The sequence below is a fragment of the Melopsittacus undulatus genome, chromosome 8 (genome assembly GCF_012275295.1).
Source record: "Melopsittacus undulatus isolate bMelUnd1 chromosome 8, bMelUnd1.mat.Z, whole genome shotgun sequence".
Classification (NCBI taxonomy): Eukaryota; Metazoa; Chordata; class Aves; order Psittaciformes; family Psittaculidae; genus Melopsittacus; species Melopsittacus undulatus.
Genome location: NC_047534.1, coordinates 36,305,179 through 36,417,833, shown reverse-complemented (window position 1 = coordinate 36,417,833; position 112,655 = coordinate 36,305,179). Strand labels below are relative to the sequence as shown.

The 112,655-nt window shown below is 48.9% G+C and overlaps 1 protein-coding gene across 4 annotated transcripts; it reads left to right on the top strand.

The window, feature by feature from the left end:
* Window positions 1–5,973: 5,973 nt before the first annotated feature.
* Window positions 5,974–95,386, top strand: NRP2 (neuropilin 2). Of its 4 annotated transcripts, none has more exons than XM_034065702.1 (17): window positions 5,975–6,311; window positions 17,830–18,007; window positions 34,481–34,662; window positions 38,825–39,055; window positions 39,611–39,766; window positions 41,571–41,740; window positions 42,785–42,940; window positions 50,992–51,136; window positions 51,391–51,740; window positions 52,843–52,987; window positions 57,276–57,392; window positions 59,939–60,091; window positions 69,530–69,792; window positions 71,600–71,696; window positions 74,102–74,122; window positions 91,219–91,284; window positions 91,965–95,386. In XM_034065702.1, exons 1-17 carry the CDS (start codon window positions 6,239–6,241, stop codon window positions 92,216–92,218), a joined length of 2,757 nt encoding a protein of 918 aa, XP_033921593.1. In that variant the 5' UTR covers window positions 5,975–6,238; the 3' UTR covers window positions 92,219–95,386. The 4 variants fall into 4 exon arrangements, with proteins under 4 accessions (XP_033921594.1, XP_033921593.1, XP_033921592.1 ...); XM_034065701.1 differs by having other exon boundaries at window positions 91,914–95,386; XM_034065703.1 differs by lacking the exons at window positions 91,219–91,284; window positions 91,965–95,386 and adding an exon at window positions 80,895–83,802 and having other exon boundaries at window positions 5,974–6,311; window positions 74,102–74,143.
* The last annotated feature ends 17,269 nt before the right edge of the window (window positions 95,387–112,655 follow it).

Genomic DNA, 112,655 nt, shown 5'->3' with positions numbered 1-112,655 from the left:
TTTTGTCTGCTTTGTCTCTTCAGATTGTAAACTGTTTGAGGCAAGAACTGTCTCTGACTCTGTGTTTGGACAGCAGAGGGGTCCCAGTCCTTGCAGAGCCAGGTACCGTAATACAAATAAGGCACAATAATTTATTTTAAAATGAACATCAAAGAAAATAAAAGATTAAAAGGGAAAGAAAACCTTCCATAGCTCAAGGCTTCCCCCATGACAGTGCTACAGAAGAATGTGCTATCTATCTGCTGGAGGGAGTGTCCAGCCCCAGCTGCTGGGGGGGCTGTGTGATGTACCACCACGGGAGCCAATGCCGGAATGTGCCTGGGCACGGGGGGAGAGGAGAGAGGTCAGAAGCTAAAGCATGATAAGCAAAGGAGAAAGCCCTTTAAAATATACACATGCGTTTTCTTGCCAGGATCTATCAAGCCAAGAGCCAAAGCACGGTAATGGCATTTTGTTTATAAGGAAAAAGAAATCACTTCTGGCCTAAGAATTCGTTTGCCAAGTGTCAGGAGAAGGGGGGCTCTAAATGACTTGTTGGTTTAAGAATTTGTGTATTTTTAAGGAGGTGTTTTAATAAGATTGCTGGCATAGCCCTTTATAATACTGAGCACACAGCCCTGTAAGCACTTACTACAGAGCATGACACACCGTGGAAGCCAGCCCGGCGGAAGTCAATGGCCGTACTTACAGTTAAAGACGTCATGCTCGTTTTGCAGGGCTCAGCCACTTGGATCACATCCAAATGTCCATGAAGTTGATGGATGTACTCCTACCAGCCCCAGCACACCTTAAATGAGGCTCTTGGTTTGTGACTGTAACAGGGTAGGGGGCCACAAATGTGCCCCTCTAATTCAGTCTGTAGAAAATTTACTGTTAAGCATACCTGGAGTGAGGTCCAACTGGAGCTTCTCCAGCACGCAGCTGACCAGATGCTGTTCTGTGAGTAGGGAACTGAAGAGATCATGGTCAGTGGTCCATTATAGGTGCTTTTAAGAGATGATCATGCAGAGCTTGGGGTCATTTTACACTTGCAAGAGGTCATTGTTTGATTTTTCAAGAGCCTTAACTGCATCCCACAATTACAGTGGGGTAAGAAACTCAAGCCCAGTTCAAAGCCCTCTATAGCAAAGCCACCAGAATTGCCAGGGTCTGTTGGAGGGACAGACGGCCTTTACAGCTCCGTGGACTCCTCTTTGCAGGTGAGAAGCTGTGGAAAACCGGTGCCTTCTTCACAAACTGGAGGCCAGCACCAGTGGCTGCATGTAAAAGGAGAACACCAAAGCAAAGCAGGATCCAAGCAGGATATTGGCAGAGATGGGGTCAGGAAGGGTGGCCCTTGCAGGCTGAGGGTTTTGCTGCAGTGACTTCTGCTGCTGTTAGCAAAGGGCCAGGCCCATGGGCATGTTACAGTCACTGAGGATCTGTCCTCTCTGGCCTGGGTCACTGTATGACCCTCATCCCCTCCTCCATTTCCCCTTCCAGGTCCATTCACTGTGCCAAACAACGGGATGCAATCATCTTGTGGGGGTTATTTCTGCCTAATGTACCCACCCATTGGGATGTCAGTGAACATTAAAGAGGTAGATGGAGCCCTTAATGAAGTTAACCTGCTGAAACTACGAGAGCGTTTGGTTGAAGTACACCTGAAAGCCCTGGATTACACAGCAGCTGCTTCAAAAGAAACCCATTGCCTCCTTTCATACCACTGCCATACTGAGAAATAATACAGCACCTTTATATTCAGCCTAATTTAGTCAGCCTGCTGAAGTCTGAAAGCTTTCTTTTATTAACTCTGAAGATGCAGGGACTTTCCTCCCGCAGCCGGCACCACCGACCCCCCTGCAGAGGCTGCTGCTGGAGTAGCCCCCAAGCAGCACGCCTGCACCTCTTCTGCAGCTGAGCACCTCCCAAGCCGAGCCTGCAGGAACTGCTCTCCCTCTCCCTGTTAATCCGATGATGGATTTTAACTCCATTAGTTTGCTTCCTCTGTTCTCTTCCCTGTTTTCTTCTGTTTATTAATTTCCCCTTGTTCTGCCTCTTTGTTTCTTTCACCACCTCCCTTCTCTGCTCTTTTCTCCTTTTTCCCCTTGTTTTTTTTCCTTCCTTCTCCTTTCCAGGCTGCCTCGGTGTTCCCCTTGTTTCCCCTGCAGTGGTGCTGCTCCCCAGCATTCCCTGCAGCCCTCCATCAGCTCCTGGCACTATGGCAGGGCTGTACTGGCCCAGGGCCCACAGTGGCCACTTAATCTCCAGGCCACACTGCACTTGGGCAGCGTGACCACTGGAGTATCTGTTGCACGCCAGCAATGCTCCTCCTGTACAAAATACCTGTGAGCAGGAGAGGCATGGGGAGAACATAGCTCCCTGCTGCCCTGCAGTGGGGCTGGAAAAATAGGGGTGGGGGGGAAACATGGTGGGAGGAGGTGAGCAGTAAGGGGGTGGGCAGAAGTGGGGTGGGTGGGCAAGCACTGACCTGCTACAGCATCCACTGAGCCAAAGGGGCAGCCTCTGAGCTCACCCTGCAGCCACTGCTTCCAACCGCAGATTAGCAGCCATGGTACTCACCATGAAAAATTAACGGGATAGCCTGCTAATTAAGCCACCTCTACACTGGAAGTTTATGGACTCAAATGCAACGTGCCAAACTGACTTCTGCGAGTTGGGGTATTGGTCTGCTTGTTGTATGGGCAAATTCCTGAGCAAACAGTCTGGCTGAAGACTAAGGCTAATGGGATGCTAAGGTAATTATTGGCTATTTGTAGCTATAAAATGAGATCTCGTAATCACGCACCTGATAGACTAATAAAAACATTTTATATGATGCACTTAGAGCTTTTTAGCTGAGGATCTCAAAGCACTGTCTGGAGGAGGAAAACTGCAGCAAGAAAAAAATGTCTGTGCTCCTGTGTGGAGTTGGGGAAACCACTCATGATGTCTGCCCCCATGCCCCACACTCGACTCCTCGGGTATCCTGCCAAAAATGCTTGAGTCCCAGCTCTCCTGCTGACTGACAATTCTTATGGTTTTATCTAGGCTGGGTATCATTTTTCCCTGCTCTCATTCCTGTGTTTCAGTCCTGCTGTGTTGTTTTCTCTGGAAGGCTGTCAAGTTCTGCATTGGAAATAGTGTGTCTTGACATAAATCTGGGGGAGAGACCCTGTTTGTCCAGCTCCTCTGGAGCCCAGAAAAGGTTAGAAGAATAGATGATGCCTTGATTTTAATCTTATTTTCTTTTAAATAAGGATTGAGAAAGGCCCTAAAGAAAAGCTGGGGGGTTTCCTGCTTTACAGACACCTCCTGATGGTCAGTTCGTGTGGTGAGAAGGACTCATTTAGAAAAAGGAAGCTGTGATTGAAAATACATGAGTCTGTATGATCAATGTTGAAAAGGAGCTGCAATTAGAAGGAAGAGCAGGGAAAACCTTAAGTACATGGGCCCTTGGGTCAGCAGCAGGGAACTAGGCAGTGTTTGAGGAGAAGGCTTTCTGCTTGAGGGGAGGAGAGAGATGGGGGAAATTTCACTGCATCACATCTCTGACTAACGCTTGGGCTGCAAAATTCTTTCAAGCAAATTCAATGCAGATGGCATGTTAAATATTACAGTACCATTACATTACATATTGTCTCATTTTCAGTGAGGTTTTGTGGATGTTTCTGACATACAGATACAGAAAAATGCTGCAGTTCCCAATGGGTTTGGCCAGTGCTTACTCTTGGGTTTTAAATACCCACAGAAGGACTGAACAGAGACCAGAGCCCCAAGCCCTTTGGCAGAAGCAGCAATTCCCTGGCATGGAAAGACGATGAGGTCCAACCTTGCATGGGGCATGGAGCAACACCCGCAGAAGCAGCAGCAGCAGCAGCTGCTGCTGCCCTGGAAACAGGCAGAGGTAAGTTCAAGGTGCATAGCATCACCTTGTGCTCAGTTCCTTCAAACCTGAGAGATGATCTGAGTCTTCAATGCTCCCAAAAGAAGTATTTTTGACACTCTTGTACCTGAGTTGGACTAGCTGTAATGCCGTCCTGAACACGTGCAGTGATAGAAACTACAGTAGTACTGCTTGGTATTTTAGTTGTGCTTTTCCTTTCCTGACAGTGGTAAGATGTGGAGAGGAGACTTGAGATCTGACACTAAACACAGGTCTGGATTTGTGGAAAGCTATTGAAAAGCAGCTGAGAGAAACCTCTGTGGAGCAGCAGGTAACTCTATTTCCCATCACCATTTTCTCTCCTAGGGTTATCTTCTTTTCACTCAGTAATAGATCAGAGTTGGCATCAGCTCAAGATCATGTTTGCACTCTTCTATTGACCCTAACTAGAGGAAATTCTGGCTGAATGTAACATGAGGAAAATTGCCCCTGAGCTGTATGGTGGGTGAGATGGGGCTGTCTCTGATTAGGGCTTGGTATCCTCTTCCTTTCCCATGCACATCTCAAGAGAGGAACGATTCATGCTGTGGGCTTGTATTACACTCTGATATCTGTGATATGGTTTGCAAGGGCTATACACACAAAAATCACACTCTTCTAGCTTGATAGTAGTCTAACTGTAAGCAAGTAGTAAATAATAGTTGCATAATTCCACATCAAAATACATTAAATAAGGCAATACACCCAGTTGCTACTGGCTTTACATTGGCTTCAACAGGTGTTGAAGCAGATTTGAGACACAGAAGAGTCAAAATCAGGTATCAAAACACACAGAAGGAAGAGCATCCCTCAGGAGTGGCTGAAAAACCAAATCTATTGGGCAAGCCAAAGCTGTTGCTGTCAATGAACATCCGCTGGCCTCAGTGCAACTCGGCGCTTGCTTGTTGTTCGAGTGCACTCAGACAGGTTGGGATCGTGATTTCATTGACGTGAGCTGGTGGTGCTGCCCATAACTGATAGACAGCAGAGTACAAAATAATTAGTCTCATCACCCGAAATGAATAGCAGTGAAACGTTTGTACTTTCCCTCTCCTCACCCACACAGTGATGTGTCTCACTTCTGCCACATGCCAGTATGCCTTCACTAATTACCAACTTTAAAATAAAATGAGTAATGTAGTTTTAATCTCTTTGTCTACCATATATCTGGAAGTTGCAATCTGTGATCTAGGGACTGATCAACAACATAATTTGGTTTTATTTGTCACCTTTTTGGTGCGGAGTTTTTGGGCTCATTTCACCTCTCAAACCGGATGGAGGTGTGGGTTACCCCCTTTTTGCCAGGTTCCGGCCTTTAAGCCTATTGCCCTCTGTAAATTTAAGCGGCAAATGAATGCAAGGTGCTGGCTGTTCCAGCCCAGGCTGGGGCTCCTCACCCACGCAGGGGCAGCGGCAGACAAACTTGCTGCGCAGTCCTGAGGTGACTACGTAAACGCTGCTCCCAGCTTGTGCATTGAAAGAGCATCCCGGGGAAAAACCGTTGAGCGCGGGGAAGCCAAATGTGGTTGCGCTCCCGAAGGGTTTTGCATTTGTCCCTTGTGGCAGCCCGGACACCGCAACACGGGTGTCAGCAGCCAGGGAGCGCGTACACCCCGCTCCCGGTCCCCGGCTGAGGCACGGCGCTCCCGGGTCTCGGCCGGCGGCGGCGAAGCCCACGAGCAGGGACAATCCTTGTCCTGACGCTCCCCCATCTGACAATTTCTGGGTGTCTCCCTTCGCACAGCCCTGCTCTTTCGCAATCGTTTCAACCGGGCTTTTCGGCTCCTGCCTGCGCTGCCAGGCTCCGGGCGCCCGGGGCACGGGGCTGCGGACAGGGACGGGCGGTACCCGCGGCTCGGCGCCGCACCGGGAACGCACCCAGCCCGGCGGAGCAGCCCCGCGGCGGCCTCCGCGTGTCCCCGCGGCTGCGGGCGGGGCGGGGCGGTGCGCGGGCGCGGGGCGGGGGTGCGCGGGGGGCGGTGCCGGCGCTCGGCGCTGACAGCCACATGCCGCCCTGCCTGAAAAGGCTGCGAGGCGCCGGCGGGGAGCGAGAGGAGGTGCAGACGGCGCCCCAGCCCGCACCGCCGCCGCGCCCCGGGGGATGCCGAGGCGCCGGCCCCAAGGGTCGCCCTAAGGGAGAGGAGCTTCTCCGGCACCGCCCGCCCCGCAGCCCCCGCCCGGGGAAGGCCGCCGCCCCTCGCTGAGCCCCGGCGGAGCCGATCGCCAGTGGGGCGCCCACGCCGGGCGCGGCGCGCCCGGGGTAGGGAGGCGAAGCCCGGCCCCGCCGCCTTGGGTGTTGGTTCTGTTGGTTCTGGTTTTAATTCCTTCCGAAGGATGGATACGTTTCTTCTCGCGTGGGGATTTCTAGGGCTGTGCTTGCCCGGCTCCGGAGGCACGGCGGAGACAGGTAAGGTGCCCTCCGGGACCGGGATGTCTCTGGCCGCGCACGGGCGAGGGAGCTCTCCCGCCCGACCAACTTTCGGGTGCCCGGGGGCACTCACCGGGGCTCTGCCTGGCGTCGGGCAGTGCACCGGGAATAGGTGAGGGGCCGGCAGATTTCGCAGTACGGGTTTGGGAAGGCTGGGGGGTGTCGTGCGTGTGGCGGGGCGGGGATGGCGCAGCCCCCCCATCCCTCAGCAAAGCGCGCAGCGGGTGTAGCCGCGCAGCTCCTGCCGCCCGGCGTGAAGGGGCGAGGGGACGGAGCCTCTCTGGAAAGTTGGATGCTGTTTTTTTTCGCGGGTGGCACAGGGAAGTGATGGGAAGCGGTAGGGACCGGCTGCATCCCGGACACCCGCATCCGGATGCCCGAGGCCCCGTGCCGGGTTGAAACCTCTGAAAACTTTAGGTGGGAAATCAAAATCATCTGGCAGGGCGCAGGCAAGCGGGAGCCGTGCGGGGCGGCCCTGGCAGCAGGCGAGGCTGGGCAGCGGTGGCGGCATTCCGGGGCAAGCCTGCCCTCGGTATATGCGGGACCGCACTTACTTTACAAGCGCTGGGGTGTCCCGGGACCTGGCGGGTTCGTGGCAGGATTTGAGACGCTAGTGGATTTTCCCAGTCTTCGCTGAAGAGCTAGGCTAGGCTGTCAGGAGGCACTGGGATGAACCCCGGTGCTTGCGCTGCTTCGGCTTGGGGACTGGAGAGAGACAAGGGTGGGCTGAGGTTGGCCCTGTGCTGGCTTTGGGTCTGGCTAACGGGGGTGCAGGGTTCCCATCTGGAGGAACAGGATACGCCTCACCCCGCCGTCACCGCTCTCCCGGGGCTCCTCCTGCGGTCGGCAGGCCGGGAGCTGCCTGTCAGGACTGTGGTGCCAAGCCAGCAGCTGCTGAGCTGCGGGCTTCCTTTCCCGCACGTCGGTCTCGGCCTCGGGCGGCCCGCGGAGCCGCAGCGCCCTGAGCCGCGGCCTGGCCCCGCCAGCACTACAGGCAAGGCGCGGTGTCCGCGCTTCCCCTGCCCCTCTGCCCGCCCTGCCCCGCGGCGGCCCCGCCACCGGCTCCCCTTGGAAAGGGAAGAGGGAGAGTCTCTGCCGGCTGAGAAAGTCCTCTTTTTGCAGTAGAGAAGCACAGACGTTCCCGGCAAACACACTCCGTGTACATACAGTTGCCGATTGGCATCGCCTCCTGCTTTATGGCTATAAAGGAAAGGGGAAAAAATAATTCCCATCTTTTGTTCAAATAGGAAAACAAATGAATAGGCATTCGATGGGGTGAAGAGAAAGGGCAAAGTCCCGGGAGGCCCCTGCTGAGTGCAACAGTCTCTTCGGATGATCCCTGTTGCAGAGGCAGTGTCGGGTCTCCTGGAGTGGGTATTGTGCTGAGGCAGATCGGGTTGTGCGCTGAGGAGCGTGCACTGGCCAGCCTGGACACGATCTCTGTGGCTGCCAAGCCCGAGTGTATGGGTCTGCGTGCATGCCTCCTTCCATCCAGGAGTGGGCTAAGGATCAGGATTTGTAACTGGGAAGGGGTTTATGAGCCATCCGTGTCTCCAAGTCGCTGTAAGAAATGTTCATTTGAACACGGGGTTTTCCCGGCTAAGCAGAGCATCACATGGTGGTGGAGCCAGCAAGGAAGTTGTCTCCCTGTGGCTGACACCAGCGGCTGTTTGCCGAGATGTTGTGGTGCTGCAAACCCCGTAAATGACTTTATTGCTAGCCCAGCTCTCAAAGGTATGGGGTAATGGGATGTGACCCTCAATCAGCCTATGCTCGGCTCCAGTGAATTAGCCAGCCTAGTAAGAAAAACATGCCAGAGGTAGGTGGATTTATGTTTCAGTCTGGTGTATCTGAAAGCCTTCCCCCATTATGAAAGTCCCTGTTAAGATTCCCTAAGGGAGGTTAGTAGAGAGGGGAGACGTTTTTAATAGACAATAATATGATAATCCACATGGAAAAAAACCCCACGTGTAATATTTCTACAGTAAGAGATAAACAGTGCAGCTGCCAATTTGTATGTAGCCAAGCAAACCCTGAGATAACCATGGAGGGGAGTGGGTGGGAGACCCTGGAAGATAAATCTGAAGGCTGGCTGGCTGTGTGTTTTTCATCTTCCCGTAAAAAGCAGTCAAGTAAGAAAGTAACGGATCCGAGTGACCCAAGTGCTGAGCCGTTCAGATGATGTTTATGCAGCTCCAAGCAAAGCTCACTCCTGAAGCCTTCCAAATAGTTTGCTTAAAAGCTAGTATTTTTAGTAATGACTTAAGGGATGTAGCAAGGTGGGGAGGGGGATCAAAACAAATTGCTGCCAAGCAGGCACACAGCCACACACATACAAACACGCACACGCATACCCACGCAAACCTGGAGTGTAGTGCCTTTTGCCCGTTGCGCTGTTAACTTGGCTCTTATTGGGAACAAAAGCTTTTTTAGCCTAGGAATCGGACAGTTGTCAGTCTATCACTGAAAACGACCAATACAAGCACATTGGGGGGTTCTGATCCAGGTTAGGATGCTGCATTTTGTTTTCCTAACTTCCCTGACACAGAAAAATCATGCTGTGTGGTGTCTGGAGTGACAGTCAGACATGCTGATCCCAAGGGGCTCTACAGAGGTGCTTCCTATCTCGCTGTGCTGCTCTTTCTCCCATCCAGCCCCCTTCACAGTATTTACTTGGTGTTTGGTACCTCATGCATGGCTTTGAAGGTTAAAATGCAACACCAACCTACTTTGCTGGTCTGGAGAAGGCTGCGCTCCCTGTCCAAGCAGCCTGCCACTCTGGTCAGGTGGGTGGGTTGGTTTCCTAGCAGGAACCTCCAGTGCTGCTGGGTTCCAGGACATGGTGGCCTTGTATCACAGATAGCCTGAGAGGAGAAAGCATCCTTCATGCGGTTTAGGAAGCTGTCGGGTTCAGATAAGGCTGGGATCCTATCCTGTGGGACCCTCAGTTGTATTAATAAGGAAAAATTAATTTTTAAGCACTGGGATTGCTGCCAAATTATATGACCTCTGACAGACCAGCTGTGCTAGGAAAATAAATCGTCTATATCTGAGACCTGTGATCCTATCTGAAATCGAAATAGAGAAAGTCGGCATTTAGCCACGATGGTGGGGGCATATTGCAGCAGCCTGAGAGCAAACCTGGGAGCTGCTAAACTTGCTCTCCGTTGTGTGGTGAAGTCATCGCCACCGCATCCCCATGGGGTCTCAGGAATACAGTTGTCTGATCCAGGAAGTGCGGAGAGCTGGTGTGCCTGTATGAGCCCAAGCTGGGGGTAGTGGTGTCAGCATGGAGGTGGGGGCAGAAGTGGGGTGTGAGCATTTCCAGCTCTACCCTCACTCTGTAACAGCCCTTTGACACATATCTAATTATAATACACACACAGACAAAGAGGTAGCTGGGCTATTTTCGAAATCCCTGTCTACACCCTGGTGGAAACCGCAATACTAGCAACAACATAAATCAGAGCTGTTGCTAGCAGTGTTGTGCACAGCATAGCGCTACAGTAGCATGGTTTTAATCATGCTCAGAATCAAAGGGTCAGCCTTCTCCCTGCCTGAGCCAAATCGCAATCTCGGAAGGCCAGATCCTGAGCCAGGATTGATGCCTGCGCAATAAAAAGACACAAGCGCAGACACAGAGGAGAGGTTTGTCAGCGCGAGGTCGGCAGGCACAGGGCCAAACACTCGAAATCACAACTCGGAGCTGTAACCCTTTCTGTGTGCAAGCAGTGCCTGTGGATCTCACTGGGGAGGATGGCTATAGGGTAATGCTGCGGGGGCTGGGGCTCCAACTGCAGCCTTGGTGTCACAGCCTCTTCCCAAACAGGTTGGGGGAAAGGGTACAAGCAGTGAGTCGGCATGCGGAACAGCCTGAAGTACTACTTGCAGGGATGGATGGCTGCAGAGACTTTCTGTCTGAATACTTCTCCCCTTCTCTTCGTACTTGATGAGTCGAAGAAAATGGGCTCCAGAGATGAAGTGTTGGGTTCTGGGTCTTTGAAACCTGTCCTGATTTATCCCCATGCATTTGAGACAAAGGCAAGACATCTGCCCCAGCTGTTCTGGTGGGTCACCCCTAGCTGTGAAGTGCTGTCTGTGTGGGGCTTGAATGCCTGCCTGTTTCTACATCCCTCCTAGGAAGATGGTGAAGTCAAAATGACACTCTCCTTCTGCTCTGCTTACATTTTGTTGAAAGGCTCCTTTTGGACCCTGGGTTTTAGGGGATGCCTATGGGGAGAGGAGGGAGGAGAACTCCAACCCCCTGTGCATGTAGGCACATACACACACACTTATCTCCCTGGTTCCTCCTCTCTCTTCACAAGCACACAAATCTCTACCTTTTCTTTCACAGAGCCCCTCCAGACACCCCAACTTTGCTGCCTGCCACATGCACACTTCTCCATCCTTCCCTTCCCTGCGCTCTCCCTCACACACTCAGAGACCTGTGGCAACTTTCTCCCCCTTGCACACCCCCAGGCTTGCTCCTGCTTTTCTCTGTTTCTGTTTGACTGCTGAATATGTGCTCAGCAGGAAACAATGTGTTTAAGGCACTCGCCAGAATGTGTAATAACTTCAGCACTAGTAGTGCAGCTCTGCAGTAGCTGGGTTTGAGCAAACCATCATAAAGGCAGAAGCTGCCGCTGCTCAGCAGCATGCACAGAGGGAGCTGCAGCAGGGCATCTCCCCGGGTGGCTCCAGAGGCACTGCCTCCATTCCTATTCTATCCATGGGGCTGCCTCTTGCCAGGGCAGCAGGTTTTGCTCTGTGGGTCAAACAGGGCCCCTGGGAGGAAGGGCTGCTGGGGGTGTTGTGGGATTCGGAGAGGCTCTGCCAGCCGCTCTGGGAAGGAGGAACAAGCTGCCATTGCCCTGTGGGGAAAGGCAGGATTTGGTTTCAGAATGGACCCTGACAGATGGGCTCCAAAGGTGTGAGGAAGCTGGGAGGGTGCAGGGGGAGATGAGAGATGAGATAGACTTTTTTTTTCTTCTTGGAATTGTCATAATAACAATACTGATTAGTATTTCAGAGGCATTGAACACCTTTCATCAAGCCTGAAGCTCTTTAGAGAGGAATCCTAGGTGAATCCATGAAAGAGCTTCTTTAATACGTGGAATTAAAATGTCTCTTGCTTTTCCTCCATGGCCCTCAAACCAGCCTGTTACTGATAGCATTCATGGGGGTGGCACAGCAAATTGTTTCATCCTCATATTATTTCCTACTGTAGCCAATAGGTAAGGTGGCAGGCTGCCATGCAGGAAGCCTGTGGTTTATTTCTGCCTCTGCTCTGAGCTTTCAAGTGTCCCCAAGCCTCCGGTTCCCTGCTTGTGGTACCAGTGAGGTTTCCTCAGAAACTGCCTGATCTGCAGCTTGAAGATCTCCTGATGCCACCTATTCCTGGGAGATGGCAGTGTGTTTCCACAAGACTTCAAACCCCTGGGAGCCTATCATAGAGGCAGGAGAAACAGGCATGATTCCTGCAAGTTCAGTATGCAGTTATCCCTCTCCCGTGCATGTGCGCACACACACACACTCACACTCTCTCTCATATGATTACTGGAGTTGCCAGGAGTTGTAATTCCAGACCCACCAATTACATTTCCAGGCAAGCTGGGAGAATTGTGTGCACATATATCTATATAAAGACTAACACTATTAAGCCAGTTGCCCTATTGGAATTGCATTTGTCTGTGATATAAGATGACAAATAACAAAGTTAGAGGAGGTGGCACCGTGTAAAATGAGGCTATAAGATCTCATCAGAGATAAGAGGTTGGGGGGAGGAACTACCAAAACCCCAAAGTGGCAACATTTAAAGGTCAGGATTGCCACTGAAGGAAGGCGTGCATACAAGGTGATGCCAGCCCCCAAAAGGTGGCTATCTGGAACTGCAGGGGTGGATATCAGCTGAACTCAGTGATTTCAAAGCAAATAACCTGGATTTGCATGCAAGATTTGGCCCTTTCATTTTCTGCAGTGAAGCTTGACTAGGTCTCTATTTCAGGTTTCCACTTAATTCATCTGTGGATTAACATGGCAAAGGAAGTGCAGGCATCAGAAATCTTCAGTTCACTTTTTATTCCTCCCTCCAACACTCCCTTCATATTTAAAAATAATTTGAAAGGATCTCTTTTTCTGCTAAGGCTCACAGCTCAAATGTTCCATTTGCTGAGCTTTCCGGTGTTCCCCTCTCACTGCTGTCCAGCGCTATAAAGTGAATATATTGCATCCCTCCCAGTTGCATTAGGAAGTGGTCAAACGGCCGCATTCCTCAACTGATGGATTGGTGCGTTCCTCTCTTGCTTAAGCCGAGACAGTGTTTTTATGAGCCTGTCTCATGACACGCTTGAAACACTTTGAATCAAACAAACCCTTAGTTCAGATCACAAAAGCAGTCTTTAAATTCTGCTTTGCTGTGCCTTTACTCTTAAGCAAAAATTTAGTTAAAGCATTGAAGGTCCCTGATGAAATGTCCAGGGGACTTTCCCTGGCTGTGTGAAATCCCAAGACGTGGATGTGTATACTGCTCTGGGATGAAATGTGCATGTAAGTGCTTTGTGTTGTTTGGGTGTGTTTGTCCATTAATTTGTTCAGGAAGCCTTTGAAGCTTTATCTCACAATCCAAAGCAAACATGCTTCTGCTAAAATGATCTATGCTACTGGGGATAAAATATCTAATCTTATTAGCTTCCTCTGCATTATGTCTCTCTTCTTGGCTGATGGCTAAGCAATATCATTTAAATCCCGAGAGTTTGCATTTATGTTCCTGCCTGACACGAAAGTTGTGCTGTACGGTTTGGTGTGAGAGCCCCAGCCACGTTAGCCATACCCAGACTCTTTCCCAGGCTCAGGAATGAGGCAGAGTGAACACTAATGAATCCTCAGCAGGAGAGATCTGTTTATCCCCTCCATGCCAGGGTTTGGCAAAGTGCTTGGCTGCACATGGACCCTGGAAAACTTAACTTCTTGAAGAGCTGTTTGACTCTTAATGGGTCTGAAATTCAGGGTTTGATGCACAATGTCTCGTGCCAAGGTCAGCAGCCCTGAGAGCAGTGGGTTGTGTGAGCCAGGACCTGTGTTTTGCTGCACTGTTGGGTGGTTGGCAGGGTGGATCTACTCTGCTCAGTGCTGAATCCTGGGATGTAGAAATCTTCTTCAGGAGTTGGATGAGAGTGTGGAGCTGGGCTGTGAGGGCCTCGTGGGGAAGGGAGATTAGTGATGAGGCTAGGCGGTGCATCTCTGCCATGGAACTGCAGGCATCTCTCTCCCTTGCTCCTTTCCTGCCCTCAAAGGCTGCTCTTTCTGAGTAGCACAGACAGAAATGCTGCTGCTTGCCTCTAAGGCAACAAGAATGCCTTAAATTTTGAGCATAGCCCTGGATTACATCCCCAGAGTCAACTGTACCCAGGAGATCAAAACATGTGATAGTTTTCTGCTGGACACTACAAGCTCTGAGAGGCTGTTTTGTGTGTTTGTTGTGAAACGGGCCTCTCTGGTGATGATTATTTTTGTTACAGGCAGAGTTGGCTTTAGTGTCTGTGTTGAAGGTCCAACAATAACAGTGAGCCCTGCTCTCCTGGGGTGAGGGAAATCCAGAGGGGTTTAATAGCCAGGAAATTCAAGTAGGAGAACGCTGTGCTTCTGGCCTAAGGTTTCAGCCTGTGCTGATGAGCTGAAGTGCTGAAAAGTCCAAAGTCTGGGTGGAGGTTTCTGAGGCGTGGCTGTTATTTTTGGGTCCCCTGAGTGATGGTTGCTCATTGCAGCCTGGGGGAGGCAGGAGAAGACTTCATCAGCCTGGATATCTCCAGCAGGTCAGGGCAGGGAAAGAGAGGTCTGCCCCCTGCAAAGGGTGAAGAACTCAGCTGCTGATGCCCATCTCCATGGGAAACGGGAGTTGCCTGCTGTATGCTGTGGCATTTGCAGGAGTTTGTCTTCCAGAGCTTCCTTGCCCACCCGTATGGTATGTTTGCCATCCTCTGGGGTGTGCTTTTGTGGAGTGGTCCTGCAAGCAGGGTGTTGCTGGGATAGCTTTAAGTCATGTGGTGGTCCATAACAAAGGAGGGGATCTGGGGATCTCCCATCTAGAACACAACGTGCTCCAACACTGCTGGGGAGTGTCAACCTCCATAGACTCCATTGAGGAGCCCAGCTGCTCTCCCACAGCCTCACTGCACTGGCTCCTCCACCACGCAGGCTGGCAGGGGCCCCAGCAGCTTGCTTTCAATGCCTGCATTTTGCTTACTGAGCAACGGGATGTCCCACGCACCTGGCAGACTTGGCTTATACTTCAGATTTTCATTTTAGCTTTATTAAGTGAACTCAGGGCTCACAAAAGCTGCCAGAGCCCATTAGCTGAGGAGTACATCTTGCTCCCAAGGCATGCAGTAGCCATGCCACTCACCTTCCTTCTTCTGAATTTTATTCTTTGCATGGATACAATGCATGAGTTTGAAAGGACACATTTATGTTGAAGCTTGACTCTCTACTGTGTACAAAACAGGCCTGATCGTATACAGAAAGCCAGTGGCTGGCATGTCTGCTGAGACAAACCCTTTGCCTGTCAGTGGGCACAGTGATGGATTTTTGTGTTGCAGGCGTTCTGGTGAATGAAAAGAGAAGTCCAATAGAACAATTACAAAGTTATTAAAGTCATTTTGTCTCTTCAGGTAACTCTTAAGAAGTCCCGGGTCCCTGGTATGCTATTGCCCATCACGTGTCCTAGTGCTGTGTGTAGAAAAGTCAGTGCTGTACTGAACTAGCCGCCTTCCTTTTCCTGGACCTTCTTGGGGAGGGATGAATGAGAGGACAAGATCTGTTCCTCTGAGAGACACAAACGAGCTTTCATGCATGTGGAAGGCTTTCTCTGCGACAGAAAGACAATCTTTACTGGTGGTATCTGAACACCTGAGGAATGTGGCTGGTGTGCCTGTCCACTCAGTGGTTTCTCCTGTTTGTCCTGTTTTGCTGCAGCCACAGCTACACAGAACTGGGCTCCAGTCCCACTCCCTCAGGCTGTCCTCACCAGCACCAGCAGTTTAGCTTGGGCACCAAACTGACCTGAAGTCAGGATTAAGCCCAGGGATGGATTTCCTTGCCTTGGTCCTGCTGACCTGCAGTGGCCTCGCAGGGCAAGAGAGAAGTTTAAAGACTTGGATAAATCTGTGTTTCTGCTCCTGAGCTCATTTGTTAGGGAAGAGCCAGAGCAAGCAATGTTCACATTGCAGTTCCCCTCCAACCCGTTGAGTTGCAATGGCTCACAGAGTATTCATAGTATCCGGCGCGAGTAAGGGGCTAGCAACTTCTGAGTGGTGGGTGATGTTGGTGGTATCAGCCTAGCGGGTAGCATGTGTGTGAAAGCTGGAGAGACAGGGAGGGGATGACGAGGTGTGGAAGGATTGACTGTATTTTCATTGTTTGGAGACTTTGCCCTTTCCAAGAAAAATAATCCGCAGCTTGAATACTTCTCTTTGCTGGAGGGGGTGGACATGTGTGCAAACGAGGTGTGAATTTTTATGAGAAGGTGTGAAAGTGTGTACATGAGTGAAGTGTGAATTACACGTCTATTTGTACATTGATGTCAACAAGTCCCTGAATTTCTTCCTTCCACGTGAATGGCTCTCTCTCTCCCTCCCCCCAGTCCACATAGACTCGTGTGGGCAAATATGCCTTACTGAGAGAAGAGATCTGTGCAAGGATGTAGGTTTGTAAATGTTTGTGTGTTGAGCAAGCTCTCCTGTGGAACAAAACCAGATGTTTTCTGGTATTCTCAGCTCTTCTATGGCAGTGTTGAGATTTCTCCCCTCGGATTCTTTCAGGATACTTACAGGTTTATTTTAAGAAAAAAGAGAAGGCTGCAGAGCCGCCATGGGTGTGTGAGAAGAAAGTTATTTTGAAGAATGAATGTGTTAGAGGGCATGAAAAACAGGGGGAAAGTGAGACAATTCTTTTTTATGGTAAAGGAAGCTTTGCTCCCCCACGAAGGGCTCTCCTGCTTCATTGTTCCTACACAGGGCACGTGTGCTTTCTGCAGGCAGCATGCAGGCAGCAGGTTGTTTATTCAAAGTGCTCTTTCACAGGAAGCATTACACTGAGGGGTCCTGCCTTGCTCCTGCTGCTTGTGTTGGCTCTGGCAACGGGGCAGTCTGAAGGTGACTGGGATGTCCCCACCAAGAGCAGGCAGACTTGTGACACCTCTGTGGCTGAGGGACAGAGTCAGACCCACAGCCCACGTCTGAGCCCATACAAGACCAGGAGGTCTCAGGGCTTTGCAGTGACTGCTGCTGCAGTTGGGACAGGAAGAACCCTCAGGGCAGTGGGGAGCATGGCGGAGACCCGCGGTCCACAGAGCGGATGGGGTGTGGGACATGTTGTTGCTCTCTTATATCAGGAGAGGGAAAGCCTTTCTGCAACGTGGGTCTGGGTGTCACCCCGTATCCCTGCCAGCCTGCCCTGTGGGGAGTGGTTTAGGGTTTTGCTGGGTTTTGCTCATTTTGCTAGTTTTTTGCCTGTTTTGCTGCGTGTGAGGAGGCAGTGCCGTCTTCTGAGGGCAGCTGTGGCAGACCATGGGGCTGTTGTGTTGGGATGGGGTGGTGGCAACACAGGAGGGGCAGCAAGCCACATGCAGTAGAGGCCCTGAGGAAAAAGGGACTTTGTTGAGACTTGTAGTGCGTTATCAATTGAGCATGTGATGCAGATTTTCCTCCCAGCAAGTAATGCAATAATAAATTTGATTTGCAGTGTTCATGAGATTAAATGTTTTTTTGAAGATGAAATCACCCTCTGGGGCCTGTTCTAACCCAAAGCTGAGAGTGCTTTCTTTGCTCACCACGCAGCCATTGCCAGCCATTTGTGGGCTAGCCCCACAAAACCACCACTGCTGATCGCCTGCGCCTGCAGTTCCAGTGGCTGGGGCTAGCTTGAGAGGTTGCAGATAGGAAGCCAGTGTGCTGAGATAGGGTCATGGGGGCAGGCAGGGTTGGGCAGGGAGAGCACAGCAAGCGGAGAGCGGCTGTTGTGGGGCTGCAGGCTGGGGCCATCAGTCCTGCCTTGCCTCAGCTTCCTTCACGGGGAGCAGCAAAACTTTTTGTGGTCCTGAGGATGTATTTGTAGCATCCAAATTCGAGTGTCTCCCGAGGCAGCTGTGGGAGCTTGCAAAGGAGGTAAAACAAGGGATAAAACGAGGCGGCTCCAGATGATCTGATATCAATCTGTCTCTTGCTTTATGGCTCTGTAATTGCCTCGGCAAGAGCATTTATTTCTTTTTTCTGGTCTGTGTGAAATGTGGTATGTAAGTGTGGCAGGAGGTGGAGGGGAAAAGCAGCACATTTGTTGTGTAGCATAATTGCCCTTGCACAGAGATTAATATGACATTAGAGTGCCGAATGGATGTCAACGGCCTTTATCAGACCACCTCTAGCAGTGGCCAGGAGGGGCCAGCTATGTGCAGGCAATGCCCTGAACATGTTCCAATGCTTTGTTGCCTTCTGTGTCTCTGCAGCTCAGCCATGTGGGGGCCGCCTGAACTCCAAGGATGCTGGGTACATCACCTCTCCGGGGTACCCCAATGACTACCCCTCCCACCAGAACTGTGAGTGGGTCATCTATGCCCCTGAACCCAACCAGAAGATTATCCTCAACTTCAACCCTCACTTTGAAATCGAAAAGCACGACTGCAAGTAAGAGACTTTTCCTTCCCTATTTTGCCTAGCAATATGGGCCTCATGCTTCCTTGTGTGTGAAAACAAGCATTGTCCTGAGGCCGCATAGATCTGCATCTTGTTGCCTTTCAGGGGCAAGTATGCCCTTACCAGCTGGGTGGTTATAGGATGCAGCTTTGGACAAATAGGATGAGCCTACTCTGCACAGAAATGCTGTTCTTAACTCAGCTTTATATCAACATGAAAGCAAGAGCTAACTGGCTTTGAACCTGAGCTTGACTTTGTTAAAAGGCAGATTGTTTTTCTCAGTGTTGAAGTGGCCACACTGTCCTTTTAAACCATACTAGGAGAGCAGAGCAATTTCCTGTTGTGTAGCTAGGCAGAGGTATGGCATATAGAGCCCTAGGGCTGGAGACCCAGGCTTGGGCCGTGTGAGGGCTTGATGGTCTGAGCTGTTTGGGCTGGATCTGACTTTGCACAGTGCTTATTCTGCTGCATTTGGTAAACTGGGAGGTTGGTTTTGTTTGCCTTTTTTTTTTATTTCTTCTAAGACAGGACTCAAACTAGATGCCCAGGAAAAACAATTAACAACTAGTAAAGAATAATTAACAGCATCAAAGGGCACCATAAAAGGCTGAGTTAATAACATGGTCTCAGCAGACACATAAACCTGTGTGTTTAATCTGGAATCCACAGCCAGCTACGGGGATGCCTCAGCTGTGAAGGAGCTTGGGGCCTGACACAGCAGTCTTGCCAGACATGCCGATCCTGTTGATTAAAAAGGGGGTTATATATGGAGAAGGGAACTCTGCTTTCAAAAGGGACAGAGGGACAGGGGAAGCTTTTATAGGGCTGTAGAATTAGTCCTGTGGAGAACAAAGAATTCAGCATAGGCTTGATGATGTACGGAAGGTTATGAAGGGTAGAGCTGGACCTTCAGCTACCATAAATCAGCTCCGCTGATTCTAATGAAGGTGTGCTGACTGATGTCATTTGGGATCTCATAACCCCCCATAGATAAAGCCTGGGCTAATAAGGCTTAGAGCACCATGAACTCGCCCTGAAGTCAGTGCATGTGCAAGGCATTTAGCGCTTTTCAGGATCAGGCCTGTGTTTCGAGGCAGAAGTTAGAGGAAGGCTTATAGTGAGCATAGATGAACACAACAAGCCTCAGCAGTGCGCATGAGAATGATGGTTGCTATCAGATTATTGCTTGCACAGGCTGAACTTCTCATAGCTAATGCAGTTGCCCCATATTCACAGTAATAAAAGCTTTATAGGCTTATATTCACAGTCTACAGAGTATGTGATAGGTATTAGGCAGGGCAATGTTGGGTGCAAGACAGAGGTTGAACTGGGCAGGAGGGACTCCCACTTCTGCCTCTCCAGGGTCTCAGGTAAAAAAAGCCAAGCTGGTCAGAGAGCCAGAAACCACCATGGGCACCTGTTTTTAACTCCACTTGTAGGAAGCTGTCAGGTTTAGATCTGAGCACCTTGGACAACTTTTGCCATGTTTTGCTGCCTGTAAGAGGGCAGGTTCTGGTCCCAAGCTGCAGGTGGGGTGTGCTGGAGGGGCTACCTGAGTGCTGGAGATGTTGTCCCTTTGCTGCCTTCTACTTCATTGTGGCAGATCTTCTGAATGGCTGTTATGTGGTCTCGCGCTTTCCCTTTCTGTGTGTATGTGCTCGAAGGAGACTTTAAAGCAGCCTTTAAAGGCTGAAGGATTTTTGTCCCCCATGTGGGACATTAACAGTGGAGTGTTTGTCAGGGTCTCCGATTCATTTCAGCTCCTGCAGCAACATTGCTCTCTAGAAACTAGGTATTAACATCAAACCTCTCTTGGAAGTCAAGTTTGCCTGCACCTCTTTATCCCCTCAACTGCCACCTTTGTGCAAGTGAAACAGGGTTCATCCATAGTGCACTTGGGCTTCTGATGGCCACAGATATGAGCTGGGAGCCAAGCAGACATTGGGTGCCTGCTCCCCAGAGCTAGCACTGCAAAGAAATATGTTTGAAAGATCGTCATGGACAATGCTTGACAGGAAGCATAACAAAACAAATGAAATCAGTGTGTGATAAACACTGCCTGAAATAAATTGATAGGAGGGATATTTCTTTGTAAGTGACCTACCAGAAGGAGATAAGTATTAACACTGTGGAATGCTTGGGCATTAAGCAGTTCTAATAAGTGACCAGCTAGTAATAAATCTCATCTGAGCAGGAGGGGGTATTCTATGAAGAAGCAAAGGTCTCATTATAGCTGCAGGTGGGAACCTTAATGGGAACAGAGGTTCAGCATCAAAGAAACAGTCTCTGGGCAGAGCCCTACTTTTGACATCTGATCATTAATATGAGCACATTCACACAAAGGTGACAGGCTGATGATCCCCACTGTGGCCCTCTGTCTCCGGGCAGGCAAGGTTCTCCCTACTCTTGTATTGCTACCTGGCAGCTATCAGAGCAGCAGGCTGGTCTGTGCTTCCAGCTGCCAGAGGTAAACGCCATACCCCCTTCCTCTGTTGCTTCAACATTTCATTTTACCTTATTAGGCTAAAGTTTCTCACTCATAAAGCATAACATTTACATTCCTAAAACCCATTCTAAGGCCTATAAAAATATCTGCAGAAGTCTTTTTAGTTTTACTATGTCCTTTCTGGCCTTCCTTGTATCTGCTTTAGATTTCCCTTTGGGACAGGAGGCGTTTCCTCCTGTGTTTTGTGCACTGCCTGGCACCCTAGGGACAGCTGCGGAAAGGTCAGTGATTTCCCCTCTGTCAGCAGCTGGCCGGAAAGGGCCTGTCTACCTGCTGTGGTCCGGATGCGGAGCAAGAGCTGGCTGCGGGAGCAGCTTCACAGCCGGCACTCCCTGCCTGGAGGGCGGGAGCATCAGCCAGGGATGGATGCCCAGAAGTGGCAGCCAGGGCGACTGCTCAGTGCTGGGTGTTGCTGTTGTTCTTCTGGAGGCACATCTGGGCTTTTATTTTTCACCTGTGTCCACCACCACCATCATGAAGTAATTGGGTGGAGCTGAAGCCCCAGAACCATTTTTTCTCTCCACCTCTCTGTGCTTTGTGCTTTGAGAAAGCACCTTTCTTTGGGAAGGCACTTCAGGTTAAGAAAACTGGAGCACAGCAGAGATCCCTGTTGTGGAATGTAGGGCACACTGTGATAGGGAGTATGGGACCTAGGCTATTCTTCATGCTGTCCTGCAGCTGTAGGGCAGAGCCAAAGGGAAGTTTGATGCTCTGATAAAAAACTTGTTGAACTATTCCGGAACAATTGTAATAGCACATCTGCTCACCATTTCTTCCTCTCTGGGCTGTGAGGGCAGCTTTTGCTCGGGCACCATCATATCTGCACTCTGAACAGGGAAGTGGCATCCAATGGAAAAACCCATGCTGCTGCTGCTATGGTAAAATATTTCCACTCCCTGCATGCTGTGGTGGCACCTGGGCAGCCTTGTGCATGCCAGGATTCATTTGTGATCTCTGGAGCGACCTGAACCACTTGCCATAGGTGTGTAACAGGGGTGGCTGTCCAGTTAGGAGGGGTAGCTCAGCTTGGACAGTCACATAGCCAAGCTAACCGGCTCCTTCCTAATCGCCATTTTGCTGTTCTGTCTGCACTGCTTGCTTGGAAAATCCAAGTCAGAAACCTCAGCTCTGAGTGAATAGCATTTATAACCAACCGCCTTTTCCATTCGTGCCTCCCTGCTGCTGCTGGGCTTCTTTTTGGAACATTAAAAGGCCCCTCATGAGACTGGCTGCTGACTGCCATCCCTGGCCAGGAGGATTAGGCTGGGCAGAGCTGCGGCTGAGCACCGGGACGTTGCTGTACCCACACGGCAGAGGCATGCTCCCTCCACACTGCAGCCGTTGGGCTTGTGCTCGTAGGAGGCCTTTGAGCTGAGTCATAACATCTGCACCAGGGGAACGTTATTTGTTAACGAAAGCCCGACCGATCATGGCCGTGCCAGCGGGTTTTCCTGCAGCCCTTTCCTGCACATGCCGCTACTGGGTAGCGATGGTGGGATCCCTGCCTGGGGCGGATTTCGGGGACCGTATCCGTGGCTCGCAGCCCCCTCTGGTGGCACACGCCAAATGCTGGGAAAGGGTCCTGGAGACAGGGGACCGGGGCTCTAAAATGGGCAGGAGCCAGCAAACTGGAGACAGCCCGGAGCTGCACAGTCAGGCTCTTCCTCCTGACTTTGGCTCCTCGTGTTTCATCCAAGGGTTTCCACGAAATCCTCCAAGGGTTTCCAGAAACAGGAATTGGGGCCACCTTAATGAGGAAATGTATGCAGTTGTCACTGTGACCTGGAAAGTGCCACAGTGGTGCTAAGAGTTGAACCAAGTTCAGCATCCTGCTGCGTGCTGGGTACTGGGCAGGTATGGCAGGAGATGTGCCTGCTTCCAGCCAGAAGGACAGAGGGGACCAAGGTTTGGCAAGGGAATACGCCATGCTTCCAGTGCCAGTCCTGCAAAGCACTGCCTGCCAGGCAATGCTGGCAGTAGCATACTGGTGTTCCAAGGCCACAGTACAAAGGATGAAGCACATGGGCTTGGCTAGCCAGTGAAGACCTCTTATGGCACTGTGGCCATCTCCTGTGCTTCCAGGAAGCTGGGCGCTAGAACAAAGCATCCTTCCTAGAGAGCAGCAGAGGCACTGGCCCAAGTCCCTTGCTCAGGCAGCTGGGGGAGCAGCAGCCAGCCCCAGTGCCCACAGGCAGGCAGCTGGTGGCTGCAGTATTCAGCTTGGTTCTCTTGACCAGCTCCCTCAAACAAGAGCATATCTTGTTTGCATAATATTGCAAGAAGCTGTCCTCCTGGCAGCAAAGGTTAAGAGCAGACAAAGCAGCAATTATGGACATCTAATTAGTAAATGCTTTGAAAAGTATGCATAATTAGCTTATTAGTAAACATTTTAGAAACAATGCAGTTCATCTTGAGATTGCAAAAATGCTTGAAATGAGAAATACAGACTTGTATTGGCTTGGGGGGTTCTGTGGTTCTTTATTGGGATACATGGGGAAGTGACTGCATCTCCTGCAACGCTGGGGGAGTGGAGCTTTAACTTTGCAGAGAGAGGAAGTCAAAGATGAGTCGTTAAGGAAGGCATTTGCTTGCTCATACATTTGTGGCATGGGTAGCCAGAAGTAACATTTCTAACGTACAGGAAATAATTCAGTCTGGGTAACATGACACTGCAGCTCAGCTTGTCTTCAAGTGAGCTTCTACTGTTTTTTAACTCCATGCAGCATCCGCTGTATGGTTCATAATTCCTGTCAAGACCAGGTCATTTTCCAAAATGAACCATCAGTGAATGGGTTAGCTTTGGTGGCATTAGACCAACACATGAGTTAACAACTTGGGGGTCTTCACATCTCTTCTCTGCTGTCCATCCACATTGCTGAGAGAGCTCCTCTTGCTCTGCAGTTGTGCTTCATGGTGCCCAGAGCCCCTCCTGGGAGGGGCAGACAAGGTCCAGGCTCTGCAGAAGGTGATGGCCCCAAAGGCACTCTTGTGGGCCAGGTCACCAACATCCGGTGCGTAGGAGTCGGATCTGGTTTTGCACCTTGTTTCCTGTTGGAATTATGACAAACTAAGGGCCAGCTGGTGACACTGGGAACAATAGCACTAAAGATAGAGACCTCTCCCCCTTCTTCCTGCTAGCTTCTTACTCAGCCTCTCTGGACAGTGAGGGAGGGATCAGGACCCGTGGGTCCCCAGCAGCCCTTGGGGATGGAGCGAGCAGAGGGCTGGCTCTGGTGACTGACTGGGTTCAGGGTCTAGTTGAAAGGGCCAGAAGGATGTGCCTTTTGTGAGTGTGCAATGCAAGCCACGCTCCTACTCTAAGGCCCTTGCACCTTTGCTGACCCTGCTTAGTGCAGATGCCATAACACACTAGTAGAGCAATTCCAGTGGAACAGCCACAAGATGGTCTTGCTGTCAGCGAAGAGCCCACGGTCCTTGGCTGTCTTAGCAATACTTCTCTGGCTCACTGGGTGAGATCAATGACACCATTCACAGAGACTCATCCCAAACAGCTGGGTCTCAGAAGCCTAAATGCCTGTGGAGTTATGAGTCTTGATCACTTTTTTTGCATCACACAGTGGGCTTAGGAGTGCTCTTCCATGTCACAGGTTCATTGCTTGCAGGAGTTAGAAGGTGCCAGAATGATGTTAAAAAAACCCACCCTTTTCTCGTTAAGGATCAGACTCAAAGCCCAGCAAAGGCAGCAGGAGGTTTTACCTTGATTTCCATAGGAACTGATTTAGGCTTTTAATGAGCAACTGTTTGCCTTAGCTACACACAGCCTTTTTAATGGATATCATCCCTATTGTCAGGCTGTAATGGGGGAGTGGCAGACTCACCAGCAATATCTGGTCTGGGAGCTGTGAGATTTGGGTTCTCTCCCTTACATGTTAGTGATTTACTGGTCCTGCTTTGGCAAATCACTTTAAATTCTCTGCCTTATAAAGAAGAGAACACCTGGCTATCTGCAGGCACAAAACAGTCTAGATAGCAGCAGTGCATTGCACACTCCCCTCCAAAGGCTGCTGCGTAGCAGCATCACACAGGAGCAGTTCAGAGCAGTGCAGATGACGACTAGTTTGTTCCCAGCCTTTTCTGGCTGGGTGTGAATTCTGCAATTAAATATGAATGCAAAATAAAAAGAACAGACTGCTAAGAGCAGACTGAAAACAGAAGAAATCTCTGGTTGCTCTTGGCCAGAGCTCAGCAGAGAGCTCATATGGAAGAACTGGGGGAGGTTAGTTTTAAGTCTGACACTTGGTTCTCCGTTTTCTTTAAATCAAGCATCTGCACACCACCATTGAATGGCAATGTAATAATATGTTGCAAACCACAGTCTGGTGATCCTGGAATTCCTTATGAGTTAATAGCAGTCATGGTCCACTAATCACAGCTAGGGTATTTTAAGCAACTGTCTTTGATATAGCAGTTCAAATACACCATAGAAAGCCTGCCTTATGCTGGCTTAGTGAGTAGATCATTAGAAAGAGTGAGTAACCTGTGGGGTTTTGTTGGGTTTCCACCCCCGAATCCCAAGGAATTCTTGGGAGCTATATACAGCGTTGCTGAGCAATCACAGTCCAGTAGTGATGGTGGTTTTAAAGTAGCAGTGGGTCAGACATGGAGATGTGAGTGTGCCTGTTACAAATGGCACAAAAGCTGGCAGGATGGCTGCTCTGTGTGTGTGCTGTGGCTGCCCCACATGTCACTTCTTCCAGAGATAGGGAAGACATTGCAATTGATGTGAGGAAGGGTGCACCCCTGTTCATTGAGGGGGGGCCCCTTTGCTGAGACAGTCGGCACTCACTGATGGTGGGAGAGCTGTTGCACTCAGCCCCGTGCCTACTGATGCTGTGCCACGTGCAGGGTGTTTGCATGGGAAGTGCTCAATGTATTAGAAACCTCCAGGGAACCCTTGGAGCTGGGGTTGTTGACGGATGTCCAGCAAGGAGTAGGACCCCCCCACCTCCAGCAGCACGAGAGTTTGAGGCATGTGCTCAGCTTCCTTCCTCTTTTGTGAGCGTTGGTGTGAGGTTTCACTTACATTGTTATTTTGCAGTGAAAAGGGAAGGTGTAACGCCTGGTTCTCCCATGATGTACCTTTGGTAATGCTGATGTTTGGCTGATAATCATGAGGAGGAACAAGGTCTGGGATCTCCATCAGCAGAGGGGATTGACTTACCATTGATCTCTGTTCACTTCATCGTGTTCAAGTTTTTTGACCCATTTGATTTCTTCAGTTTTCTTTTGTGAAAACCCTCTGAGTTTTTCTGCAGTTCGGGAGCAAAACATCTTTCTGTGGCTTTAAATATGGCAGATGGGGATTTCTTCAGATGTCCAACAACTCAATTGAAGGAGACCTCAGGAGACCTCTCCCCTTCCCTGTCCCCCTTCCAGCCTGTTTTTTCATCTTCAATCTGGAGATGTAAGGGCTATAGTAATAGAGTGTCAGAGGAAGTAATTGATTCATCACACGCCGAGAGAGGAGTCTGTTGCCTTCAGTGTCAATGGAGCTGAACCACAGCCTGGAAGGGTGAGGGAGGCTTGTAAACACTCCATGGCTGAGCTGGCAGGACAAAGCAGACACACTGCCACGGCTGAGAGAGAGGGTGACACAAAGGGTTGCTTTAAAGAAAATATCCCTGAACAAAGCAATGGCAAGGCCCTTGTTTGTGGAAGAAACAGGGACACTCCCACCCCCTGTTCCTTAACATTCTAGAGCACATTAAGGAGAAAAGGTACCAACCAGCCTCATGCAGCTGCCCGCTCCATTGTCTCTGTTTCCCTCTTCCGTCTTGGCATGGCTGCCCCTCTGACCCGCTGTCCTGGGCAGGGCTGAGCTCACCTCAAGGGTACCAACCAGCCCCTGCAAGTGTCTGATTCTTCCCACACACCCAGGTAGATACTGCTGCCTCTGAGACCGGGGTGGGAGGCCACTGCTGCTGTGACCATGCAGCAAGGAGTGATGTGGCACAGCGCTTGCCCTCATCCACGCATTGATTGTGCTCACACCTTTGGTGAGGCTTGGTTCAGGTGGCTGTTGAGCTGCAAATGCCCATATTTTGGGGGGAGAAGGGCATAGGAGATGTATGCAAGGAGGGATCAGGCAGGTTTTGTGTGCTGTTTGTCCCAGGAGCCGCTCTTATTACAAGCTGGCATGGTTGGGTTGTTGTGGAAGTGCCCAAATAGCAGAGGCTGCGGGCCAGGCTTGGCTGCAAAGCTTTGCTTACTTGTGCATCAGCTAAGGCAGGAGCTGGGTTGTGAACAGGCTGTGTCTGAGAAACTGTGGGGTCAGAAAGCCGTCCTGTGGTGGGCTGGTCCTGAAGTGACATCCATCATTAACAAGGGATGTAGACAGCCAGGAGCACGGTGGGCTGGTCTGGGCTCTGTTCTTGCAACCTCATTTATACAATTGGTACTTAATGAGGTGTTTATTTTGATTTTGTGCTGAAAAAATGCAGTGCAAGTGAGTGATATGTGGGAAGCCAAGCTGCAAAGCTCCTATCTGATCTCAGTGATTACCAGCTCTTTTGTTCTTCACCACATGTTACGTCTAAGGCCATGAGTGATACAAGGTGCAACGGGATATTGCAACTCACTATGGCTCCATGGAGGGGTGTTCTCCATAGGTCTGGCACAGCAGAGCATATGAGCATTCCCTGTTCCTCTTCAGCACCTGCCAGCCAGTCCCTAGACCTTCAGCCAGCCTGGCCCAAACTGTTCTCCATCTATTGCTTGAGCTGTTGGGCACCGGATCCCATCAGGCAATAGGAGGCTGTTTCCCCCACTGCAAAGCAGCAAAGTGATCATTTGCCCCCTGCCTTCTGCCCACTCTACTGCCTTTTGGCAGTAAATTTCCTCTTGTGGTTGTTATCTTTTATTATATTTTTTTTTGCTTTCTGTTGGTGATCAAGTGCCTGTGAGTGGTGACAGTAAAATGACATAGAGACTGGAGTCCAATTTTTCCCACAGATGGATTGTAGCAGAAGGAAAAAAGTGCAAATGCATTTTCTCAAGTGTCCTGCATTTCGGGGTATGAAAGGGTTGTGAGTTGCTTCAGTTCCCATAGAGCAGCGACAGAAGGCAGAATGCCACAGAAAAGGGGCTTATTCTTAACATGCTTTATATATTTTATTCCTGGTTTTGCCATGACTTTTTCCCCTAAGGAGTAAGAAAGACATCTTGCAACAAAAGACCCCTGCAGCTAAAGATAGAAGGGAGAGGAATTTATAGAGATGGTTTTGGAGACAGGAATAAAATTAAACAGCCATGTGTACCTCCTGAACAACAGCCTGCAGAAAACCCCTAAAGTGCACATTAGCACATCTTGTTTTCTTATGTAATGAACGGTTTTCCAGACATGCCCCAGATGAGAACACTTCCCTACTCCAACGCGCCTTTCCACAGCGATCTGGCAACACAGCTTGAAGAAGGCAGCCCGAGGACGAATGGCAAAGCATGGGGGACCCTTTGCTCTCCCATCTCAGGGGGGGCAGCAGCATGAAGCATGCTAGGAGCTGAAATTCCCTCCTGAGTTAGAACTTGCTACAGGCGCAGTTGGCTACCCTTATTGCTGCCCCCCTCCAGTTATCTGTAACTGCTGAAAGACTCTTCCCTTCAGTGGTGCCTGTACGGGGGTGAAAACAACCCAAGGAGTATAAATAGAGGCTATTTGTAGTTCCCATTTTTTGTCTTCAAGGCATTTTTGAAGAACTTTTCCAATCTGTTAGGGTTATTTTCTCTCCTTCCCTGTCTCCCTTTTTTTCCTTTTTCTTCTTTTTATTTTTTTGGGGTTTTGTTCTTTTTTTTTTTTTTTTTTACTGTATGACTGGATTTTTCTCATTTCTCAGAAATTCTGGCCAGATTTTTGAGGAGATAAGTATATATTCCAAAACACAGTGGAATGATTACAAAACCTCACAATGCTGTGATTACACAAGATGTAATTGGAGGCAACCAATTCGAAACAAACTTCCGAGAAATCCTAAGGAGCTGTGCACCCCCACCCTCAGGCCTGGTTCTTCCCCTGCTGCCAGTGGATTTTGGTCATTTTAGTCACTGGTATCCAGTGAAATCCCTTCAGATTCAGAGCAATGATTGCCTGTTTCTCTCTGCTGTTGCCAGGGGCAGTTATTTCCATGAAGGCAGAACAAGGGCAAGCTCTGCTTACTCTGTGAGCATCTTTTGCCATCAGCATTGGTAAAAATGGCCCCACAAGCTATCAAGTGAGACCAGGTTCACCTCTCCAATATTCAGCCTCCCAAAGTCCAGGTCCAGTCAGCAGGAGTGATTTAAACTACATCTGTCATCAGTGCAGAAGAACAATTAATCCCATCCCAAGCTGGGTGTGAGGAATTTGCTTCCACTGAGGGCAGAGGATGTTTAGTTGGCTGAAGTTAGATATGACACAAGTTTTTTTAGGTCTGTAGACACAACTATATGAGGATCTGTGTCTATGAGGACAGATTCTCTTCTCACTCCAGGATAAATTAGGAGTGATTGCCCTTAAAATGATGAGTTACACATGTGTAAAACCAGTCAAGTCAAAGGAGAATCCAATTCATCTGCTGTATTTATAATTAATTACTCTGATTAAGGGCTGGCAGCTAAGATCAAACTTCATTGCTCTTGCTTCATCAGGCAACAGTGGTGCTTGCCTCTGCTATCATGGCTATTTAAAAAATCACCCAGAAGTCCCCAGTAGCTTCTGCAGCGGTTTAACCTCTGAAGGGTATGTCCTGCAGCGGCTCAGGTTTGTGTAAACATTACAGAAAACCTTTCTTGTCTTTCACGACATAACTACCCATGAAATAAGGATTTGGTTTGAAGGTGGCATATGAAAGAGCATGAAGATGGGTGGTGACACAGAAAAATTGACTAAGGCAGCTAGCATGGAATGGACATTAATTCTAGCCGCTCCTTGATTGCAAAACAAGCACAGAGCTGCTGGTTCACTGCTTCTTCACCATCTCTATCCTGCAGCTGCTATTTGATTTCTAAGAAACAGCCTTTTCTTGGAGGATGTTTAAAATAACCCCTCATGCTTTTTATAACAATCTCAGAGAAACAAACCACCTACCACTCTTTGAAGGGGAACAGTTGTATTTGCTAGCTGCTGTTGTGGCTAAGCAGGCTCCCATGCCATCTTCCAGCTATCTGCAGAATATTAACACCTGCTCAATTTCCCTCGAACTGCAGTTTCCCTTCCTGTTCAAGACACAGTAACACATGGTTCAAGCAGACCTGGGGTCTTGAAGACTCAGGTCAACACTGGGCATTCCCAAATTTAGGGTGTTTGGCACACAGTCAGTATCTATTTGTCTCACTGTCTGTCTAGGCCAGCCTCTTCCAGTATAATATAACCTGTCTAATCAAGGCTGGCTCCTGTTCTTGGCTGTGCTGCAAACTTCCCGCCTGACCTTAGGCCAGGCACTGCTCCTTTCTGCCCTCCTACCTCCCTCAGTCTCGTGAGCATCCCCATCATTACTGTTTGCCAGGTGCATCCATGAGCCCCATGGAAAATGCCTATGAATAATAGCTCCAAATTAAACACTGGGGAAGTTCAGGTTAGAGCCTTGTGACTCTCTCTGGCCCTCGCAAGCACTGGAAACTGGGCTTAGCTGAATGTGAGCCCTCACTCACTTCAAATTATAGCTGTAAGAAGAGACAGAGAAAGCTGCCAGCTAGGTCAGAGCGTGGTTTGGAGAGCCAGCCCTCCTTGGGCTTTGAAACGAGGCTTGCACAAGTTTATGTATTGGGAGGACTCACATTATGCCTGTGAACATATAAAAAATGTATCGTTTGTATTTCTCTCCATCCTAAGCTAACATCCGTGTAACAACATTGAAGCATATTACAGTGGAGAAGAAATCAGCATCTCTTAGGACCTGGGGCTGAGGGGCAATAGATTTGTTGATTATGGAGCAGTATGAGTCCAGAAATTGCTTTGTGCTGAGTTGTGTGCCTCAGAAGAGGAGCTGTAGGCTTTCTGATGCTGCTTCTCAGGTGGGTCATAGCATTTCTGGAGCTCACCAGTGCCTGAGTGGGTAACTGGGAGGTCTGTGCTGGTGGAACACAGCTCAACAGCCAGGGAGTAGATTAGCTATTTCACAACAGAAAAGGACTGAAAAGGTGGAGGTCTTCTCATAATTACAGCAGCTGAGTCTTATTTGCCTTTATTGTGCCATGCAGACTTGTTTGGAGAGCCAGCAGCAGAGTGAGTTAGGGAGAATAGAGAAAAAGACTGGGAAGCAGAGAGGATTGAGTGGAGGAAAAAGCAAGCAAGCAAGCATGAGTAATACAGGCATTAGAAGTGCTTTATAATTAGTTTATAAAAGCTCTCTTAGCATCAGCAAGCTCTTTCTACTAAAAATCCTTAATAAAAACGCAGCAATATTTGTAAGCATTGTGTATTTTCTGTTTAATTCTGTTAAACAGCTCCAAGAAGAGTGTCTGAGCAGTGCATTTCCCTCCTTTCTCAGCCTCCCCCCCGGCCCTGCCACACACACACATTGTCTAGGCAGTTAAAAGCACTTCAGCTTTGCCTCCCTGCCTTAAAACTCCCTGGTGGAAACCTCTATTTGAGGTGGTTTCAAACCAACTGGCTGGCTTTCCCACTCAAGCAGCAGCTGAAAATATCTTGCTGCTGGGGGCGCAGCCAACTGCGGTCACCTTCCCTGCAAGAGCTGGTTAATACATTGACTATCCTTGTGGGCTATGGATGCTGCACCCTGCCCTCACGTATTTATGGTTGGCTTATTGGAGCAATGCCTAGATGTGGAGAAGTGGCTATGAAATGTGCTTGGAGATGGAGGCTTGCCCAGTGGAGGTAGCGCCACAGAGGTCAGCTTACAAGGATGTTGGTGCTCCTTGACTGAAACAATGGATTTGGTTATATGAGTGAAATGCAAATTGCTGGGCACTGGTCGAGATGGTTTGGATGCTGTCACTGCATAAATGTGTCCCAACCAGCTGTGCCCTAGTCTGTAATTATCTGGAAATGAAATAGAGTAGAAAACATCCCCAGGGTTGGGTTTTCTTCCTTCCAATTTTTCTTCTTGTTTTTCACATGGGAAGAAAAAAGTCTGGAAACCAGGCTTAAGGTTAGGTCTGGAAGCAAAGAAGCAAAGGAGCAAAGGTCTGGCCAAACTAGATCTTAGGTAATGTGAGGAGAATGGGACTTACCAGTTTGTTCGTTTGCAGGCCAAAGCATGGATGTGACTATAGCACATGATGCCAAAAGAGTCTGTGGTGGGGATTAGCCAATGTTCTTGCTGAAGTTTGAAAGTTTCATGGTTTGGACCGGACGTCTTTGGTGTTTCATTTTGAAAGCCTAAAGCTTAATTGCTTTGTTGGAGAGGAAATAAGTGCTCCTGCTCATATCTCCTGAGTGTAATGCTCTCCCAATTCACGCTGTTTGTATGATCTGAAGAAAGGGACTTTTGCCTCATGAGCAGCAGAGGGCTTGGGCCAAGCTTTTTTAACTAGGGAAGAAAACACTTACGCATTTTTATTCATTCTGCATTTGCCAAGAAAGATTCCCTGAACTTCTCCTAGGGGCTTTTTTTAGTTGTTTGTAACGTTTGATTTATTAAGGATTAGCTTCAGTAGGAGAAAGCTCAGTTAGATGCTTGGATGAAGCCAAACAGGGTTTAATTCAGAGGCAAATATTTCCTGATGATTTACTTACTAGATTCATTCTTTTAATTTTCCATTTGCAGATTGCCCATGAGCAGATTGTAATAGTCCCAAATTGTATGTATTATTGGAAGTTATTCACCCATTCAATAAGCAAATATTTCTTGGTCCAGAATTTGCTTCTGAAATTGCCAGGTCTCCTACAGCACTGGGTGGTTTGAGGAGCCATGTGGACAGCACTAGGATATTTGGTGTGTTGGCTACCGCAGAAGCTGTGATCATTACAGTCAAGTAGTTGAAATCATGTACTGTGTTGGCGAGTTATAACCCCATGAGGGCACAAACAGATGTGATTCTCTGGGATGCAGCTAAACTCTCCCTGTGCCATGCAAATAGCAGCTTTTACAGTCTACTCCATTAACTGTGTTTTGCCAACATTCATGTTTCACCAAATTAATTTTTTGCCATATATTCACAATCTCATTAGTAGCCAGTAGTCCTGCAGCACAGATGTGTACTTTGGATGTGGAAGGGCTGCAAGCAAGCTGAGAGCAACTGGTTATTTAAAGAACAAAATGTCCCTGCTGTTTGCTCAGCACTACTTTAAACAGAGAGAAAAACAGGGAGGAAAAAGTTCTACTCATAAGAAGCACTAACACTGCCTTCTGTGTTCTTTTTCCCTGGGGAAATGGTGAGATCAAGCCACACATGAGGGACATTAGTGGGGTCATGCAGGGTGCTGCTGGGTGGTGTCAGGGTAATAAGGGGTCACAAGGTGAGGAGAGAGCATAGAGAACAGATCTTCATTTACATTGCTGTGTGCCCACCCTTCAATTAAGCAAGTGCTCTTCCTGTGTGAGTGCCTCTTCTTAAGACCGTTTGGATTTCACCTTAGCCAAGCCAATTGAGTGTAATGAAGTTAAAGGCTGGGTGATTGCAGCTAGCTGAGTGCTTGGTCTGGCATAGACAGGATTTTATCTGCAGGCATTTTTCTGCTGGCTCTCAGCCTCATTTAGTCCCAGAAAGGAGTGAAATGAAAGCTGTCCAGGCCATCTTCCTTTGTGGAGGAGCACACTGAGTCCCTCTAAGTTTGTTTTGAGGCTGTTGCCTGCCCATGTGTGCTTCGCAGAACAGGAATGAGTCACATGAGGATTATTCTGTATCCAGCAAGCTGCTTCTCCTTTCAGCCCTCCATTCCCTAACAGGAGATCTTGTGACAAAGAAGAAAGGCAGATTCCTGGCAGCCTGGAAGTACTTTCTCCCTCCCTGGCCCCACAAGAGAGCTGTAGCATGTTGTTCAAACAGGTTGATACAAAGCGAATAAACAGTTGAAGAGAGATGGGCAGTTTCTGTAAATAGCAGTGTGCTGGCCAGAGAGAGGAGGAGAGGGGCGGCTCAGTTAGAAAGCAGGCAAAGAACAAGATGTTCACGTAAAAGCTGTTTGTTCGCAGCACACAGAGCCTGGTACTACCTTGCCATCATTCATGGCCTAGAAAATAGGAGGGAATCTGTGGGAGTTTCACCTTTTAGCCAGACTTTGCAACAAGCTTTTATCTCTGCACCAGGAGGCAAAGCATTCCTCCCCCAGACTATTCATATACTGAGGCACCATGCAGTGGGCAACGGTAACATTTCCAGGTAGGGTTTAGCGAAGGCAGGTTGTGGTTACAGGGTGCACAAGGATAGTGAATGTGGTTACCCAGCTCTTGCACAACACTTCTCATCCACAGAGAATCTTTATTAGCACTTAACAGGTTCAGTATTACTGTGCAAGTGCTAAGTAAGGGCACTGGCCATGCTTGGTAAAGGACCAGTGTGGCATCAGGCAGTGCACAAAGTAGCTACCTGCTGGCATGGATTGAACATTGACTATTCATTTAATGCTTCATGTGTGCTTGGCCAAATCCTGCCTGGACAGTGGAATACACTGAGCTGTGCTAAGTAGCACAATGACACTTCAGGAGAGAGGTAAGGGAAGGAGAGCAGCCCAAGCAGAGTCGTATCTGTGCTTCTCCTATGCTGAGGGAGTCTTGTGGAAAGGGAGGTAAATTGTGTCCTAAATTTTGCATGTTGGCTCTGACATTAATGTGGATATGGGTACTATAAATTCATGATGTGAGGACTTAACTGTAGCCAGACAGACAAAAGGGGGGAAAACTTTGGCAGAGGGAGGTGTAGTGTGAATGACAGAGTCCCAGGTAGCTGTCTGGAAGATGGTCTGTGACATATACAGATGCAAAGAAGTGGGTTTTGTTTGTTCCTGTCATCGCGAAGGGTCTCCCTGACAGATGGTTTCACTGCCATTTCACCTGCCTCCACAGGTACGACTACATCGAGATCCGAGACGGGGACAGTGAAGCAGCAGACCTGCTGGGCAAGCACTGTGGGAACATAGCACCTCCTACCATTATCTCTTCTGGTCCTTCTCTCTATATCAAGTTCACCTCTGACTACGCACGGCAAGGTGCTGGCTTCTCCCTGCGCTATGAGATCTACAAGACAGGTGAGCATCTGAGTCAGTGCCTGCCTCTCAGGCACCGTTTGCATGATGATCTTCACAAGGAGATGTCTTTGGCCACCTTTTCAGTACGATTTTTAGCATGTTCTCCAGAGATAAAGGGTTGGTTTTGTTTGTTTGTTTGTTAGACAAGTCTGTTGCATCGCATTTCTAAGAAGGTGAAGATGTTAGTGGCGCATGATCGTGCATTTTTGGATCACAGTGTGGCATCAAAAGCAAGGTTCCTCCTTAAATGATTTCTTGTATTCAAGGACTTGAAGCATAAATCTTTTCTCCCTGGCATGTGTGGAGCTTGTTAGGTCTAAGAGGGGATTGTCCCTCTATTAGGAGGGCATGGAGCTCCCCCTCCTGTGGAGCTGCGATTCAGGGCTCATCAATGACGCTGTGTTTTCTCTTCCTGGAAGCAGGGCTTGTGACTGGGGAGCTCTGGTTTTTAAGGGACTGCTGTCAGCAGTGCTGTCACGGGCAGAGGCAGTGCCTTTCCAGGCAGATATAAGAGGAACTATTCATAATGCTGTTTAATGCTGGACTATTCTTGAGAAAAGGAAAAGCTGTTCAAAGGCCTTTTAATAGTGTTTCTGTCTAAATATTTGCCAGAATTGTGTGTCTGTGAAGAAGACGGCTTGAGAAAATAAAACTCTGTGTGAGCGGGTGAGAGAGGTGTGCCTGCATGCCGAGGCAGCAAGAGTGTGTTTTGCATGAGGATGTGGGTGCCTGCCCTGTGCCTACATCCGTTTGGTGGTGCGTTGGAAGCAAACACACACAGCTTTCACTGCATTGCATCCAGCACAAAAAACACCATGCCTGGTGAAGAGCCAGGAGGGAGCACAACAAGGTTGCTTCCCCAGCCTCTTCCCCAGATGTGAATGTGGAGACACCTGCAAGAGGATGGGAATGGGACTCCCCAAATTTGTTGTGAAATGGTGAGGTGCCTGGAGGTTCAGGTGGGTGAGGAAAGTGATTGCCTGGTCTGTATAATTGGCCATTGAGCTGTTGTGGTGCTGCCAGCTCACCACTACTGTTTGTGAATGGTTAGGATACAGATTAGTCCTGAAAGAGTTTAGTGGCTCATCTGAATATTTAGGTTTGCTGAGGCCAGTTTCCAGAATGGAGGATGGCAAAGAATGCCTATGTTTAGGTGGGAAGACTGCTGACCCACCTCCCTTGACTCTCACTGCCTGTACACACAACCCTCTGAGCCCAGCAGACTGCACTGGGCTGTGCCTGTCCTCGCATCAGGTCCATGCCCTGAGTCAGGACACAGGGGAATGCAGAATGATCCAGCTGCTGAGGTGGCCAGGCCTGGCTGAGTGTGGCTGTGGGAAGGGATGGCAGGCGGGAATCCCCTCTGCCAGAGTGGGAGCCAGCAAGGAGCCAAATTCATAGGAAAGAGGAGATTTTATTGCTGCTGTTAGAGAGAGAGGAAGAAAGGGCTGATGTGGGAGAAAGCAGATGTTGGATGAGAGGTGGAGCTGAATTTGTGCCCTTGAGTATAGGTCCCTGCAGAGCTGCCGTCAGGTCTGAAGTGGTTTTGGGGCTCCATTTGCCACCATCACCCCACCCCCCCCCCCCCAGGCAGAAACCCTCTCTAGAAATAGCCACACTTTCTTCCAGCCACAGCTCACACGATCCCACATGGCAAGGCAGGTTTTGGCACAGAGATGGGGATGATCCTGGAGCACCCCCAGCACACCTCATCTGCCCAGCCCCTGCTGCCTCCTGGGGTGCCCAGGGAGGGCAGTGAGCCATTGCGGTACAAGCAAACCCTGCCTTTGTTTGCAGGCAGGCAGGCATGGGCAAAGTTTCTGTTTGAACTGTCAGGGAAGCCAGCAAAAGTGTCACCACCTTTAAAGGTCATTGGGTTGCCATTGTCCACATGGGTAAAGGCGTCGTGGCTGCAGTTTCTTCCTTTCTTAAAGATGATCTAAAAAACACAATTCTTTTCAACTAAGCGTTTGTTTCCACGCCTTGTGGTAAATTTCCCTTATCGTGGTGTGAGAGAGGAGCGATCTGCATACAAGCAACTGCATACCAGTGTCTGAATCCCCCGATGGGTATCAGTCAGTGGTCTGTGGGCTGAGAAAAGAGCTGCCTGCCCTGGCTGGTCCAGCCCCCCACTGCTCACTTTGTGACTCAGTTTGGCAGGGCTGGTCTGAGATCTCCATCCCTGGCCATCAAAGTCTCCTCTCAGGCTGGTCCATGCTGCCGAAGCCAGCATGACTCCATTGATTATCTGCAGCTTCTGCATAAAAAGCTGATCATTGTGTTTGCTGCTATCAGCCAAACTGTAGACAAAGATGCCAAATGTGGAAGAGCCCCACATGAGGAAACTGTCATTGTCTAATGCAGTGACATAGTTATGTCTCTCTCTTGTCTCTAGGGGACAGTTCCTGACTCCAGAGACAGGAGAGAGGCTGACTCTGCATTTAGTCTTTGTTTTTTTTCCCTAGCTTGGAGCTGGTGTTACTTTCCCTGTTTCTCTATTTGCCTTTCAAGCTGTTTGGAGCGAAGTACACCCTTATCCCTGTTCGCAGCATTATGATGTGATTTGTGTTTGGCCTTATTTTTTCCTCTGCGTTTTACCCCACAGGGTCACACCAGAAAAGCTGGCTGCTTCGTTAGGTAGTCAATTAAGAGCCTCTCCTGAGTAGCTCTCCAGCTAGGCACTGCATAATGCAGCACTGGGATCCTGCTATTACTGTGGGCTGCTGGCCTGACTCCTGTAGGTTAATGCTGAATTGAATAACAAGTCTGCCATTAGTCCCAGGAAGGTTCGTGCTGCCTGGAAGAGCTGGAGTAGAAGGGTTTGTAGAGGAGAAGGAGGGTGTCCCAGTAAAACTGAAGCAGCAACCTTTGCCAATGCTTACACCGGATTGCCGCAGTGGCCAGCAGCCTCTCTAACATCCCCTATGCCTCTGATAGCTCCAGGCTGCAGATTTCTGTTGCCTATTGTCCTGTCTCCACAGCGAAGGGTTTCAAAGTCACCGTGGTATGACTATGACACAAATTCCCCTTTCCCCAGCCACCCTGAGGCACCTTGGCTGTGTGAGAGGGGACACTGAGCTGGCCCTGCCGCAGCCGAGGCCAGTGCTGAGGTCAGCAATAAATAAGAGGCAGCATTGTCTGCCCTCCTTGCCGTGCAGAGGTCTTCCTTAAGGATAGAAATAACTCGCATTTCTGGTGCAGGCAGCTCAGCCTGTGAGAAAGAGGGCTCTGTTCCTCCTCTTGGCAGAGACCCCTGCCATGGCCCCTACTCTTGCCATGGCCACGCTGTGAGGACGTAAGCTAGAGCTGGCCATTGTTCCTTGCGTGGGTCTCAGGGGGCTGCAGGGTAACTGTGTGCTTCCCGGGGGTTCCAGCTAACATTGGCACCCTCTCCTGGGCCCCTTCACTGTGTAAATATTTGTGTTCCTGGTATTCCTGAGAGGAAACTGAGGCACAGATATCAGTGCCAGAGGAGTGCAGTAGACCAGCCTCTGGGGACAGCTGTTCCCAAAAGGTGACATCCTCATTACTCCTCTCTGCCCCTTCCCAGGCAGCCTCCTCCCCAAACAGGGGCTCCTCCAACCGACCTGGAGCTGATGGCCAGGGGGTGGCAGCTGCAGCAGTGAGGACCACATACCCCTGCATGCTGGCTGGCCGCTCCATGGGTTCTGGGGCAGTGGACACAGGTCTTCTACAAGATCCATGTTTAGGGGATAGGACCAGCAGGGGAAGCCCAGCCCAGCTTGGTATGGCTTCCCTTCCCTATGAGAGTCATCACCACCAGTGTGGGGAACACGGCAGGGTGCTGGCCTGCCAAATCACTGCTGTGGCTTTGGGTGGGATCACTCTCCTAGTCATGTTTTTGGAGTAACTAATGGTATCAGCAGTCATGTACAGGTCACACTTGCAGAGCTGTCTTAGGGGTTTAGAACCATGCAGTCCACTCCAGTGAATGCATGGACCTTTTCTCTCCACCTGTGGAAAGCTTTGAAAATCCCTCTCTTGGTCCTTGCAGGAATTCACACAGCTCTTGGGTTACAGAACATTTCCAGAAGTGAATACATAACCTCTGTGAGCTCAAAATGGGGTTTCCCACAGTGTCAAGCTGTTGGCATTAAGCTGCATTGTTGCTAAGGCTGTGGGTTCTTTTCTGCCACTACAGGCTCTGAGGACTGCTCCAGAAACTTCACCTCCTCCAACGGCACTATCGAGTCTCCAGGTTTCCCTGACAAGTATCCACACAACCTGGACTGCGTTTTCACCATCATAGCCAAGCCAAAGACAGAAATCCTCCTCCACTTTCTGCTCTTTGACCTTGAGCATGACCCATTGCAGGCAGGAGAAGGAGACTGCAAGTATGACTGGCTGGACATCTGGGATGGCATCCCTCAGGGTAAGCCATGGGCTACTGTGTTGCTGTCCTCTATCTCTCTTGGTGTTTCACAAAGCTCCAAAGCTGTGCAGTCTGTGTCTGCACACCAGAGGTGCCTAACCTCAGACATAGCTGCAGCATGCAGCCTGCTATCAGGGTGCTCCATGGCCAGCTGTGGGGATGGTGTGCTTGCAGAAGGCTGCATACATTAAACCCCAGACTGCTGCTCTGTTGTAACCACTGACCTGAAAAGCCTCATGGGCCCTCCAAGATACAACCGGCCATTCCTCGGGAAAGGGTTCATGCAGTGCTGGGAGGACCTCCCTCCCCTGCTCCAACACTGAGAAACAGAGCAGTTTGGAGCATTTCCCAGCAATTGCAGAGCAACGCCTGCTGCAGTGGATATTTCTGCACAACGTACTGCATGGCACCAGGCCAGCGGATGTAAAAAATAGCCCATCCCCAAAGCCTTTCTTTTGTCACACCAGTCCTGCTGAGGCATCCCTGCTGAGTGATGCCAATCTGCCTGTGACCCAGCAGGCCAGTGGAAAACCTTTACTGCTCTTTCTTTTACAGTTGGCCCCTTGATAGGCAGGTACTGCGGCACTAAGATGCCATCGGACATCCGCTCCACCACCGGCGTCCTCTCGCTCACCTTCCATACAGATCTGGCAGTGGCTAAGGATGGTTTCTCTGCTCAGTACTACTTGATCCAGCAGGAAGTCCCAGAAAGTAAGTTGGAATTGTGTGTGTATGACTTAGCCAGTCATGTCACCTGTTTTTCCCAAGTCTTTCTTTCACTTGGCACAGGCAGGAGTGTATCGAGGGACTATTTACCCCCAGCAATGCAGACAGAAGTTATACTGTGTGGGTTCTCTGTTTCTCACAGAAGTGAGATTTCAGTAAGAATCACACTTTCTGACCTTTCTTTGACTTCTTACTTGCTCAGGAAGTCTTCTCAATACCTTTTGGGATAGAATCCTTCATGTCTGTGTTCATCCCAAGGGATTTAGGGGAAGACTTCAGCCCAGTGGGTGCAACAGATTCATTAAAGCATGGGGGAAAATACTCTCTCCTGCTCTCTGGTTTTCCAAAATTTCACAGCCCCAAACTACAAATTTGAATTTCTTGACTGTTTAATTAAAAAATGCCTGAAGCTCTAAGAATTTCAACCCCAAATTTGTTTTAGATCCTTTATTTAGGGAGATAAATTGATGTGGAGCTAGGAAGTTGTGTGTTTTGAGAATGAAGAGCATTTTAATTCTTCACGATAAAGCTTGAAGGCAAGGGAAGATGCAGTTTGTTTTCCCATAATAATTTTACGTCAGAGCTACAGTTCTCAACCTCTGTTCGCAGTGAACCTGTGATAAACAGAAGCCTTCAGAACACTCCTCAGTCCCAGAGAAAGAGAGGGAGTCCCTGACTTGATACTGAAAGCCCAATGATGGACAGCAGGGTAGAGCAGGGGTTGCGCAGCACTAGGGCAGCTGGGTTACATGCTCTTGCTCTGTGATTGAGTTAGGGGTGTTCTGCTGAGGCTGTGAATGTTACAGACAAGCATGAGCTCTTCACTATTACCTATCTTCACACTCAGTTGATCTGTTCTTTAGCCCTCTTTCTATTTTGTTCTTCAAAATGATTGGGAAATAAAATGTTAATGACACACAAAGCTTGAGAAATCAAGCACAGAGCTGTAAAAGGGCTAGGCCTGTTTTGATTTATGCTGATGTAAATTGAAACTTTAATAATATCACTGAGATCTTGACATGGCCCATCATTTCCACCCGGGTCTGACTTGGCCACATTGAAAACACTGACAATTTCGTAAAGCCCTATTGGTTTACAGCAGTGGCTCCTATCAGTGTTTTCTTTGCTGTTGTTTTTACAGGAGCAGCTGCCATAAAATATGAGATATACGGTGAGATTGAGCTAATTGTGACTTTTAAAGCCTTAGAAGTGAGGAAACTCAAATCAAAGCTTATCGGGGTCTTTCATATTCTTGGTTGGTTAATTCCTATGGGTCTGATACCACATATAGTGCATACACATATACACACAGATGCATCCACACTCACACACATGCAAAACCTTTAGACCTGCCCATTCCAGGCCAGCAGCACAGCAGTAAACATCCTCTTGCTGTGCCTACCCATACTCCCCTTGGCAGTGCTTAGATTTCACCTCCAGCCTTGTGCTTTGTGGCAAGGGGACTTGGGACATCTTGGTGGAGATGAAGGGAATGAAGGGAGAGGATTGTGTCGAAACTGTGCAAAGGTGAAGGAGATAGAGACAGGGAGAAAGATCTGGACTGTATTAGTTTTCAAAGAGCCATGCAAACATAAAGCTGCCCCATCTTTTACTTTTCAGTGCCATGTGTGAGCACACAGCCTCCAGGATGGTGCAGATCTGTTGATCTTCCCAGGCAGGCAACTTTGTTCAGGGTTAGCTGGGGAGGATACTTCAGGACTGCCTACCACTTGGGAGTGAAGTACTGAGACTATAAGCTGATCTGTGTGTCTGCCTGTGTCCCCTCCAGACTTCCAGTGCAATGTGCCGCTGGGGATGGAGTCTGGCAGGATCTCCAACATGCAGATCAGTGCCTCCTCCACTTACTCAGATGGGCGATGGACCCCTCAACAGAGCCGGCTCAACAGTGATGACAACGGCTGGACCCCTAATGTAGACAGCAACAAAGAGTACCTCCAGGTATACACACATTCCAGCTCCCTTGTCTCTTCCCCCACCAAATGGAGTGTCACGCTGTTAAACTGACCCTTGACCATAGAGCATGTTGCATTTTTTATTGCCTGTGTGGCTCACAGGGAGCTATCAGCAGGGGAGCTGCAGTGCCTCTGTGAAATGTGACAGTCTGGCTCTCCCGTTAGCCTGCCTGCACAAGGACTGACTTGACCTGCTGTCCCTCTCCCGATCCCTCTTTCCTGCCCAAAACCTTGATGGACTTTCCAGCATACTGACAGACCGAGGGTCCTCTGCCACTTACAAGGGCCACTGACTCCGCCACTGGCCTGAGGACCAAAGTGTCCAGGCGGCACGTGGGAAAACAACTGGAGTAGTATTTATCTTATCAGTGATGCAGGAAGCATGAGTGGGCTAAAGTCATGTGGGGCTGACAGAGCAAAGGCTTTCCTCCCTGGGAGCTGGTTAGAGCCAGCGACTGTCCACACAGGGCTTCTGGCTGTGTCACATTGCCATGAGACCCTGCTTGCTAAAGGGCACTGGGAATGGGAAGTGGTGAATTTCATTGCCTGTAGCAGACATCTCATGCCTCATTCATGGCAGTGCTACCAAGCCAGCTCTGCTGACATTTCTCAACTTGTAAAAAACCCCCATCGAAACCAAAACCAAAGCAAAGACAAAAAAATCAAGGGAACCAAGAACTGCAGCACTTGCTTATTAGACATCATGCTTTTATTTTACATGGAAAATATCAGCCTCTGTTCTGCTTTAATGGACATGAGCTTCTGTGCAGGTCCTGTTGCTTGGTCTGTGGCAGGAAGAAGGCTTTGTGATGGTCCTGTGTGGACAGACATCAGGATCCTTTGTCACTCTTGTCCCACAGTCCTATTTGCAAGCATCCTGCTGAAGTCAGCCGGGGGGTTGTGCCCATTGTGTGTGCCCATCTGTGTGCCTGCAGACAGAGTTAAGCTGAATTCAAGCCTTTTTCAGGGATGGAGGGAGGAACTAATTCAGGTGGTCGCCACTCTCTCTTGTCCTTTTAACCCTGGAAAGGTGGACCTCCACTTCCTGACTGTGCTCACAGCCATTGCCACACAGGGTGCCATCTCTAGAGAAACCCAGAATGGTTACTATGTCCGTACCTACAAGCTGGAGGTCAGCACCAATGGCGAGGACTGGATGATGTACCGACATGGGAAAAACCACAAGGTAAATTCCTTCTTGTCTCTTTTACATGCGCCTTGGTGAGTCTTGCAGCTGAGAGAAGAGGGATTTTACAGGCCCAGAGGGTTTAATCTGTGAGGGACCTTTTTTCTGATGAGTGCTAAAGGACTGATGATGCTCTGAGCAGAAATAGGCCTTTCCTCTCCGCACAGTGATGAGGAAACACTATTCCTTGGAAAACCTGGCTGCTGTTGCATCTTTCGTGGTGGCGAGAGTATGTTCTTTGACTGCAAATGAAGGAGAAAATGTTTTCATAGCCTGTGTTTTGCCGTACAAGATTCATTGAGTTTTATGGCTGTAGCCCTTCTGCATGCTGGGTTAACAATCACAAAACCACATGAAACTGTAGTTCAGGAGTTATTGAGGCCTGGAAATGAAAGGGCACAAATCCTATGAGGCGATCACACCATCCCAGAGAGCAAAATGAACAATAAATAATGAGGAGCAATTCAGGCTGCCAGAGCTGTGGGATCTGAGCTAGCAGGCGGGAGCAGCAAGGGTGCCTTGAGCCCTGGGAGCTGCTGCACACTCTCACTGTGTTTCTGGGAGGCACACATTGATGGGAGCAATGGGGAGGGAGGGTAAATACAGGTGTTCAGATGTTCTAAGGCTTGCAGGTGCTGCTGTGTGGCCAGGCAAGGCAAACTCGAGGTGGTCTGCATGGGAGCTTTGGTATATGGGGAATGGGGTTAAAGCAAGCCGTGGTGCAAGACTGGTCCTGCTCTGTCACTTGCCCCGGTCGTGTGGTTGTCCACTGGTTAAGGACACCTTGGGAAAGCCCTTCGCTCTGTACCTGCACTGCTGCTGCAGCTCAAGTCCTCCCCATTGATGTGCCACAATCTGCCTGTGTGAGCTCAGTGGCTGGGGTCCCACACACTTTCCCCCACACGCATGTCCAGGCAATTTCTGATAGCTCAGCACTTTTGTTAAATTAGCTGTCCCCTCTATTTGCTGGCGCAGGCACTGCTGGCATGAAATGCAGTAGCCTGCCTTGTCCAGGATTCATCCAGACATTTCCTTCCCTTCCGGGCTGTGTGATTTCCTCTTCCCCTCAAGTGTGTCTCACAGTTCAAATTCACTCTGTTTCCCAGAATGAGTCCTCTGTGCGCAGAGGCCCTGAGCAGGGTCTCATACCTCCAACACTTGGAGCATCTGAGCTCCTTGCGTGCCAGTGAGGTGGTGTTAGTCCTATTTTGGAGGTAGGGAAAGAGAGGCACAGGGCAATCTAGCATCTCATAGGAGAGTCAGCAGCGGGGCTCTCCCAAACCTCAGGCAGGCTGGCTCCAGTGCTGCAGCTCATGGCAGAGCTCACATATAATCTAATGGGGTGGCTGTGCGCTGATGGGGAGGCTCTGTGCTATTCGAGGGCCCACTGGCCACAGCAGACCCTTCATGACATCACTCCAGCAAGAGCCTAAAGCCCGGCTGATACCAACCCAAAGCAGTCCCTTAGCCATGCTAATTGCCTCCGTTTCAGGATTTGTCCTATCAGCTTTGTTCTGCTCTGTTTTCTCTCTTCATAAAAAGGAGGAAAAAGCAAATCTATCATTTTTTACTCCTTTATTCCAGTCTCGCTTTCTTCCCATGGTCTGGCCTTAATTTAGCAGACACTTCCCAAGCCTGGAGGATAAGTAATTGCTTTTTGGTGGCTTGCCTACCCCTTGCATCCGGGTGACTGCTTTTCCTCCCCTCTGAACGACTGGCCACCAGCCCACTGAGCCATAGTGGGGCCAGAACAAAGCCCCTTGCTCACAGGCCTGGTGCCAGGGGGCTCTGGCCCCACATTCCCCACCCAAGTTAATCCCTGCCATTCCTGCATTAGGAAAGCTCCCAGATGTCTGTGCTCAAGGTGCAGATTCCTCCCTGCGTCAGTGAGGCACTCCGCACGGTTCAGGCTGCAACGGTGGAGTGAACCATGCCAAATAGATTTGTCAAGTCTGCCACAGCTTGATTTGGTGCCATGAGGAGTAGGGAGGGAGGGAAGGGGGTGGACAGACAGGGACTCTCTATTCCTCTATATACGTGCAGATATATATGTGTATATATATATATACACACACATACATATATATACACACACATGCATATATATATATATGCACATGCACACATAGGCATATGGGGTGTATCAAACACTGCTCTGAATTTCTGCTGGCTGTGTAGGCCAAAAGCAAAGCTCTGCCATGTTATAGGTAGGTCAGCTAACATTTACATCTTCATCAGGGAACTAAAGAGAGAGAAAATCAGTGAGTGCAGGAGTGGTGGGAGAGGATGATGCTCTGCAGAGGATGGGGAGCTCTGACCTCCTCTCTTTCACCCCCTTGCTTCCCCTCCTTCCAGTGTTTCTGAAGGGAGTGGAGCCAAGCTTTTTCCCTGTGGAACATGATCGCTCACCTTTGAGGCCCCAGCTGCTGGCACTCATAGCACAGGGAGCTTGAAAGGCAGGATGAAGCAGAGGAAAAGAAGATTAATACATGCCTGCAGCAAGCAGGGCTGGCTGGGCTGTTAGCATGCCAAGCACTGCTGCATTTCTGGGGTGGGTGGCAGTGGGAAGGCAGGAGCCCCACACTCACACCTTCCCCTTCCTGACCCATCCCTGACAGGCTTTCCCCCTGCCTGGCAGTCCACTCCCCACAAAGGCCAGCCCAGCACACCCTGGACATCCCCCTGTTGAGGGGGTGATGCTCTGTCCTTGCCTGGAGCATGAGACCAGGGGGAGAGGCTAACTCAGTGACCTGACCAGAGGTGCAGAGCTGTCTGCCTGTGTGTCCCTGAGAGAGGAGACGGGGAGGAGAGCAGCCACCACGTATTGCTCCATACTCATCCCTTACAACCCAATAGCACAGGGCCAAACAACTCCTGCCCCAGAAAGGCTGGTCTGGCTCTTGCCCTTCCTGCTGCATCCCCCACTGCCGTCCGGGATTGATGGCCCCAGAGGTTATCTTCTGGGTGCAGACACTGGTGTGTGTGTGCCGAGATCTTATCTAGTGATTTGCAAATGTCTTTAAAAAACAACCACTCATTCCTGAACCCAAGGAAGGAAAAGAGCACCTGGCAGGATCTGACTTTTTAGTTTTGGCCATTTTCTTCACCTGACAGGATCTGACCTTTTGTTTTTGGCTATTTTCTTCAGACAGATTCAACTATGAGGATTTTATTGGAAAACAAAGTGCTCATCCATTCTGATCCACTTCCTTCTTTGTAGGGTCTTGAGTTCCAGCTCCTTTGTTATTTGAGCCACCCCATCTTAGTAACTGTGGAGATCCATCTCCTGGGATCATCTAGTGTGGTGAGGGACTGGACGTGTTTCAGGATTTGTGTTGGGCTGAGACTGTGATGGGTGGTCTCGCTGCCTCCATTGCTCTGTGTGCAAAATGAGAGGATGCAACGGAAACATTTGCTTTGAGAACCTGTAGAAGTCAGTTAGTGAGAAATGGCAGCAATATCCAGCTGATGCACACTTTCCGTTTCCTACTTATTTTGATGGCTTTGTGCTTGCTATCAGCTAACCTTCCTGAGTGATATCCCAGGTGGATGCAAGAAGGCAGGTTGAATTGCGGCAAACAACTGAATATCTCAGCACTGCATGGAGCTGGAGATGTCAGAGGTGTTTGGTGCTGGCTGGGAATATTGAGGATGATTCTTTGGAGACCCTTGTGGTTTCTCTTTGGACCATTCCTCTGTCCTTTCAGTTCTCAATGAGATCGCCTGTGTTTATCTACCTGGGGAGGGAGAGAAAAGCTTCATCTTCTTTATCTGAAAAAGGAAAAGCTTGCGTGACCAGCCAGAAGGCCACAAGTTCTGGTACACAGAGGCATCACGGCACCCAGAAGCATCCCCAGGTCCCAGCCTGCTTCTGCTGCTTTTGCAGGCAAGACAAAGATGCCAGGCTTTGGGAAAGGCAGCCCTGCACATTCACCCTTGGTGCAGTACCAGGGGAGGATTACAGCCCTGGCTCTCTAGTGAGGCTGCAGCTTTGTACTTCTGGGCCTGATATCTCCTTTGCAGGCTAACAGAGTGGCTCTCCTCCTGTCCCTGGCGACTCCCAGATGTGAGTGGAGCCTCTCAAAGACACAGTGCTGGCAAGCCCAGCCCAGCATGCTGTGCCATGCCCAGACGGCTGTGCTTCATTGTGTGTTGCCAAGTATCATTTTTCTTTTAGCTTCTTGTTCCTGGATTTAATAAATCCAGAACTATCCACCCTCCACTCAAGCCAGAATCCTCCCACCATCAAACATGCCCCATTTTATGCCTTCCCTATCTGACAAGGAAAATAATCTCCCCTACTTTTCTCCTTCATGCTTCTCTGTCTAAATCCTGAAGCCCTAATCCTGTTAGCATGCTCTGTTCCAGGGCTCTGTCTCCACAGGAGTAACATAATCCTGCAATAAATCTAGTAGGTCCAGAGAGACACATACATACGGATGAAGGCAGGGCTGCTGCCATCCATGGCCTTCTCCCCTGCCTCCCACAGCCACTTTCTTTAGCTCCCCAAGAAATTACATAGCGGCCAAGCAGCACAATAAATAAAGCTGGAGAGCAGTTACCTCCTGCCCCCTCCCTGACTCAATGCCTCTTCAACTTCACAGTGCTTTCTGTCTCCCTGTCCTTCATTCCTTTCACTCCAAACTGCCATTGGCACAACTCCCATACCCACTGGAATCAGTGCAGCCTCAGAAATCCCCCAGTCACCCCACAGCAGTTCCAGCATGTCAGAAATACAATTTAGAAGTGTTGGTGCAGAGGTGGCATGTGTGCGCACATGGAAAACTCGCCCAATCCTCTTCTAGCCTAGACATCATCTCCAACCACTTGCTTTCTGCAGCAAATTAATTAAGCGGGTCAGCTTTCATTGATTATCAGTTTAATTTTAAATGTAGACTCTGCCGTCTGGACTAAAACGGAAGTAAACATAAAGTACATGGGGAGGGGATGGGCAGCTTTTTGATGCAGCAGTAAAAATCAGTTCCTTGACTGCTTCTTGGAGGGTGCTCTTCATTTGTTAATGGTTTTCCCATTCATCTTCTAGCTCTGTCACGCTTCAGCACGTGCACATGTGTGCTCGCTGCTAGGTGTCTGTCTGTCTATCTATCTATCTCTCTATCTATCTATCTATCTATCTATCTCCCTAAATCACAGCCAGATTTTTTTTCTTCCTGCTGGTGTAAATTACTGTGACTTCTTATACTTCGATGGTGATATGTTGATTTACACCATTCGAAGACTTGGCTCAAAATATGTGCTGAGTGGGATGGGAAGCAGATAGGATGGGAGGAATAGCAATGTTCTATTTTGGTGAGGGGGAAGAAATCTTTGCTTTCTTGGCTCTCCCAGTTTCACACATTTTCCTGCTAGTTCTTCCCATGCTGTGAGTGCTAATTTGAGGCAGGATACAGAGCCTGTTCAAGTCAATGGGACTCTCTCCACAATGTGCTTGGGCTCTGGGGTCGATATTTGCAGTGCAGAGAAACCGTACACTCAGCAGCATCAGGACTTGCGGGCTCGCAATGCATTTCCACTTGGGAAGGAGGCTGAGAGGCCAAGCACATGGGAGGACCCCACTTCTCTAACAGCACTGCGACCTGCCCTCTGAAAATGGCCTTTTCCTGTTATGTTGAACAGGGTGTGAAGCAGTCACTTGTTGTGGTCAGTTGGGACTTCTCAGAAACAAGGTTCACTGTGGCAGATCCTGCTGATGCAGCTGATCCTACAGCTGGAACTCAGGTGCCATTTCTGCCCTCATAACTGGCAGTCTGGAGTGTCAAGGCCCCAGTTCAGAGTTACATAGCTTTCTGAATGTGATTTAGTCTGAGGAAATTACTGGGACCCAAATCTAAAGCAGAATTGAGGTTTCTCTCCCTGGAAGCAGGTGGTTGGGACTAAGGTCGTGTGAGAGATGCTTTCAGCAATGCATGTGGTAGTGATACAGTTTTTAGGTGCAGTCCTGCTTCTGCTTTCTGTCAAGCTTGACTTTGCAGAAGTCAGCAACAAATTAAACTGGTGTAAACTTGGATTCTGGCCCCTGATGCTTGTATGTGCGAAGTGAGCTATAAAAGAACAAAACTGGAAATATGTTAAATCAAAAAGAACAGCAAACCTCGTCAGTGACTGTTAAAGATGCTGGTCCATATGCAACCTTTGGCTCGTGGAGTCTTCAAACTGCTGATGGTGGGAAGCAAAGAGAGGTTGCCAGGAGAAGTCTCCCTTGGGGCTTGCTAACCCCAGGCATCTGCTGGGTCCACCATCAGGAGCCACCTCTGGGACAGAGGGACCTTTGGGCTGACCTGAAGTGCTGCTCCTTGTGCTAAAATAGTTGCACTGGCTCAGATAAACATTTCCTGTCCTCCGGTGTTAGGTTCAGAGGTAAGGTGTTGTGTGTCAGCTTCTGTGTTGACATAAAGCTGGAGGCTTTGCTGTGGTGTGGAAATACATCCACTGCAGCCTCTGTGTGTGTGCGTGTTCCCATAGGTTTACAAGACACACACACACGCACACATGCCTGGAGAGTATTTCACAGTAACCACTCTTCTTATAGCCCTCCTGCTGGAAAAAAGGGTATTTGGTGTCTGCTGAGCAAGGAAAAAGATGGGAAGTGGGGTCAGACAGGGTAAAATAGGATATTAAAAACACATAAACCATGCTGTGTTGCTAAACGGTAGCAGCATGATATATATTCTCCAGATTAGCATTTCTGCTCAAGTTCACATCAACCCCAAATCCCAATTACCAGTCAGATTTGTAACCAAAGCCCTCTGTGGTGTGCTGCTCCCTGCCGTGGCAGGAGTGCCACCATCCTAGGCTGGATGGTGATGGGCAGAGGCAGCCCCAAGCTGGTTGTGGTGCTGCAAACAGACACTGACCCTCTCTGCAAACACCTTTTGTGCTGGATCCTGGGAGAAGAGCAGTGACATGTGCTGTCTGCAGGCCTAGAGTGGTGCGATGCTTATAAAATACTTCTTAAATGCTATTCAAGGTGAGAGGTCAGGATATCTCACTCCTTTTTCTGTCCCGGATCACAGGGATCTGCAGTTGAATTGTTTGACTCTTGCCTCCAGCAGAAGATTGGTGCCAGAGATTGCACTCTCCTGCTTCACTCTGAGATAAACTTACTGGGAGCTCCTGTGCTTAGCACAGCATATGAAGGGTAGGAGCCTGCAGAAGAGCCCAGGCATCTCAGTGAGGGTGCAGCTCCTGGCTGAGTCTGGAGGATGCTTATCCCTGTCCTGAGATCCTGCGTGCTTAGAGGGAATGCAGGCAATACCTGCACCCTTGGTCTTTGAGCTTTAGTGCTTTATGCTGTAGCAGAGAAAGGGTTGAACGTTATCCTTAGGCTGGGTATTTCGTCTTTCTCCACTATGGCTCTGCAGCCTGAAACAGAAACACAAGTTTCCAGTCCTTGTCCAGCCTATTAAAATGGGCAGGAGGGGTGGATTTAACATCCATCTGGTAGTTATTGATTACAGCCATCTGGTAAAGCAGCAGCCTTTTCATATCATGTTGGATCATAAACTCTCCTGGAATGCTGTCTCTGTGTGGCAGGCTGCATGTGTGTAGGAGAGGCAGGGGTGAGGGGCTGGCTGGGACAGGAGCTTGTTGCCCCAGGCAGAGGAGGCATCCTCCCTGCTCTTGCTGCTGCTTGTACACACTGTGTCCCAGTGGTGCTCTGTGCAAGGATATCAGCCCATTTACCCATGGAGAGGAGGCAAGATCTCACACAGCATTCAGGGACATCTGGCCTTTTGCATTGGAGCAGCTTTCAGTTTGGGGGTGATCTCAAAGCATCTGTGGCCTTATAGTCTGATTTACTATGAGAGGCAGCAGGGCAGCAAGCTCCTGGTTCTCCTGCCTGATGTAGGAGTCCATTCAGCATGCTGTCATGCCAGCACCTCAGCATTCCCTGCCTGGGTGCTTGCCGTGGCTGGAGGCTGACCTTGCCCATAAAGCCTCTCCTTGCTTTACCCTGCTGAGGTTATTTTAGCTGCTGATCTGGTTGTTTCTTTCTACGTAACCGTATTTGTGCCCCTTCTCCCTTGCAGACATTTCAGGCCAATGAGGATGCCACGGAGGTGGTTCTCAACAAGATCCACAGCCCGGTGCTCACACGCTTTGTGCGCATCCGTCCCCAGAGCTGGCACAATGGCATTGCCCTGAGGCTGGAGTTGTATGGCTGCCGCATCACCGGTGAGGGTCCCCTCCTCTCCTTGGCCTCAAGCCCTCCTCTCTGCCCATCCAGCAGCCTGTCCCAGGGTGCCATCCCCACAGTTGTCATGGTTGCTTGGGATGGGAATGGTGACACTGGGAGGCACCCATCCCAAGGCAGGCACTTGGGGGACAGGCACACAGTCCCTGGAGGCAAAGTGCTTAAACCTGCAGGGAAACCCACACGCACTCCCTTGCAACTGCCCTGACTGTTCATGCCCTTTACTTTCCTGCAGATTCACCCTGCTCCAACTTGCTGGGAATGCTCTCTGGCCTCATCCCTGACTCTCAGATCTCAGCCTCTTCCACCAGAGGCTATGACTGGTCTCCTAGCATGGCCCGCCTGGTGAGCAGCCGCTCAGGCTGGTTTCCCCGTGTCCCCCAAGCCCAGCCTGGGGAGGAGTGGCTGCAGGTGGACCTTGGCGTCCCGAAGAATGTCAGAGGCGTCATTATCCAGGGGGCTCGTGGAGGGGACAGTGTGACCACCACAGAGTCCCGCTCCTTTGTGAAGAAGTTTAAGGTGGCTTACAGCATGAATGGGAAGGACTGGGACTTCATCCAGGACCCCAAAACAATGCAAGCCAAGGTAGGCGCTGCCTGGAGCCACTGTAAAATGAGCTGTGTTTCTGGCTGTGTTCAGTCTGCTTGATGTGGTCTTGGGAAACTGGCTGTGTTTCCCCACTAAGAGACTCTGGGAATTTGGGTTGTCATTGTGAAATCCAAGGTTGTGTCCTCTGGTCCTGCTCATCAGCTGTACTAGAGGCTGTAGTTCCACCTCCATCAGGGATGGCAATTTTCCTTCATATCTTGTTGTGCACCAAACCTGGGGATGTGGGCATCACCTTCTGGTCCTCCCAGCTCCTGCAGGTCAGAGTCCAAAAGTTTTTGTCTTCGATTCTGTTTGGCACAAACACTTTACACATTCTAAGGGGAAAGGTGGTGTTGCTGTTGTAGCTTGCACCTCTGGAAGAGGAAGATGAATCACAACTTCTCTTTAGGAAATTTCTTTGGGAAATTTGCTATGTTAAAGTCCCTTTTGTCATACTGGCATGACCCTTAAATTCCCTATGTCATTGGAGTTCCCCATAATCTCTCTGCTTAGCAGTCTGGGAGTGGCAGGGGGCTTGAGGAATAAATGAATTATCTGCTACTGCCTGTTCTGTTTCTATGCAAACTCATCTGCTCCTAAAAATTTGGGTAAGTTTTAATTTTTCCTGATCCTACACATGAGTCTTAGAAGGCCTGATGCTATCTGTAGCCTTCTGCACAGACTTGAGGTCATGCATGGAAGCTAAAAAGCAGCAATACTTGGACTGTGAGGAAAACTGAGCATTCACACTACCCTAGAACATGCAGTAGCTTCTGTATTTGCCAAAGGACAACCGTGATCTTATTTATATGTGAAGCCAGGGGATATTCCCCAGGCTTCCCCTGCATGGCTTGGATCAGAATCTGACCCCTGAATATAAAGCAGAGGCCAAGTGAGATTGTGCAAGTTTCTTAGGAACTGTATGGTCCTCTTGAAGCTGAGGAGGAACAGCCTAATATCTGCTTAGTCGGATGCAATGGCCTGGAGTCGGACAGCTAAAATATTTCAAACTGGCTGTGTTCTGCCAGACCCATATTACCAAGTCTGGTGGAGAGCATGTGGGATGCACAGATCATCTGCCTTTTCTCTCCCTCTATAGCTTTTTGAAGGCAACATCCACTATGATATCCCTGAAGTCCGGAGGTTTGACCCTGTTCCTGCACAGTACATCCGAGTGCACCCAGAGAGGTGGTCCCCAGCAGGAATAGGAATGCGCCTGGAGGTCCTGGGCTGTGACTGGACAGGTAGGAGCTCCTGTGTGTCTGCCCACTGGCTGCACTGGGGATGCAGCAGGCACTAAACCAGCAAGGTGCAAGTGTAAAGTTATTTCTCTCCCTACTGTCCCACCTCAGGGCCATGCCATGGCAAGGAGATTGCGGCCGTGAGGGCAGGACCTGCAGTGTGGCCTGACCCCATCTTTTTACCTCTGCCTTAGAAAGAACTGGTTTTGATGCAGGATCTCTACTCTGCCTTGGTGAGGCCACATCTGGCATGTTGTGTCCAGTTCTGGACCCCTCAGTTCAAGGACAGGGAATTGCTTGAAAGAGTCCAGCGCAGAGCCACAAAGATGATGGAGTAGAACACCTCCCTTATGAGGAGAGGCTGAGGCAGCTGGGTCTCTTTAGCTTGGAGGAGACTGAGGGGTGACCTCATCAATGTTCACAAATATGTAAAGGGTGGGTGTCAGGATGATGGAGCTAGACTTTTTTCAGTGATATCCAGTGGTAGGACAAGGGGCAATGGGTGTAAACTGGAGCATAGGAGGTTCCACATTAACATCAGGAAGAACTTCTTTACTGTGAGAGTGACAGAGCACTGGAACAGGTTGCCCAGGGGTGTTGTGGAGTCTCCTACGTTGGAGATATTCAAGGCTTGCCTGGACAAGTTCCTGTGTGATGTACTCTAGGTTACCCTGCTCTTGCAGGGGGGTTGGACTAGATGATCTTTCGAGGTCCCTTCCAACCCTTGGGATTCTGTGATGTCGCAGCATTCATTGGACCCCAGTCCAAGTTTTCACAGAGCCCCATGCAGGGTTTGTTCGCAATTCCCTTCTCCCTCCTTTCACATCTTTTATCTGGATGTGCAGGCTCTCCCAGTCTCTGTGTCAGATAACATTTTGGCTTTTTAATCCAAATGGACAAGACAAAAAGTAGGAAGAGAAGCAGAGGTGCACAAGAGGCATGCAGTGACCAGTACAGGTATCTTGAAGTGCCACAATAAGTCTTTGCTGTAAAAACAACTGTCCCTCTCATTGAACCCTGTGTGGAAATCCTTTTGCAGGCAAAGTTGGGGATTTAACTCTGTGATGTCTCTACAAGATTGCTGGGACCAGGGAAGTAGGTTCACATTTGCCCACCTGTTTTTCACAAGTGTTATGCCTTGCAGCCACCACTGCTTTTAATACAGAGGGGAAAACTGTCTAGCACCCTCACTGGCATCAGTAGGAGTTCTGCCTCTGACCCTCTGAGGCTCAACAGTGATTGATTGCTCCATAGTTTCATCCCCAAAAACTAAAAATGCACCCTACAGCTCACTGGGTCTGATGATAGCTTTTCAGTGCCAGGGGCTAGCTGACCCTTTTTTTAATCTGTTTTATTTTTTAATAATCTACTTAAATCTGAACCTGGTATCCAGATGTCAGTGATAAGGAGGTAAGATTTCCGTTTTATAAACACATCTGTAGAAGGAATTTTCTTGTAAGAACTCCCATTCTAGGAAGCTTAAAGGACACAGGGTTTTTTCTACCCTTTTGTAGAGTCTTTGTTACCCTTTGCTCCTCTGGTGTGCTGTGAGATGCATTACAAGCAACAGCAAATCACACAACACACCGACACACAATTACTAATGATCATTTGTCACCTTTGAAGTTAGCAGCAAATCTCCCCCTGGACTGGGAATCCATTGTAGATGATTTAAACTTTAAATCAAGATTAGATCTTAATTTAAATCTAACAGCATTTTTGGGATGTTGCAGGAGAAGCAGGCACCATGGTTTTCATGCAAGCAGTGGGAGCTAAGGCTCCATGCTGAAGTGGTCTCCATGCAGAAGTGTTCGGGCAGCTCCCATATTGCTGTTTCCTGCAGCTCCTGGGAGTCTTCTGCTGCCAGATCTCTGCACGACATTGCTGGCTGGTGCATCTCAGTGCTGCATCACTGCCACAAAGGGAGGCAGTTGCACAGTACCTCCAACCATGTACATGTCAACCCCTCCATTGCATTCCTCCAAATTAGAGAAGAAGAGGGGCTTGGCATCCTCAACTTGTGCTATTTTTGGTCCAAATTTTCTTTTACAGCGATGTTCCCACTCAGTTTCAATATCAGCAGCAACAGCCCATGTTTTTTCCAGGCAGGGTGCTTTATGGTCATTTCCCAGTCTGGCTAATCATTTGCACATTGTAATGTTTAAAACTCAACTGCCAAGTCATAAATATTCGTAGCTTTATTGATCTACAGGCATTCAGCTTTGTAATCAGAGCTGGGCTTGTAATCTTGTGGCTTCACCATGTCATAAAAAGCATTTGTATCCATGATGCAACCTGGGGAGCAGAGATAGCCCATGGCATTATCTGCATGCTAAATCCAGGCTGGCTACATGCAGCAGTCCTTGACAATGCCAAGATACAGCCCTCCTTTCTGGGAGGACCCAGGCACATCACAGAGCTGGCTCTGAAAACCCAATTGCACTTGCTTGGGAACAAGATTAAGAGATGGATTAGAACAAGCTGATTTAAAACATTTTCAAGTGAGGGCCTAAGCCTGTGTTTACCCTACCCAGCTGTTTCTATTTCTTATCAGCAAGGGCGCATCTTAATTACTGTGTCAAACAGGTAACTTAACAGCAACTGTGCATACACACTAGTTGGCTACTAACTCAAAAATGGGGAAGCAGGCAGTCAGCAATCGGCTTCTTTCAAAGACCTGCCAAAATTTTCCCTCTGAAGAGTGGAGATTGATGAATGTTCACTTGCAGCTGGTTTTCTATCTTTTGAAGTTCCAAACATCTGGTTTCAATTGCTCAGTGACTTTGCATTTTGATCAGCGGTTACCACCAGTTGCACAGACACTTGCAGGGCCAGGGAGAGAGAAAGCGAGCAAGACCTCTCTTTTTCACTTTCCATTTCACACATGATGTTGTCCTGCCTGCTATGTTCATTATCTCTTGTAACCATCGTGTTGCAGCTCTGCCATGGTAACTGATTCTTCAAGATGTATTTCTGCAGCTTGTCTAGGGCAATGCAACACTGTTGATTTACATCCGCTCAGCATCTGTGTCTATATGGGACTTGGCTTTCAAGGTCCTTCCACATTTTCACATTTCAGCTATAAATCTCAGTATACAAGAGCAACAGCCTAAAAAAAATTGTGCCACCAGCTCTAAATAACTTGCAGCTTTTGATATGTTACCTTCACCTGCTGCTCTTTCTTTTTTCTGTTCTTTTTTATGACATTTTTCTGTGCCCGTCTGCTTACAATTTGCTTCTTTGTTGAGTTTGGAGTTTTATGGGTTTGTAACAAATTTGAACTTACAAATTAAAAGACTTTGATGTCGTTTGGTATTTTATCCTGAACAAAAGACAGCCACTGGAAATAAAAAAAAAAAACAAAACAAAACAAAAAACAACTGAGAGTTTATGTGCAACATGTTTAATAACAGGAAAATGAAAGGGCAGAAAGGAACCTATGGAAAATATTCAATGTATTTAGCCATTTCCTCCTGCTTCTGGCTTTATTAAATGATATCCTGAAGGGTGCCAACAAAGAAACACAATCACACACAACTGAGCAAAGCAGCCTCTTTTTAAAAACGGAAAGAATCAAGCCTGCTGTACTCCAGTTAATGCACCCATAAAAGGAGAGCCTGCTGGAACCTAATGTCATTTACTGTTGATCTTAATATCCTTCCCTTTCTTGCTTCAATTTCCCCTGACACCTGCTTGGAGGTTGTTTCACACAGGCCGCGTTGGAGAGAGGGAAATTGGACAGAGATCCTTTGAAAGTGTAGTCAGGAGCCCGGAGTGTGAAACCAGATGCTTTCTGCAGCGAGCCAGAGCGCACTAGGGGATCCTCGGGGTCCGTTTGCGGTTACGTCATTTGTGGGTTTGAGTGACTTGTTTTATAAATTGGCACAATTGGTGGGAATGTTGTGTGTGCTTTTTTTAACGTGTCATGTGCCTTTGTGAAAGGAAAAGGCGCCTTGCCTGTGATCTCTCTTACCCAGCAATGACAGCTAAGCGGATTGCGAGCACCCCTATACATTAAAAAATTAAGAGGAAAGAGTAGCATGTATGTCTAGAGGAGATCCTTATCCAAAGGGAACTCTAAATCAAAGGAGCTCCCATCTGGAAACAGCCGGTTCACTTGAAGTTCAGACTATGCTGACATTTCTAGCACGTGGAAATTTCATGGTATTCTTGTTCTATCTCTTCCTGCCATTATAAGAACACAAGAAAAAGATTTTTTTGCTTTGTTTCCTCCTACCTAGGCTTTTTATACTGCCTATTGAAATAGCATCACTGCTCCATTCTTTCTCAGATGTAAAGCCCACAGCAGAGACGCTGGTGCCCACTTTGAAGAGCGAAGAGACCACCACCCCCTATCCAACTTATGAAGAAGCAACCGAGTGTGGTGATAGCTGTGGAGAAGAGGAGGGTATGTATCAGAGCAGCAGATCTTTATCTCAGTAGATGATGAGTTAAGAGCTAAGCAAATACTCTTATCTTCCCATTAGCTCCTATTCATGGTGCTGATTCCTGGAAAGCTTAGAGTAATATTATTAGTGATAGGCCAAGGTTAAAAAAAATCACAAACAAAACCTGCCAGAATCTGATAAGTTATATCAAGGAAGGATGCAAGAGCAAGAGATAGCAGCTAATTCAGTCCATAAGGTACAAGACTTGACTTGAAGAGCTGCTCTCCCAGCCTCCTTACGTGACCTGAAGAAACTCAGTGCCCTGTTTAGAACCATCTCCATTCCAGATCCCCTTGGCTGCTTGTCATAAATTCAGAATGTGATTCAGGGGAGAGACTCAGACTGCCTGGTATGTAGGGCTCCTTTTGCAGTGGTCACAACTGTGGGAGTAAATCACAACATGTAGAGAAGGTTGATGTCCTGAACATCTATATGTTAAGGATCATCTTCCCTAATAACAGCTGCTTAAAATTCAGAAGGGCAATCTGGGCTCCTTGTGCAGGCAGCAGAGAGAGGGAAACACTAATTTCAGGCAGGAGATTTTCCTTTCAGCCTTAGATGGCTGTCAGATACACAGGGGACGGTTTGGTATCTCTGGCACTTGCCTGCCTCTTCTGACTGTCGAAAACGTTGAATGTTAGTTTAGACTACATGCTGAGAGCCAGTGCTGCAAGGAACTGATATTCTCTACCTCAGATTCCTCCCTATAGAAGCAGACATTCTATTCTGCTGCTCCTTGCAAGGGAGATGTGAGTATCTAAAGCTTGTGAAATGTGCAGATTAAGGGGAGAGGGCTTAGCAGAGCCAAGCAGGGTTAGCTGTACAGTGCACTGTGTAGGAGGTACATGCCTCTGGGCAGGACAGCAGAGCCTGGACCTCAGCACTGGGCCTGGAGCATATACACCAGGACTTCAACAAGACATCTCATGAGGAAAGGCTTTCCTCTGAGGCAGCTCCTAGGGCTTCTGTCATTTCAGCTTCCAGTCCCAGAGAAAAAAAAATCATGGGTTTTTAAATAAATACATTTTTAAAAGGACGATAATTGGCTTTTTCACACCTCCCATCGGGACTCTGCTGTAGTTGAGTTCTGGAAATGCAAGTTGCAGAAGTAGCTTTTAGGGCCTGATTCTTACTGCTTTGCCTCAGTGATAAGCCTGTGCAACCCTGCTACCATTGAGGCACCTGGGAAACTACCAAGAGGATATTTAGGCCAGTAATAGTCACTGCAACAACTTGATTCCTGGGTGCAGTCCAGGGCAAGAGAGTGAGTAGAGGTTGCTGTGGAGCGTGGAACCAGCCTCCCCATCAGCTTCCCTCAGATTTAGCAACAATTTTTATTCTCATACTCCATAAACAATGAGTGTATTTCTCTGGACAATCAGATTTATGACAGCCAAACAGAAACAATGCTTCTCTCCAGGGTATGAGATTAGATTGGAATAAAAGTATCTGTGATCTCCATTGTTTTATTTCGAAGTGGGAGCATGTAAAGAAAGCCCTCTGCTCCTCATAGCAGAGTTCTCCTGATGCCTATCGCTTGAGTCACTCACCTCCTTCTGGCTATCACTAACTATGTGGGCACTGTGATTTAAAACTTCCTCTTTGCTCAGGAAAAACCCAGCCTGTAATTGGGCTGTGACATGCATGTCTACTGAGTGCTTGGAATGGTCTCAGACCATTTCTGTGCCTTATGGCTGCTTCCCCAACCAAAGGAGCTAGCAGCTGCCTTGCTGCTACATGCAGTCCTTGGCATGTGCTCTCCTGCCTACAGACCTGTCTCTGCAGGAAGGCTCTCCAGAGCTCTTAAAGGTGTTGACACAGGGGAATTAGCTCTGCTCCTGTTTCACGGGTGGAAAGTTAAATGACTCGCCCAAAGACCATGTACCGAGTCCATAGTGGAGCTAGAAATAGAGGCTGGCTTCTTTCACTCAGAATCCAAAACCTTGAGCTCATGGTGGCCTCACATTTCCCCTGGTGGCATTTCCACAAGAAGGTAGGAAGTGGTGAGTGACAGCTCACCACATTGACAGGCAGCTCCTGTCTGGTGCAAGTGGCTAGATCTGTCACTCAGGAGCTGGGTTTTTGGAGCACTTGAGATTCTCCTTTTGGAGCCAAAGCAGGAACTGATGAGCACAGGGCACTCAGGAAGCACTCTTCTCTGACATTTAAGAAGGCATTTAATATTTGACCGCTCTAGGGGATGAAGAGAAGGTGCTGATTAGAGTCTGGAAGCATTTGGTCCTTGCTTTTATATTTGCTTAGTTTGGTGGATTAGCCACAGGACGTGGGGTGAGCATTTTGATGATGCAGAACTTAAGGCTGATCCCTGGAGCTGACGAAATGTGAGATAGGTTAAAAGCATCAGTGTGAATGAGATTTCATGCTTTCTTCAGTATTTATGGCTTGCAAGTTATTTTAGTTTTGGGTTGGTTTTTTTAATAGCAACCCTTTGTGGGTAGGTAATTTTTTAATCCAACTTTATTTTGTTTCTATTTCTTTTTATAAGATTTCCACCTCCCTGCAAACTTCAACTGCAACTTCGATCTCCCTGAAGATCTCTGTGGTTGGTCACATGACTTGGCAACGGGTTATACATGGTCTTTACAGCCTACAAGCACCTGGACTAGCAACTCTGAACCAAGCCCTGAGACTGTGCCTGGTAAGATGATGAATATCAAAGCAGGGAAGAGGGAGCTAATGGGGCTTTTTCCCTCTGAACAGTATGACTGATTATTGCACAGCTATCAAGAGTTGTGAGTGCTGTGCAGAGCTGAACATTTTCTTTTGTGGAAGCTTTCAGATTCTTTGCCATATGGTTCATGACTTATTTATAGGAGTGTGACCACTGGCACTGAATTGTACTGTCCTCTTGAGATAGTCTTGAGTCAGACACTGGGCTTTGAATCCGCTGTGACTGTGAAGGCTAGCTTGGGCTTTGTTCCACATAGGACACAAGGCTTTTTCCCCAGAATGCGTTTCCTTTTTCGTTAGAGATGCATTTCTTCCTCCCATATGTTGCTCGGATTGCTTATAGTCTTCAGCTATTCTGCACTCTGGGCTTGCATAGGCTGGATTTCAGCCTCCTCCAAGTGAAGGATGAGCTAAGCCCTAAAAATGCTGTAATATGCCAGCTTCTTGCTGTTTGACTTTTGCTCTTTTTTTCTTCTGTACTTTGGAAGCAGAAGATTTGCCTAATTTATGGCGGCCCTCACTGATGCTCTGGCATGGGTTGGAAGGGAGCCTGCCTCTGGCAGTGTGGTTGACAGATTAAGTTCTTCAGCTTCATGTCTTGGAACTTGCCTTGCGACTAGTGCCCTTTCTTTACCCTCTCTGACTTTGTGGCACTGGTGGCATGAAGAACATTTGCCAGTTTCCTTACAACAGTAGGCTGTGTCACCACAGCATCACTTCTCTTCACTATCAGTCATTGCTTAAGACTCCCCAAGGAGAGTTGGCTTCTCTTACCTCTCTTCAGCTCTGCCCCAATGCCTGGTGACTCCAGTGTCTGCATGCCATCTGCCCAGGGAGGCATGCATGCTGTGGGCTCCTCCATGCCCTCCCCAGTAAGGTTGAGTCTTGAGATGAAAGCATGCAGGCGAACCTGTTAGCCACCTGGCAGAGGCGCTGGCCAGATTGGCAGTGCTGCCAGCCAGTTGGAAAGCTGTGCAGCCAACACCTGGTAGGCAGTGCTAAAGAGGAAAATATGTATTCAGAAACATATGGGAAGAGGAGAATCTGCTACATCTCCACACACAAATCACCCCCACACAAATGCACACATCATTTCTCTCTTCGGCTCCTGAGGTGCTCGGCATTTTTCTAATAGACACGGTAATGCTGTAAGTGCAGCCTGTATGGACATCTGACAAATTCTTCAGCGTGACACAGGGACACAGCGTCTGCTATGGAGAAAAATATTTTCATATTTCAAGTGTTTATCTCTTCAGCATTTGAGTGCTTTAGAAGATTAATATCTGGAGCTCAGTGGAGCCTCAGGCAACAGGAGAGAGCACTTACAGCCAGGCCCAGACTTAATAACCCTCCCCAGCTCATTCGCTGTAATAATGTTTAATTAATATAAGCCTCCTGCAAGTAGGATAAAAATTACTTATTTTTATAATTCAGACTCAATTTTTCATTTCATTTCCTCTCCCCTGAGTCTCCCTACAATTAGCTGGCCATAGTTTCTTGGAAGACTGTGTACGTGCGCATGTGTATGCACAGCCCGGGAGAGGCTGGTAATGCCTCAGACAGCTCAGCATGCAGTTCTGGTTTTTACCCCTCTTATACCCTCTCTCCTCTTTCCTAGTTAGTTATGAATTGCAAAACTTCATCACTGCACCCAGGGAACATTTTCCTACTAAGTGCAATGATCTGGTTTTGTGCCAGGTCTCCCTTACAGCGCTGTGCTGAGCTGGGCACTGAAGCACTAATAAGGTGGGGGCACTGGGGCTCTGCCTGGCAAATCACTGGCTCTGTACAGGCAGAGGAAGAGGAGGAGGTAGCAGCTCCATGGGGCTGAAGTGACTGGCCCATGGTGGTGGGAGAAGTCAGCAGCAGACACCAGTCACAGGCTGAAGGATGGCTGTTGGCACTGCCGTGCTGCAGCCTTGCCCACACAAAGCAGGGCTGCAGAAGGGCTGACGTGCAAAGGCATCACTGCCATGCCTCTCTTTGGTCTGCTCTTAGAAATTAAGATGTGACACAAAAGGAAACAACTATTTGCTTTTTTCCTCCCCACACAGCTTTTAAAAGCAACTTGAAAAATATGAAAAAGAGGCAATGCCAGGCCCTCGGCGGGGACAGAATCGAAGCATTGTTCGGTTCACACTCCCCCATTCTTCCCCTGCCTTTCCCTCGCACTCCCTCCAGCACTTTGTTTCTACTTAGAAAATCCATCCTCAGACTCCAGGGAGTAAAGAATGAAAAGGCCTTGTTCGGGGTGGTCTTTTCTTGTGAATTCCCCACCCTGGGGTGAGCAGTTGGGTGAAGGAGAGCAGCTGTGCTTGGTTTAGGGGCAGGGCAAAAACTAAGGGGAACTCGAAGCTGCTGGAGCCCAATTTACTGTGATTTAAAGGTGCTGGCCTGGGCTAGAGGCCGTGGCTGCTCCATGGTAGCAAGGAAATGTGCTGTGCCTTTAAGAGCCACGTGGGAGGTGTTTCTATTTCTTCTGAAAATGGCAAAACAAAAATTAAAATTAAAAGTGGAACAAAATAATAATAATGAAAGGCGGAGCCTGGCTCAGTCTGCAAGAGAGAAAGGGGGGAGGAAATGACCATGGTGAAATATCCTCTGTGAGGCGCTTGATTAGAAAAGTCTGCTGAGAGACAGGCATGAATTCCTCAGATATCTCCCAGTTTCATGTTATGCGCTGGATGCAATTCCTCCTCATGTTTGGCATGGAGAACTTCTCGAGACTGACAAGACACCCACTGCTCTCATCCCACTATTTTTATTTCCAAGATACTCTTTCAGGCAGCTCTGCATTTCTTTTTTTAGCCCTGTGTTCCTTGGGCTCTTCGCACCATGGATTAGCTCCACGTCCTCTCCTGCAGGCTCCCATTACGTGTCTGGGGACCCCGTTGGTGGAAGTGGACCAAAAGTGCTCAACTCAGCAGAAACCCAGCATGGTTCCAGCTGTTACCCTGCCCTTTGCAAGCCTAGAAAATACTGTTGCTCCCTTTTCCATGCCCCCCACAAGAGATTGCCAGGATTTTTCCCTCTGTGGATTTTCAGATGCTTCCCGTCTGTAAGAAAGATTCCCCTTAGCTGCACCTAGCACGCTTCAAGGAGCAACAAGTTCAGGTTTCAATGAGGCTTCATCCTCCCATCCTGCTGCACGCAATGGCAATGTGCCATTGGTGTCAAGATAGAGGTCTTAAGACCTGAAAATAAATCTGGGTTGGCAAGTTGAGCATAACTCTTCACCATGGTCTTGATCCTGAAGGGTATAAAAATCCTGGCTCATATCCTTAGCTGGTAGGTGCGTCTACATTGCTTCTCAGCGATGCTACGCTAATAGGCCAGCACTGCAAAGTTGGAATTGCTGTGTTTTGCCCATTTTTTCCCCTCCCCTTTTCTTGAAGTCAGTAAGTAAATACCCTGTGGTCCTAGAAGAGCACTGTGAGATTGCACTTCTACCACACACAGCTTCTCCATTGGGTGAGTGCAGTGTCAGGGCCCTGGCAGTACTGTGAACCCCATGTTATTTGGATGTTGGCAGCTGTACATGCACACAGAAAAGGAAGCAGTTTTAACCTTGCAGCTCTCCTGACCACATAGCTCTTGGGCTGGGCTTCAAAGCCCACGGAGAGCTTCTGCTGTGGGCCATGGCCTCGCTGGCTTTGTGGGTCAGGAATGCTGCTCATTTGGGTTGAAGGGAAAGGTTTATTTGTTTCAAAGCGTTTCCAGCAGAGGAATGTTTGTAGTGCTCTGAAGTTTCATAAGACCTTATTTTTTAAGGAAAAGAAATGTTGAGCTGTTTTTACGCTGATGGTGACCCTTTACCATTCCGGTGTTTTTCCCATGGGAGCTTTAAAAGGGAAAGTTTCATGTTTTTCCTGCAGTTCCATGAGAACTTCTGCCTAAAGGCCTTGATCCTACTCTGTCCAAACCAGCAGAAAGGTTTTCATGGTCTTAATGGAGCAGGGGTGGGCTCAAGTGGGTCTGCACTTACTCTCATGAGACTTGCTCTTAGGGTTTATGCCTTGAGGACACGTTCTGACCTCTAGGGTTAATCCTGCCTCTTTTGAAGAAGGAAGGAGCTTTGCACATGGAGCACTGTAAAAGTCAAGCACTTCTGCACAATGAGTGAGCAGCTGCATGCTGTGGGAAGGAGACTACATACTCAGCAGTCTGCACCACACATGCAGTGTATGCACCACACATGCAGTGTATGCACCACAAACTGCCTCTCAGTGAAGCTGTACATGGCTCACCTGGCCTTGGTTTGCACAGTGGAGAAATAACAAACCCTAAACCATTCATGCCTTGGCTGCCTGCAGCATGGTGGAGCTGAGATGCCCCAGCACCCAGATCAGAGGAAGTTTGCTAGGGCCAGGATGTGGTCAGGCTGTGACCATCCTCATGCCCATACTATCTGTTATGAGCAAAGGTGTATGGCCACAGTCTGACCCTGCATTGCCAGCAAAGCTCCAACTCACTTGGACTGGGCTGTAGGCAGAGTCACTTTTTGAACCCAAACACGAGTGACACACACTGCTTATAAAACCCGGCTGGAATGCTCTCTGCAAAGCAAGATGCTGTCTCAGATCCTAGCATGTGCATCACTCCATCGCTTCACAGCAGTGACTTAGCAGCCTGTGAGTCACAGAGCCCAGCTCAGGAAAGCATGTGTGCACATGAGCGAGCTGCAGTGTGCACTGGAAGCACTGGCTTGGTTAATGCTGTTAATTGTGCACGCAAGAGGCCGGGTACAGGTGGATCTGTGGGCACCCTTTCATGTAGGGGCAAGCAGGGTGCCCGCTGGGCTGGCGGTGGACACAGTGCAGTGGCAAGAAGCTCACTTAGCATAAATATCAGGCTCTAATTGGCATTTGGTTTGTCAGGGACACTGTGCCCTCCATGCACCCCCGGGGGGAGGCAGTAGGACTCACAACTGTGCCACGCTGTTGAGGACGTGAGGCTTAATTAAGAGAGGATGTAATGGCTTGTCCATTAGAAAGGCTCCGGAGAGCAGGCGGAGGGCTTGGTTCTGGGCAGGTGTGGGGTTTTATGCCTTTTCATGTACTGATTTAGAGAGTGAAATGGCAAGGACTTGGCAGGCTAATTAACACATAATCAAAATTGAGGGGATTTTCCAGCAGATGCAGTGATCTAGTTAATATAAATATTAGTTCTAAGGGGGATTGATTTCCCTTCATAAATGAAAGTCTGTCACTGAGGGCAGGCCTGTCACTGAAATTACTGTGGCAGCCTTTTGAGGTGAATTTGCATGACTTGCCAAAAAATTAAGAATATAATAACTATCCAGTTTCAATCTGCATATTCATGCAGCTGCATTCCCCTGCTACCAGAGCATCCTGCAGCCTTGAGGGGATCTGAGCTGATCCACACCCAGGGAAAGGGAAGGGCTTTCATGTGCCAGAAGAATGGCAGGATCAGGCCCCACTTGGTTCTGACACAGCATGGTCAGGGTGGCATTTTGGACTGTGCAGGCAGGAGAGAGGTCCCAGGGCAGAGGTGTCACATATGGGATCTGGTAGACAAGAGGTGGCTGCCTCTGGGATGTGGTGCTGCTACTAAAACACACCATGAAACAAACTTTGTTATGAGGAGGAGCACAGTGACCTTTGGAGGGACATAAGTGAAGGCAACTCAGTGTGGGTCCTCCATAGGAGTGGCAGCATCTGTAACTCAGTGATACCCAGTGAGGTGGAGATGCAGGGGAATCTCAGTAATTGCTTGTGTACATCATGCCCAACATGTTTTGCTGGAAGATCTCCAGATGTGCTGCTGAGATCGATGAGGAAAGGTGCTTTTCATGGGAGAGGGGGTGAGATGTGCAGGACCCAAGCACAGGCAGGCTGACCTTGCAGAGGGGGCAGCTGTCATAGCTTGTGCTTTCAGCCTGACCCAGACCACAAGGCTTCATCCCCCACTGCCCCTAATGTCCTCTCAGATGGCTTGCTAGCAGGAGGGCACGGGTATGCCAAGAGGAAACCACATTGGCCAGATGGTTTGTTTGCAGAGCCCGGCTGGTGATTTATCTAGGACTTGCTGCCATTCACATACAAGTGACTCTGCCATCATCTGGCTGGGGTGGTTTCGTGTTCACGGTCCTTTGGCTCTCGTATATCCAGATGATCCCATAAATCTTCCATGAGATTTATGCCGTAGCGTCAGTTGCAAAAGCAGTGGTAGGTTAAAATGCCTGAGGCAGGTTTGTCCTGCCTTTTTTGAGCCAGCAGGTTGAGCTGCCAGTGCCAGTTTGGTGGGGGATGTAGCTGCAGTGTTATCTGGAATAGAGGCTGCAAAGCAAAGTTCTGGGAAAGAGATTAAAATGTATTTCTGATCCTGGAAGAATTGATCAGCTCATCATTGCAAAGCTCCCTTCAAGTGTTTTAGCAAGCAAAATCAGCCTTTCAGGTTCTTCCTGTGCCAAACACTTCCATTGACTGTATCAAACAGAGCAGCTCCTGGAACCACTGAGCTCCCACATGCTGTTCCAACAATCAGCTCCACAGTGCCCTTGTTCAGTCAATCTCAGCAAATTTGCAGGGCTTTTCAGAAGGTCCAGCTAGTGATCCAGCCATTTCATCTTCAAATGATGCAGAAAGACATGTCTGCTTGCACTCAAGTTCTCCACTCCAGAAACTGGTACCAAGAGGGGAGCATGTGGTGCCCAAACCTTCACTGCTACCTGCAGGGGAGCATCTGGGTTCGTTGCCTGAAGACTGATCCTCCCCACAGCCATAGGGACTGCCAGTAGGTCCTGGAGAGCTCTATGGGCCCCAGCAAGCACTGGGCAGGGAGAATAAGAGAAGCAGGATGTGGGAGGCCTCCTGTGGGTCTGAAGGAGCCTGTGCAATTGAGGGGGACATTGGCTGCAGTTTAGGGGTATCTTTGATACCACAGTCTGATAGGAATGGAAACAAACAGAAGGTCATTGTCATCCCTGGCAGGAGGGATGTGACTCAGAAGCACAAAAGCTCTTTTCCTGAAGTGATGGAGGCAATGGCACTGGGTACCAGCAGCTCCCAGTGGAGGGTGTGGATTGTGGTGGGTGTTCAGCTGCACAATAAACACAGTCTCCTGTGGGCTTTGGGTGGATGCAAGGATGGCTCACATCCCTGCACTCAGCCAGGCTGCCTAAATACTGGCACCAAAGGTCGGTCCTGAACTTTGAGGATCTGGATTTAATCATTCTTGATCCTGGGTGGTGCTTTTATTAAAGATTTGCCTGTGAGACCATTTCAGCTGTGAGATAATTGTGCGATCACAGTCTGATTTGCTGTTCCACCTTGTTTGTTGTTGCTGCTTTTCTCTTTGAAGAGGCTTGTAGTGAATTACAAAAAGAGGATTTTAATTCAGGAGACCTTGATGACTTATTATGCCTTATCGCTCCTTAAGCATGGAGTACAGCTTGTGCTTTTTTTTTTGCCTTCCTCCACTTGTTTATCTCCCACATCTCCTCCACCACTACCACTCTGAGGTAAATCACAAGAACACTCCTCCATTAGAGAACGGCATGGTACTTTTTCAAGTGATTCACTCAAGCAGGAGTGGGCAAACATGCTTTCATCTCTTTCTCTGCTATTGTTTGTTGGCATAAAGTGCCAAGTGGTCCAGGTACATTTCATGGATGCTGGAAAATATTGCTGGAAAATGTTGCTCTTTCTTTATGTGGCCGGTCAGAGACAGATTGGTCCTTCACGCAGCACAGTCACTGCAAGTTCATATGGAGCGGATACGCTTTTGCAATGTCTTGACCATACATCCCAGGAGCAGAGTGATGGCAGATCTTTCTGCTGTCCTGTCCTACATTGATCTTAGAAAGCTGTGTAGCTCAGGGTGGTCGGTTTCAGCCCAGCTCCCTGGCAGTGACAAACTTGCTGCAGGACCAGTGGCTGTGCAACCAGAGACCCATTTTCCCTGCTCTAGGATGTTACAGAAGTGCTGAGCAGCAGCGAGGTCAGCTGCTTTTGCCTGCGTGGAAGCTGTCTTTCCACGCCCAGGGTCTAAGTTCAGGTCTCTCTGGTTTTGGAGGTGTTTTGGGTGCACTTTGTGAGATTCTCAGTTCAGACACTACTCTTCTGCCATTGCTGTGGGCAGTGAAGCCACAGAGGGAGCAGGGCAAGCAGGATCCAAGCTGCTGCATAGTGCTTTGTCCATCAAGTGCAGCAGGCTAAGATGTGAGGAAAGGAAGTGACAGACCCTTAGGTGTGGCCCTAGGGCAGACATAACCCCCATGGGCTACAGGAGAGCTGGCATGAAGCACCAGTGACATTTGCCCACTGTGTAGCAAGAGAAACACATTCGTTCTTTTGTTGAGTGAAATGCAAAATACAGCAATATCCTGTTGGCCTGTCTCTGTTGCCTGGTACTGCAGGGCAACCCCGGGACTCCAACTTGCCATTGGACATGATGAGGGGGACAGGTAGGGATCACATCTGCTATACACTTGGCTTTCAGTCTGTGCTAAGGGACTTCAGGCATTCAAGCTGCAAATGGGAAACTCCTTGAGGAGGCTTCTCATTGGAGAGGGCTGGAAACCAATGATTCCTGCACAGGGATTTGTATCCATGGGCTTTTGCTGCTATTGATATTCGTATCAAGTATCTCCAATTCCAGTCTCAGCCTTGAATTTCTCCTGAGATATCAAACGTACTGAATCTCCTCCCCAAGGACTGCCAAAAAGCATGGCACAATTCAGTGTAATGCTAAAACAAGTGAATCCCCACTTTATGTATTTCAGCTGCCTTCAAGTTTGCAGCTACCCAGTTGTTACCTGTGCATACTTCGCTCACTGGGACCACGTCCTTCCTCTGTTCTGTGCTTTAGGGGCTGTTTTGCTGCACTACAGAAAAACTGAGAGCCAAGCTTTCCTGTTGTTGTGCATATCCTCAAAATTGTCAGCTAGATCCTGATTGTGGAGTATTTACAGCTGGGCATGAAAAGAGGCAGGATGAACACAGCTTGACATCCCCATCCCGAGATGAGTTTTCAGTGCTGGCAGTTAGAAAAACCCACCTCAGGCTTGTTCACTGAGCGAGCTCCCAGCAGAATAAATACACCCCCCTGCCAATGTCATTACCATGGCATTGCTGCTTCTGACAATAACTGCTCTTTAATTTCCCCTAATTATGTCGCTCTTTGGCTTACCGCTTTCTGGTGTTGCTGCTGGTCTCCTGCTGGGACAGACAGACTGGTGAGGGAAGTGTGCTCCTCAATGCCCTGCCCAGGGTGCAGCAGTGGCATGGCTTGCTGTGCATACAAGTGGATGCCAGCGTGAGACCCCATTCCTGCAGGCACGGGTGTGAGAGCACTGCCAAAGCTACCTGGCAGGAGGTGAGACACTTGTTGCAAGGGCCCACAGAATATAATATCATATAATGGTGTTTTTCTCTTTGTACAGATGGCAAGAATTACCTGCAGTTGCAGAGCAGTGGAAGGAGGGAAAGCCTGCGAGCCCGGCTCATCAGCCCCACCATCTACCTGCCCCGGAGTGCTGTCTGCATGGTCTTCCAGTACCAGGCGTGGGGCAGCAACGGAGTGATGCTACGGGTCTGGCGTGAAGCCAGCCAGGAGCACAAGGCACTGTGGGTCATCATGGAGGACCAAGGGGAGGAGTGGAGGGAAGGCCGCATCATCTTGCCAAGCTATGACATGGAGTACCAGGTAAGATGCTTAGGGAAGGTGTCTTGGACCGGGCAGGCATCTCAGCATCTTTATTTCAGTGTTTCAGAGCCAGGGCCCATTCATCATTAGGGAATGTGGCTGTTTTCATTATGTTTCTCAAGTTACCATAGTAACTAAACGACACTGTTTGTTATTCAGACAGTGCCTGTCTTCTGCACAGACTTGGGCCTTTGTTCAGCCTGTTGCCTTTTATATTCCTCAAGTCTCCCTCTTTCCAAATACTTCCCTTTTTTGTTTCAATTTGTTCTGTGTTTTTCCCACCCTCCCAACTGATGGTCATCAGGTAGTCTGACGAGAGGCACAGCTCCAGGGAGCAAACCCAAACCCTGCAGCCAGGAGAAGTGGGAAGCTGGAAGGGAGCATGGCCAGCTCTTAAGGGTAGGCAGCAAACAGCCCTTCCCCAGTCTCCATGAATCCATTTCTCAGATGCCTCATTAGACCAGATCAGAGGGCTAGGTGCAGTGCTGTCAGGAGATCAGAGGAAGGGAAGGGATGAGCTGGAGGGAGCTGTGCTGCTTGCTGCAGCCGCCTGAGTCCCTCTGGCACGGCTGTGCCAGCACCCCACGGAGAGGCTGCTGCTTCCAGGAGTGCCTTTGGCATGGTTAGCCCTTCCAGGCAGTGTGCCGTTCGCTGGGGAGCCAGGGCTACTGTTGTCACTTGCTAATGAGCATCAGCACAGCATCCAGCACCCTCCAAAGCAGAAGGCAACACACTCGCAGGCTTGAGGTAGCACTTCAGTGACCACCCCTGCAGGGAGCAGCCTGCTCCAGCCAGCTTCCAGCCCTGACCCTGACCCTGAGAGCTGCTGCCTCCCATGTGGAACGATGGCCCGAACTTGGGACCAACAGCTCTGACTCTCTGTGTCCTCCACAGTCAGATGCTAAGCCCTTTAGGGAGGTGTCCTGGGCTGCCCAGGCATCCCAGACAGAAGGGGTCACCTAACTGGGGAGAGGAGGTTTGTGAAATACATAGCCCTATGAAATTATTTTGTCCCTCGAGAGTAGGCAGGGAGATATACAGCAAAAGCTTTGCACTGGGGCTGCATGGCGAGTTTGCATGTGTGTGTTTGGCTTTTTAATAAAATACCAGTAAACACAATATGCCTGCAGATAAGAATGATGGGCACTGGCTGACTAGTTTGTGCATTAAATGTGAATATGCCGGCATTAGCTAAATAACAGCATCATTATGTAAATATGCAAGTCTCTCCACTCAGCAGTTCTTAGAGCTAACGACTCTATTTATTTTTGTAAATATATTTTGCCTGTGATTAAGTAGGAATAAATTGACCCTTCTCCGCTAACATCTCAATACTTCTGATGTAATATTAATGGGAACAACACTTTACTGTTAATGTAGCCGTGCATTTTGTGTCCTTCCCATCCTTTTTCTGATCGTAGTCCAGTTAATACCACAGGCTGGATCTGCTGCTTCTGTTAGTCAGTGTTATGTGCCACTTGCATCGTTTGTGCAAGGGCCGGGGGGTAGCCTGCAATGCAGAACATTGATTCACTGGGTCTTTCTGTTCCGTGCGAGAGGCATTTAACTGAACAAATTGTAAGCCATGTGCTGCCAGGCCAGGTTATGATCTCTCTGCAGAGCCTATCCCTGCAGGGCAGCTTTCACTGGGGAAGGGGTGGCAGAGGCAAGGCAAGAAGCAGGACTAGTCTCAGGTTATCCGCAGGTGTGCAGGGAAGGCTGGGAGCACGTTTGCTGCCCTTTCCCTCAGGAGTAGCAGCCACACTGTGCCTCCCAGCACTGACATTTCTGTTCCGGTTTCCCACAGATCGTGTTTGAGGGATTTATACGCAATGGCTATTCGGGAGAGCTCGCCCTCGATGACATCCGGCTAGGCACCGACATCCCCCTGGAGAACTGCATGGGTATGTTCCACGTCTAGCCACGGGGCCAGGGGTGGCTGGTGGGGCTGGAGAACTTTCCTGTGCAGGCTCCATGGGCCACCTCTACCCTGCTTATGGTACTGGGAATTTTGGATCTCAGCTGGGACTTTGCTTGCTTATGAAGGAAATGAGGGGGACTCAGTCTCTGCGGAATGAGGGCTGTTAGTGCAAGAGGCAGGAAGCACATGTCTGTGCCATGCAAAGCTGGAAGAGAAGCTGAGGGTTACTGAGGACTATTCTGCGTGATAAGGACATACACCAAATTTAAAAGGAAAGTGCTGGACAAAGGAAACCAGCTGTCAGTCAGTATTACACGCTTAGAGGGGGCAATGAGTTCAAAAGGAGTCTTCTCTAATAAGAAAGAAAATAGCAGAGGGGTTTTACAGCAGTGTTAACAGCATAACAAAGGAAATTTTTGTCCTAGAATTCACCGTTCCTGAACCAGGCCAAAAGCCAGGTGGATTCATTCAATGTGAAAGGCAGAGAGGACTTTAAAATATCAAAAAAAAAAGGCAAAAAAAGTGTGTTTTAGCACTTTGCTGGTGGAGCCATTGATCTACGCTGTTCCCCTAACTGGCATATCCATGTGTGCACTCTGATGGCTCTTGTGACCATCTAGGTTGGATGTGGATTTAGAGCCATCCCAGTTGAGCATGGGACCAGCAGTATTCCTTTAGTGGGCTCTGTGCTGAGAGCTGCCCACAGTGGCTGCATTTCTGCATGGCCTGGGTGAGGCAAGTTTAACTGTCCAACACCCACAAAGTGTCTGACCCCTCCTGAAGTCAGTGCAAAGTCAGGTAGAGCAGAGTCTCTCTCCCCGTTGGGCTTTGAAAGGCCCCATTCAGTGAAGCTCTTCTCCCTCACCAAGGGAGAGGAGGATCCCAGTGCCTCCTAACCTAAGAGGGACCAACGCTCTCTTCCAAGGGCTGTATCTCAGGCGAGGAGGTGCAAGACAAATTGTGCCCGGCAAGGGCTGGTCGCATATCTTGCCACCCTGTGCAGGCAGGTGATGGTGAAGATGGTGCAGGAATCAGCATTAATAATAGAACAGAGACCAGGACTGCCCCAGAGATGCTCTTGTGCGCTGTCAGTCTCAGAGTCTTTGATGCTTTGAACTCTGTTGTCTCCCATCTGCCAAAGGAGCTAATACCCCATATGTCAAATTCCCTGTGTTTAAGATTCGACAGTGGCGTTTTAATCCCTTGCCTTCTATGGCATTAAAGAGAAGCAAGTCTGGTGATTAGCACTAATAACATTTCCTATCTAACTTCTTTTGAGCTCAGCAGTTCACCTAGCTCCAGTGTTTCTGTATCTTGGGCCTCATGAACCTAAAGCTTAACATTTCAAAACAAAAACATTAGTAAATTATAAAGTTTCAAGCATTGCCAGCCCTAAAAATAACACCAAACTGCTGTGCAAAATTATTTGTCCCATTCCAGAAAGTTGAACAGGAATCTTCAAACCCATAAGGGTAGTTTGTTTCACATCATTTCTAACAAAGGGCTCCCACTGCAAACTTTAATATAACTCATGGGTCATTTCCAATGTAACCAAAATAATAATGAAACAGCAGAGATACAGTGCTACTCCCTCTCTCTCAGAGCCATGAGAATATCTGACACCAGCACAAGCTACTCCTGTTTTTTCAGATCTAATCCTGGGAAGTAATCTGATTCCTTTTTAGCGTGAAAGAATGCTAATAAGTCACAATAGTTTTTTCCTTTGACAAATGTGTCATTCACATTCTGAACTTGAGTGATGATTTCATAGCACTCAGTAGAGCCAGAGTCTCCTTCTGTGACTCACAGGCATAATGTAGAAGTAATCTAAAAATAATCAGAAATCTATTACTTCTGCAAGAAAGTAATCAGTAATAAGTGCCAATTATTGCTTTTCAGATCCAGTAATTTGTAATAGATTACTTCTTCAAAGAAAGAAGAAAAAAAATTGCTTGCCTTTGTTTCTTGTAGCTATGAGATAGAGAGGAGCATGGCATCGATGCCCAGAAGTAACACAGTTCCCATGTGAATAACAAAGCCAGAGTTGAGCCAGACACAAAACTGCTCTTGGAAATTTAGGGGGTTTCAGGGTTTCACCACTGAGCTGGTGGGGCTTTGCCATTGGATGACTCAGGCCAGCCAGCTGAATCCAAATTACCCTCAACCTCAGACATGTTTTCCTCTGAAGTCTTGAGTCGAAGCTTATTACATGTCTGAGAGTGTTTGTCCCTGTCCTGGTGAGGTTGGCTAGCACACACTCTGTTCCCAGCAAGTGGCTTCTGTGGGGCCACAAGCCTGCTCCGCTTGGCCGCTGCAAATCAAGAGACATGAACTGTGTCCTTATAATAACCCCATCTCTGATACTAGGTTTTGGTTTTTCCTTTGCAGAACCCATCACAGCTTTCCCAGGTGAGAACTTCTACTTTCCAGGTAAAACTGCACTTCTCTTGGTGGTTTCTTTCTGCTGGCATGGGCTTTTACATCGAAGAAAAGTAATGTGTGTGCTTGTACAAACAGCAAATGTTCTGAGCATTGAAATGGCAAGTGAATGCTAAACCTCCTCCACCACAGCAGCAGGAGGTGGCACCCGCTGACTCCTGCTAGGTAACAGGGAACAGGCAAACACGAGTCACACTCTCTTGGGGTTCAATAGCATTAGGAAACCCACCATCATGAGGTACCCGGCCTTCTGAAAAGCAGGCAAGCCCACAATGGGAAGGCTGTGGAGTAAAGGGTAGTTATCACCTGACTTAAACAAGTAAACCAGTAACCAATTAAAAGTGAAATGAGGTGGCAATGACTTACATTCATTTGGAGGAGGTTGTTTTCTAGTTTATAGATGCTCTGGCACTGGTGGTGTTTGAACTGCTGGCAAAGGAGTTCGGAGATGGTGTGCTTGGAAGGGGAAGGGAGTTGGGAGGTAGAAGTGGGAGAACAAACTGCCATGAGGAGCTCTGAAGGTGACAGTCAATAAAAGGAAAACAAGGTGAAATGGTGCATTTAATAGCTTAATACTAGCCTGGAGGATAGAAACCGGCATTTGTCTGATCAAACCTACAGAGTAAGAGAAAAGGTGAGGAACTCGGAAAAACTGCCTCTCCCTGTGAGCAGTCAGCGGGGATGCTGCTTGTCTTGCTCTGGGGTGGGAAAAGCTGTCTGCTTTTGCAGGGAAGATCAGTTCAGTCTGTTTGAGGTTTTTTCCCTGTGTTTTGATTTTGGATTTTCTTTTCCTGCCCTCCTTTTCAGGAATGTGTCTGGGGGGTATGTTGTGATGAAGAGCAAACTTAGGGCTCCTCTTAACTTCATACTCACTTCTACTCTTCCCATCCCCTACTCTGCTGAAAGGTACAGCTGGGCTCTTCCCCAGAAACAGCCGCATTTCTGTGTGGGGCAAAGCTGTCTCTGGTGGGTATGTGTGTTGAGAGCTGTGCTAGTAAAAGAAAAGTACACAGAGACAGGAGTCATGTGTGCGACAATGTCCCTGGCATGTGAAGCAGGTTGTGGAACATTACCAATGGGAGGGACATCTACAGGGTGTAACACTGTATTTTACAATCATACACATATTGTAACAACTAGGAATTTGGGTTTGTAGGCTGCTTATTTATCTGCAACTCAGGCTTGTGGTGTTACTGAAAAGCTGCTGCAATATTCTCAGCAGACAAAGCCTCATGACCCTTCCTTACTTGGTACACCATCACTCTATGTTCTCCTGGGTCTGGTCTGGTGGCTATTTTGCAGACATCATCTTTGTCTTTTGGGGCTTGTAATGTGTGTTGTCTTCAGTTTGAACCCTCCTCTGGGTCTGTCCCAAAGTCCTGCTAACTCATGTCATTTCTTTTTCTGTTCACCCTGTGCCCTGCTGCCTATACGCCTCCCATTTCTACATCTTATCCAGCGTGCCTCAGAGCACACTGGCTTGGTAAGGACAGTGTTTTCTGTGCCTAGTACAGCAAGGCCCCTAAGCACCACAGCCAGATGCTGTTGTAGGCACCCCTTCCCATCACTTAGGAGCTCACCAGCTTGTGCCAGTGGGCTCCCACCCATTGCTAACGATACCCTAGCCCTGGATGAGCTGGAAAGACGGCAGGGAGTATCGAGATGTTCTGTGGCCCCCACTCCTACAGTTACATGATGAGCTGGGAAAGTAAGATGCCATTAAAAATAATAGCAAATCCTTCCTTCCCTGGCTTGGGAGCAAAGCTGAAAATACACACCTTCCAGGCTCTAGGATCACAAGGCAAATAAGAAGAGAATCGTGTGGGTGGAATATCTTTCAGCCTAGTGGGTTGGGATCTTATGAGACCAGTCAAGTGTGCTTAAACTGTGCTGCATTTGAGAGTTGATGCATCTCACCCTTAAAGAAAAGGTGTAACAATGGCTGGAAGCAAGGAGTTAGCTAAATACCTGGTTAAAAATCAGAGATGTATTCCAAAAAAGCATGGAGACAAACTGGGGAGAATTTGCCTTTGGGATGGTCCCACACTGAGTATCCCAAAATCAAGACAGGGATATCTTCCTGGAGAAATGACAGGCAGCAACTAAGGGGTTGAGGTTGACACTGGTTTTGTGGCATTCAGATTAGAGGAGTGTAATACTTGCTTTCATCTGTGCCATCTATGGAATTTTCATGTTGCTTGTCCACAGCAGTTAATGTCAGTGATTTCACAGAGGAATACGAGCAATGGCAGAGCAAGGCAGGCAGCCCTCTAGGAGGCTCTCTGGAAAGGATTTTCTCCTTTTTTCTTCCCCAGAGGATTTTTGCTCTTTCTTCTTTTTTGGGTTTTTATTTCTGCTGCTGCATGGCTCTAAAACTGGCTCCTGTGGAGTCTCTCCTGTTAGGAAGAAGAGGGGGCTGTACCTGGCCAGGTTGGAGGTGTAAGCGCAGGAGCACACCCGGATGCAATTGTCTGCCATTTAGGGATTAAATAAGGTTTCCACTGAGCAGTCTCCCAAGCCACGCATAAACAAAGCACCCACAAACGCGACAGCAACAGCAGGAGGCACTTCTTCATTGAGACAAGAGTCCTAGTGAATAAACAAGGAAGGGCAAGTGTGTGTGTGTGTGTGTGTGTGTGTGACAGAAGGCAAAGGGGAGTGGAAAAATTATTAAGTTACAAAGATGGATTTTTTTTCTCCATCTCCCCAAGCAGGGAACTTTTCCACTGATACAAGAGAAAACTTCCAGAGAGCAGCAGAGCCAGTAAAAACAGAGCAGATAACATCAGCGCTGTGTGCTGAGTGGATGGGCAGCTATATTTAGTGGCTGACAGTGTAAGGAAGAACAATCATTAGTGTTGGGAATTGGCTTCATTAGGGCTCAGAGACAACTGAGTGTGATTCCTTAATGACTTCAGTTCCTAAATGAACTCTCCAGACTTCTGCTATCTCCTCAGCAGGCTGCGAAGTGCGGAAACAGGGGCCAGGGAGAGGCTCTGCACTACCCCTCATGCTTGCAGCCCCGCCTGCTGCACAGGGACATCTGGAGTAGGTCAGAGCCAAGCAGAGGTTGTCCTGAATCTACAACTGCCTCGAGATCCCCCAGGAGTCCTTCCCATGAGCGGGACCATCTGGGGCACATTGTGCTGCCTCCCTTCATCCCCAGACAGGCAGAGGTGTGTGGGGAAGGGGCAAGGAGCACAGGCTCAGTGCTGTGGTGTGTGTTCCTTTGTTAACAGACCCACCTTTTTTACTCCCTGCCCTGCACTGTAATGTACAGCCATTAGAAAGCCATGGAAACCTTCCTCCTCTCTATTCTTCAGATGGGAGTGCTGTTCTCTTACAGGCTCCAGAGCTGTCAGCATCCCTGACACCTGCCCCCCCTCTCCCCACTCCAGTTTCCACCAGCGGGGCCAGTGCATATCAGTGGTGTGAGCAGCTGTTTGCCTGTAAATCTCTCAATGGACCAAGGTGCTGTGTAAGCAGTGACTGTCACTGAGTATAAACATGAGTGGCCTCTGCACAGTGAGCAGCCCCATGCTCTTCCTGGGGGTCAGCCCCATGCCCCAGCACTGTCAGGCGCAGGCAAGGCGTTGCTGATCCATCAGGGATGGCGGTGGGCTGTGTATGGGTGTGGGATGGCTTCTCCAGTGGGATCTGTGCTGGAGACAGCAGCAGGTTATTGGTTGTGAAATACGAATCCGCTTCTCTAAACAAGATAACAAGGTTTTACTAAGGGACAAAGTCAATAAAGCAAAAGCAAACAGCGCTGGGCGCGTGACCGTAGTCAGAGGCGCAAATGATTAGTATTTGTTACAGGTTTATATACTTTCACAATTCCATTAGTCACATGCATATTCATAATCCCTGCATATAGGCAGGCAACATTATAATTAAGTCCAGTAATTTATTATCATAAGTCTCCTCCTCTTGGCGTCTGCACACTGCTCTTCAATAATTGTGGGCAGGGGTCTTGAGGATGAAGTAATCAGTCTTCCTCATGTGAGTAGGGGTCTTCAAGATGAAGTAAACAGTCTTCCTCACAGTGTGCTTTTCACCTTTGGCCCAGTTGGACGTCCCAGTAATTACACAACTCACTAAAACCAGCCATATCTGTAATTATTCTAATAACTAACAAAGGTTTGAAACAGTGTGACCTTCCTGCAAAATTTATAGCAGGACAGGAGTATCCCAAGCTAGCAGATGTTTGGGAGGCTCTGTCTTTGAACTAACTGATAAGTACAAGGATGGTGTGAAATAACTCTTTCATGCTTAGTGGGGTCACTAAATCTTGTTATCTCACCACAGACTTACAACACAAACATTGTTCTTTAAAACTAAAGATACTTTAGAGGACCAGTGTGAAACAGTTAACGCACATTTAGTGGGGCCACTAAATTCCACAGGTTAACAACATAAACATTGTTCTCTTTCTACAACCTAAGTTAAGCTAAAAAGTACTTTATATTTTACAGGCACTAGCTTTTCTTCTATCAAGCATGCAAACCCCCCCCCCTTTTTCTTCTTTTTAACTTTACAGATTCTTCTACTATACAACTCCGGTTCGCTCATCTTATGTCTTTATTGAGCTTTGGTTTTGTTACTATAAACTCATATAATTATATCCACATAACCACACTTATGATTTGCAAAAGCCAATATATGTATGTGTTTATCACATTGGTGATGCTCACTCTGGTGGGGACTGATGCCAGCCCCAAGGGGTGTCCCACACTGACACCCCCATGTAGGAATGTGCTGCTTCTGTTCCCCCACACCAGGGTGGTCGGTGAAAATAGAGGAGGAGGGCGTAGGGCTGCCTGCTCCCTGTTTTTCCCACCCCCAACATACATCCCACCCTGTGTCCCCCTCTCTTAGGCGCTGGGGGGGGGAGGCAGGAGCAACAGGGCCACCCCCTCCCCAGCCCCCCCCATTCCTGGCAACGAAGGGTAGCTGGGGTGAGAGGAGGTGAGGGTGGTGTATCTGGCAGGTAGGCTTCTCCTGAGACATCCGAATTCCTTGCGTACAATGACAAATATGTGGGTGGTTCCCAGCCTGCTGCTCTGTAAAAGCAGGACTTGGCTTGGCTGTGTGGGGCTTCTTTCTTGGTTTTGAGGCTTTTTTCTGTTGTAGCTATGTATCTGGGTGCAGTGTTCATTCTTGTTCTTACTCCCTGTGCTCGGGTTTTGGGGGATGGGGAGAGGAAGAAAGCCTTGTGATTGCATTTTCCCTCATCCTCTGTGCCACCAGCAGCAGAAAAGCTGTCTCCATCCCAAGTGTGGAAGCCAGTGGCTCTGCTGCCAGGGCAGTGTTCGTAGGGGAGGGCAGAAACTGTGCTGTGAGATGCCCTTGCTGCTAGCAAAGTGCGCACATCCTGCACTGTTCTGCTTTTCTTCCTTGGCATCCTCTGAGCCTGCTGAGGAAACCAAGCTGGAGTTGGTTAGAGCAGAACTCAACAGTATGGTGACACCAAACTGCAGGAACCCCAAATTCTGCTTGCCAGCACCTACAGGCCGTGCCCCCCACAGCATGCCAGGGGCAAGAGGAGAAGACAAGCAGAGTAGGGGGTCAACCTATCCAGCACCAGAGCAAACCCTTTGAGAGCTTCCCTGGGGACTTCGGACCCCTTGAAGTAGCCAGTGAATAGATGTGGTGTAGAACTGCATCTCTCTGGAGTTATGTACACAAGCGGAGCTGGGGAGGTGGGAGCAGTGTGTGCAGGAGGAACAGCACAGAGCTGGTTTTGGGCCGTGTGTGTCAGCACAGACACCGATGCTTGGTGCCAGCCAAGGCACGTGTGTGCGTGCTTGTGCGGGCTGGCAGTGAGGTCCTGTGGCGGCTGACCACCAGATGTGTGCACAGCTGTCCCGGGATGACCTGGGAAGGGAGAACAGCGCCTTGCAGCCCTGCCCTGCAACACACACTGCAGCTGCAGGAGTAGGAAGGGTTAGCCATTGCTGGGCTGAGCTTGGGCACTGCCTGCCCTTGAGTTCAAGGGAGGCAGGTACTTTTCCAGCCCTCCCTAGGGTGTGTTTGCTTTATCAGCATTAATTCATAGCCCTGGCTTGCTTAAGCTGTAGAGAGCATGAGTTTCTGATGTGAGTGTTGGGTTGAATTTCCTGTCTGTGCCATGTAAATAATTGCAACCATTCTTTCTTGCTTTGAAAAGTAATAAGGAAATCTCTAAGTCTGTGAATGGGCACCTGGTGAGAGCAGGTCTGTGTGCAGAGCACTTTCAGACTGGTATCTTCTTCTCTGTCTTTTCTTTTAGAACAGCAACTGTTTCTCCCTGTAACTTCTTTCCCAGTCTCCTGCTGTAACTTCCTTGCCCATCTGAGATTGTGCTCTTCCTCCAATTAGGAAAGTGATGTGTTTTGTCACTGCTTGACAACATCTGCCATGTGGAGGCAAAGCCAGGCAGCTGATCTGGAGAAGGCAAAAAAAAAGGGGGGCAGGAAGAAAACATTTGTTGATGCCAGAAATAACAGTAATAATAATGTGCATATGGAGTATGTATTGAAACCCAGGCAGCCTGATGAATTAAGAGGGAAGAAACAGGCCCCTTGAATATGTGGGCTCAGTGAATGCCAGGCTGTGCTCCCCCCCAGGCGCACACCCCATATCCGGAGGCAGCCCTGGCACCTCGTGTTACTCCGTGCTGTACTCTTGAAAGCATGTGTGTTTCTGTTTGTGCGTCTGCATGCCTCCCACCTAGCAACCCTGTTCTGTGTCTCCTCCCCAGGGGCAACCCTCCTGCCAGGGACCGAGCCCACAGTGGACACGGTGTCAGTGCAGCCCATCCCAGCCTACTGGTATTACGTTATTGCCGCCGGAGGTGCTGTTGTGGTGCTGGTCTCCGTCGCGCTGGCCCTTGTGCTCCACTACCACCGGTTCCGCTATGCGGCCAAGAAGAGCGATCACTCCATCACCTACAAAACCTCCCACTATGCCAACGGGGCCCCTGTGGCCGTGGAGCCCACCCTAACCATAAAACTAGAGCAAGACCCCAGCTCGCGCTGCTGAGAGCCGAACAGGAACGAGCGAACAAACAAAACACAAACCAGACAGACAGACAGAAACTAAGACTTCAAATACGTTGCCTCAGTTTTGCACTTTTTTCCTTACCTAGCATACGTGTGAACTCTTAGACATCTCTGTCCCTTCTCTGTCCCCCCCAGCCCTCCCTGAATCTTTTACAAACTCTAAACTAATGCTGCATCTTGGATCGCCAGAAGAGACACAACGCCCCTTCACTTCAGAAGTGAATGCTCCCTTTCGATTACTTTTCGAGGAGTCTGGGGGTGTCGGGTGGGGTTCTTTGTTTCCTTGTGTTTGTTTGTTTGGGGAGTGTTTTTTGGTCGATAGGCTCCTTTGGTTTGGGTTTTTTTTCCCTCCTCCCAGTAGGCAACCTGCAAGGGAACTTGATGGAGAGCCTGGAAGCTTGTGTGTGCGGCTCATGCGCGAGAGTGCTAAATCTGTGTCTGCGAGTGTGCATGGGAATGTGCGTGTCTGACTGACTGAATGTATATTTAGAAACAGCCCCTTTTTAATTTGCTTGTTGTTGCTTCTACTTGCACAGGGAATGTTTGTTTTGTTTTTCATTTCTCCCCCCTTCCCACCTCCCCTCTGGAAGGTCTGGGTCATGTTTATGGTAAATACCCCGATTTGTTTACTTGGGAAAGAGAGCAATGCTTTTTTGTTGCCTTATCTAGCTTTGGCTGGGTTTCTTGTTTGATAGTGTTAATGTCTCGGGTGCAAAATGAGAAGAGGCCAGGCTGGACAGTAGGAATGTCCACCTCAGAAAGCTAGAAGAATCCAGAGAGATTCATAGACATCCAAAAAGTAAGATCTCTCCATCTTATTCTTTCTGCAGCCAACATGATAACACAGCCATTGTTTGGAAGTGTGTGTGGGGAAATCTTCCTTCCCTCACCTGCAAGTGAATCTATTTAAAGTTGCCTTATATCAGAGAAGCTCATAATGAATGTTTTGTTTGTATCTGTTAAAGCCAGCCTTAGGGTAACACGTAGACTTCAGGAGGTCTAAGGTGGATGCTGAATACTGTAGTTTCTTGAGAACTGAAGGTTTATTTATTTTATAAGTATCCTTGCTCTGGGTGCTGATGGTTTTGCTTTTACACGGGAAAAGGGGAGAGGGCTCCTCCTTGTCTTTCTGCTAGGACGAGGATAGTTCCCCTTTCTGGGTCTTAGGTTTGTTTTTTTAACTCTGCCCAATTCATAGCTGCTGAATCACAAAAATTGCCAGTTGACTTTCTAGAATGTCAGTTAGTTTTGTGTTTGCTAATGTTCTGCTTCTTAAAGCATCAGTAGCATCTAGCAAGCAAAGCCTAGCAGGCACGCCTTGAGGGGCCCAGCTATTGCTACTGCTTTAACCAGGGAGGTGAGATGGAGCCTCTAACATGCCTCCTCCTGTTGAATGGCCCAGCATATTGTAGTGGAAATGCCTTACATAGATTACTGAATGATGAGATGCAAAAGTGGTTTGAATCCTTAACTCTAATCTGTTTGCAGGCGAGAAAAGTACCTCTAGTGAGCAAGGTTTGTGTTCATTTGTGCTGAGTGATCAGATTCCCTCCTCCCTCCTAAACTTGCTAGTGCTCCCCACCCATCCTTTGCCCATGAATATTGCATAGAATGAATTGAGACGAGCAGCTCTGTTAACTTCCCTGCAGTCTTGAGCTTCCTTTTGGTCTGGGGAAAAAGTGGAAACACAAACAGTGCTGTGCATGTGTGATATTGGCCCCTGTTGCAGTGGAGCCCTCTGCTTAGGGGATCTCTGTTGATGGGGTGTCAGTCTCCTCTCCCTCCCTTCCTTTATTCATGCAGCCTATTTTAGCTCACATGCTGTTTACCCAACAGAGTTCAGCGGGACCCCCTCAGCTGCAGCAGCAAGTGTCTAAAGCGTGCAGGGAGTGCAGAAAAGCCTGGGGTGATTTGGCATGGTGAGCACGTTAGGGGTAGTGGGTGCTCGGGGCAGCATCCCGCCAAGGTCAGACTCCCACGAGCTTTTCAAAGGCAGCAGTGCTGTCCCTGTCCCAGCAGAGATGGAAGGGACCTGGGTGAGCTCCTGTCACCTTGCAGGTAGTGCTGCCTAGAGAGGCAGCCCCTCGAGAGGGGCTTCCAGGGCCAGAATGCTTTCTCCGGGAGCCTTCTCATTATGCAGCACTGATGTTGCAGTGCATATGGTTGGTGATGTGAAATCCCAGCCATCCACTCCCCCTCAGCCAGCTCCAGATTAAAACAGATGTGAAATAGTGGCATGTGCTTGCTGCATTTTCAGGTCAGCCCAGGCCATGTCAGCAGATGATAGCATCCCATTTCCAGTCAGTTCAATCTCCCTAGGTCAGACAATCCCCTCACTTCAACCAGGTTCACCCCCATGGACGTAGCAAGTGCGCATCGGTGTGTCAGGGAGGAGAAAGTGGCACCCTGTCTTTCAAACCAAAATCACCAAAGACAAAACAGAAGGTCACTTCCTGATTTTTATTCCCAGTTCTCCCCTGCTCCTCGAGCCCTGACATCCCCAGCGTTGCCCAGTTGCCTGTGTGTGAAAAATATCTTGTGGAAATTTGAAACTCTTTGAAGATGTATTGTGTGGAATGTAATAAAATGATGATATTTTTATACAAATATCTGGGGGTTTTCTTCCTTCTTCTTTCTGTGCTAACGAGAACGCTGTCAGTTGAAGCAAAGCGGTGCTTCAAAACTCCATGTTTTCTTTTGGAGCATCAGGGCTGTTTGCTTTAGCGAAGTGAAGCATGCAGACACAGCTCCTGTGTGCGCACTCTGCCTCGCCGCATTCAGGATCAGGCCATTAGCAGCAGCTTTTAGATCCATTACATTTGTACCAGCCCGTAGTGGGAGTTTTGGGCAGCTGGACTGACACTGGGATTGTCTGGGGATTTCGACAGCGTTTCTTAAGTGCTAAATGGCTCACTGTGATTATGCAGAATGTCTCCAGCCGGGCCCCTGGAGACAGGACATCCGACTTCCCAGGGCCCTGGGGGCCGGCGTGGCTGCCAGCTCAGCCGAACCGTGCGCTCCGTCCATAAGCACAATGAGCACTGGGTAAGCCATTACCAAAATGAATAATGAAAATGGCAATGCATTCCTCTCCCATGAAACCTTTATTGGGCCTCTGCATGTCGGGCTGCATAGGAGAGCTGTGCAGGAGCAGCCCAAGCGTGGCAGCACCGAGGGTGTGTGTCCCCTGCCTTCCCTCCATCCGAGTCCTCTCAGCTTGTGACAGGGATCTCTGCTGCAGCATCTTCCCATCTTCTCTAGGTGTGCCTTTCGCCCCTTCAGAGGAGTTAGCAGCATTGCATTTCATGTGAAAGATATTTTGCTGCCAATTTGAGAGGTTTTCTTTCCCTTCTGCATTTATTTGCCTTCTATCATACTCTTTACTCTGGCATGCAGCTCAGCTTTGCAGTGAAACTTCCTGGCTTTACTAGGAATTCAGGCCATCAACAAAAAATAATTCAGATGTGATCTCTCACTGTGGGTGTTCAAACACAAACGGAGCTGAGGACCCATGCTATCTTTTCTTTAGCACTTTTTTCCCCCCCATCTAATTGTACAGCAAAGCCCATACACTTGTAATTTGCATTTCGTACACTTCAGTGACTGTCCAAGCAAAACTCAAAACAAATATGCACATGTGAAAAGCAGGGAGGGAGAGACTGGCTGATGGCTTCCCAACAAGGAGGAAAAAAATGCTGTGAAGTAAACAGACAAAAAGGGAGGAATCATTTGGGGTTTAATTATTCCTTATGTGCGCCACAGCCAGATTGACTGGGGAGCTGGGTGCTGCTCAGGCTGCAGCTCATCATAGGGAAGAAGGCAGCTAAAATGATCACACTTTGTTTAAGAAAAATACAACTTGGTGTGATTTTGATGCAACCTCTGCTGCAGGTAACTTCAGGCATTTAAGGGTCTATTTTAAAAGAAGAAGGGGTAGATGGGATAGCAGTAGGGGCTCCATATCTCAGAGTGTCATTAGGGGTGCAAGCTGCTGTCTCCTGCATGTCACAGGAAGGGTGCAGGCGTGAGTCCCCTGGCAGTATGTGGGGTGATGGTGTCTTTTCATCTCTGCAGTTGCTGCCGTGTTGTAGGGAAAGTGACTCCGTGCGGCTGTGGGTGAGGACCCAAGGGCACTCTGTAAGTGGTGGCACAAAGCCGGTGGCTAACAAGGGTGTGACAGAGGGAGTGATGACCTGGCAAAGCAAAGGGTGCCACGGGAAGGGCTATGCTGTGCCTTGCCTGGGCAATGTCAGCATGCCCAAGATGGATGATGGCTCAGAAGTGCTCATTCACCCAGCCGGGTCACCCTCCTGCCGGGACACTTGGCACAGGGAACCCTGAGCTGCTTGTCCCCAGGCTGAAAGGGCAATGTTGGCTTTTCCTGAACAGGGTTGAAATGCCTCTGCTGGTGAATGGAAAGGAATGAGGTAGAAACAAGGTTGTGCATGGGGCTGCAGTTGGGTTTTTGCTCCTGTAGAAGCCCTGTGAAAACCTTTATCGGGGCTGGCCCCATCTTACCCCATGTCAGAGCAGCAGAGTGAGGAGCACAGACACCAGGCAAGGGCCCCAAGGCGAGCTTGGACAGCCTGTTGGCTTTCTGCCACAGCTCCTCCATCAGTGGCTTTGGCAGCTCTTAGCAGCGATTGCAGGCGTGACTGCCAGTTTGAGGAATAGTGTCGTTAGCCATTGCTGCTGTAAAAACAAACAGCAACAACAGGGAGGGTGATAAACGTATCAGGATGCTGCAGAGCTGCCAGCTTCTCCCCCAGCTTCCAGCCCTTGCACGGTGGTAGTGGACTGGCAGTGCTGCCCTTGTGCCGAGGAGCTGGGACTGGTGAGCTCCAGCACAGAGCACCAGACCCAAATGGTGGCTCCTTACCTGGGTAGTCCAGCACTAAGAAGGGAAGAGGAAAACCATGCTGTATAATGTCCCTGTAATGCCCCTACGTACACATGCTGCCACCACTCTTTCCCTGGCCTGGTGCTGGCTCTGAGGAGAGGTGCAAAAGCAGGACATGCCAGGGAAACGTTTGGGCTGCAACAGAGGATGTGATGCTGGAGGGAGGGGTTGGCAGGGTCCCGAGTTTGGGCAGATGCCTTGGCCATCCGCCATGCATGCAGCAAAGGCAGGGTGCCACGCACTGGAGGGCAGTGCTGGGGCTGGGAATAGCTGCCTGCTTGCATTTGCCTCCACACCCAGCCTGGCTTCACATCTCCGAGAGCTTTCAGTGGGGCCTTGACCTGGCAAACGATGCTTCCCTATCCTCTCTGCACACGGGAACCAAGGAGATTCCTCAGTGGCCCTTGGTTTGATGATTGTTCTGCAATGTGAACCATGCACTGCTGCTGAAGCAGCCCCAAAGCAATCTGAGGATAAGGTCTGGGGGTTCCTGTGCTGCAAAGGCCAGGGAGAAGCTGCTTGTTTGCTTTCTTTACTGCTCAGCTGTAGCCAAAGCACTCTTTTAATTTGAAATTTGGCAGGGATTTAGCCCTTTTGTAAACTGAAGTCATTTTGTGTTTCTGGAGGAGTGCGGAAGGGAGAAGTGAGGCTGATTTGGGGCTGGAAATAGAGCGGTGGGGGATTCAGAGGGAGTGTTTCTGCCTGGTGCCTGCACTGCTGCTTTGAGAAGCACTTCCCTGCTCACGGAGGGTGGGAAGTGTTGCTCCCACAGCCCCCTGGGCTCCCAGCCGAAGGAGCAGCGTGGCGCTGCTGCCACCAAACAGAGCGGAGTCAAGGCGAGGGCACAGCGGCTGCTCCGCTGTGTCAAAACAAAGTGATGTGAGTTGGAGTCACACTATTGCTGCCGAGAGAAAAGGGCTGGGAATGAGCAAAGGGAGAAAAGCGAGCATGAGCGCAGAGCTGGAGCGCTGGCTGCCAGCGCCAGGAGCAGTCATTTCTGACCCCCTTTTCCTGGACTTAGCTGTGTGTCATGTTTCAGCTCATTCCTGGGTGCTATTTGGCAGGGCAGCAGCTGTACACCTCCAGTGTTTCCCTTGCTGGGCAGGATAGCATCAGCCAAGATGGATGTTGTAGCCGCAGGAGAGAGGGGTGGACACGTAGGAGGACACTTGCTGTTTTCAGGGAAACAAGCAGCACATGGTTGTTTCCCCACTGTGGAAAGGACCAGAGGGCAGCCGGCTACCCCTCTTTTGTACCAGGATGCATGGCTCAGTTGTTACTGGAGAGTGAGAGATGGTAGGTAGCAGACACCACCAGCCACCATCACCTGCTGCATCTCCTTTGTCCCCAGAGCCTGTGGATACCTGCGGGAAGTGGGGAGCAGGACGTCAGGAGTGCTCTCTGCTGTGTGCCAGGGAGGCAGTGGGCAGGCAACAGAAAGGGCTGAAAATTACTGCAAGTTTAATGTATCATTTGGGGAAAGCACCTTCTGTTGAGAGGCCCATTTTGTTCACCTACAAAGAGCCTGAGAGGCACCATCCGCAAATGCCTCTGTGTAGAGTGATGCATGGTAACGAAGAGCGCTTTGTCCTGCGATGGAGGGACCTGGCAGGATGCAGTGCTCAGTGCCCTGACTGAAACCAGACAAAGTCAGTCCAGGAAGAAAACAGCATTTTTTTCTTGATGGTGGTCATTTGCCTTGGAGGAATGCATCTGTGTTGGGACTGGATGTCCTCTCCAAAACAATAGCTCTCAGCTTGCTGCAAAGGTCTCTGCCTTAGGCAGTGTGCATTGCTGGTAAGCCTCTGCAAGCAGGCTGGCATTGTGTGTGTGTGCTGGTGGGAAGTACATGCCAGTCCATATGATGCACTGACCTCAGCTTTGCAGAGTTGAGGGGCCTTGGGTAGATCTGGGAGAGCTTTCCTGCAAGAGGTACATGTATGTCTGTGGTGGGACATCAGAGAACCTTGCTCTTGTGTACTCTTGTGTATTCTTGTGCCTCCCCTGCTGCCCTGGCAAGGCATATCAAGCTACACGTCACCCCTTCCAGTAATCCCCTCCCTGACCCGATCCCTCCCACCCCTGCTGCTATTTTAAACCAGACATACATTGAAGTTCCTTAATCTTTGGAAATACTAATTTTCTCATCTCCCTCCATGTGAGTTCATATGAACGTGGTACTTAAGTCGCTCCTTGTCTTTGATGAGAATCTTATCTTTCTTTTTTCAGGTCCCATAAATTAGCCTTTTAGCTGGCAGTGCTTTCAGATCCAACAGATAACAGCCTTTCTCAGCATCTGGCCATTTCCAAAGGCATCACTAACATCATCTTTGGGGCATGACTGGCTAGGTGCTTACAGCTATAATTCAGCACACACACTTTGAAAAAGGCTTTTCACTTAGTAGAAAGCATTCTTCATGTTTAAATACAGTTTCTCATTTTCTTGCCTACTCTTCTCTAGTATATTATATTTTTTTTCATTTTAAAATGCAAAGAAAATTGCACCTGAAAGCTGCCCTTTAAGGAAGCGTCTCCCCACAGCACAGGGCACAGCATGTTTCTCCCATTCTGCCCAGCAGCTTGTGGGGCTTTTCTGGGTACCACTTTCCACAGGGACACTTTCCACGGCCTGCTCCACTTACGACAATATTGCTGAGACTTGTCACAAAGGAGCACAGTTGATGACAAATAGCAGGCTAGTGTCTGTGAGAGGAAATCATCTCCACTAGGAACTGCAATGAGACCACCAGCTTCAATTCCCACAGACAGCCACACAGCCAGAGCTGATTTGTTAATGACTTGAGAAACCCAAGGATGGAAAAAGAAACGTTGAGTCCTGTTTTTCCAAAGCCAGGGTAGAGCCCTGCGTGACAACAGACAATCTGATAGCAGTGAAATGGCATGCAGAGAACAGAAGAATGAGGGCCTACCACAGGCCTGAGGAGGAAGGGAGAATGGGTGAGGAACAAGATATCTTTTGAGCAAGACTTGGAGTCATGTTAGCGTGGGGAATTGAGAAAATTGCTAGAAAAGTAAATAGATTTTGGGCTTGGCTTATTGTATAAATGTTCTCTCTTTTCAAGTTTTCCCAGTGCTCCTTCATTTCAGGCTGGAAGAACTGGTGTTCTTTTGAAAGTGTTGATTAACCAATACTTTGTTTTTTTCTGGCGTTTCCCTCAAGGCTACCCTGGGAAATAAAAGAGCACCAAATTCCTAGCTTGTTCTCACACAAAATTTAGAGGAGCTACAATATGGAAAGGCAAAAGGCTTCAACAGTCTTTTCCCACATATGGGCTCTCTGGGCAAACCATGGTCCAGTTTTGACCTTCGCTTGTGTTCGAGCAACCAGCAGTTTCCACAGAGTTGTGTGGGTGACACTGCTGGCAAATGTCATTGCTTGTCTTCTGATGGAGGACTAGCAGAGCAGACGTCTCCGCGTGTCAACTGCTTTGCAAGTTATTTTTCCACATGTTCGGCTCTAAATGTTTGCAAGGGGCCCTCAGGCAGTTCTCCCAGCCCTAAGATGTTGCCATCTGGGCCTGTCAGTTCTGGAAGTGTTGTGAAATCATGTGAACTCACTGCTAAAGTGAGGATTTACAGAAAATGGTGTGCACCTATGTTTCTTCAACAGCCTAGCAGCTGAAATACCTGGCTCACTAGACACAGACCTCATCCTCAGGAGGGCTAAGTGTTGTTCCTGTTGACAGGCTCACTTGAAAATTCAAAGAAATCCCTTAAACCTTTGAGTGCAGAAGGCAAAAGGCAGCTCTACCCAAAGAATGAGTATATGAGAAGGTATCATTAGTACCAGCACAGAGGATCATTGCAGTTGGGTGTGAGGTGGTGCTGGGACAGCATGGCATTCAGCAGAGCCCCCTGCTCTGGAAGTGAACCTTGAAATGTCGCTGGTGGGGAATTGCCTTATACCATTGCTTGGGATAGCAAAAATACATTATTTGATAATCCAGGAGGGCTTTTCAAGTCCCAAATCTCTGCGAAAATATGCACAAATATTCTTTTGTAGGGTTTTGAATAATTTCTTCACACGTGGCTTTTTAGGCACAACTTACATTCTTTGGGTTTTGTTGTTTATTAGCAAACTCTTTAAACACTTCTTGCTATTTTCACACAAGATGTGAAGTAGCCTTGGTTTCAACCATAACTATTTCAAGAGTGTGACTTCTAGCACTTTCTAGTAGTCCCTCATTTTCTGCATTCCTGATCATTTCAAGGTGCCTTCTCAGTTGAGCACCCCAAGCTACTGTCAGCTTTGAAAAGTCTAAGCAGATAGAAATGAAAGGGCATTTTCTTTTGGAAAACTGAAAAAAGAGCCATGGTAACTATACATAGAGCTAATGCTAGGAAGGCTGCACAGGAAAATACCTTCTGCTCTGGGATTACAGCATGTGCATTTGGTCACTAGTGCTTGATCTGTGCTGAACAATAAAAAGAAATGTCATCACTAAAAGGAATTTGGATCAGAGAAGTGTTAACATAAATGCCTAGATATGGACACCCATTTGCCACTCTCCCCATTTCAACCAGCTTTTGCATTAAAACATATAATGATGATACATGACTTCCTCAAATTACTCAAATTTCAGATAAATTTGAGTACCCAAAGAGAAAGTGGGTCATTGAAGCTCTGTGTCCAGTAAGATGTATGGGAAAAGATGAAAAGTAGAGTGTGCTAAATGGATCTAGCATTAGTGGCAAGTAATGACAGGCACTAAGATCCTTTTCAGAGTTGTAAGGATAATACCCATAAGCATGTTAATAGTGAATTATGGCCATTACACAGGCACCAATGACAATATTTTAGTGCTATTCAAGTTATCTGGTTTCTTTGCTTTTCACTCACTCTCATTTTTTCTTAAAAGCTGGTCTTTTGGTGGTCATGAAATGTGATGTAGTGGGAGGATGCTGTTCTCTCAAGTCTGAGTCTTCAATGACTTTAGTCAAAGGAAGAAGAGGAAGAGTTCTTTCTCCTTCCATGAGGAAGAGCCTTGCTGTAGTTTAACTATTGTTTTCTTCCGACCAGTCTTGCAGTCCAGTGACCAGTGACAATAATGCCCTCAAAAATCCTCTTTTAATAAATGGTGCTTCCCATTTTCTTGTTCTAGTAAACTTCCCAAGAATGGAGGATGACTTTCCGATCTCTGAGCAAGACTTTGAAGACGATGATTCAGGTTGGTACCCAAATGCCACACTCGCAATTTATCTGGGTAAACTTGTGTTTCACTATGGGATGCTGCAATTAATTACCCACAAACTTCAGCTTTAGTGGGAGTTATAAGCTAGAACATGCTTTAGAAAATACACTGATGTGGTAACTTAGTGTCTGGACAAAGACATTAGGTTCTTTTCTTGTTTTCCTTTTTCAACAGCCAGCCAGCAACCTTTAAAAGTCAATATATTGTATTTGTGTTAGGACAAGTGGAACTGATCTTTCAAGCATTAATTGCTGCTTGCATGGCATTTTGACTTGTAAATTGAGAAAATTAAGTCTGGGTGCTGTGACAGATTGTTTCCATAGTTTTGAACCCAATGGCACTTGAAAGGCCAGAGTTTCGATGGGTGTAAAATGCTAGCATGCTATTTCGATAGCCTGAGATGAAAAAGGGAATTAGGGCACCTTGCTTTCTTGGTAGTTCAGTGCTTCACATCACTTCTAGACCTAGGTTAGTGCATCCTGTGGAAATATACCCATGGCAGGGCTTATACTCTTGTAAGCCATCATAACTCAACTGAGAAATGTATAAAGGTGATGGGGGATAAAGCGATCCCTGGATAATAAGAAGTGCCCATTCCACTGCAGATTACTTTGGATCGGATAGGAACGACACACTGTTCTCTACTAACTCTCCAGGAACCCCAAAGCTGGACAAAGAGAAAAGCTGGCTGTACACCCTGGATCCCATCCTGGTGACCATCATAGCGATGAGCTCCCTCGGCGTCCTCCTCGGGGCCATCTGCGCTGGTCTGCTTCTCTACTGCACATGCTCGTATGCCGGGTTGTCCTCGCGGAGCTCCACCACACTGGAGAACTACAACTTCGAGCTGTACGATGGCATCAAGCACAAGGTCAAGATGAACCACCAGAAGTGCTGTTCAGAAGCCTGATGGGTGCCCTGGGGATCACCCTCAGCATTGTGCCCGGTGAGGTGGGCTGGCAGGGGGGTACTTTATTTGCTGTTTTCTATGGGAACTGAATGCCATAATGGGGAACAAGGAATGTGGGAGGAGCGAGGGGAGGCGCTGCTCCTGCTGCCAGGTCCCACTGGTGGGTCACCCTCTGCCAGGACCAAGCAGTCTTTTCCACAACCTGGACTGTGCTGGGTGAGGGGGAACTGAGACCCTTGTTTATTGGTTCATCTTCATTTTCTGCTGATGCGAGTGGCTGGGATGTGGCAGAGGAGACTGGTTTACCTTTTGGATGTGAAAACTAAATGTTGATTGTTATTTTCCACCTCCATTCTCTGGTGAGTTACTGAGAAGGCTGAGGGATTTCTTTAGAAATAACACACACACACGGAGACCCTGTCCGTTTTAGACCCCATCCAGATATCATTTTAGCTGTAGGTATTTGTGAATTTCACACTAAGTCCAGAAAGCTGCAGTTTCCAGTCCTGAAAATGGAAGCATGTCATTACCTTCAACTTTCCTTCTCCTGGTAGGGTGGAAAGGTGTGATACTGGCTTTAGTGTCAGTGGTAGCAACAGTGCTTTCCAAAATCATTAAGAAATAAAATAGAAAGGAAACCCTATGTGTAGAAGCACCTCTTTGAGAGAAGCTGAAGAGCCTTAAAGCAATTTGCGAATAAGAGCCATTTATTAAATCCAGATCCTGGATTGCAACAGCTGAGGCCTTCATCAGGAAGGCCTTTCTTTGAATCTCCCACCCCTCTCGATCCTGCACTTCTTCTTTTTGCTATAATGCAAAAGTTGCAGCAAACAAAAAGTAAAGCCTGTCAGGCTGCCAGCGCTCATGCGATGGCTTCGGGAAGGGGGCTTCACTCTTGGTTTGACTTGAGGCATGGTGCTGAGGCCTCTCCAAAGTGCCAGGGAGGGAAAATGAACAGGGGAGAAGGCTGGAGCCATGCCCATGTCCCTGGGAACCCGCTCATGGCACCCACCACCCCACCCTTCACTGGCCCTCTCTCTCACAGTGCTCCCCTTCTTTATGGAGCTGGGGAGCACAAGCTGGCGCTGTCGGCACTGGTGGACCAAACGGCTGCCGCCATATCCCTTTGGAGCAAAGCTGAGCTGTTCCCGATTAGTAGCAAAAACCTGAGGTTTTATTTATGATGAGCTGTGTTTTGTTTTACTTTGAACAAGTGCCTTAGAAGAAGTATTTTTCCTCCATCTGATGATCAGTGCTGTATCAAACAACAAGTGAGGCCTTCATCCTTCCCTGGCAAAACACTCTTCACCACTCTCTACAGGGTAGAGCCTGGGAGAAGTCTGGTCCTTCTGCTTTCAAGTGGTCTGGCTACATTGTCTGGCAGCTGATACCTCTCCACTTACCACTGTGCCATGGGAGAGGAGTGTTATGAAAACAATTTAATGGAGAAACAAGAATTCAAGTGCTGGGCCCCAAACCAATGCCTTCTTTTCCAATTCGGCACAGATTGATTGTCCCGATCAGCTTGCACATATACAAGCAGGAAAGCTTCCCAGCACTTTATGTTTGCTTTCCCAGGGCACTTTGGAAATACCTGACATGTCCTGATTTTATATTTTGCCTAGCAAATAGTTTGGGGATGGATTTTTTCCCCTCACTAACCACAGAACGCCAAAGGTGTGATGTGCTGTGAAGCTCAGTAGGCACAGCGCCTGCAAACACATCCAGCAGGAGGTCAGGTGTTTGGGGAGATGAGCAACATCTGTAGAGGAGATGAACACGGACAGTATCACAGCTGCTCCTCGGTGTGGTGGGAATAGCAACGTTTATCTAGTGTTTCATGGAAAGCTCCATCTGACAATAAGGGTTTAGAGGGGGAAGAAAAGACTTTCCACTGTGAGAAAGATGCCCAGGTTACTGGAGAAGCTGATACTAGCAGCCGTGTCATCAAAACATCCCCAGTTCATACACAGACATGCAGAGATGGGCAGACACAAAGGCCTTCACTTTTTTAATTCACACTGCATGCCCAACAGAAACAGCAGTAAATGTATCTCAGATTCTCCTTTCAAATCACCTTATTTCTTTTGGCATTCTTCATGGACAAATTCCACAGGGGTGCTATTTTACCACACAGAAGAAACAGGCAGTAAGAGGGAATGTACCAGACCATTTCAAAGCTGGATTGCTGCTGCTGAATGATTTTTGTCCCCTTCAAATCACAGGAGAGGGGAAGGATGAATGGAAAAAGACCATACAATAGAAAAGTTGACTTAGGCAAACAATAGGTGAAAATATATAAATTAAAAAGGTGACGTTATGTTGTCTAGTAGGCGTACAGAGAAAAGAGTTCATGTATAAATATATTCAGAAATAGTGTGTTTGCACACGCACGTGAATTCTCTGTATGTATCGTGTATGTGACTTATTCCGTGGGACTGACTCGTGTTAATATATCTCTTGATCTGGGGCAGGAGAGTACTGCTGATCTTGGCACTAACTTGGGCCCAGCGAAGCGCCTGCCCCGTGTGTCCTACTTGCCCCTTCCCGACGGGGCAGGACCCACGTGCATGTGCTTGCTGGGCAGGAGCAGGCCGATAATGCTGCAAAGCCGATACCTCACTTACCTCTGCTGGGTGCTTTACTGTTCTACAGAAAACTGTGTTTGATTGTAACTTCAACAGGGGAAAGAAAAGTCGTCAGTGCATTCAATTCATTGCATCCTCCTCTGCAAATAGATTAGGATTTCCGATCACAATTCCCTCTGTGAAATTCAGAAAAGAGAGAAAAAAATGGTGTTAATGCCTTCGCTGAAATGAGCTGTTGCCTCCATGCTCTTCCCATGGTGAGGATGTGTTGCTAACGGGCGGGCTGTAGTGCGGGTGATTTCATTCTGTGGGAAGGTGCCGGGGCTGAGCATGGGAATTAAAGCATTAAGAAATTATATGCAGAAATGGAACTTCTCCAAGGTTTGCAGTTCAAGGTGTTGGACCGTTCACTGGCTGAGCCAGGACTTATGGACTTAAAGAGCTTTTACTGTGATTCTTCGGTGTAAAAAAAAAATACAGACAAAAAAAAAGAAAAAAATAAGAAAAAAATCAAACTGTGTTTATATGATTTGTATAAAAACCTTTTAAAATTACTATTTAATAAACATTATGGTAGAGATTATGTTCCAGTGAGGTTTTTATTTATGGAAGAGCAGCCACAAGGAAACTGAACTGAGAGGGCTATGGGCAGCCAGAAGCCTCAGGGAAACGGGGGCACAGCTAGAGGTGTGCAGGGCCATCCCCACTGCTCTTCCATGCTCTGCACTGCCCGTCCCTCCAGGTCACCCCGAGGTGACATGGGGCTTTAACAGAGCCCCAGTGCACACATGCATCATCTCACTCAGACACAGCCTCTCCTCCCAGAGCCAGGCACTGCTGGAAGCTGCTGTGTCCCAAGAGAAGCAGCTGAGTGCAAACCCAAAAGTGAATCCAATCCCTTCCTGCCACTCTGCACCACTGCTGCTGGTGATCCCGGAGAGGAGTGTGGTTTTTAGCTAACGAAAACATCATTTAGGACCAAACCAGCTCAGTGCTGAGCAGGAAGGTGCAGTCAAGGCAGTGCAACCACAGAGCCCAATAATGGCCAGCCAAGGGGATGAGGGTCTGGGGGGAAAACAACGACTGCATGCAATGGAGGGGATGACACAGGTACTAAGCAAGGAGCAGCCTGCCCTCCCTGCCTCTTTCCAGACACCCTCGGGGGTACGCAGGGGTCCAGACTGTCCCAGCTCAGCCACCTCATTGCAGTGCAGGAGCTGGGTGTCAGCTTAACTCTGTCCTAGTCCCACAGCCCTGTGATGGAGGGTAGTGACCAGGATGATGTGGTCCCCTCTAGTTTTGCTTCAGCCCATCTTTGGGGGTCACAAGAGCATCTGGCAGTGAGGACTCCCAGTAAACCCCAAAGCCAAGCCTGATCCCATGCACTTGTCTTCTCCACCCTCTCTCTGCTCTGTCCTATCACCCTGATGATGGCCTTGGCCCAAGGGAACCATTGTGTCTCAAGGGGTCCCAGCCACCTGCAGTGTCCCTGCCCTGGGTGTCCAGCAGCCAGCATGGGACTGCAGGGAGCTGGCTGGAGGAGCAGTGGGGCTGAACCTGCATGATGAGAGCTCTTGTTTATTTATGGGCACCCTGACAGATGAGAGCCAATCCATCAAGCCTTGCAAGCCTTGAGAGCAAATGAAATTTTGCTGCCATTGCCTCACCTCCAATGCGGTGGCTCCCTCTCAAAACATACATGTGTTAAAGAGGGTCTTTAAGCAATGAAGGGCACCTAGCAGCTTAGATGAAGATGACAGTGTAGCTGCAACCTTGACAGCTCTTCCCTCACCCAGGAATAAAGGACTGATGTGCAGATTGATACTTGGGGGAGAGGCTGTCAGAGAGCAGGACAGAGCCGTCAGATAAGCGACTCAATCAGTGTCAGACCTGTCCTGCCATAACACCGCCTGTAAATCACTGCGGTTAAAGAGGCGCCTCCTCTAAAGCAAAGAGCAGAAAGCAGGTAATAGAGAAACAGGGAGCAAAGCAGATGTGTGCACCGCCAGGGTTAAAAGCCTGAGAGCTGGGCTGCAGCTGCCACCTGGGCACAAAGAGAATGCAGGCACCCGAGTCTGGAAATATAAATCTTAAGGGATTTCTTTCATTGCATGAGCTGGGTGGGCTCATTTGGGTGGGCTACTTTGCCACTGGCAGGCTGGAGTGGTGCCTGTGTGCAATTGCCATGCAGTAGGGGCCATGGGAGTGTTTCACGTGGCACACGAGTAATCAGGGACTGAGCGGGCTAATGAAATTGATTTCACCATTCTCAAGCTGCTCCAAGATGGGGATCCAGCCGCTCCAGCACATCCTTGAGAGCTGATTGCAATCGTGCACATGCCCTCACTGCCTCTCCTGCCCCATCTTCTTTGAAATATTCCTTTGCTTTCATGTTTAATGGGAAACCTTTTCAAATAATGACTTGCTCCCTGGCCAGCTGGGGGCTTGGCAGGGAGGGAGCCATGGGGCTGAGCTAATAACTGGATTCGTAATTAATTAATTGCAGGCAGGTGCAAGTGGAGCTTCCTGTCGCCTCTCTCTCTGAAGAGCTCCTCTGTCTTCCAGAGCCTGGTGTTACCACCAACTGTCCAAGAGGAGTGAGCAAAACCTGGTGCTGGCTTTACCATGGACAGTGACTTGGGCAGACACAGAGGCTGGTGCTCTCATCCCCTCCCCATGGAGACCAGCCTCCTTGCACTACATTGCCTTCACATATCCACATCTGCAAGGCTTCCTATGCTCAGACCATGACGATCAGACTCCGTAAAAACTCCTTTTCTCCATGGGGCTCCCTACTGCTTCTCCTTGGAGAGGTTCACTGTAGCTGCACTGAAATAATTCACACCCCACAAGATGGGCAAGACCCACCTGGACATGAGAAGTATTGATGAACCCCCAAGCACTGACTCCTGGTGAGCTGAGCATCAGGGATGCTGCTGAGCCAGTGCTACCACTGCTGTGTACATGCTGTGTCCTTTCAGCCCTGCTTTGGCTGCTCCAGTGGGTGTTCAGCAGAGCCCTGTGGATGTAAATACAGAGGGTGACACCAAGCTTTGGTCACATACTTCTGTAGCAAATTTCTCATTGAATTCAATAGGCCACTTACACTTACCAGGTAGGATTAGGCTTTTCTGTCAATGCCTGTTACACACAGCAACCCATTTAAGGCAACACACTCACCATGACTAAAGCAGTTTAATAGGAAAATAACTAATCCATAATGTGTTGAGAGGGAATGACGCCTTTCTAGGCTCCCATGTCATAACTCAGCTGCATCACTAATATAAAGCACTGAATTAAACACTCAGCAGCTCTATCCCCACCTCGGCCCAGGTGCCAAAAATCAAGGGAAGAAATACAGGCCTGCTTCCTTGTGCTGCTGAGGGGGGTGTAGGGCTGCAATGAGCTGGTGTGGGCTGGCGGCTTGGGACTGTTTGCTGCAGAAGAGTCTGCTAACATGTCCTCAGTTAAATGTTTACATACCAGAGGAAAGAGCTGCCCCAGGTGTTGCTGATGGTTTCCTATCAGGTCCCTCCTGGCATGGTGCGGGGCTGCTTTGTCACCCTTCAGATCAACCACCGATCTCATGCTAAAGTGGGGTTGGGTGATTTCTGTACAAATGCTGTCAAAATGCATAGCACTGTTTTTGCCCTTCTGGTCTCCCAGGTTTATACAGACAGTAACACTGCACTGGCTTCAAGCCCAGTGCTTTTTGCAGCCCTCCAAGTAGAGTATCCTTCAGCCAAGGCACAGGGCAGCTCTTCCAGTGCTTGACCACCTCACTGATGGGTTGTGTTGGACAAACTGAGGCAGCCCTGGGCTGCACTGCCCCTTGGGAAGCACTTCCCTGAGGTGTTCTGCTCCAACACAACATGGAGCTCCTCCAGCAGCCTTCAGGGACAGCCGTTGCCAGTGCATTTCAACCTCATATTTTAAGAAGACATTCACTGTGCTTACCAGAGCTGGGGACCCCTTTACACTACAGCAATAATCCAGCATTTGGCCATGAAACCCTCAGCAGTGTCACATCCATCCCTTACAGCAGAGAAGTTTTATTAACTTAGGGTGTGAAAAGTTTTGGAAAGCAAAGAAGTCTCTCTCCCTGTGAGAAAAATAAGGATGATTTAAGCAGTCTGGGTGTATTTGAGATGGAGAGCAAGTCCCCAGCTGACACATCAGAGGGAAAAACTGTGAGCCGAGGCTGCATTTATTAAAGCAGGAAGCTGGGGCTGTGCAGAGCCAACCTTTTTAAGCACTCCAAGAGAGCATTTCAATAAAAAGCACAACAAGCCCGCAACAAATCACGTCTTGGAAGCACAGAAAGTGTCAATTCCTGTCAAGGTTTGAGGAATTGTCTGAGCTTAAGGAAAAGTGAATTCCTGCTCTGCTCCCCTCCCCAGCCCTCCGCTCCCATGCACAGAGCAAAGCCACCCCAAATGCCGCTTGTGACATGCCACAAATCACAGTGGGGAGTAGGGGGGAGCCACTGGCACAGCCACGGGAAGGCCCATGGAAGGATTGAAGCTCAAAGAAAATGGAATTTATAGTTGGAACATTAAAATATTAAAGGGCCTTAAAGAACAGCCGTGAATCTGATCTGGGGGGGGCGGAAAAGGCGAGTCTGTCATCAGGCAGAGACAAATAGCTGCTGGACTTGACAACTCACATAAATCTGGCAGAGAAGAAGAAATAAAGCCCAATCAGACCCAAAAAAGGAGAAAAAAAAGGTGATGAAAAGATTTTGCAGCATAAAGAGTGAAAAGGAGAGGGAAAGCTAAAGGAGATAAGGAGTTGAAAGCAGAAAGCGATTATAAAAATAGCAGCAGAAGTACAGATGGAGGTAAAGGAGAGAAATTATTAAAACTGGCCAGAATTCCCCCTGTGGCACAGGTATTTTTGACAGTCTTGCCTGAGACCACTTGTGTTCCTTGCTCAGAAAGAACTCACTGGGTGGGCTTCAACAACTTGGACCTTGCATGGACATCAGGAGGAGCTTGAAACCACCCTGACGCAAGCACCCCCATACATCCTCAGGGGTGCTGGAGTGAACCCCCTCCATTTCCAGAGGCAGAGCAGCATTTGCCAGGCAAAGCCACACAAGCTGCTCCCCATGAGCAGCACAACCTGCTCCTGGACCAGGGATCAGCTCTCCCAAGATGTGACTCTGGGCTGACCCCAGAGTTTCCACGAGAGCTGTGGCTGGTTGCACAACATGGCCAGGCTTCAGATGCTCTGTTGTGCAAGCACTCAGTGGGAAGGGCCTGCCCAGCCCCACACCATTCACCCCACATCACTGAGGGCCCCAGTGGCAGCCATGCCCTACTGAGACTGGGACAGGTCAGGGGCTGCTGCCACAATGTACTGAGACTGCGGATCCATCCAGGAGCCAGAGCCAAGACCCACCATAGGTTGGGAAACGGTGCAGCGAGGGCTGGCTTTATGAACTGCTGTCTGTAAGCCAGCCCTCCCTCTGAAACACTAAACAAAAAACAACATTCAGATACATTTTGGAGGAAAACGCGAAGCATCTGGTTCCCTTCGCTGGTGTACATAGCAAGGGAAAAGTTGGCAGAACATTTGATTACCATAAAAGACAGAGCTATGCAGGAAAAAGCCACATTAGAGTAACATTGCCCAAAACAAAGTTAAATGTCTGCCTTGTTTTGAACGTGCTCGTGGTGGAGATGTGAGCAAAGGTCAGCCCAAGTTAATGAGAACTGCAAGTGAATCGGCTGGGCTGGGGCTGGCACCCTGCCACCACATCTTGCTCAGCGACTCTCATTTATCAATTTATTTATATAAATATATTGCTGGATGAGGAGACATCCTGCAAACGTGTAGAAAACCAGGCCTGGTGCTTCCTATGGGTGACATGGGCTGCTTCAGCCAGGTGACAGGGAGACAGGGCCTTGCATGCACCCATCTCCATGCATCCCTCTCCTGCATCCATTCAGTGGGGTGATTGGAGCTCAATCCTCTGCCAGAGGCCTCCCCCAGGTACTGTGGCCTTGCTCAAACACCTTCTGCTCTGAGCCTGAGCCAAGCACCACCCAGGGGCCATCCATCTCTCATGACCTGGACAAGGATGAGGATGGGGACAGGCAGGGAGACATGCTGCCTCCCACCGTGGGCCACCGAGTCACTGCTGCCCATTGCTGGCAGTACAAGACAATCCCGGTGCCTGAAAGGTGCCACTTCCCTGCCAACAGCTGTGTCAAGGAGGGTGATGGATGTGTCTCAGTTTTATGGAGCAAAGGGAGTTTTCCATGGCTCTTTCTGACACTTAGGCAGTGATTACCTGCTGAAGCAGCTATGAGCTTGGTATTGTTTCGGTTTAGGGGGAAGGAAGAGGAAGAAAAGCCCAGCCCCAGCTCTGGCTTTCCTCCTGGAAAGAAAAAGCCATCTCAGCAACTCTCACTTTTCTGAACTTCAAATACACGAACACCTTGGTGCCAATCCAAGCAGCTCCTTCCAGCTCCAACAGCAACACAAACTGAAGGGCTGGGAGAAACACAGAGGGAAACATGCTGAAGAGGACAGGGACAAAGTCAGCAGCACTGTTAACTCTTCCCCCCAGGGGCCCTGGTGGGGCTCTGAGCCTTGGGGTTTCAGGGTAAAAGGGGGATATAAAGCACATTAACCCATCTTCTGGGGACTGGGAGCCGCAGTCTCATCAGAGGAGCATCAAGGTACCAAGGAGCATCAGGTACCAACAAGGAGCATCTTCATTTGGCCTGGTGGTGTTACAGAGCGAGTCTCAGAGTCCCACTCGGACACTGTTTCAAAAAAAGCCATGTTTTGTTTTTTTTTCAAAGGAAGAAGCTAAACTGTGAGATTAGAAACAGTGTTGGCCTCAGTTCGAGGGCAAGAGCTGGGTAAGAACAGGCCCCTTTAAACACTGTTTCCAAGGCAGTTTCAGATCTCAGCTGTGCTATCGGCATTGCCCCAGCTGGAGCTGCGGGTAGGCATGGGGCTCTGGGCACACACCAGATTAATTAGCCCCGCTGACCGCTGTCAAGCAGCCAGGTCTGTGCTGCCGATGCAATCTCCAAAGCTCATTAAACCAGGGCAGAGCCACACTTGGGAGCCAGCCGGTTGCAATGCTTTGGGTGTCATGATAAAACCATTAAAATAGCAATCTGCAGTCCCTGGCAAGCCCTACTGAGCAGCACTGCCTGGCTGGGGTACATGAACAGGAGGCCATAAGGTGACCTGCAGCTGAGCTGCTCTACACTGGGGTCTATTTCAAGGGCTAAGCAGGACAGCAAGGCTGGGTCTGACAGTGATGTGGGTGACGTGGGAAGGTGGAAAGGGCTGCTGCAGCTTGTATTTCTGGATATCCATGGCATCACAAACAGGACATTGCTCAATGACTTAAAACATGAACACCTCCACCTGAGGTTATCAGCCTCAGGATAATGACAAGGTTGTGAATGCAGTGCTGTTGCTGGAATTGAGGAGATTCAGCATCCTGACTCAGGAATAAGTTATGATGATTCCCGCAGATACGGGAGATGAAGGTGAGATAATGCTGATGGAGCACAGGGGTGGAGTGACAGCATAGCCACAGTGACTCATGGCAGCTGCCCAGGCAGCTTGGCAGGCTGGGAAAGCATTTGCACAAGTTTTAACAAGCCCTGTCCATGCTCCTCCTGATGCCCGAAGGATGCCCTGGTCAATTTGTATGGCAGCAGCAGGGTGCCGGGTCCCTCTGACTGGGTGAGCAGCGTGCAGAGGTGTCCTCTGGGCATACAAGGATTTTCACACCCTGAAATCCTCTGGTCAGGTGACACAAGCAGTACTGTAACACCATCTCTGACAAAAAAAAAGCACTTCTTTCTCAGACAGGGAGTCTAATTATGAAACACCATCTCTTGATGCCCTCACCTACCCTAGTCAGGACACACTTTGGCTCTGTCTGCACATCCAGACAGTGCTGCCAGCCCTGCACCTGCACCAGGGCTGGCATCCTGTGCCTTCTCCCTGAGTACAGATAACTATGGAACTTGATTGACTGCAGGAAGAGCTAGGAGACCTGCTCCTTATGGTCATCCCCATGTGCAGGAGCTTCAGAGGCATGGCCCGAGACACCCACCTGCATCCACGTGACAAGTCACAATCTACTCATGAGCATCCTAGTATGGATAAAGAGGCACTCAGCACTTGGTATCTCATTTGCTGTGAATGGATGGTGGGGCTGAAGTCTGCTGGATTCGCAGCAATGTTAGCCTGGGTCTTGAAAGTAAACTTCTGTTAAACCTTATCTTGAGATAGATAGATAGACAGATAGATAGATAGATAGATAAAAGTAAGCATGGAGGTAAGTACAATTCAATAGAAAATATAAAATTATAAATAAAATAAAACCAAGGCTGTAATTGTGTTTTGGTGGCACTGAGTGGCAAAACCTTTGCTGCGGATATGCCACAGGAGCCAGAGTCCTGCAGGCTTTCCCTCCACAGCCGGCAGGGATGCTGTGATCAGTCACTGTGGCTTCAGCTGCGGGCTGAGCAAAAATACCCTTGCAAGAAAAGGGAAGAGGAAAGCAAACACCTGGTCCTTCCCATGTGCCCATTGTCAAGTGGCTACAGACCGCCTGCAGCATGTATAAAAGCCCAGGCACTGCCACATGCTATTGCAGCCTGCAAGGCTCTGCAGGCATCCCATGATGGACCACACATGTGGCAAAAGGGTCAGGCACATGCCCCCGGCCTGCTCCATGCTCCTGCGGGGTGCATGGAAGTAGCAGGAACACCATAGTCCCTTTGTATGTTTTTTGGCATGCTGCTGGCACTCCTGCAGGGTGAATTGACTGGGACACAGGCATGGGTACAGAAGTAGAGCAGGCTGCCCACCCAGAGGTATCCCGTGTGCCGTGCCATGCTGTGTGACACATTGCTGCAGAGGTGCATGGGCTGCTGTTAGCTGTGCAAGTCTCACGTGTGTGTCTAACCCACAGCCTGGCATCTCACCTCCCCACACCACCCCGGCAGCCCCACGGTCCTACCTTTAACTCACATCCACAAGAGCCGATCCCTGTGCTGTGCATAATCCATCATAACCTCGCTCTGCAGATGGCCCTTGCCACACTGATGCTGGCTGCAGCCCTGCTCACCATGAGGCTATCCTCTTCCCATCCACTCCATGCCCGATTTTCCTGACTGGTCGTTGCCAGAGCCCCACGCTCCAGCCGCGGAGGGCACTGGCGAGGCAGGATGCCGTCTTTATACTGCTCCTTTGTTGCTCTGCTCTGCAGTGGGGATTAATTTAGGGGAAAAAAGGCATTATTTAAAAAACCCCTCACCCCACTCTCCTCCACCCTCCCCAAGCAGTGATGGGGATAATGAACTGCTGGGCCTGTCATCCAAAGAGTGCTTAATGACAGTATTCACTCTGTGTGTGTGTAGCATTTGCTGGTCTCAGAGCTCTCATTATGAATAGTTTTCAAGCTGTTTTGACTATTTTCTTTTACAAAGAGGAACTCACTGTTAGCTGTCTATTTCCATCACTGAAGCTGGCCAACATAATCCGCACAGAGCTGTGACACCATGGCCAATGGCCAATGGTTAACACTCCCGCTCTCTCCCTTTACAGCAGTGGAGAAGGGCCAGGCTCTCCTTACCAGTCCTTTGCCTCCTTTTCACCACCAGGCTCATTTTTGGGCTCATGCTTTGCTTTTCCAGGTGATGTTTCTCTAAACTGGCCAGTTCCAGCATCCTGAGTCTCACCCCAGGCCTCCAGGTGCACTGCTGAGCCTGCATCTCTGACTGTCCACTTTTGGGTGCCTGGAGTCCCCACTGCAGGCTTGGCAAGGGGAAAGGGACCCAGCCTGAGCTTCATCTGTGCCTCAGAGACACCACTACGATGCACTAAAACAATCTGTTCTCCCATCATTTCCTGGACCCTTTGCTGAGAGACACAGTATTTTGGAGGGGCAGCTGAAATCTTGCTGGTGTTAATTTAGTTTCGGTCTGCTCGCTGTTAACTTTGGGCATGCTGTGCTTTTTGCAGCTCCTTTTCCTTAAAGAAAGCTTATTTCTCTTAAAAGAGGGCGAGAAGCAGCTTGGCACCACAGACACTTTAAAGATGTTTGAACATTTGCAAGAGGAAGCAAACACATTTTAAAAATATTATGAAAAGCACCTTGAACAACAACAACTCAGCAAGAGCCCTCCGCAGGCTCCGTCCCTGCCGAAGGAGCCCATCGCTCAGCCTGGCCATCCATGCTTTTGTGCTGCATCTCAAAACCCTGCTCCCAGCACGCCATCCCACAGGACTGGGGCAGGGACTCCAGGCACTGAGTGGGAAATGAGCTCTGCTAAATCACAACGTTGTTAAATACGAGGGGTGACCCAAGCAGCTCCTCTGCAGGCAGACTCACCTGCCAGCCCTTCAGGAGTGGCTCATAAAGATAAAGAGAATAAGTTCACCATGTACTTCAGCACTGTCAAGTGCGCAGTGTGGCTCCTGAGCCACTCCTGGGTTTCACTGAGGTTTTCAGCTATCATTCTTACATGAAATGTACATTCTTACATGAAGGGTATATTCTTACATGTACCCTTCTTACATTAAATTTGGATAAGGCTTATCTTTTTCTTTCCCCACATGAGGTTTTCATACTGTAACCTTGACTTTCTGGTCAATATAAAACTTGAGAGGTGGTTTAATTTTTAAGAAATTGTTAAGAAATTGTGCGAAAAATGAGGGATGTATATGCACAAAACATGTACTTGCCTGCCAAATACCCACAGAGTGCATCTTTTTGTTAACAAAAAGCCATTTTCCGGCTAAAAGCCTTCCCTTTCTGATATTTTGACCCTGGCCACACACCTGTCTTCTTGTCCCTACCGGCATGGTGCCACATCCGTTGCATTTCCCTGCCTATTTTTCCTGGTAGAGCAACATCCCTGTCAGTCGGCCTCAGGCACACAAATCACAGCTCTGGCTGTGGGAGGACCAGCGGCCAGCAGAGACCATTAGATCATCTCACATGACCTCTCCCTGACACAGGGCCGAATCTGGCATCCAATTACTCCTGTACCAAGCCCAGTAACTCCTGCTTGGCTAAAGTGTATGGCACAGAAACACATCCTGTCTGGATCTAAATATATCAAAGGCGAGGGAATGTGCCGCTCTCCTGGGTAGTTTAATCTTTATTAACACTCATTTTTTAAAAGGTCTGTTTGATTCCTAATTTGAATTTGTCTGGCTTCAGTTTCCAGGCATGGGCTCGTGTGATGCCTTTCTCCTCTAGATTAAACAGCCCTTTAATACCTGACTTTCTCTCCATGTGAAGGTTCCTCACACAGCACAATTAAGTCACCTCTTGTTCTTCCTTTTAATAAGCTAAACAGGCTGAGCTCCTCCAGTTTCGCACCGTAAGACATTTCCTCCTGCACCTCCCAAGGATCAAGTCTCTAATACCATCTGATCCTGGGGAGGGGATGCATGGTGAAGCAGTCCTCTGCAGATGATGAAATTAAAGCAGCTCACTGTGAGACCTCAGTCCTTCTCCTCCACCTGCTCCCCAGCCAGATCATATTTTGGGGGAGGCTGCTTAGAGGTATCTGGTGAGGTTTCGCTTCTCTCCCATCACTTCTGCAGCCCACATGCTCCAGCTGCTGGGCAATGGGGGTGTAGTACCACAGCTGTCCCCACCAGACATCTGGAGATGCTGGATGAGCGACAAAATTTAGGGCTATTTCCTAGTGCAGGGGCCTTGGGTGTGCCCAGAGCCACCCTATGCTTTAGAGCCAGAGTTGGAAAGGGACCATGCTGCCACACCAAGCCATGCCCACCAACTTTAGCCATCCCTAAAACTCACACCTCTCTGTGGTTCTAAGTGGTGCAGGTCCCATCACTCACTCCATCTCTGGAAAAGGAGGGTCAGGACACACAGGTCACTGATGGCAGGCAGCAGCCACCCAGGGCATTTACCAACCAAAACAAGCCACTGAACAAGGATTTTCCTTATTCAACATTTACCCGCAGGAACAATAAATCTCAGCATTGGCCAAAAAATGGAAGCCAGTGTACATGCAATGCTGCAGACACGTTACTGGAAAGAGTCATCATTTCTGATCTAGTTTTCAATGCTTCTCCTTCTGAACTGGAGCTCACGTGCTCCAACCAATGCATGCGGGGACAGGCGTGTTTTGGGCAATGTGGTTTTACACCCAGCCAAACCATAAGCTGGATTTTAGCCACAGGCTTCAGCAATACCATTTCACACACCATTATAAGGGTTTAGCCAAGAGAGCACGCAGAGCTCCTCACACTCTCCACCGGGTATTTGTCCTGCCTGCGAATGAATTACAGCAGAGACACTGTGTGCATTAGGATTGCTGCTTGGCACGTATTTCAGCCATGATATATGTTGCTGTGCTGCACAACAAACAACCAGGAGGCCGTGTCTGTCAGTGAGGGTTTTATTAGGTGAGCAGTGTCCATTGTCACAGCGGTAAGGGCTACCTGGCAGAACATTGTAAGCTGTCTCCCTCGGAGGGGGCGAGCCCTAAATGAGTTTCCCGGTCTCACTTTGGGAACACACTCGGATATTAAAGGGACCAGAGAGTACCATTACTGCCAGGTGATAAAAACAACCACTATTTGGGAAGAATGATGGCCTTTGTAAAAGCTCCCTACAGAAGCTTCATTCTGCACAGTGGATAATAACAGCCGTCTTGGGCTGAAATCCCAAAGCAGCTGCATTTTCCAAGGCTACAGAAGTGCTTCAGGATTCCTGGTGCCACGTTACTCAAGCATCACTTTTTGGCAGTCATAAAGCTCAAGATTGGTTAATATTCTTCAATGATCACAGCTTAAAGATGCCGTCTGCTCTCTCCATGTTTGCAGCTCTGCTTTCTGGATTGTCTCCCTGGCTCAGCAAGGGTGAGCAGAGTCTCCTTCAGGCAGGAAAGCCAGCAAGCAAAGCTCCTCCTATCTTCCCCCTTGCAATGGGGAGTGAAAAGTTTAAGCCTCATTCTCTGCACCAACATAACTGCCAGCTTGCACTATAACATCATGAAGCTATCATTGCACCACACTGTAGATGTGACCTTGCACAACAGCCTGTTGTGCTCCGGGAGCTGCACTTTTCAGCACCATTTCCAGCCCATTTTCACTGCATCTGACAATCGCAGCCCCCTGGAAGCCCTGAGGCTGGCTCTGGGGCAAGGCACATGCTGGGACATCCTCATTTACCTGCTGCTTTCTTGGACATAGCTGCATCCAGCAGGTACACATCCCACCTGAGAAATAACCATCCTGCTCAGGAGCCACTGGGATCCTTCCAGTATTTGCACAGTCCTTGGCCCAGGGCTCCACAGCAAGCACAGAGCTGCCACCAGCTCACCTAGGGGCCAGTCAGATCCCCACTGATCTATCAACCAGCTTAAAAAAACAGTTATCTTCTGTGCCCATTGCCTCCACCCACCCCTGTTCCCATATCTTCCCTTGTGAGAGCCCAGAGGGAAGGAGGAGCAGCGTAGGGATGTGGCAAGGCCATGATGTGCCATCATCCCACCCATGGGGCTGTCCACAAGGGCAGACCCAGCAGCCCAGAGCAGGGGCTGAGCCTGTCACCAGTCTCTCTGCCCTGGTGGCACATGAACCAGAAGGCAAATAACAAAGCACCAATGCATTTGAGCTCTGCTTTTTGCTCTAACACCACCACTGTTTGTGGCCCCCCCACCTCACCAGCATAGGAGCTATGGGTATATAAGGGCAGAGGTGCTAGCCAGCCCCTTGCACAGTGCTCCTGCACCAGTTACCCATGCAGGGGACTGGCTTCAGCTCACTTCACGGCAAGGTGCCCCGCTGCCAGTGCCGCTCGCATTCAGCCCTGATACCTATGACTCTATTCATCCAGCTCAAGTGCTTTTTTCTACGCAGGTTTTCTTGGCTGTCTCCTCTAGATGAAGATTTTCTGCAGACTGCTGGTTCCCTTTGTAACCTTTTAAGAGTCCTCTCTGTATGAAGTTCTCTTCACATCATCTCCAACAGATGCAGGTAATAAAGTCACAGCAGATTTATGAGCTTGAGAATCTCATTATATCTATCCATCAGGAAGAGGAGCTGTTTTTAAGAAGCAAGGAATGGATTTTGCCATTATTTATTGTTTAAAAGGGGAAAGAAAAAGAAAAACCTCTTCAGTCCCTCCCAGCCCCAGTCGTGTAAAAACATCCTTTGAACTCACCAAGCGCAGTGTTTGTTCATGCCAGTGTCAGAACATGGCACTGTGGCTCTCCGGAGAGTCAAAAGGACACAGCTACACACCTGTGCACCTCAGCTAGCACCAGCTGAAGGCCCAGTCATGGTGTTGCTGTGGCTGACAACCAGTCAGTGAGAGCTGTGCCCTTAGAGACCTGTTAGAGACAAATTAGGACAACTCGTGAAGGGCTATGACAGCTCACTGCTGCTGCCTACCCATGAATGTGAACGTCCCCAGCAAGCACTAGGGTGGGACAGGGATGTCCCCTTGTGGTGCCCATGACCTTGAGGGTCCCCAAAGTTATGCTGCCATACCCAGAAAGCACATGTTTTGGCTGTGGAGCCCAAACAGGACCTCCATCTTACCTCCATCCCTCCCAGCACAGATCCCGCACCACAGCCCACCCACCCTGGCAGTGGTTTACCATGAAGGACAAAGGAGGCAAGCAAAGGATCAGGCAGCAGGAAAAGATCCAGGGGGACAGACAGCCTTCTGCAGCAGTCACGTGTCAATAAGGAGGTGACAATCCTCCATCCCACCCAACGCACCATGACCCTGGTGAGCTCTCATGTCAAGCAGTCGCTCTTGGGCTCTCCATGGGAGCAGTGCAGCCAGCTCCTCACCTGTTCCCATGCTCTCCACTGCTGCTTTCCCAGCAGCCGGGCCAGCTCTCCCACAGGGATCTCCCATCCGCCTGTGCCTGCAGGGATGGGGGATTTTGCACCAGAAAGGGCTGATGCTGGCGATGCTCAGAGGCAGAAGCTTCTGGGTGGTGTCAGAGGGGGTTAAACAAGCACATCAGCAGGATCCAGGCTGGTGGATCATGGCAACGGGTCATGTGTTTGCCATGTCCTTCGACCACATCAGTCAGGGATTTGTAACTGCTGAAGTCCCCACTTGGGAAATACATTTTCCAGGCGTAGTTCCAGCCAAAAGGCAGCTCTGCAGGCCTATTGTCTGGATGGTTTTACAGCTTGTTTGCAAATGGTCAGAGACCTGACTAGCATCGATTCCAACCCAGCTCATTCCCAAATCACCCCACAGCCTCTGCTCTGCTCAGCCTTGGAGCAGGAGAAGCCCTTGGGCTCATCCTGCAGGAGAAATGCCCAGAGCTGTCCTGAGTTATGTTGTCCTGGGCAGGTCAGAGACTGGGTCTGGGAGGGAGGACCAGAACATGAGAGACACCTAGCATGAAATTATGGCTTCTGTGAGGTCAACAGGACTTTGGTCACCCACTTACAGCCACAATTACAGCTCCAAATGCTGGTGTCTGGGGCCTTCAGTCAGCCCCTGCTCAGACCTGTGGATATGGAGCCTCTTTCTCTGCAAATATAACAAATCAGTTTTGATCTTTGGCATCAGACTCTTTTGCAAACACACATCCTGCACGACACCTCTGCCCAGACATCGAAACACTGGGCAGAACAAAGCAGAAACATGTTCTCCCTGTCAACAAAAAAGTTAGTTAGGACAGAACCCTGACTCTGAGCAAACAGATGAAAACCCCGCATCCTTAAGCAAAAATCTCCACGCAAGGATTAACTGCTGGTGAGCAGTCACAGCCATTTCATTTGGGAGGTGACTGTAGCTGAAACCTTGGAGTTTACTTTGCAAACACTTTGTTTTTATTAAACAAGAGGGGAAACCCCCACCCTCTGCCGTTACTGTTACAAATCATCACTGTTATGTGAAGCAAAACACTGCGTCCTGTCTAAAAATGATTGCTCTTGATGGCATCTTGTCTCATGCTGATGTGATTTGTGAGCCATGGTGAGGCACAGCCTGTGTTCTAAGAGTTTAATAAGTCACTGAAAGTGTAGCACTAAATTAAGGCCCTCATCAGACAGGACCTGCCCTTCCCCACTGCCCCTGGCCCCAGTGTTCTGGACCCTGCGCTGAGTTGGGGGCAAATCCTGCTCTTTCAGTGCCTGGGCCCTGCATCTCTGCGTCTGCCTGGCTTTTGGGCTGTGTGTGTCTACATGGCCCTTTGCAGGGGCTTTTACCCCTGCAAACATCTCGTTAACAGTGGTGCAGAGAGCAGGAGGAGACCTTTGGAGGTGCCCTGCAGGAGCGAGTGGCTTGTCCAAATCCAATGGACAATGCAGCCCAGGTGCTCCCACACCATGCCAGCAAAGGGCACAATGCCAGGGTGAGGGGTTCCAAACCGTCCCCTTGATCTTGGTGGAATAGGGCAGCAGTGACAGCAATGCAGCATCTCACTGGCACTGAGCTGGAAGAAGGCAGGGAGATCCAGCTCCACTGCAGGCTGGTGGTGACCACCACCAGCACACCAGCTCCTGCCTCCCCCCATAGCACAGCATAAAATACAGCTGATTGAGGAGGTTTAGAGCAATTTATGGACAGATCTCAGTGCAAGAGTCAGCAAAAATCTCTTCTGCTTGAAATATAAAAGCCAGTCGGGAGCAGAGACAAAGTCTGATTTAGAATGGAGGGGGGACATGCCAACCCAAAAAGAAAAGGATTTTGGCCAACGCGCCATGGTCTCCATTAAATAAAACAACCTGTCATTTGCATTCACTTGGCAAGTGACTAGACCTGAACTTGGCTGCACACTTGATCCACCATTACTTTCCAGGGAGGAGGCTGAAATATTCTTATTCCTATTCATTAGGCCAAAGTAATTCTCTTAATGCCACTGAACCAGCCATGGACAAGATCCTGCACATAATGTCATTGGCAGTGCTGCTAAATGAAATCCCTCTGCAAGCAGCCTTGGGAATCAATACCTGCAGTAATTTGTCCTTCCAAGTTTTCCTCCCACACCACTTCCTTGTGGCGCCAGCTCCATCTACCTCAGCCATGCATGGGGCAAGGTGGGTCTTGGGGCCAGCTTGGTTCCCCCATGTATTGCTCTGCCTCTGATGCCCTCCTCCATTTGGGAGCAGCCTCCCAGCCCCTGGGCAGGCTTTGCTGGAAGACTGATGAGGAGCTCAAAGAGAAGGATGAGGTGCTCTCCCCCCTGGCTCCATGGAGTATGAAGGGCTGATTTTATAACACATAGCAGAAAAGAATCATGGCTTTTTCCAGTAATTGGAAATACAGCAAAGCCTTCATTAAATTATTAGCCAGAAATTCAGCTTCTGTTAGGTGAGGCTGCCACACCACGGCAAACACGTCAGACTGTCAGCTAGCAGGGGCCCAGGGACAACCAGGCTCTCACACATTAGCTAGAGTAAATCTTTATTGCTTCCTGAGCCCTTGCTTTGGACCACATTAAACATCAATATTGCAGCACTCAACGTCACCCAATATTATATCAAATCATTAGCGGAGGGTTAATCATTACAAAAAGAGGAGGTCTTGGTTGACAATTCACTCATTTCCTACATGAAAGCACTATTATTACCACAGCCCCACAAAGATTTGGGCTCAGCTGTACTGTCCACTACTTGAATGCATCACCATGACCAGTAGGTTCATTACAGCAGTGGAGTGGATAGAGAAGGTGACCCCATTTGTCCACAGCCAAAAGAGACATATCCAGAGGCCAGGCAAGCTCTATCCATCCCAGCCAGCCAGCACAGGAGCTGGCTTGGTGGCAGGACCAAGCCACTGAAACCAGGAGCTGTGTTTAAGGGGGGAGTAGCCCTGAAATGGGGTCCTGTTGGCAGCTGCC

Coding starts and splice junctions, on each gene's coding strand:
- NRP2 (XM_034065701.1), top strand. CDS start 6,239: ATGGATACGTTTCTTCTCGCGTGGGGATTTCTAGGGCTGTGCTTGCCC. Junction 39,056..39,610: donor CTGGGATGGCATCCCTCAGG/GTAAGCCATGGG, acceptor TTTCTTTTACAG/TTGGCCCCTTGATAGGCAGG. Junction 41,741..42,784: donor GCAACAAAGAGTACCTCCAG/GTATACACACAT, acceptor AACCCTGGAAAG/GTGGACCTCCACTTCCTGAC.